Source organism: Falco punctatus, assembly GCF_963210335.1.
Source record: "Falco punctatus genome assembly, chromosome: 17".
NCBI classification, from domain to species: Eukaryota; Metazoa; Chordata; class Aves; order Falconiformes; family Falconidae; genus Falco; species Falco punctatus.
This window is the reverse complement of record NC_137597.1, coordinates 15,909-160,087: the sequence shown is the minus strand read 5'-3', so window position 1 is coordinate 160,087 and position 144,179 is coordinate 15,909. Positions and strand designations below refer to the sequence as shown.

The 144,179-nt window shown below is 36.9% G+C and overlaps 2 long non-coding RNA genes across 5 annotated transcripts; both read right to left on the bottom strand.

Annotated features, from left to right (window-relative positions):
* Positions 1 to 75,795: 75,795 nt before the first annotated feature.
* On the bottom strand, positions 75,796 to 78,165 carry LOC308054380. Its single transcript, XR_013924090.1, has 3 exons — positions 78,149 to 78,165; positions 76,376 to 76,435; positions 75,796 to 76,205 (listed from the first exon to the last, which is right to left on the bottom strand). It is a non-coding gene; the product is annotated as an uncharacterized lncRNA (long non-coding RNA).
* Positions 78,166 to 78,528: 363 nt separating this feature from the next.
* LOC308054378 lies at positions 78,529 to 142,971 on the bottom strand. Of its 4 annotated transcripts, XR_013924085.1 has the most exons (8): positions 142,563 to 142,971; positions 128,739 to 128,807; positions 128,225 to 128,448; positions 121,833 to 122,124; positions 113,349 to 113,640; positions 106,469 to 106,572; positions 79,973 to 80,024; positions 78,529 to 78,629 (listed from the first exon to the last, which is right to left on the bottom strand). It is a non-coding gene; the product is annotated as an uncharacterized lncRNA (long non-coding RNA). The 4 variants fall into 4 exon arrangements; XR_013924086.1 differs by lacking the exons at positions 78,529 to 78,629; positions 79,973 to 80,024 and adding an exon at positions 98,895 to 99,053 and having other exon boundaries at positions 106,504 to 106,572; XR_013924087.1 differs by lacking the exons at positions 78,529 to 78,629; positions 79,973 to 80,024 and adding an exon at positions 106,055 to 106,214 and having other exon boundaries at positions 106,504 to 106,572.
* Between the last annotated feature and the right edge of the window lie 1,208 nt (positions 142,972 to 144,179).

Below are 144,179 nucleotides of genomic sequence, written 5' to 3'. Positions count from 1 at the left end.
CAGACTTTTTTTACCTGTGTTGACATTTTACCCATGAGAATTTTTCCACCTCTGAGAGTTTTTTTACCCGTAAGACTTCTCTAACCATGAGACTTTTTTTACACGACAGATATTTTTAAACGTGAGATTTGTTTTACCCGTGTGACATTTTTTACCTGTGAGACTATTTTACCCGTTAGAGTTTTAACCCATGAGATTTCTTTACCCGTCAGACTTTTTTGACTCATCAGGCTTTTTTTCCCGTGAGACATTTTTCACCTATGGGACTTTTAACCTCTGAGACTTTGGTTTTTTACCCGTCAGATGTTTTTTTACCCGTGAGACTTTTTTTACCTGTGAGACTTTTTTTTCCCATGAGAATTTTTCCACCTCTGAGAGTTTTTTTACCCGAAAGACTTCTCTAACCATGAGACTTTTTTTACACGCGAGAATTTTTAAACCTGAAATTTGTTTTACCCGTGAGACATTTTTTACCTGTGAGACTATTTTACCCGTTAGAGTTTTTACCCATGAGATTTCTTTACCCGTCAGACTTTTTTGACTCATCAGGCTTTTTTTCCCGTGAGACATTTTTCACCTATGGGACTTTTAACCTCTGAGACTTTGGTTTTTTACCCGTCAGATGTTTTTTTACCCGTGAGACTTTTTTTACCTGTGAGACTTTTTTTTCCCATGAGAATTTTTCCACCTCTGAGAGTTTTTTTACCCGAAAGACTTCTCTAACCTTGAGACTTTTTTTACACGCGAGAATTTTTAAACCTGAAATTTGTTTTACCCGTGAGACATTTTTTACCTGTGAGACTATTTTACCCGTTAGAGTTTTTACCCATGAGATTTCTTTACCCGTCAGACTTTTTTGACTCATCAGGCTTTTTTTCCCGTGAGACATTTTTCACCTATGGGACTTTTAACCTCTGAGACTTTGGTTTTTTACCCGTCAGATGTTTTTTACCCGTGAGACTTTTTTTACCTGTGAGACTTTTTTTACCCATGAGACTTTTTACCCATGAGAATTTTTCCACCTCTGAGAGTTTTTTTACCCGTAAGACTTCTCTAACCATGAGACTTTTTTTACACGCGAGAATTCTTAAACGTGAGATTTATTTTACCCGTGAGACATTTTTTACCTGTGAGACTATTTTACCCGTTAGAGTTTTTACCCATGAGATTTCTTTACCCGTCAGACTTTTTTGACTCATCAGGCTTTTTTTCCCGTGAGACATTTTTCACCTATGGGACTTTTAACCTCTGAGACTTTGGTTTTTTACCCGTCAGATATTTTTTTTCCCGTGAGACTTTTCTTACCTGTCAGACTTTTTTTACCTGTGTTGACATTTTTCCCATGAGAATTTTTCCACCTCTGAGAGTTTTTTTACCCGTAAGACTTCTCTAACCATGAGACTTTTTTTACACGACAGATATTTTTAAACGTGAGATTTGTTTTACCCGTGTGACATTTTTTACCTGTGAGACTATTTTACCCGTTAGAGTTTTTACCCATGAGATTTCTTTACCCGTCAGACTTTTTTGACTCATCAGGCTTTTTTTCCCGTGAGACATTTTTCACCTATGGGACTTTTAACCTCTGAGACTTTGGTTTTTTACCCGTCAGATATTTTTTTTCCCGTGAGACTTTTCTTACCTGTCAGACTTTTTTTACCTGTGTTGACATTTTTTCCCATGAGAATTTTTCCACCTCTGAGAGTTTTTTTACCCGTAAGACTTCTCTAACCATGAGACTTTTTTTACACGACAGATATTTTTAAACGTGAGATTTGTTTTACCCGTGTGACATTTTTTACCTGTGAGACTATTTTACCCGTTAGAGTTTTTACCCATGAGATTTCTTTACCCGTCAGACTTTTTTGACTCATCAGGCTTTTTTTCCCGTGAGACATTTTTCACCTATGGGACTTTTAACCTCTGAGACTTTGGTTTTTTACCCGTCAGATGTTTTTTTACCCGTGAGAATTTTTACCTGTGAGACTTTTTTTTCCCATGAGAATTTTTCCACCTCTGAGAGTTTTTTTACCCGAAAGACTTCTCTAACCTTGAGACTTTTTTTACACGCGAGAATTCTTAAACGTGAGATTTATTTTACCCGTGAGACATTTTTTACCTGTGAGACTATTTTACCCGTTAGAGTTTTTACCCATGAGATTTCTTTACCCGTCAGACTTTTTTGACTCATCAGGCTTTTTTTCCCGTGAGACATTTTTCACCTATGGGACTTTTAACCTCTGAGACTTTGGTTTTTTACCCGTCAGATGTTTTTTTACCCGTGAGACTTTTTTTACCTGTGAGACTTTTTTTTCCCATGAGAATTTTTCCACCTCTGAGAGTTTTTTTACCCGAAAGACTTCTCTAACCATGAGACTTTTTTTACACGCGAGAATTCTTAAACGTGAGATTTGTTTTACCCGTGAGACATTTTTTACCTGTGAGACTATTTTACCCGTTAGAGTTTTTACCCATGAGATTTCTTTACCCGTCAGACTTTTTTGACTCATCAGGCTTTTTTTCCCGTGAGACATTTTTTACCTATGGGACTTTTAACCTCTGAGACTTTGGTTTTTTACCCGTCAGATGTTTTTTTACCCGTGAGACTTTTTTTACCTGTGAGACTTTTTTTTCCCATGAGAATTTTTCCACCTCTGAGAGTTTTTTTACCCGAAAGACTTCTCTAACCTTGAGACTTTTTTTACACGCGAGAATTTTTAAAAGTGAGATTTATTTTACCCGTGAGACATTTTTTACCTGTGAGACTATTTTACCCGTTAGAGTTTTTACCCATGAGATTTCTTTACCCGTCAGACTTTTTTGACTCATCAGGCTTTTTTTCCCGTGAGACATTTTTCACCTATGGGACTTTTAACCTCTGAGACTTTGGTTTTTTACCCGTCAGATGTTTTTTTACCCGTGAGACTTTTTTTACCTGTGAGACTTTTTTTTCCCATGAGAATTTTTCCACCTCTGAGAGTTTTTTTACCCGTAAGACTTCTCTAACCATGAGACTTTTTTTACATGCGAGAATTCTTAAACGTGAGATTTGTTTTACCCGTGAGACATTTTTTACCTGTGAGACTATTTTACCCGTTAGAGTTTTTACCCATGAGATTTCTTTACCCGTCAGACTTTTTTGACTCATCAGGCTTTTTTTCCCGTGAGACATTTTTCACCTATGGGACTTTTAACCTCTGAGACTTTGGTTTTTTACCCGTCAGATATTTTTTTACCCGTGAGACTTTTCTTACCTGTACAGACTTTTTTTACCCATGAGACTTTTTAGCCATGAGAATTTTTCCACCTCTGAGAGTTTTTTTACCCGTAAGACTTCTCTAACCATGAGACTTTTTTTACACGCGAGAATTCTTAAACGTGAGATTTATTTTACCCGTGAGACATTTTTTACCTGTGAGACTATTTTACCCGTTAGAGTTTTTACCCATGAGATTTCTTTACCCGTCAGACTTTTTTGACTCATCAGGCTTTTTTTCCCGTGAGACATTTTTCACCTATGGGACTTTTAACCTCTGAGACTTTGGTTTTTTACCCGTCAGATATTTTTTTTCCCGTGAGACTTTTCTTACCTGTCAGACTTTTTTTACCTGTGTTGACATTTTTCCCATGAGAATTTTTCCACCTCTGAGAGTTTTTTTACCCGTAAGACTTCTCTAACCATGAGACTTTTTTTACACGACAGATATTTTTAAACGTGAGATTTGTTTTACCCGTGTGACATTTTTTACCTGTGAGACTATTTTACCCGTTAGAGTTTTTACCCATGAGATTTCTTTACCCGTCAGACTTTTTTGACTCATCAGGCTTTTTTTCCCGTGAGACATTTTTCACCTATGGGACTTTTAACCTCTGAGACTTTGGTTTTTTACCCGTCAGATATTTTTTTTCCCGTGAGACTTTTCTTACCTGTCAGACTTTTTTTACCTGTGTTGACATTTTTTCCCATGAGAATTTTTCCACCTCTGAGAGTTTTTTTACCCGTAAGACTTCTCTAACCATGAGACTTTTTTTACACGACAGATATTTTTAAACGTGAGATTTGTTTTACCCGTGTGACATTTTTTACCTGTGAGACTATTTTACCCGTTAGAGTTTTTACCCATGAGATTTCTTTACCCGTCAGACTTTTTTGACTCATCAGGCTTTTTTTCCCGTGAGACATTTTTCACCTATGGGACTTTTAACCTCTGAGACTTTGGTTTTTTACCCGTCAGATGTTTTTTTACCCGTGAGAATTTTTACCTGTGAGACTTTTTTTTCCCATGAGAATTTTTCCACCTCTGAGAGTTTTTTTACCCGAAAGACTTCTCTAACCTTGAGACTTTTTTTACACGCGAGAATTCTTAAACGTGAGATTTATTTTACCCGTGAGACATTTTTTACCTGTGAGACTATTTTACCCGTTAGAGTTTTTACCCATGAGATTTCTTTACCCGTCAGACTTTTTTGACTCATCAGGCTTTTTTTCCCGTGAGACATTTTTCACCTATGGGACTTTTAACCTCTGAGACTTTGGTTTTTTACCCGTCAGATGTTTTTTTACCCGTGAGACTTTTTTTACCTGTGAGACTTTTTTTTCCCATGAGAATTTTTCCACCTCTGAGAGTTTTTTTACCCGAAAGACTTCTCTAACCATGAGACTTTTTTTACACGCGAGAATTCTTAAACGTGAGATTTGTTTTACCCGTGAGACATTTTTTACCTGTGAGACTATTTTACCCGTTAGAGTTTTAACCCATGAGATTTCTTTACCCGTCAGACTTTTTTGACTCATCAGGCTTTTTTTCCCGTGAGACATTTTTCACCTATGGGACTTTTAACCTCTGAGACTTTGGTTTTTTACCCGTCAGATGTTTTTTTACCTGTGAGACTTTTTTTACCTGTGAGACTTTTTTTTCCCATGAGAATTTTTCCACCTCTGAGAGTTTTTTTACCCGAAAGACTTCTCTAACCATGAGACTTTTTTTACACGCGAGAATTCTTAAACGTGAGATTTGTTTTACCCGTGAGACATTTTTTACCTGTGAGACTATTTTACCCGTTAGAGTTTTTACCCATGAGATTTCTTTACCCGTCAGACTTTTTTGACTCATCAGGCTTTTTTTCCCGTGAGACATTTTTCACCTATGGGACTTTTAACCTCTGAGACTTTGGTTTTTTACCCGTCAGATATTTTTTTACCCGTGAGACTTTTCTTACCTGTACAGACTTTTTTTACCCATGAGACTTTTTACCCATGAGAATTTTTCCACCTCTGAGAGTTTTTTTACCCGTAAGACTTCTCTAACCATGAGACTTTTTTTACACGCGAGAATTCTTAAACGTGAGATTTATTTTACCCGTGAGACATTTTTTACCTGTGAGACTATTTTACCCGTTAGAGTTTTTACCCATGAGATTTCTTTACCCGTCAGACTTTTTTGACTCATCAGGCTTTTTTTCCCGTGAGACATTTTTCACCTATGGGACTTTTTACCTCTGAGACTTTGGTTTTTTACCCGTCAGATATTTTTTTTCCCGTGAGACTTTTCTTACCTGTCAGACTTTTTTTACCTGTGTTGACATTTTTCCCATGAGAATTTTTCCACCTCTGAGAGTTTTTTTACCCGTAAGACTTCTCTAACCATGAGACTTTTTTTACACGACAGATATTTTTAAACGTGAGATTTGTTTTACCCGTGTGACATTTTTTACCTGTGAGACTATTTTACCCGTTAGAGTTTTTACCCATGAGATTTCTTTACCCGTCAGACTTTTTTGACTCATCAGGCTTTTTTTCCCGTGAGACATTTTTCACCTATGGGACTTTTAACCTCTGAGACTTTGGTTTTTTACCCGTCAGATGTTTTTTTTCCCGTGAGACTTTTTTTACCTGTGAGACTTTTTTTTCCCATGAGAATTTTTCCACCTCTGAGAGTTTTTTTACCCGAAAGACTTCTCTAACCTTGAGACTTTTTTTACACGCGAGAATTCTTAAACGTGAGATTTGTTTTACCCGTGAGACATTTTTTACCTGTGAGACTATTTTACCCGTTAGAGTTTTAACCCATGAGATTTCTTTACCCGTCAGACTTTTTTGACTCATCAGGCTTTTTTTCCCGTGAGACATTTTTCACCTATGGGACTTTTAACCTCTGAGACTTTGGTTTTTTACCCGTCAGATGTTTTTTTACCTGTGAGACTTTTTTTACCTGTGAGACTTTTTTTTCCCATGAGAATTTTTCCACCTCTGAGAGTTTTTTTACCCGAAAGACTTCTCTAACCATGAGACTTTTTTTACACGCGAGAATTCTTAAACGTGAGATTTGTTTTACCCGTGAGACATTTTTTACCTGTGAGACTATTTTACCCGTTAGAGTTTTTACCCATGAGATTTCTTTACCCGTCAGACTTTTTTGACTCATCAGGCTTTTTTTCCCGTGAGACATTTTTCACCTATGGGACTTTTAACCTCTGAGACTTTGGTTTTTTACCCGTCAGATATTTTTTTACCCGTGAGACTTTTCTTACCTGTACAGACTTTTTTTACCCATGAGACTTTTTAGCCATGAGAATTTTTCCACCTCTGAGAGTTTTTTTACCCGTAAGACTTCTCTAACCATGAGACTTTTTTTACACGCGAGAATTCTTAAACGTGAGATTTATTTTACCCGTGAGACATTTTTTACCTGTGAGACTATTTTACCCGTTAGAGTTTTTACCCATGAGATTTCTTTACCCGTCAGACTTTTTTGACTCATCAGGCTTTTTTTCCCGTGAGACATTTTTCACCTATGGGACTTTTTACCTCTGAGACTTTGGTTTTTTACCCGTCAGATATTTTTTTTCCCGTGAGACTTTTCTTACCTGTCAGACTTTTTTTACCTGTGTTGACATTTTTCCCATGAGAATTTTTCCACCTCTGAGAGTTTTTTTACCCGTAAGACTTCTCTAACCATGAGACTTTTTTTACACGACAGATATTTTTAAACGTGAGATTTGTTTTACCCGTGTGACATTTTTTACCTGTGAGACTATTTGACCCGTTAGAGTTTTTACCCATGAGATTTCTTTACCCGTCAGACTTCTTTGACTCATCAGGCTTTTTTTCCCGTGAGACATTTTTCACCTATGGGACTTTTAACCTCTGAGACTTTGGTTTTTTACCCGTCAGATGTTTTTTTACCCGTGAGACTTTTTTTACCTGTGAGACTTTTTTTTCCCATGAGAATTTTTCCACCTCTGAGAGTTTTTTTACCCGAAAGACTTCTCTAACCTTGAGACTTTTTTTACACGCGAGAATTTTTAAACCTGAAATTTGTTTTACCCGTGAGACATTTTTTACCTGTGAGACTATTTTACCCGTTAGAGTTTTTACCCATGAGATTTCTTTACCCGTCAGACTTTTTTGACTCATCAGGCTTTTTTTCCCGTGAGACATTTTTCACCTATGGGACTTTTAACCTCTGAGACTTTGGTTTTTTACCCGTCAGATGTTTTTTTACCCGTGAGACTTTTTTTACCCGTGAGACTTTTTTTTCCCATGAGAATTTTTCCACCTCTGAGAGTTTTTTTACCCGAAAGACTTCTCTAACCATGAGACTTTTTTTACACGCGAGAATTCTTAAACGTGAGATTTGTTTTACCCGTGAGACATTTTTTACCTGTGAGACTATTTTACCCGTTAGAGTTTTTACCCATGAGATTTCTTTACCCGTCAGACTTTTTTGACTCATCAGGCTTTTTTTCCCGTGAGACATTTTTCACCTATGGGACTTTTAACCTCTGAGACTTTGGTTTTTTACCCGTCAGATATTTTTTTACCCGTGAGACTTTTCTTACCTGTACAGACTTTTTTTACCCATGAGACTTTTTAGCCATGAGAATTTTTCCACCTCTGAGAGTTTTTTTACCCGTAAGACTTCTCTAACCATGAGACTTTTTTTACACGCGAGAATTCTTAAACGTGAGATTTATTTTACCCGTGAGACATTTTTTACCTGTGAGACTATTTTACCCGTTAGAGTTTTTACCCATGAGATTTCTTTACCCGTCAGACTTTTTTGACTCATCAGGCTTTTTTTCCCGTGAGACATTTTTCACCTATGGGACTTTTAACCTCTGAGACTTTGTTTTTTTACCCGTCAGATATTTTTTTTCCCGTGAGACTTTTCTTACCTGTCAGACTTTTTTTACCTGTGTTGACATTTTTCCCATGAGAATTTTTCCACCTCTGAGAGTTTTTTTACCCGAAAGACTTCTCTAACCTTGAGACTTTTTTTACACGCGAGAATTTTTAAAAGTGAGATTTATTTTACCCGTGAGACATTTTTTACCTGTGAGACTATTTTACCCGTTAGAGTTTTTACCCATGAGATTTCTTTACCCGTCAGACTTTTTTGACTCATCAGGCTTTTTTTCCCGTGAGACATTTTTCACCTATGGGACTTTTAACCTCTGAGACTTTGGTTTTTTACCCGTCAGATATTTTTTTTCCCGTGAGACTTTTCTTACCTGTCAGACTTTTTTTACCTGTGTTGACATTTTTCCCATGAGAATTTTTCCACCTCTGAGAGTTTTTTTACCCGTAAGACTTCTCTAACCATGAGACTTTTTTTACACGACAGATATTTTTAAACGTGAGATTTGTTTTACCTGTGAGACATTTTTTACCTGTGAGACTATTTTACCCGTTAGAGTTTTTACCCATGAGATTTCTTTACCCGTCAGACTTTTTTGACTCATCAGGCTTTTTTTCCCGTGAGACATTTTTCACCTATGGGACTTTTAACCTCTGAGACTTTGGTTTTTTACCCGTCAGATGTTTTTTTACCCGTGAGACTTTTTTTACCTGTGAGAATTTTTTTTCCCATGAGAATTTTTCCACCTCTGAGAGTTTTTTTACCCGAAAGACTTCTCTAACCTTGAGACTTTTTTTACACGCGAGAATTTTTAAACCTGAAATTTGTTTTACCCGTGAGACATTTTTTACCTGTGAGACTATTTTACCCGTTAGAGTTTTTACCCATGAGATTTCTTTACCCGTCAGACTTTTTTGACTCATCAGGCTTTTTTTCCCGTGAGACATTTTTCACCTATGGGACTTTTAACCTCTGAGACTTTGGTTTTTTACCCGTCAGATGTTTTTTTACCCGTGAGACTTTTTTTACCTGTGAGACTTTTTTTACCCATGAGACTTTTTACCCATGAGAATTTTTCCACCTCTGAGAGTTTTTTTACCCGTAAGACTTCTCTAACCATGAGACTTTTTTTACACGCGAGAATTCTTAAACGTGAGATTTGTTTTACCCGTGAGACATTTTTTACCTGTGAGACTATTTTACCCGTTAGAGTTTTAACCCATGAGATTTCTTTACCCGTCAGACTTTTTTGACTCATCAGGCTTTTTTTCCCGTGAGACATTTTTCACCTATGGGACTTTTAACCTCTGAGACTTTGGTTTTTTACCCGTCAGATGTTTTTTTACCCGTGAGACTTTTTTTACCTGTGAGACTTTTTTTTCCCTGAGAATTTTTCCACCTCTGAGAGTTTTTTTACCCGAAAGACTTCTCTAACCATGAGACTTTTTTTACACGCGAGAATTTTTAAACCTGAAATTTGTTTTACCCGTGAGACATTTTTTACCTGTGAGACTATTTTACCCGTTAGAGTTTTTACCCATGAGATTTCTTTACCCGTCAGACTTTTTTGACTCATCAGGCTTTTTTTCCCGTGAGACATTTTTCACCTATGGGACTTTTAACCTCTGAGACTTTGGTTTTTTACCCGTCAGATATTTTTTTACCCGTGAGACTTTTCTTACCTGTACAGACTTTTTTTACCCATGAGACTTTTTAGCCATGAGAATTTTTCCACCTCTGAGAGTTTTTTTACCCGAAAGACTTCTCTAACCATGAGACTTTTTTTACACGCGAGAATTCTTAAACGTGAGATTTGTTTTACCCGTGAGACATTTTTTACCTGTGAGACTATTTTACCCGTTAGAGTTTTAACCCATGAGATTTCTTTACCCGTCAGACTTTTTTGACTCATCAGGCTTTTTTTCCCGTGAGACATTTTTCACCTATGGGACTTTTAACCTCTGAGACTTTGGTTTTTTACCCGTCAGATGTTTTTTTACCCGTGAGACTTTTTTTACCTGTGAGACTTTTTTTTCCCATGAGAATTTTTCCACCTCTGAGAGTTTTTTTACCCGAAAGACTTCTCTAACCATGAGACTTTTTTTACACGCGAGAATTCTTAAACGTGAGATTTGTTTTACCCGTGAGACATTTTTTACCTGTGAGACTATTTTACCCGTTAGAGTTTTTACCCATGAGATTTCTTTACCCGTCAGACTTTTTTGACTCATCAGGCTTTTTTTCCCGTGAGACATTTTTCACCTATGGGACTTTTAACCTCTGAGACTTTGGTTTTTTACCCGTCAGATATTTTTTTACCCGTGAGACTTTTCTTACCTGTACAGACTTTTTTTACCCATGAGACTTTTTAGCCATGAGAATTTTTCCACCTCTGAGAGTTTTTTTACCCGTAAGACTTCTCTAACCATGAGACTTTTTTTACACGCGAGAATTCTTAAACGTGAGATTTATTTTACCCGTGAGACATTTTTTACCTGTGAGACTATTTTACCCATTAGAGTTTTAACCCATGAGATTTCTTTACCCGTCAGACTTTTTTGACTCATCAGGCTTTTTTTCCCGTGAGACATTTTTCACCTATGGGACTTTTAACCTCTGAGACTTTGGTTTTTTACCCGTCAGATGTTTTTTTACCCGTGAGACTTTTTTTACCTGTGAGACTTTTTTTTCCCATGAGAATTTTTCCACCTCTGAGAGTTTTTTTACCCGAAAGACTTCTCTAACCATGAGACTTTTTTTACACGCGAGAATTTTTAAACCTGAAATTTGTTTTACCCGTGAGACATTTTTTACCTGTGAGACTATTTTACCCGTTAGAGTTTTTACCCATGAGATTTCTTTACCCGTCAGACTTTTTTGACTCATCAGGCTTTTTTTCCCGTGAGACATTTTTCACCTATGGGACTTTTAACCTCTGAGACTTTGGTTTTTTACCCGTCAGATATTTTTTTACCCGTGAGACTTTTCTTACCTGTACAGACTTTTTTTACCCATGAGACTTTTTAGCCATGAGAATTTTTCCACCTCTGAGAGTTTTTTTACCCGAAAGACTTCTCTAACCATGAGACTTTTTTTACACGCGAGAATTCTTAAACGTGAGATTTGTTTTACCCGTGAGACATTTTTTACCTGTGAGACTATTTTACCCGTTAGAGTTTTAACCCATGAGATTTCTTTACCCGTCAGACTTTTTTGACTCATCAGGCTTTTTTTCCCGTGAGACATTTTTCACCTATGGGACTTTTAACCTCTGAGACTTTGGTTTTTTACCCGTCAGATGTTTTTTTACCTGTGAGACTTTTTTTTCCCATGAGAATTTTTCCACCTCTGAGAGTTTTTTTACCCGAAAGACTTCTCTAACCATGAGACTTTTTTTACACGCGAGAATTCTTAAACGTGAGATTTATTTTACCCGTGAGACATTTTTTACCTGTGAGACTATTTTACCCGTTAGAGTTTTTACCCATGAGATTTCTTTACCCGTCAGACTTTTTTGACTCATCAGGCTTTTTTTCCCGTGAGACATTTTTCACCTATGGGACTTTTAACCTCTGAGACTTTGGTTTTTTACCCGTCAGATATTTTTTTACCCGTGAGACTTTTCTTACCTGTCAGACTTTTTTTACCTGTGTTGACATTTTTCCCATGAGAATTTTTCCACCTCTGAGAGTTTTTTTACCCGTAAGACTTCTCTAACCATGAGACTTTTTTTACACGACAGATATTTTTAAACGTGAGATTTGTTTTACCCGTGTGACATTTTTTACCTGTGAGACTATTTTACCCGTTAGAGTTTTTACCCATGAGATTTCTTTACCCGTCAGACTTTTTTGACTCATCAGGCTTTTTTTCCCGTGAGACATTTTTCACCTATGGGACTTTTAACCTCTGAGACTTTGGTTTTTTACCCGTCAGATGTTTTTTTACCCGTGAGACTTTTTTTACCTGTGAGACTTTTTTTTCCCATGAGAATTTTTCCACCTCTGAGAGTTTTTTTACCCGTAAGACTTCTCTAACCATGAGACTTTTTTTACACGCGAGAATTCTTAAACGTGAGATTTATTTTACCCGTGAGACATTTTTTACCTGTGAGACTATTTTACCCATTAGAGTTTTAACCCATGAGATTTCTTTACCCGTCAGACTTTTTTGACTCATCAGGCTTTTTTTCCCGTGAGACATTTTTCACCTATGGGACTTTTAACCTCTGAGACTTTGGTTTTTTACCCGTCAGATGTTTTTTTACCCGTGAGACTTTTTTTACCTGTGAGACTTTTTTTTCCCATGAGAATTTTTCCACCTCTGAGAGTTTTTTTACCCGAAAGACTTCTCTAACCATGAGACTTTTTTTACACGCGAGAATTTTTAAACCTGAAATTTGTTTTACCCGTGAGACATTTTTTACCTGTGAGACTATTTTACCCGTTAGAGTTTTTACCCATGAGATTTCTTTACCCGTCAGACTTTTTTGACTCATCAGGCTTTTTTTCCCGTGAGACATTTTTCACCTATGGGACTTTTAACCTCTGAGACTTTGGTTTTTTACCCGTCAGATATTTTTTTACCCGTGAGACTTTTCTTACCTGTACAGACTTTTTTTACCCATGAGACTTTTTAGCCATGAGAATTTTTCCACCTCTGAGAGTTTTTTTACCCGAAAGACTTCTCTAACCATGAGACTTTTTTTACACGCGAGAATTCTTAAACGTGAGATTTGTTTTACCCGTGAGACATTTTTTACCTGTGAGACTATTTTACCCGTTAGAGTTTTAACCCATGAGATTTCTTTACCCGTCAGACTTTTTTGACTCATCAGGCTTTTTTTCCCGTGAGACATTTTTCACCTATGGGACTTTTAACCTCTGAGACTTTGGTTTTTTACCCGTCAGATGTTTTTTTACCTGTGAGACTTTTTTTTCCCATGAGAATTTTTCCACCTCTGAGAGTTTTTTTACCCGAAAGACTTCTCTAACCATGAGACTTTTTTTACACGCGAGAATTCTTAAACGTGAGATTTATTTTACCCGTGAGACATTTTTTACCTGTGAGACTATTTTACCCGTTAGAGTTTTTACCCATGAGATTTCTTTACCCGTCAGACTTTTTTGACTCATCAGGCTTTTTTTCCCGTGAGACATTTTTCACCTATGGGACTTTTAACCTCTGAGACTTTGGTTTTTTACCCGTCAGATATTTTTTTACCCGTGAGACTTTTCTTACCTGTCAGACTTTTTTTACCTGTGTTGACATTTTTCCCATGAGAATTTTTCCACCTCTGAGAGTTTTTTTACCCGTAAGACTTCTCTAACCATGAGACTTTTTTTACACGACAGATATTTTTAAACGTGAGATTTGTTTTACCCGTGTGACATTTTTTACCTGTGAGACTATTTTACCCGTTAGAGTTTTTACCCATGAGATTTCTTTACCCGTCAGACTTTTTTGACTCATCAGGCTTTTTTTCCCGTGAGACATTTTTCACCTATGGGACTTTTAACCTCTGAGACTTTGGTTTTTTACCCGTCAGATGTTTTTTTACCCGTGAGACTTTTTTTACCTGTGAGACTTTTTTTTCCCATGAGAATTTTTCCACCTCTGAGAGTTTTTTTACCCGAAAGACTTCTCTAACCTTGAGACTTTTTTTACACGCGAGAATTTTTAAACCTGAAATTTGTTTTACCCGTGAGACATTTTTTACCTGTGAGACTATTTTACCCGTTAGAGTTTTTACCCATGAGATTTCTTTACCCGTCAGACTTTTTTGACTCATCAGGCTTTTTTTCCCGTGAGACATTTTTCACCTATGGGACTTTTAACCTCTGAGACTTTGTTTTTTTACCCGTCAGATATTTTTTTACCCGTGAGACTTTTCTTACCTGTACAGACTTTTTTTACCCATGAGACTTTTTTTTTCCCATGAGAATTTTTCCACCTCTGAGAGTTTTTTTACCCGAAAGACTTCTCTAACCATGAGACTTTTTTTACACGCGAGAATTCTTAAACGTGAGATTTATTTTACCCGTGAGACATTTTTTACCTGTGAGACTATTTTACCCGTTAGAGTTTTTACCCATGAGATTTCTTTACCCGTCAGACTTTTTTGACTCATCAGGCTTTTTTTCCCGTGAGACATTTTTCACCTATGGGACTTTTAACCTCTGAGACTTTGGTTTTTTACCCGTCAGATGTTTTTTTACCCGTGAGACTTTTTTTACCTGTGAGACTTTTTTTTCCCATGAGAATTTTTCCACCTCTGAGAGTTTTTTTACCCGAAAGACTTCTCTAACCTTGAGACTTTTTTTACACGCGAGAATTTTTAAACCTGAAATTTGTTTTACCCGTGAGACATTTTTTACCTGTGAGACTATTTTACCCGTTAGAGTTTTTACCCATGAGATTTCTTTACCCGTCAGACTTTTTTGACTCATCAGGCTTTTTTTCCCGTGAGACATTTTTCACCTATGGGACTTTTAACCTCTGAGACTTTGGTTTTTTACCCGTCAGATGTTTTTTTACCCGTGAGACTTTTTTTACCTGTGAGACTTTTTTTACCCATGAGACTTTTTACCCATGAGAATTTTTCCACCTCTGAGAGTTTTTTTACCCGTAAGACTTCTCTAACCATGAGACTTTTTTTACACGCGAGAATTCTTAAACGTGAGATTTGTTTTACCCGTGAGACATTTTTTACCTGTGAGACTATTTTACCCGTTAGAGTTTTAACCCATGAGATTTCTTTACCCGTCAGACTTTTTTGACTCATCAGGCTTTTTTTCCCGTGAGACATTTTTCACCTATGGGACTTTTAACCTCTGAGACTTTGGTTTTTTACCCGTCAGATGTTTTTTTACCCGTGAGACTTTTTTTACCTGTGAGACTTTTTTTTCCCATGAGAATTTTTCCACCTCTGAGAGTTTTTTTACCCGAAAGACTTCTCTAACCATGAGACTTTTTTTACACGCGAGAATTCTTAAACGTGAGATTTGTTTTACCCGTGAGACATTTTTTACCTGTGAGACTATTTTACCCGTTAGAGTTTTTACCCATGAGATTTCTTTACCCGTCAGACTTTTTTGACTCATCAGGCTTTTTTTCCCGTGAGACATTTTTCACCTATGGGACTTTTAACCTCTGAGACTTTGGTTTTTTACCCGTCAGATATTTTTTTACCCGTGAGACTTTTCTTACCTGTACAGACTTTTTTTACCCATGAGACTTTTTACCCATGAGAATTTTTCCACCTCTGAGAGTTTTTTTACCCGTAAGACTTCTCTAACCATGAGACTTTTTTTACACGCGAGAATTCTTAAACGTGAGATTTATTTTACCCGTGAGACATTTTTTACCTGTGAGACTATTTTACCCATTAGAGTTTTAACCCATGAGATTTCTTTACCCGTCAGACTTTTTTGACTCATCAGGCTTTTTTTCCCGTGAGACATTTTTCACCTATGGGACTTTTAACCTCTGAGACTTTGGTTTTTTACCCGTCAGATGTTTTTTTACCCGTGAGACTTTTTTTACCTGTGAGACTTTTTTTTCCCATGAGAATTTTTCCACCTCTGAGAGTTTTTTTACCCGAAAGACTTCTCTAACCATGAGACTTTTTTTACACGCGAGAATTTTTAAACCTGAAATTTGTTTTACCCGTGAGACATTTTTTACCTGTGAGACTATTTTACCCGTTAGAGTTTTTACCCATGAGATTTCTTTACCCGTCAGACTTTTTTGACTCATCAGGCTTTTTTTCCCGTGAGACATTTTTCACCTATGGGACTTTTAACCTCTGAGACTTTGGTTTTTTACCCGTCAGATATTTTTTTACCCGTGAGACTTTTCTTACCTGTACAGACTTTTTTTACCCATGAGACTTTTTAGCCATGAGAATTTTTCCACCTCTGAGAGTTTTTTTACCCGAAAGACTTCTCTAACCATGAGACTTTTTTTACACGCGAGAATTCTTAAACGTGAGATTTGTTTTACCCGTGAGACATTTTTTACCTGTGAGACTATTTTACCCGTTAGAGTTTTAACCCATGAGATTTCTTTACCCGTCAGACTTTTTTGACTCATCAGGCTTTTTTTCCCGTGAGACATTTTTCACCTATGGGACTTTTAACCTCTGAGACTTTGGTTTTTTACCCGTCAGATGTTTTTTTACCTGTGAGACTTTTTTTTCCCATGAGAATTTTTCCACCTCTGAGAGTTTTTTTACCCGAAAGACTTCTCTAACCATGAGACTTTTTTTACACGCGAGAATTCTTAAACGTGAGATTTATTTTACCCGTGAGACATTTTTTACCTGTGAGACTATTTTACCCGTTAGAGTTTTTACCCATGAGATTTCTTTACCCGTCAGACTTTTTTGACTCATCAGGCTTTTTTTCCCGTGAGACATTTTTCACCTATGGGACTTTTAACCTCTGAGACTTTGGTTTTTTACCCGTCAGATATTTTTTTACCCGTGAGACTTTTCTTACCTGTCAGACTTTTTTTACCTGTGTTGACATTTTTCCCATGAGAATTTTTCCACCTCTGAGAGTTTTTTTACCCGTAAGACTTCTCTAACCATGAGACTTTTTTTACACGACAGATATTTTTAAACGTGAGATTTGTTTTACCCGTGTGACATTTCTTACCTGTGAGACTATTTTACCCGTTAGAGTTTTTACCCATGAGATTTCTTTACCCGTCAGACTTTTTTGACTCATCAGGCTTTTTTTCCCGTGAGACATTTTTCACCTATGGGACTTTTAACCTCTGAGACTTTGGTTTTTTACCCGTCAGATGTTTTTTTACCCGTGAGACTTTTTTTACCTGTGAGACTTTTTTTTCCCATGAGAATTTTTCCACCTCTGAGAGTTTTTTTACCCGAAAGACTTCTCTAACCTTGAGACTTTTTTTACACGCGAGAATTTTTAAACCTGAAATTTGTTTTACCCGTGAGACATTTTTTACCTGTGAGACTATTTTACCCGTTAGAGTTTTTACCCATGAGATTTCTTTACCCGTCAGACTTTTTTGACTCATCAGGCTTTTTTTCCCGTGAGACATTTTTCACCTATGGGACTTTTAACCTCTGAGACTTTGGTTTTTTACCCGTCAGATATTTTTTTACCCGTGAGACTTTTCTTACCTGTACAGACTTTTTTTACCCATGAGACTTTTTACCCATGAGAATTTTTCCACCTCTGAGAGTTTTTTTACCCGAAAGACTTCTCTAACCATGAGACTTTTTTTACACGCGAGAATTCTTAAACGTGAGATTTATTTTACCCGTGAGACATTTTTTACCTGTGAGACTATTTTACCCGTTAGAGTTTTTACCCATGAGATTTCTTTACCCGTCAGACTTTTTTGACTCATCAGGCTTTTTTTCCCGTGAGACATTTTTCACCTATGGGACTTTTAACCTCTGAGACTTTGGTTTTTTACCCGTCAGATGTTTTTTTACCCGTGAGACTTTTTTTACCTGTGAGACTTTTTTTTCCCATGAGAATTTTTCCACCTCTGAGAGTTTTTTTACCCGAAAGACTTCTCTAACCTTGAGACTTTTTTTACACGCGAGAATTTTTAAACCTGAAATTTGTTTTACCCGTGAGACATTTTTTACCTGTGAGACTATTTTACCCGTTAGAGTTTTTACCCATGAGATTTCTTTACCCGTCAGACTTTTTTGACTCATCAGGCTTTTTTTCCCGTGAGACATTTTTCACCTATGGGACTTTTAACCTCTGAGACTTTGGTTTTTTACCCGTCAGATGTTTTTTTACCCGTGAGACTTTTTTTACCTGTGAGACTTTTTTTACCCATGAGACTTTTTACCCATGAGAATTTTTCCACCTCTGAGAGTTTTTTTACCCGTAAGACTTCTCTAACCATGAGACTTTTTTTACACGCGAGAATTCTTAAACGTGAGATTTGTTTTACCCGTGAGACATTTTTTACCTGTGAGACTATTTTACCCGTTAGAGTTTTAACCCATGAGATTTCTTTACCCGTCAGACTTTTTTGACTCATCAGGCTTTTTTTCCCGTGAGACATTTTTCACCTATGGGACTTTTAACCTCTGAGACTTTGGTTTTTTACCCGTCAGATGTTTTTTTACCCGTGAGACTTTTTTTACCTGTGAGACTTTTTTTTCCCTGAGAATTTTTCCACCTCTGAGAGTTTTTTTACCCGAAAGACTTCTCTAACCATGAGACTTTTTTTACACGCGAGAATTTTTAAACCTGAAATTTGTTTTACCCGTGAGACATTTTTTACCTGTGAGACTATTTTACCCGTTAGAGTTTTTACCCATGAGATTTCTTTACCCGTCAGACTTTTTTGACTCATCAGGCTTTTTTTCCCGTGAGACATTTTTCACCTATGGGACTTTTAACCTCTGAGACTTTGGTTTTTTACCCGTCAGATGTTTTTTTACCCGTGAGACTTTTTTTACCTGTGAGACTTTTTTTTCCCATGAGAATTTTTCCACCTCTGAGAGTTTTTTTACCCGAAAGACTTCTCTAACCTTGAGACTTTTTTTACACGCGAGAATTTTTAAAAGTGAGATTTATTTTACCCGTGAGACATTTTTTACCTGTGAGACTATTTTACCCGTTAGAGTTTTTACCCATGAGATTTCTTTACCCGTCAGACTTTTTTGACTCATCAGGCTTTTTTTCCCGTGAGACATTTTTCACCTATGGGACTTTTAACCTCTGAGACTTTGGTTTTTTACCCGTCAGATATTTTTTTACCCGTGAGACTTTTCTTACCTGTACAGACTTTTTTTACCCATGAGACTTTTTAGCCATGAGAATTTTTCCACCTCTGAGAGTTTTTTTACCCGAAAGACTTCTCTAACCATGAGACTTTTTTTACACGCGAGAATTCTTAAACGTGAGATTTGTTTTACCCGTGAGACATTTTTTACCTGTGAGACTATTTTACCCGTTAGAGTTTTAACCCATGAGATTTCTTTACCCGTCAGACTTTTTTGACTCATCAGGCTTTTTTTCCCGTGAGACATTTTTCACCTATGGGACTTTTAACCTCTGAGACTTTGGTTTTTTACCCGTCAGATGTTTTTTTACCTGTGAGACTTTTTTTTCCCATGAGAATTTTTCCACCTCTGAGAGTTTTTTTACCCGAAAGACTTCTCTAACCATGAGACTTTTTTTACACGCGAGAATTCTTAAACGTGAGATTTATTTTACCCGTGAGACATTTTTTACCTGTGAGACTATTTTACCCGTTAGAGTTTTTACCCATGAGATTTCTTTACCCGTCAGACTTTTTTGACTCATCAGGCTTTTTTTCCCGTGAGACATTTTTCACCTATGGGACTTTTAACCTCTGAGACTTTGGTTTTTTACCCGTCAGATATTTTTTTACCCGTGAGACTTTTCTTACCTGTCAGACTTTTTTTACCTGTGTTGACATTTTTCCCATGAGAATTTTTCCACCTCTGAGAGTTTTTTTACCCGTAAGACTTCTCTAACCATGAGACTTTTTTTACACGACAGATATTTTTAAACGTGAGATTTGTTTTACCCGTGTGACATTTTTTACCTGTGAGACTATTTTACCCGTTAGAGTTTTTACCCATGAGATTTCTTTACCCGTCAGACTTTTTTGACTCATCAGGCTTTTTTTCCCGTGAGACATTTTTCACCTATGGGACTTTTAACCTCTGAGACTTTGGTTTTTTACCCGTCAGATGTTTTTTTACCCGTGAGACTTTTTTTACCTGTGAGACTTTTTTTTCCCATGAGAATTTTTCCACCTCTGAGAGTTTTTTTACCCGAAAGACTTCTCTAACCTTGAGACTTTTTTTACACGCGAGAATTTTTAAACCTGAAATTTGTTTTACCCGTGAGACATTTTTTACCTGTGAGACTATTTTACCCGTTAGAGTTTTTACCCATGAGATTTCTTTACCCGTCAGACTTTTTTGACTCATCAGGCTTTTTTTCCCGTGAGACATTTTTCACCTATGGGACTTTTAACCTCTGAGACTTTGTTTTTTTACCCGTCAGATATTTTTTTACCCGTGAGACTTTTCTTACCTGTACAGACTTTTTTTACCCATGAGACTTTTTACCCATGAGAATTTTTCCACCTCTGAGAGTTTTTTTACCCGTAAGACTTCTCTAACCATGAGACTTTTTTTACACGCGAGAATTCTTAAACGTGAGATTTATTTTACCCGTGAGACATTTTTTACCTGTGAGACTATTTTACCCGTTAGAGTTTTTACCCATGAGATTTCTTTACCCGTCAGACTTTTTTGACTCATCAGGCTTTTTTTCCCGTGAGACATTTTTCACCTATGGGACTTTTAACCTCTGAGACTTTGGTTTTTTACCCGTCAGATGTTTTTTTACCCGTGAGACTTTTTTTACCTGTGAGACTTTTTTTTCCCATGAGAATTTTTCCACCTCTGAGAGTTTTTTTACCCGAAAGACTTCTCTAACCTTGAGACTTTTTTTACACGCGAGAATTTTTAAACCTGAAATTTGTTTTACCCGTGAGACATTTTTTACCTGTGAGACTATTTTACCCGTTAGAGTTTTTACCCATGAGATTTCTTTACCCGTCAGACTTTTTTGACTCATCAGGCTTTTTTTCCCGTGAGACATTTTTCACCTATGGGACTTTTAACCTCTGAGACTTTGGTTTTTTACCCGTCAGATGTTTTTTTACCCGTGAGACTTTTTTTACCTGTGAGACTTTTTTTACCCATGAGACTTTTTACCCATGAGAATTTTTCCACCTCTGAGAGTTTTTTTACCCGTAAGACTTCTCTAACCATGAGACTTTTTTTACACGCGAGAATTCTTAAACGTGAGATTTGTTTTACCCGTGAGACATTTTTTACCTGTGAGACTATTTTACCCGTTAGAGTTTTAACCCATGAGATTTCTTTACCCGTCAGACTTTTTTGACTCATCAGGCTTTTTTTCCCGTGAGACATTTTTCACCTATGGGACTTTTAACCTCTGAGACTTTGGTTTTTTACCCGTCAGATGTTTTTTTACCCGTGAGACTTTTTTTACCTGTGAGACTTTTTTTTCCCTGAGAATTTTTCCACCTCTGAGAGTTTTTTTACCCGAAAGACTTCTCTAACCATGAGACTTTTTTTACACGCGAGAATTTTTAAACCTGAAATTTGTTTTACCCGTGAGACATTTTTTACCTGTGAGACTATTTTACCCGTTAGAGTTTTTACCCATGAGATTTCTTTACCCGTCAGACTTTTTTGACTCATCAGGCTTTTTTTCCCGTGAGACATTTTTCACCTATGGGACTTTTAACCTCTGAGACTTTGGTTTTTTACCCGTCAGATGTTTTTTTACCCGTGAGACTTTTTTTACCTGTGAGACTTTTTTTTCCCATGAGAATTTTTCCACCTCTGAGAGTTTTTTTACCCGAAAGACTTCTCTAACCTTGAGACTTTTTTTACACGCGAGAATTTTTAAAAGTGAGATTTATTTTACCCGTGAGACATTTTTTACCTGTGAGACTATTTTACCCGTTAGAGTTTTTACCCATGAGATTTCTTTACCCGTCAGACTTTTTTGACTCATCAGGCTTTTTTTCCCGTGAGACATTTTTCACCTATGGGACTTTTAACCTCTGAGACTTTGGTTTTTTACCCGTCAGATGTTTTTTTACCCGTGAGACTTTTTTTACCTGTGAGACTTTTTTTACCCATGAGACTTTTTACCCATGAGAATTTTTCCACCTCTGAGAGTTTTTTTACCCGTAAGACTTCTCTAACCATGAGACTTTTTTTACACGCGAGAATTCTTAAACGTGAGATTTGTTTTACCCGTGAGACATTTTTTACCTGTGAGACTATTTTACCCGTTAGAGTTTTTACCCATGAGATTTCTTTACCCGTCAGACTTTTTTGACTCATCAGGCTTTTTTTCCCGTGAGACATTTTTCACCTATGGGACTTTTAACCTCTGAGACTTTGGTTTTTTACCCGTCAGATGTTTTTTTACCCGTGAGACTTTTTTTACCTGTGAGACTTTTTTTACCCATGAGAATTTTTCCACCTCTGAGAGTTTTTTCACCCGTAAGACTTCTCTAACCATGAGACTTTTTTTACACGCGAGAATTTTTAAACCTGAAATTTGTTTTACCCGTGAGACATTTTTTACCTGTGAGACTATTTTACCCGTTAGAGTTTTTACCCATGAGATTTCTTTACCCGTCAGACTTTTTTGACTCATCAGGCTTTTTTTCCCGTGAGACATTTTTCACCTATGGGACTTTTAACCTCTGAGACTTTGGTTTTTTACCCGTCAGATATTTTTTTACCCGTGAGACTTTTCTTACCTGTACAGACTTTTTTTACCCATGAGACTTTTTAGCCATGAGAATTTTTCCACCTCTGAGAGTTTTTTTACCCGTAAGACTTCTCTAACCATGAGACTTTTTTTACACGCGAGAATTCTTAAACGTGAGATTTGTTTTACCCGTGAGACATTTTTTACCTGTGAGACTATTTTACCCGTTAGTGTTTTTACCCATGAGATTTCTTTACCCGTCAGACTTTTTTGACTCATCAGGCTTTTTTTCCCATGAGACATTTTTCACCTATGGGACTTTTAACCTCTGAGACTTTGGTTTTTTACCCGTCAGATATTTTTTTTCCCGTGAGACTTTTCTTACCTGTACAGACTTTTTTTACCCATGAGACTTTTTAGCCATGAGAATTTTTCCACCTCTGAGAGTTTTTTTACCCGAAAGACTTCTCTAACCTTGAGACTTTTTTTACACGCGAGAATTTTTAAACGTGAGATTTATTTTACCCGTGAGACATTTTTTACCTGTGAGACTATTTTACCCGTTAGAGTTTTTACCCATGAGATTTCTTTACCCGTCAGACTTTTTTGACTCATCAGGCTTTTTTTCCCGTGAGACATTTTTCACCTATGGGACTTTTAACCTCTGAGACTTTGGTTTTTTACCCGTCAGATGTTTTTTTACCCGTGAGACTTTTCTTACCTGTCAGACTTTTTTTACCTGTGTTGACATTTTACCCATGAGAATTTTTCCACCTCTGAGAGTTTTTTACCCGTAAGACTTCTCTAACCATGAGACTTTTTTTACACGACAGATATTTTTAAACGTGAGATTTGTTTTACCCGTGTGACATTTTTTACCTGTGAGACTATTTTACCCGTTAGAGTTTTTACCCATGAGATTTCTTTACCCGTCAGACTTTTTTGACTCATCAGGCTTTTTTTCCCGTGAGACATTTTTCACCTATGGGACTTTTAACCTCTGAGACTTTGGTTTTTTACCCGTCAGATGTTTTTTTACCCGTGAGACTTTTTTTACCTGTGAGACTTTTTTTTCCCATGAGAATTTTTCCACCTCTGAGAGTTTTTTTACCCGAAAGACTTCTCTAACCTTGAGACTTTTTTTACACGCGAGAATTTTTAAAAGTGAGATTTATTTTACCCGTGAGACATTTTTTACCTGTGAGACTATTTTACCCGTTAGAGTTTTTACCCATGAGATTTCTTTACCCGTCAGACTTTTTTGACTCATCAGGCTTTTTTTCCCGTGAGACATTTTTCACCTATGGGACTTTTAACCTCTGAGACTTTGGTTTTTTACCCGTCAGATGTTTTTTTACCCGTGAGACCTTTTTTACCTGTGAGACTTTTTTTACCCATGAGACTTTTTACCCATGAGAATTTTTCCACCTCTGAGAGTTTTTTTACCCGTAAGACTTCTCTAACCATGAGACTTTTTTTACACGCGAGAATTCTTAAACGTGAGATTTGTTTTACCCGTGAGACATTTTTTACCTGTGAGACTATTTTACCCGTTAGAGTTTTAACCCATGAGATTTCTTTACCCGTCAGACTTTTTTGACTCATCAGGCTTTTTTTCCCGTGAGACATTTTTCACCTATGGGACTTTTAACCTCTGAGACTTTGGTTTTTTACCCGTCAGATGTTTTTTTACCTGTGAGACTTTTTTTACCTGTGAGACTTTTTTTTCCCATGAGAATTTTTCCACCTCTGAGAGTTTTTTTACCCGAAAGACTTCTCTAACCATGAGACTTTTTTTACACGCGAGAATTTTTAAACCTGAAATTTGTTTTACCCGTGAGACATTTTTTACCTGTGAGACTATTTTACCCGTTAGAGTTTTTACCCATGAGATTTCTTTACCCGTCAGACTTTTTTGACTCATCAGGCTTTTTTTCCCGTGAGACATTTTTCACCTATGGGACTTTTAACCTCTGAGACTTTGGTTTTTTACCCGTCAGATATTTTTTTACCCGTGAGACTTTTCTTACCTGTACAGACTTTTTTTACCCATGAGACTTTTTAGCCATGAGAATTTTTCCACCTCTGAGAGTTTTTTTACCCGTAAGACTTCTCTAACCATGAGACTTTTTTTACACGCGAGAATTCTTAAACGTGAGATTTGTTTTACCCGTGAGACATTTTTTACCTGTGAGACTATTTTACCCGTTAGTGTTTTTACCCATGAGATTTCTTTACCCGTCAGACTTTTTTGACTCATCAAGCTTTTTTTCCCGTGAGACATTTTTCACCTATGGGACTTTTAACCTCTGAGACTTTGGTTTTTTACCCGTCAGATATTTTTTTACCCGTGAGACTTTTCTTACCTGTCAGTCTTTTTTTACCCATGAGACTTTTTAGCCATGAGAATTTTTCCACCTCTGAGAGTTTTTTTACCTGTAAGACTTCTCTAACCATGAGACTTTTTTTACACGCGAGAATTCTTAAACGTGAGATTTGTTTTACCCGTGAGACATTTTTTACCTGTGAGACTATTTTACCCGTTAGAGTTTTTACCCATGAGATTTCTTTACCCGTCAGACTTTTTTGACTCATCAGGCTTTTTTTCCCGTGAGACATTTTTCACCTATGGGACTTTTAACCTCTGAGACTTTGGTTTTTTATTCGTCAGATATTTTTTTTCCCGTGAGACTTTTCTCTACCTGTCAGACTTTTTTTACCTGTGTTGTCATTTTTCCCATGAGAATTTTTCCACCTCTGAGAGTTTTTTTACCCGAAAGACTTCTCTAACCATGAGACTTTTTTTACACGACAGATATTTTTAAACGTGAGATTTGTTTTACCCGTGAGACATTTTTTACCTGTGAGACTATTTTACCCGTTAGAGTTTTTACCCATGAGATTTCTTTACCCGTCAGACTTTTTTGACTCATCAGGCTTTTTTTCCCGTGAGACATTTTTTACCTATGGGAATTTTAACCTCTGAGACTTTGGTTTTTTACCCGTCAGATGTTTTTTTACCCGTGAGACTTTTTTTACCTGTGAGACTTTTTTTTCCCATGAGAATTTTTCCACCTCTGAGAGTTTTTTTACCCGAAAGACTTCTCTAACCATGAGACTTTTTTTACACGCGAGAATTTTTAAACCTGAAATTTGTTTTACCCGTGAGACATTTTTTACCTGTGAGACTATTTTACCCGTTAGAGTTTTTACCCATGAGATTTCTTTACCCGTCAGACTTTTTTGACTCATCAGGCTTTTTTTCCCGTGAGACATTTTTCACCTATGGGACTTTTAACCTCTGAGACTTTGGTTTTTTACCCGTCAGATATTTTTTTACCCGTGAGACTTTTCTTACCTGTCAGACTATTTTTACCCATGAGACTTTTTACCCATGAGAATTTTTCCACCTCTGAGAGTTTTTTTACCCGTAAGACTTCTCTAACCATGAGACTTTTTTTACATGCGAGAATTTTTAAAAGTGAGATTTATTTTACCCGTGAGACATTTTTTACCTGTGAGACTATTTTACCCGTTAGAGTTTTTACCCATGAGATTTCTTTACCCGTCAGACTTTTTTGACTCATCAGGCTTTTTTTCCCGTGAGACATTTTTTACCTATGGGACTTTTAACCTCTGAGACTTTGTTTTTTTACCCGTCAGATGTTATTTTACCCGTGAGAATTTTTTTACCTGTGAGACTTTTTTTACCCATGAGACTTTTTACCCATGAGAATTTTTTCTACCTCTGAGAGTTTTTTTACCCGTAAGACTTCTCTAAAAATGAGATTTTTTTTACACGCGAGAATTTTTAAACGTGAAATTTGTTTTACCCGTGTGACATTTTTTACCTGTGAGACTATTTTACCCGTTAGAGTTTTTACCCATGAGATTTCTTTACCCGTCAGACTGTTTTGACTCATCAGGCTTTTTTTCCCGTGAGACATTTTTCACCTATGGGACTTTTAACCTCTGAGACTTTGGTTTTTTACCCGTCAGATGTTTTTTTACCCGTGAGACTTTTTTTACCTGTGAGACTTTTTTTTCCCTGAGAATTTTTCCACCTCTGAGAGTTTTTTTACCCGAAAGACTTCTCTAACCATGAGACTTTTTTTACACGCGAGAATTTTTAAACCTGAAATTTGTTTTACCCGTGAGACATTTTTTACCTGTGAGACTATTTTACCCGTTAGAGTTTTTACCCATGAGATTTCTTTACCCGTCAGACTTTTTTGACTCATCAGGCTTTTTTTCCCGTGAGACATTTTTCACCTATGGGACTTTTAACCTCTGAGACTTTGGTTTTTTACCCGTCAGATGTTTTTTTACCCGTGAGACTTTTTTTACCTGTGAGACTTTTTTTTCCCATGAGAATTTTTCCACCTCTGAGAGTTTTTTTACCCGAAAGACTTCTCTAACCTTGAGACTTTTTTTACACGCGAGAATTTTTAAAAGTGAGATTTATTTTACCCGTGAGACATTTTTTACCTGTGAGACTATTTTACCCGTTAGAGTTTTTACCCATGAGATTTCTTTACCCGTCAGACTTTTTTGACTCATCAGGCTTTTTTTCCCGTGAGACATTTTTCACCTATGGGACTTTTAACCTCTGAGACTTTGGTTTTTTACCCGTCAGATGTTTTTTTACCCGTGAGACTTTTTTTACCTGTGAGACTTTTTTTACCCATGAGACTTTTTACCCATGAGAATTTTTCCACCTCTGAGAGTTTTTTTACCCGTAAGACTTCTCTAACCATGAGACTTTTTTTACACGCGAGAATTCTTAAACGTGAGATTTGTTTTACCCGTGAGACATTTTTTACCTGTGAGACTATTTTACCCGTTAGAGTTTTTACCCATGAGATTTCTTTACCCGTCAGACTTTTTTGACTCATCAGGCTTTTTTTCCCGTGAGACATTTTTCACCTATGGGACTTTTAACCTCTGAGACTTTGGTTTTTTACCCGTCAGATGTTTTTTTACCCGTGAGACTTTTTTTACCTGTGAGACTTTTTTTACCCATGAGAATTTTTCCACCTCTGAGAGTTTTTTCACCCGTAAGACTTCTCTAACCATGAGACTTTTTTTACACGCGAGAATTTTTAAACCTGAAATTTGTTTTACCCGTGAGACATTTTTTACCTGTGAGACTATTTTACCCGTTAGAGTTTTTACCCATGAGATTTCTTTACCCGTCAGACTTTTTTGACTCATCAGGCTTTTTTTCCCGTGAGACATTTTTCACCTATGGGACTTTTAACCTCTGAGACTTTGGTTTTTTACCCGTCAGATATTTTTTTACCCGTGAGACTTTTCTTACCTGTACAGACTTTTTTTACCCATGAGACTTTTTAGCCATGAGAATTTTTCCACCTCTGAGAGTTTTTTTACCCGTAAGACTTCTCTAACCATGAGACTTTTTTTACACGCGAGAATTCTTAAACGTGAGATTTGTTTTACCCGTGAGACATTTTTTACCTGTGAGACTATTTTACCCGTTAGTGTTTTTACCCATGAGATTTCTTTACCCGTCAGACTTTTTTGACTCATCAGGCTTTTTTTCCCATGAGACATTTTTCACCTATGGGACTTTTAACCTCTGAGACTTTGGTTTTTTACCCGTCAGATATTTTTTTTCCCGTGAGACTTTTCTTACCTGTACAGACTTTTTTTACCCATGAGACTTTTTAGCCATGAGAATTTTTCCACCTCTGAGAGTTTTTTTACCCGAAAGACTTCTCTAACCTTGAGACTTTTTTTACACGCGAGAATTTTTAAACGTGAGATTTATTTTACCCGTGAGACATTTTTTACCTGTGAGACTATTTTACCCGTTAGAGTTTTTACCCATGAGATTTCTTTACCCGTCAGACTTTTTTGACTCATCAGGCTTTTTTTCCCGTGAGACATTTTTCACCTATGGGACTTTTAACCTCTGAGACTTTGGTTTTTTACCCGTCAGATGTTTTTTTACCCGTGAGACTTTTCTTACCTGTCAGACTTTTTTTACCTGTGTTGACATTTTACCCATGAGAATTTTTCCACCTCTGAGAGTTTTTTACCCGTAAGACTTCTCTAACCATGAGACTTTTTTTACACGACAGATATTTTTAAACGTGAGATTTGTTTTACCCGTGTGACATTTTTTACCTGTGAGACTATTTTACCCGTTAGAGTTTTTACCCATGAGATTTCTTTACCCGTCAGACTTTTTTGACTCATCAGGCTTTTTTTCCCGTGAGACATTTTTCACCTATGGGACTTTTAACCTCTGAGACTTTGGTTTTTTACCCGTCAGATGTTTTTTTACCCGTGAGACTTTTTTTACCTGTGAGACTTTTTTTTCCCATGAGAATTTTTCCACCTCTGAGAGTTTTTTTACCCGAAAGACTTCTCTAACCTTGAGACTTTTTTTACACGCGAGAATTTTTAAAAGTGAGATTTATTTTACCCGTGAGACATTTTTTACCTGTGAGACTATTTTACCCGTTAGAGTTTTTACCCATGAGATTTCTTTACCCGTCAGACTTTTTTGACTCATCAGGCTTTTTTTCCCGTGAGACATTTTTCACCTATGGGACTTTTAACCTCTGAGACTTTGGTTTTTTACCCGTCAGATGTTTTTTTACCCGTGAGACCTTTTTTACCTGTGAGACTTTTTTTACCCATGAGACTTTTTACCCATGAGAATTTTTCCACCTCTGAGAGTTTTTTTACCCGTAAGACTTCTCTAACCATGAGACTTTTTTTACACGCGAGAATTCTTAAACGTGAGATTTGTTTTACCCGTGAGACATTTTTTACCTGTGAGACTATTTTACCCGTTAGAGTTTTAACCCATGAGATTTCTTTACCCGTCAGACTTTTTTGACTCATCAGGCTTTTTTTCCCGTGAGACATTTTTCACCTATGGGACTTTTAACCTCTGAGACTTTGGTTTTTTACCCGTCAGATGTTTTTTTACCTGTGAGACTTTTTTTACCTGTGAGACTTTTTTTTCCCATGAGAATTTTTCCACCTCTGAGAGTTTTTTTACCCGAAAGACTTCTCTAACCATGAGACTTTTTTTACACGCGAGAATTTTTAAACCTGAAATTTGTTTTACCCGTGAGACATTTTTTACCTGTGAGACTATTTTACCCGTTAGAGTTTTTACCCATGAGATTTCTTTACCCGTCAGACTTTTTTGACTCATCAGGCTTTTTTTCCCGTGAGACATTTTTCACCTATGGGACTTTTAACCTCTGAGACTTTGGTTTTTTACCCGTCAGATATTTTTTTACCCGTGAGACTTTTCTTACCTGTACAGACTTTTTTTACCCATGAGACTTTTTAGCCATGAGAATTTTTCCACCTCTGAGAGTTTTTTTACCCGTAAGACTTCTCTAACCATGAGACTTTTTTTACACGCGAGAATTCTTAAACGTGAGATTTGTTTTACCCGTGAGACATTTTTTACCTGTGAGACTATTTTACCCGTTAGTGTTTTTACCCATGAGATTTCTTTACCCGTCAGACTTTTTTGACTCATCAAGCTTTTTTTCCCGTGAGACATTTTTCACCTATGGGACTTTTAACCTCTGAGACTTTGGTTTTTTACCCGTCAGATATTTTTTTACCCGTGAGACTTTTCTTACCTGTCAGTCTTTTTTTACCCATGAGACTTTTTAGCCATGAGAATTTTTCCACCTCTGAGAGTTTTTTTACCTGTAAGACTTCTCTAACCATGAGACTTTTTTTACACGCGAGAATTCTTAAACGTGAGATTTGTTTTACCCGTGAGACATTTTTTACCTGTGAGACTATTTTACCCGTTAGAGTTTTTACCCATGAGATTTCTTTACCCGTCAGACTTTTTTGACTCATCAGGCTTTTTTTCCCGTGAGACATTTTTCACCTATGGGACTTTTAACCTCTGAGACTTTGGTTTTTTATTCGTCAGATATTTTTTTTCCCGTGAGACTTTTCTCTACCTGTCAGACTTTTTTTACCTGTGTTGTCATTTTTCCCATGAGAATTTTTCCACCTCTGAGAGTTTTTTTACCCGAAAGACTTCTCTAACCATGAGACTTTTTTTACACGACAGATATTTTTAAACGTGAGATTTGTTTTACCCGTGAGACATTTTTTACCTGTGAGACTATTTTACCCGTTAGAGTTTTTACCCATGAGATTTCTTTACCCGTCAGACTTTTTTGACTCATCAGGCTTTTTTTCCCGTGAGACATTTTTTACCTATGGGAATTTTAACCTCTGAGACTTTGGTTTTTTACCCGTCAGATGTTTTTTTACCCGTGAGACTTTTTTTACCTGTGAGACTTTTTTTTCCCATGAGAATTTTTCCACCTCTGAGAGTTTTTTTACCCGAAAGACTTCTCTAACCATGAGACTTTTTTTACACGCGAGAATTTTTAAACCTGAAATTTGTTTTACCCGTGAGACATTTTTTACCTGTGAGACTATTTTACCCGTTAGAGTTTTTACCCATGAGATTTCTTTACCCGTCAGACTTTTTTGACTCATCAGGCTTTTTTTCCCGTGAGACATTTTTCACCTATGGGACTTTTAACCTCTGAGACTTTGGTTTTTTACCCGTCAGATATTTTTTTACCCGTGAGACTTTTCTTACCTGTCAGACTATTTTTACCCATGAGACTTTTTACCCATGAGAATTTTTCCACCTCTGAGAGTTTTTTTACCCGTAAGACTTCTCTAACCATGAGACTTTTTTTACATGCGAGAATTTTTAAAAGTGAGATTTATTTTACCCGTGAGACATTTTTTACCTGTGAGACTATTTTACCCGTTAGAGTTTTTACCCATGAGATTTCTTTACCCGTCAGACTTTTTTGACTCATCAGGCTTTTTTTCCCGTGAGACATTTTTTACCTATGGGACTTTTAACCTCTGAGACTTTGTTTTTTTACCCGTCAGATGTTATTTTACCCGTGAGAATTTTTTTACCTGTGAGACTTTTTTTACCCATGAGACTTTTTACCCATGAGAATTTTTTCTACCTCTGAGAGTTTTTTTACCCGTAAGACTTCTCTAAAAATGAGATTTTTTTTACACGCGAGAATTTTTAAACGTGAAATTTGTTTTACCCGTGTGACATTTTTTACCTGTGAGACTATTTTACCCGTTAGAGTTTTTACCCATGAGATTTCTTTACCCGTCAGACTGTTTTGACTCATCAGGCTTTTTTTCCCGTGAGACATTTTTCACCTATGGGACTTTTAACCTCTGAGACTTTGGTTTTTTACCCGTCAGATATTTTTTTACCCGTGAGACTTTTCTTACCTGTACAGACTTTTTTTACCCATGAGACTTTTTAGCCATGAGAATTTTTCCACCTCTGAGAGTTTTTTTACCCGTAAGACTTCTCTAACCATGAGACTTTTTTTACACGCGAGAATTCTTAAACGTGAGATTTGTTTTACCCGTGAGACATTTTTTACCTGTGAGACTATTTTACCCGTTAGTGTTTTTACCCATGAGATTTCTTTACCCGTCAGACTTTTTTGACTCATCAGGCTTTTTTTCCCGTGAGACATTTTTCACCTATGGGACTTTTAACCTCTGAGACTTTGGTTTTTTACCCGTCAGATATTTTTTTACCCGTGAGACTTTTCTTACCTGTCAGTCTTTTTTTACCCATGAGACTTTTTAGCCATGAGAATTTTTCCACCTCTGAGAGTTTTTTTACCTGTAAGACTTCTCTAACCATGAGACTTTTTTTACACGCGAGAATTCTTAAACGTGAGATTTATTTTACCCGTGAGACATTTTTTACCTGTGAGACTATTTTACCCGTTAGAGTTTTTACCCATGAGATTTCTTTACCCGTCAGACTTTTTTGACTCATCAGGCTTTTTTTCCCGTGAGACATTTTTCACCTATGGGACTTTTAACCTCTGAGACTTTGGTTTTTTATTCGTCAGATATTTTTTTTCCCGTGAGACTTTTCTCTACCTGTCAGACTTTTTTTACCTGTGTTGTCATTTTTCCCATGAGAATTTTTCCACCTCTGAGAGTTTTTTTACCCGTAAGACTTCTCTAACCATGAGACTTTTTTTACACGACAGATATCTTTAAATGTGAGATTTGTTTTACCCGTGAGACATTTTTTACCTGTGAGACTATTTTACCCGTTAGAGTTTTTACCCATGAGATTTCTTTACCCGTCAGACTTTTTTGACTCATCAGGCTTTTTTTCCCGTGAGACATTTTTTACCTATGGGAATTTTAACCTCTGAGACTTTGGTTTTTTACCCGTCAGATGTTTTTTTACCCGTGAGACTTTTTTTACCTGTGAGACTTTTTTTTCCCATGAGAATTTTTCCACCTCTGAGAGTTTTTTTACCCGAAAGACTTCTCTAACCATGAGACTTTTTTTACACGCGAGAATTTTTAAACCTGAAATTTGTTTTACCCGTGAGACATTTTTTACCTGTGAGACTATTTTACCCGTTAGAGTTTTTACCCATGAGATTTCTTTACCCGTCAGACTTTTTTGACTCATCAGGCTTTTTTTCCCGTGAGACATTTTTCACCTATGGGACTTTTAACCTCTGAGACTTTGGTTTTTTACCCGTCAGATATTTTTTTACCCGTGAGACTTTTCTTACCTGTACAGACTTTTTTTACCCATGAGACTTTTTAGCCATGAGAATTTTTCCACCTCTGAGAGTTTTTTTACCCGTAAGACTTCTCTAACCATGAGACTTTTTTTACATGCGAGAATTCTTAAACGTGAGATTTGTTTTACCCGTGAGACATTTTTTACCTGTGAGACTATTTTACCCGTTAGTGTTTTTACCCATGAGATTTCTTTACCCGTCAGACTTTTTTGACTCATCAGGCTTTTTTTCCCGTGAGACATTTTTCACCTATGGGACTTTTAACCTCTGAGACTTTGGTTTTTTACCCGTCAGATATTTTTTTTCCCGTGAGACTTTTCTTACCTGTCAGACTTTTTTTACCTGTGTTGACATTTTTCCCATGAGAATTTTTCCACCTCTGAGAGTTTTTTTACCTGTAAGACTTCTCTAACCATGAGACTTTTTTTACACGCGAGAATTCTTAAACGTGAGATTTGTTTTACCCGTGAGACATTTTTTACCTGTGAGACTATTTTACCCGTTAGAGTTTTTACCCATGAGATTTCTTTACCCGTCAGACTTTTTTGACTCATCAGGCTTTTTTTCCCGTGAGACATTTTTCACCTATGGGACTTTTAACCTCTGAGACTTTGGTTTTTTACCCGTCAGATATTTTTTTTCCCGTGAGACTTTTCTCTACCTGTCAGACTTTTTTTACCTGTGTTGTCATTTTTCCCATGAGAATTTTTCCACCTCTGAGAGTTTTTTTACCCGTAAGACTTCTCTAACCTTGAGACTTTTTTTACACGACAGATATTTTTAAACGTGAGATTTGTTTTACCCGTGAGACATTTTTTACCTGTGAGACTATTTTACCCGTTAGAGTTTTTACCCATGAGATTTCTTTACCCGTCAGACTTTTTTGACTCATCAGGCTTTTTTTCCCGTGAGACATTTTTTACCTATGGGAATTTTAACCTCTGAGACTTTGGTTTTTTACCCGTCAGATGTTTTTTTACCTGTCAGACTATTTTTACCTGTGAGACTTTTTTTTCCCATGAGAATTTTTCCACCTCTGAGAGTTTTTTTACCCGAAAGACTTCTCTAACCATGAGACTTTTTTTACACGCGAGAATTTTTAAACCTGAAATTTGTTTTACCCGTGAGACATTTTTTACCTGTGAGACTATTTTACCCGTTAGAGTTTTTACCCATGAGATTTCTTTACCCGTCAGACTTTTTTGACTCATCAGGCTTTTTTTCCCGTGAGACATTTTTCACCTATGGGACTTTTAACCTCTGAGACTTTGGTTTTTTACCCGTCAGATATTTTTTTACCCGTGAGACTTTTCTTACCTGTCAGACTATTTTTACCCATGAGACTTTTTACCCATGAGAATTTTTCCACCTCTGAGAGTTTTTTTACCCGTAAGACTTCTCTAACCATGAGACTTTTTTTACATGCGAGAATTTTTAAAAGTGAGATTTATTTTACCCGTGAGACATTTTTTACCTGTGAGACTATTTTACCCGTTAGAGTTTTTACCCATGAGATTTCTTTACCCGTCAGACTGTTTTGACTCATCAGGCTTTTTTTCCTGTAAGACATTTTTTACCTAAGGGACTTTTAATTTCTGAGACTTTGTTTTTTTACCCGGCAGATGTTATTTTACCCGTGAGATTTTTTACCCATGACTTCTTTTACCCGTGAGACTTTTTTTTTCCCGTGACACTTTTTTTACCTGTGAGACTTTTTTTACCCATGAGACTTTTTACCCATGAGAATTTTTCCACCTCTGAGAGTTTTTTTACCCATAAGACTTCTCTAACCATGAGACTTTTTTTACACGCGAGAATTCTTAAACGTGAGATTTGTTTTACCCGTGTGACATTTTTTACCTGTGAGACTATTTTACCCGTTAGAGTTTTTACCCATGAGATTTCTTTACCCGTCAGACTTTTTTGACTCATCAGGCTTTTTTTCCCGTGAGACATTTTTCACCTATGGGACTTTTAACCTCTGAGACTTTGGTTTTTTACCCGTCAGATATTTTTTTACCCGTGAGACTTTTCTTACCTGTACAGACTTTTTTTACCCATGAGACTTTTTAGCCATGAGAATTTTTCCACCTCTGAGAGTTTTTTTACCCGTAAGACTTCTCTAACCATGAGACTTTTTTTACACGCGAGAATTCTTAAACGTGAGATTTGTTTTACCCGTGAGACATTTTTTACCTGTGAGACTATTTTACCCGTTAGTGTTTTTACCCATGAGATTTCTTTACCCGTCAGACTTTTTTGACTCATCAGGCTTTTTTTCCCATGAGACATTTTTCACCTATGGGACTTTTAACCTCTGAGACTTTGGTTTTTTACCCGTCAGATATTTTTTTTCCCGTGAGACTTTTCTTACCTGTCAGACTTTTTTTACCTGTGTTGACATTTTTCCCATGAGAATTTTTCCACCTCTGAGAGTTTTTTTACCCGAAAGACTTCTCTAACCATGAGACTTTTTTTACACGCGAGAATTTTTAAACCTGAAATTTGTTTTACCCGTGAGACATTTTTTACCTGTGAGACTATTTTACCCGTTAGAGTTTTTACCCATGAGATTTCTTTACCCGTCAGACTTTTTTGACTCATCAGGCTTTTTTTCCCGTGAGACATTTTTCACCTATGGGACTTTTAACCTCTGAGACTTTGGTTTTTTACCCGTCAGATGTTTTTTTACCCGTGAGACTTTTTTTACCTGTGAGACTTTTTTTTCCCATGAGAATTTTTCCACCTCTGAGAGTTTTTTTACCCAAAAGACTTCTCTAACCTTGAGACTTTTTTTACACGCGAGAATTTTTAAACCTGAAATTTGTTTTACCCGTGAGACATTTTTTACCTGTGAGACTATTTTACCCGTTAGAGTTTTTACCCATGAGATTTCTTTACCCGTCAGACTTTTTTGACTCATCAGGCTTTTTTTCCCGTGAGACATTTTTCACCTATGGGACTTTTAACCTCTGAGACTTTGGTTTTTTACCCGTCAGATGTTTTTTTACCCGTGAGACTTTTTTTACCTGTGAGACTTTTTTTACCCATGAGACTTTTTACCCATGAGAATTTTTCCACCTCTGAGAGTTTTTTTACCCGTAAGACTTCTCTAACCATGAGACTTTTTTTACACGCGAGAATTCTTAAACGTGAGATTTGTTTTACCCGTGAGACATTTTTTACCTGTGAGACTATTTTACCCGTTAGAGTTTTAACCCATGAGATTTCTTTACCCGTCAGACTTTTTTGACTCATCAGGCTTTTTTTCCCGTGAGACATTTTTCACCTATGGGACTTTTAACCTCTGAGACTTTGGTTTTTTACCCGTCAGATGTTTTTTTACCTGTGAGACTTTTTTTACCTGTGAGACTTTTTTTTCCCATGAGAATTTTTCCACCTCTGAGAGTTTTTTTACCCGAAAGACTTCTCTAACCATGAGTCTTTTTTTACACGCGAGAATTTTTAAACCTGAAATTTGTTTTACCCGTGAGACATTTTTTACCTGTGAGACTATTTTACCCGTTAGAGTTTTTACCCATGAGATTTCTTTACCCGTCAGACTTTTTTGACTCATCAGGCTTTTTTTCCCGTGAGACATTTTTCACCTATGGGACTTTTAACCTCTGAGACTTTGGTTTTTTACCCGTCAGATATTTTTTTACCCGTGAGACTTTTCTTACCTGTACAGACTTTTTTTACCCATGAGACTTTTTAGCCATGAGAATTTTTCCACCTCTGAGAGTTTTTTTACCCGTAAGACTTCTCTAACCATGAGACTTTTTTTACACGCGAGAATTCTTAAACGTGAGATTTGTTTTACCCGTGAGACATTTTTTACCTGTGAGACTATTTTACCCGTTAGTGTTTTTACCCATGAGATTTCTTTACCCGTCAGACTTTTTTGACTCATCAGGCTTTTTTTCCCGTGAGACATTTTTCACCTATGGGACTTTTAACCTCTGAGACTTTGGTTTTTTACCCGTCAGATATTTTTTTACCCGTGAGACTTTTCTTACCTGTCAGTCTTTTTTTACCCATGAGACTTTTTAGCCATGAGAATTTTTCCACCTCTGAGAGTTTTTTTACCTGTAAGACTTCTCTAACCATGAGACTTTTTTTACACGCGAGAATTCTTAAACGTGAGATTTATTTTACCCGTGAGACATTTTTTACCTGTGAGACTATTTTACCCGTTAGAGTTTTTACCCATGAGATTTCTTTACCCGTCAGACTTTTTTGACTCATCAGGCTTTTTTTCCCGTGAGACATTTTTCACCTATGGGACTTTTAACCTCTGAGACTTTGGTTTTTTATTCGTCAGATATTTTTTTTCCCGTGAGACTTTTCTCTACCTGTCAGACTTTTTTTACCTGTGTTGTCATTTTTCCCATGAGAATTTTTCCACCTCTGAGAGTTTTTTTACCCGTAAGACTTCTCTAACCATGAGACTTTTTTTACACGACAGATATCTTTAAATGTGAGATTTGTTTTACCCGTGAGACATTTTTTACCTGTGAGACTATTTTACCCGTTAGAGTTTTTACCCATGAGATTTCTTTACCCGTCAGACTTTTTTGACTCATCAGGCTTTTTTTCCCGTGAGACATTTTTTACCTATGGGAATTTTAACCTCTGAGACTTTGGTTTTTTACCCGTCAGATGTTTTTTTACCCGTGAGACTTTTTTTACCTGTGAGACTTTTTTTTCCCATGAGAATTTTTCCACCTCTGAGAGTTTTTTTACCCGAAAGACTTCTCTAACCATGAGACTTTTTTTACACGCGAGAATTTTTAAACCTGAAATTTGTTTTACCCGTGAGACATTTTTTACCTGTGAGACTATTTTACCCGTTAGAGTTTTTACCCATGAGATTTCTTTACCCGTCAGACTTTTTTGACTCATCAGGCTTTTTTTCCCGTGAGACATTTTTCACCTATGGGACTTTTAACCTCTGAGACTTTGGTTTTTTACCCGTCAGATATTTTTTTACCCGTGAGACTTTTCTTACCTGTACAGACTTTTTTTACCCATGAGACTTTTTAGCCATGAGAATTTTTCCACCTCTGAGAGTTTTTTTACCCGTAAGACTTCTCTAACCATGAGACTTTTTTTACATGCGAGAATTTTTAAAAGTGAGATTTATTTTACCCGTGAGACATTTTTTACCTGTGAGACTATTTTACCCGTTAGAGTTTTTACCCATGAGATTTCTTTACCCGTCAGACTTTTTTGACTCATCAGGCTTTTTTTCCCGTGAGACATTTTTCACCTATGGGACTTTTAACCTCTGAGACTTTGGTTTTTTACCCGTCAGATATTTTTTTACCCGTGAGACTTTTCTTACCTGTACAGACTTTTTTTACCCATGAGACTTTTTAGCCATGAGAATTTTTCCACCTCTGAGAGTTTTTTTACCCGTAAGACTTCTCTAACCATGAGACTTTTTTTACATGCGAGAATTTTTAAAAGTGAGATTTATTTTACCCGTGAGACATTTTTTACCTGTGAGACTATTTTACCCGTTAGAGTTTTAACCCATGAGATTTCTTTACCCGTCAGACTTTTTTGACTCATCAGGCTTTTTTTCCCGTGAGACATTTTTTACCTATGGGACTTTTAACCTCTGAGACTTTGTTTTTTTACCCGTCAGATGTTATTTTACCCGTGAGAATTTTTTTACCTGTGAGACTTTTTTTACCCATGAGACTTTTTACCCATGAGAATTTTTTCTACCTCTGAGAGTTTTTTTACCCGTAAGACTTCTCTAAAAATGAGATTTTTTTTACACGCGAGAATTTTTAAACGTGAAATTTGTTTTACCCGTGAGACATTTTTTACCTGTGAGACTATTTTACCCGTTAGAGTTTTTACCCATGAGATTTCTTTACCCGTCAGACTGTTTTGACTCATCAGGCTTTTTTTCCTGTAAGACATTTTTTACCTAAGGGACTTTTAATTTCTGAGACTTTGTTTTTTTACCCGGCAGATGTTATTTTACCCGTGAGATTTTTTACCCATGACTTCTTTTACCCGTGAGACTTTTTTTTTCCCGTGACACTTTTTTTACCTGTGAGACTTTTTTTACCCATGAGACTTTTTACCCATGAGAATTTTTCCACCTCTGAGAGTTTTTTTACCCATAAGACTTCTCTAACCATGAGACTTTTTTTACACGCGAGAATTCTTAAACGTGAGATTTGTTTTACCCGTGTGACATTTTTTACCTGTGAGACTATTTTACCCGTTAGAGTTTTTACCCATGAGATTTCTTTACCCGTCAGACTTTTTTGACTCATCAGGCTTTTTTCCCGTGAGACATTTTTCACCTATGGGACTTTTAACCTCTGAGACTTTGGTTTTTTACCCGTCAGATGTTTTTTTACCCGTGAGACTTTTCTTACCTGTCAGACTTTTTTTACCCATGAGACTTTTTAGCCATGAGAATTTTTCCACCTCTGAGAGTTTTTTTACCCGTAAGACTTCTCTAACCATGAGACTGTTTTTACACGTCAGATATTTTTAAACGTGAGATTTGTTTTACCCGTGAGACATTTTTTACCTGTGAGACTATTTTACCCGTTAGAGTTTTTACCCATGAGATTTCTTTACCCGTCAGACTTTTTTGACTCATCAGGCTTCTTTTCCCGTGAGACATTTTTCACCTAAGGGACTTCTAATTTCTGAGACTTTGTTTTTTTACCCGGCAGATGTTATTTTACCCGTTAGAATTTTTACCCATGACTTCTTTTACCCGTGAGACTTTTTTTTCCCGTGAGACTTTTCTTACCTGTCAGACTTTTATTACCTGTGAGACTTTTTACGCATGAGAATTTTTCCACCTCAGAGAGTTTTTTTACCCGTAAGACTTCTCTAACCATGAGACTTTTTTTACACGCGAGAATTCTTAAACGTGAGATTTGTTTTACCCGTGAGACATTTTTTACCTGTGAGACTATTTTACCCGTTAGTGTTTTTACCCATGAGATTTCTTTACCCGTCAGACTTTTTTGACTCATCAGGCTTTTTTTCCCATGAGACATTTTTCAACTATGGGACTTTTAACCTCTGAGACTTTGGTTTTTTACCCGTCAGATATTTTTTTTCCCGTGAGACTTTTCTTACCTGTCAGACTTTTTTTACCTGTGTTGACATTTTTCCCATGAGAATTTTTCCACCTCTGAGAGTTTTTTTACCCGTAAGACTTCTCTAACCATGAGACTTTTTTTACACGACAGATATTTTTAAACGTGAGATTTGTTTTACCCGTGTGACATTTTTTACCTGTGAGACTATTTTACCCGTTAGAGTTTTTACCCATGAGATTTCTTTACCCGTCAGACTTTTTTGACTCATCAGGCTTTTTTTCCCGTGAGACATTTTTCACCTATGGGACTTTTAACCTCTGAGACTTTGGTTTTTTACCCGTCAGATGTTTTTTTACCCGTGAGACTTTTTTTACCTGTGAGACTTTTTTTTCCCATGAGAATTTTTCCACCTCTGAGAGTTTTTTTACCCGAAAGACTTCTCTAACCTTGAGACTTTTTTTACACGCGAGAATTTTTAAAAGTGAGATTTATTTTACCCGTGAGACATTTTTTACCTGTGAGACTATTTTACCCGTTAGAGTTTTTACCCATGAGATTTCTTTACCCGTCAGACTTCTTTGACTCATCAGGCTTTTTTTCCCGTGAGACATTTTTCACCTATGGGACTTTTAACCTCTGAGACTTTGGTTTTTTATCCGTCAGATATTTTTTTACCCGTGAGACTTTTCTTACCTGTCAGACTTTTTTTACCCATGAGAATTTTTCCACCTCTGAGAGTTTTTTTACCCGAAAGACTTCTCTAACCTTGAGACTTTTTTTACACGCGAGAATTTTTAAAGGTGAGATTTATTTTACCCGTGAGACATTTTTTACCTGTGAGACTATTTTACCCGTTAGAGTTTTTACCCATGAGATTTCTTTACCCGTCAGACTTTTTTGACTCATCAGGCTTTTTTTCCCGTGAGACATTTTTCACCTATGGGACTTTTAACCTCTGAGACTTTGGTTTTTTACCCGTCAGATGTTTTTTTACCCGTGAGACTTTTTTTACCTGTGAGACTTTTTTTTCCCATGAGAATTTTTCCACCTCTGAGAGTTTTTTTACCCGAAAGACTTCTCTAACCATGAGACTTTTTTTACACGCGAGAATTCTTAAACGTGAGATTTATTTTACCCGTGAGACATTTTTTACCTGTGAGACTATTTTACCCGTTAGAGTTTTTACCCATGAGATTTCTTTACCCGTCAGACTTTTTTGACTCATCAGGCTTTTTTTCCCGTGAGACATTTTTCACCTATGGGACTTTTAACCTCTGAGACTTTGGTTTTTTACCCGTCAGATATTTTTTTACCCGTGAGACTTTTCTTACCTGTCAGTCTTTTTTTACCCATGAGACTTTTTAGCCATGAGATTTTTTCCACCTCTGAGAGTTTTTTTACCTGTAAGACTTCTCTAACCATGAGACTTTTTTTACACGCGAGAATTCTTAAACGTGAGATTTATTTTACCCGTGAGACATTTTTTACCTGTGAGACTATTTTACCCGTTAGAGTTTTTACCCATGAGATTTCTTTACCCGTCAGACTTTTTTGACTCATCAGGCTTTTTTTCCCGTGAGACATTTTTCACCTATGGGACTTTTAACCTCTGAGACTTTGGTTTTTTATTCGTCAGATATTTTTTTTCCCGTGAGACTTTTCTCTACCTGTCAGACTTTTTTTACCTGTGTTGTCATTTTTCCCATGAGAATTTTTCCACCTCTGAGAGTTTTTTTACCCGTAAGACTTCTCTAACCATGAGACTTTTTTTACACGACAGATATTTTTAAACGTGAGATTTGTTTTACCCGTGAGACATTTTTTACCTGTGAGACTATTTTACCCGTTAGAGTTTTTACCCATGAGATTTCTTTACCCGTCAGACTTTTTTGACTCATCAGGCTTTTTTTCCCGTGAGACATTTTTTACCTATGGGACTTTTAACCTCTGAGACTTTGTTTTTTTACCCGTCAGATGTTTTTTTACCCGTGAGACTTTTTTTACCTGTGAGACTTTTTTTTCCCATGAGAATTTTTCCACCTCTGAGAGTTTTTTTACCCGAAAGACTTCTCTAACCATGAGACTTTTTTTACACGCGAGAATTTTTAAAGGTGAGATTTATTTTACCCGTGAGACATTTTTTACCTGTGAGACTATTTTACCCGTTAGAGTTTTAACCCATGAGATTTCTTTACCCGTCAGACTTTTTTGACTCATCAGGCTTTTTTTCCCGTGAGACATTTTTCACCTATGGGACTTTTAACCTCTGAGACTTTGGTTTTTTACCCGTCAGATATTTTTTTTCCCGTGAGACTTTTCTTACCTGTCAGACTTTTTTTACCCATGAGACTTTTTAGCCATGAGAATTTTTCCACCTCTGAGAGTTTTTTTACCCGTAAGACTTCTCTAACCATGAGACTTTTTTTACACGCGAGAATTCTTAAACGTGAGATTTATTTTACCCGTGAGACATTTTTTACCTGTGAGACTATTTTACCCGTTAGAGTTTTTACCCATGAGATTTCTTTACCCGTCAGACTTTTTTGACTCATCAGGCTTTTTTTCCCGTGAGACATTTTTCACCTATGGGACTTTTAACCTCTGAGACTTTGGTTTTTTACACGTCAGATGTTTTTTTACCCGTGAGACTTTTTTTACCTGTGAGACTTTTTTTTCCCATGAGAATTTTTCCACCTCTGAGAGTTTTTTTACCCGAAAGACTTCTCTAACCTTGAGACTTTTTTTACACGCGAGAATTTTTAAAAGTGAGATTTATTTTACCCGTGAGACATTTTTTACCTGTGAGACTATTTTACCCGTTAGAGTTTTTACCCATGAGATTTCTTTACCCGTCAGACTTTTTTGACTCATCAGGCTTTTTTTCCCGTGAGACATTTTTCACCTATGGGACTTTTAACCTCTGAGACTTTGGTTTTTTACCCGTCAGATGTTTTTTTACCCGTGAGACTTTTTTTACCTGTGAGACTTTTCTTACCTGTCAGACTTTTATTACCTGTGAGACTTTTTACGCATGAGAATTTTTCCACCACAGAGAGTTTTTTTACCCGAAAGACTTCTCTAACCATGAGACTTTTTTTACACGCGAGAATTTTTAAACGTGAGATTTATTTTACCCGTGAGACATTTTTTACCTGTGAGACTATTTTACCCGTTAGAGTTTTTACCCATGAGATTTCTTTACCCGTCAGACTTTTTTGACTCATCAGGCTTTTTTTCCCGTGAGACATTTTTTACCTATGGGACTTTTAACCTCTGAGACTTTGTTTTTTTACCCGTCAGATGTTTTTTTACCCGTGAGACTTTTTTTACCTGTGAGACATTTTACCCATGAGAATTTATCCACCTCTGAGTGTTTTTTTACCCGAAAGACTTCTCTAACATGAGACTTTTTTTACACGCGAGAATTTTTAAAAGTGAGATTTATTTTACCCGTGAGACATTTTTTACCCGTGAGACTATTTTACCCGTTAGAGTTTTTACCCATGAGATTTCTTTACCCGTCAGACTTTTTTGACTCATCAGGCTTTTTTTCCCGTGAGACATTTTTCACCTAAGGGACTTTTAATTTCTGAGACTTTGTTTTTTTACCCGTCAGATGTTTTTTTACCCGTGAGACTTTTCTTACCTGTCAGACTTTTTTTACCTGTGTTGACATTTTTCCCATGAGAATTTTTCCACCTCTGAGAGTTTTTTTACCCGTAAGACTTCTCTAACCATGAGACTTTTTTTACACGCGAGAATTTTTAAAAGTGAGATTTATTTTACCCGTGAGACATTTTTTACCTGTGAGACTATTTTACCCGTTAGAGTTTTTACCCATGAGATTTCTTTACCCGTCAGACTTTTTTGACTCATCAGGCTTTTTTTACCCATGAGACTTTTTACCCACGAGAATTTTTCCACCTCTGAGAGTTTTTTTACCCGTAAGACTTCTCTAACCATGAGACTTTTTTTACACGCGAGAATTCTTAAACGTGAGATTTCTTTTACCCGTGAGACATTTTTTACCTGTGAGACTATTTTACCCGTTAGAGTTTTTACCCATGAGATTTCTTTAGCCGTCAGACTTTTTTGACTCATCAGGCTTTTTTTCCCGTGAGACATTTTTCACCTATGGGACTTTTAACCTCTGAGACTTTGGTTTTTTACCCGTCAGATGTTTTTTTACCCGTGAGCCTTTTTACCCATGACTTTTTTACCCGTGAGACTTTTTTTCCCGTGAGACTTTTTTTACCTGTGAGACTTTTTTTTACCTGTCACACTTCTTTTTACACATCAGACTTCTTTTTACACGTCAGATATTTTTACCTGTGAGACTATTTAACCGTCAGACTTTTTCCCCGGGAGACTTTTTTTACCCATGAGAATTTTTACCCTTGAGGCTTTTTACCCATGTGAATTTTTACCCGTGAGTCTATTTTTACCTGTGAGACTTTTCATCCATGAGAATTTTAACCATGAGACTTTTTTTACCTGTGTGACTTTTTACCCATGAGAATTTTTCAACCTCTGAGAGTTTTTTTACCCGTAAGACTTCTCTAACCTTAAAATTTTTCTTACACGCGAGACTTTTTAAACGTGAGATTTATTTTACCCGTGAGACATTTTTTACCTGTGAGACTATTTTACCCGTTAGAGTTTTTACCCATGAGATTTCTTTACCTGTCAGACTTTTTTGACTCATCAGGCTTTTTTTGCCGTGAGACATTTTTCACCTATGGGACTTTTAACCTCTGAGACTTTGGTTTTTTACCCGTCAGATGTTTTTTTACCCGTGAGATTTTTTTTACCTGTGAGACTTTTTTTACCCATGAGACTTTTTACCCATGAGAATTTTTCCACCTCTGAGAGTTTTTTTACCCGCAAGACTTCTCTAACCATGAGACTTTTTTTACACGCGAGAATTCTTAAACGTGAGATTTGTTTTACCCGTGAGACATTTTTTACCTGTGAGACTATTTTACCCGTTAGAGTTTTTACCCATGAGATTTCTTTACCCGTCAGACTTTTTTGACTCATCAGGCTTCTTTTCCCGTGAGACATTTTTCACCTATGGGACTTTTAACCTCTGAGACTTTGTTTTTTTACCCGTCAGATGTTTTTTTACCCGTGAGACTTTTTTTTCCCTGAGAATTTTTCCACCTCTGAGAGTTTTTTTACCCGCAAGACTTCTCTAACCATGAGACTTTTTTTACACGCGAGAATTCTTAAACGTGAGATTTGTTTTACCCGTGAGACATTTTTTACCTGTGAGACTATTTTACCCGTTAGAGTTTTAACCCATGAGATTTCTTTACCCGTCAGACTTTTTTGACTCATCAGGCTTCTTTTCCCGTGAGACATTTTTCACCTATGGGACTTTTAACCTCTGAGACTTTGTTTTTTTACCCGTCAGATGTTTTTTTACCCGTGAGACTTTTTACCCATGACTTTTTTACCCGTGAGACTTTTTTTCCCGTGAGACTTTTTTTACCTGTGAGACTTTTTTTTACCTGTCAGACTTCTTTTTACACATCAGACTTCTTTTTACACGTCAGATATTTTTACCTGTGAGACTATTTACCCGTCAGACTTTTTCCCCGGGAGACTTTTTTTACCCATGAGAATTTTTACCCTTGAGGCTTTTTACCCATGTGAATTTTTACCCGTGAGTCTATTTTTACCTGTGAGACTTTTCACCCATGAGAATTTTAACCATGAGCCTTTTTTTACCTGTGTTGACATTTTTACCCAAGAGAATTTTTCCACCTCTGAGAGTTTTTTTACCCGTAAGACTTCTCTAACCTTAATTTTTTTTTTTACACGCGAGAATTCTTAAACGTGAGATTTATTTTACCCGTGAGACATTTTTTACCCGTGAGACTATTTTACCCGTTAGAGTTTTTACCCATGAGATTTCTTTAGCCGTCAGACTTTTTTGACTCATCAGGCTTTTTTTCCCGTGAGACATTTTTCTCCTATGGGACTTTTAACCTCTGAGACTTTGTTTTTTTACCTGTCAGATGTTTTTTTACCCGTGAGACCTTTTTTACCTGTGAGACTTTTCTTACCTGTCAGACTTTTATTACCTGTGAGACTTTTTACGCATGAGAATTTTTCCACATCAGAGACTTTTTTTACCCGAAAGACTTCTCTAACCATGAGACTTTTTTTACACGCGAGAATTCTTAAACCTGAAATTTGTTTTACCCGTGAGACATTTTTTACCTGTGAGACTATTTTACCCGTTAGAGTTTTTACCCATGAGATTTCTTTACCCGTCAGACTTTTTTGACTCATCAGGCTTTTTTTGCCGTGAGACATTTTTTACCTATGGAACTTTTAACCTCTGAGACTTTGTTTTTTTACCCGTCAGATGTTTTTTTACCCGTGAGACTTTTTTTACCTGTGAGACATTTTATCCATGAGAATTTATCCACCTCTGAGTGTTTTTTTACCCGAAAGACTTCTCTAACATGAGACTTTTTATACACGCGAGAATTTTTAAAAGTGAGATTTATTTTACCCGTGAGACATTTTTTACCTGTGAGACTATTTTACCCGTTAGAGTTTTTACCCATGAGATTTCTTTACCCGTCAGACTTTTTTGACTCATCAGGCTTTTTTTCCCGTGAGACTTTTTACCCACGATAATTTTTCCACCTCAGAGAGTTTTTTTACCCGTAAGACTTCTCTAACCATGAGACTTTTTTTACACGCGAGAATTCTTAAACGTGAGATTTCTTTTACCCGTGAGACATTTTTTACCTGTGAGACTATTTTACCCGTTAGAGTTTTTACCCATGAGATTTCTTTACCCGTCAGACTTTTTTGACTCATCAGGCTTCTTTTCCCGTGAGACATTTTTCACCTATGGGACTTTTAACCTCTGAGACTTTGGTTTTTTACCCGTCCGATGTTTTTTTACCCGTGAGCCTTTTTACCCATGACTTTTTTACCCGTGAGACTTTTTTTCCCGGGAGACTTTTTTTACCTGTGAGACTTTTTTTTACCTGTCAGACTTCTTTTTACACATCAGACTTCTTTTTACACGTCAGATATTTTTACCTGTGAGACTATTTACCCGTCAGACTTTTTCCCCGGGAGACTTTTTTTACCCATGAGAATTTTTACCCTTGAGGCTTTTTACCCATGTGAATTTTTACCCGTGAGTCTATTTTTACCTGTGAGACTTTTCACCCATGAGACTTTTAACCATGAGACTTTTTTTACCTGTGTGACTTTTTACCCATGAGAATTTTTCCACCTCTGAGAGTTTTTTTACCCGTAAGACTTCTCTAACCTTAAAATTTTTCTTACACGCGAGAATTCTTAAACGTGAGATTTGTTTTACCCGTGAGACATCTTTTACCTGTGAGACTATTTTACCCGTTAGAGTTTTTACCCATGAGATTTCTTTACCCGTCAGACTTTTTTGACTCATCAGGCTTTTTTTGCCGTGAGACATTTTTTACCTATGGGACTTTTAACCTCTGAGACTTTGGTTTTTTACCCGTCAGATGTTTTTTTACCCGTGAGCCTTTTTACCCATGAGACTTTTTTACCCGTGAGACTTTTTTTCCCGTGAGACTTTTTTTACCTGTGAGACTTTTTTTTACGTGTCACACTTCTTTTTACACATCAGACTTCTTTTTACACGTCAGATATTTTTACCTTTGAGACTGTTTAACCGTCAGACTTTTTCCCCGGGAGACTTTTTTTACCCATGAGAATTTTTACCCTTGAGGCTTTTTACCCATGTGAATTTTTACCCGTGAGTCTATTTTTACCTGTGAGACTTTTCATCCATGAGAATTTTAACCATGAGACTTTTTTTACCTGTGTGACTTTTTACCCATGAGAATTTTTCAACCTCTGAGAGTTTTTTTACCCGTAAGACTTCTCTAACCTTAAAATTTTTCTTACACGCGAGACTTTTTAAACGTGAGATTTATTTTACCCGTGAGACATTTTTTACCTGTGAGACTATTTTACCCGTTAGAGTTTTTACCCATGAGATTTCTTTACCCGTCAGACGTTTTGACTCATCAGGCTTTTTTTGCCGTGAGACATTTTTTACCTATGGGACTTTTAACCTCTGAGACTTTGTTTTTTTACCCGTCAGATGTTTTTTTACCCGTGAGACTTTTTTTACCTGTGAGACATTTTATCCATGAGAATTTATCCACCTCTGAGTGTTTTTTTACCCGCAAGACTTCTCTAACCTTAAAATTTTTCTTACACGCGAGAATTCTTAAACGTGAGATTTGTTTTACCCGTGAGACATCTTTTACCTGTGAGACTATTTTACCCGTTAGAGTTTTTACCCATGAGATTTCTTTACCCGTCAGACTTTTTTGACTCATCAGGCTTTTTTTGCCGTGAGACATTTTTTACCTATGGGACTTTTAACCTCTGAGACTTTGGTTTTTTACCCGTCAGATGTTTTTTTACCCGTGAGCCTTTTCACCCATGACTTTTTTACCCGTGAGACTTTTTTTCCCGTGAGACTTTTTTTACCTGTGAGACTTTTTTTTACCTGTCAGACTTCTTTTTACACATCAGACTTCTTTTTACACGTCAGATATTTTTACCTGTGAGACTATTTAACCGTCAGACTTTTTCCCCGGGAGACTTTTTTTACCCATGAGAATTTTTACCCTTGAGGCTTTTTACCCATGTGAATTTTTACCCGTGAGTCTATTTTTACCTGTGAGACTTTTCATCCATGAGAATTTTAACCATGAGACTTTTTTTACCTGTGTGACTTTTTACCCATGAGAATTTTTCAACCTCTGAGAGTTTTTTTACCCGTAAGACTTCTCTAACCTTAAAATTTTTCTTACACGCGAGACTTTTTAAACGTGAGATTTATTTTACCCGTGAGACATTTTTTACCTGTGAGACTATTTTACCCGTTAGAGTTTTTACCCATGAGATTTCTTTACCCGTCAGACTTTTTTGACTCATCAGGCTTTTTTTCCCGTGAGACATTTTTCACCTATGGGACTTTTAACCTCTGAGACTTTGGTTTTTTACCCGTCAGATGTTTTTTACCCGTGAGACTTTTTTTACCTGTGAGACTTTTTTTACCCATGAGACTTTTTACCCATGAGAATTTTTCCACCTCTGAGAGTTTTTTTACCCGCAAGACTTCTCTAACCATGAGACTTTTTTTACACGCGAGAATTCTTAAACGTGAGATTTGTTTTACCCGTGAGACATTTTTTACCTGTGAGACTATTTTACCCGTTAGAGTTTTTACCCATGAGATTTCTTTACCCGTCAGACTTTTTTGACTCATCAGGCTTCTTTTCCCGTGAGACATTTTTCACCTATGGGACTTTTAACCTCTGAGACTTTGTTTTTTTACCCGTCAGATGTTTTTTTACCCGTGAGACTTTTTACCCATGACTTTTTTACCCGTGAGACTTTTTTTACCGTGAGACTTTTTTTACCTGTGAGACTTTTTTTTACCTGTCAGACTTCTTTTTACACATCAGACTTCTTTTTACACGTCAGATATTTTTACCTGTGAGACTATTTACCCGTCAGACTTTTTCCCCGGGAGACTTTTTTTACCCATGAGAATTTTTACCCTTGAGGCTTTTTACCCATGTGAATTTTTACCCGTGAGTCTATTTTTACCTGTGAGACTTTTCACCCATGAGAATTTTAACCATGAGCCTTTTTTTACCTGTGTTGACATTTTTACCCAAGAGAATTTTTCCACCTCTGAGAGTTTTTTTACCCGTAAGACTTCTCTAACCTTAAATTTTTTTTTTACACGCGAGAATTCTTAAACGTGAGATTTATTTTACCCGTGAGACATTTTTTACCCGTGAGACTATTTTACCCGTTAGAGTTTTTACCCATGAGATTTCTTTAGCCGTCAGACTTTTTTGACTCATCAGGCTTTTTTTCCCGTGAGACATTTTTCTCCTATGGGACTTTTAACCTCTGAGACTTTGTTTTTTTACCTGTCAGATGTTTTTTTACCCGTGAGACCTTTTTTACCTGTGAGACTTTTCTTACCTGTCAGACTTTTATTACCTGTGAGACTTTTTACGCATGAGAATTTTTCCACATCAGAGAGTTTTTTTACCCGAAAGACTTCTCTAACCATGAGACTTTTTTTACACGCGAGAATTTTTAAACGTGAGATTTATTTTACCCGTGAGACATTTTTTACCTGTGAGACTATTTTACCCGTTAGAGTTTTTACCCATGAGATTTCTTTACCCGTCAGACGTTTTGACTCATCAGGCTTTTTTTGCCGTGAGACATTTTTTACCTATGGGACTTTTAACCTCTGAGACTTTGTTTTTTTACCCGTCAGATGTTTTTTTACCCGTGAGACTTTTTTTACCTGTGAGACATTTTATCCATGAGAATTTATCCACCTCTGAGTGTTTTTTTACCCGAAAGACTTCTCTAACATGAGACTTTTTATACACGCGAGAATTTTTAAAAGTGAGATTTATTTTACCCGTGAGACATTTTTTACCTGTGAGACTATTTTACCCGTTAGAGTTTTTACCCATGAGATTTCTTTACCCGTCAGACTTTTTTGACTCATCAGGCTTTTTTTCCTGTGAGACTTTTTACCCACGATAATTTTTCCACCTCAGAGAGTTTTTTTACCCGTAAGACTTCTCTAACCATGAGACTTTTTTTACATGCGAGAATTCTTAAACGTGAGATTTCTTTTACCCGTGAGACATTTTTTACCTGTGAGACTATTTTACCCGTTAGAGTTTTTACCCATGAGATTTCTTTACCCGTCAGACTTTTTTGACTCATCAGGCTTCTTTTCCCGTGAGACATTTTTCACCTATGGGACTTTTAACCTCTGAGACTTTGTTTTTTTACCCGTCCGATGTTTTTTTACCCGTGAGCCTTTTTACCCATGACTTTTTTACCCGTGAGACTTTTTTTCCCGGGAGACTTTTTTTACCTGTGAGACTTTTTTTTACCTGTCAGACTTCTTTTTACACATCAGACTTCTTTTTACACGTCAGATATTTTTACCTGTGAGACTATTTACCCGTCAGACTTTTTCCCCGGGAGACTTTTTTTACCCATGAGAATTTTTACCCTTGAGGCTTTTTACCCATGTGAATTTTTACCCGTGAGTCTATTTTTACCTGTGAGACTTTTCACCCATGAGACTTTTAACCATGAGACTTTTTTTACCTGTGTGACTTTTTACCCATGAGACTTTTAACCATGAGACTTTTTTTACCTGTGTGACTTTTTACCCATGAGAATTTTTCCACCTCTGAGAGTTTTTTTACCCGTAAGACTTCTCTAACCTTAAAATTTTTCTTACACGCGAGAATTCTTAAACGTGAGATTTGTTTTACCCGTGAGACATCTTTTACCTGTGAGACTATTTTACCCGTTAGAGTTTTTACCCATGAGATTTCTTTACCTGTCAGACTTTTTTGACTCATCAGGCTTTTTTTGCCGTGAGACATTTTTTACCTATGGGACTTTTAACCTCTGAGACTTTGGTTTTTTACCCGTCAGATGTTTTTTTACCCGTGAGCCTTTTTACCCATGAGACTTTTTTACCCGTGAGACTTTTTTTCCCGTGAGACTTTTTTTACCTGTGAGACTTTTTTTTACCTGTCACACTTCTTTTTACACATCAGACTTCTTTTTACACGTCAGATATTTTTACCTGTGAGACTATTTAACCGTCAGACTTTTTCCCCGGGAGACTTTTTTTACCCATGAGAATTTTTACCCTTGAGGCTTTTTACCCATGTGAATTTTTACCCGTGAGTCTATTTTTACCTGTGAGACTTTTCATCCATGAGAATTTTAACCATGAGACTTTTTTTACCTGTGTGACTTTTTACCCATGAGAATTTTTCCACCTATGAGAGTTTTTTTACCCGTAAGACTTCTCTAACCTTAAAATTTTTCTTACACGCGAGAATTTTTAAACGTGAGATTTATTTTACCCGTGAGACATTTTTTACCTGTGAGACTATTTTACCCGTTAGAGTTTTTACCCATGAGATTTCTTTACCTGTCAGACTTTTTTGACTCATCAGGCTTTTTTTGCCGTGAGACATTTTTCACCTATGGGACTTTTAACCTCTGAGACTTTGGTTTTTTACCCGTCAGATATTTTTTTACCCGTGAGACTTTTCTTACCTGTACAGACTTTTTTTACCCATGAGACTTTTTAGCCATGAGAATTTTTCCACCTCTGAGAGTTTTTTTACCCGTAAGACTTCTCTAACCTTGAGACTTTTTTTACACGCGAGAATTTTTAAACGTGAGATTTATTTTACCCGTGAGACATTTTTTACCTGTGAGACTATTTTACCCGTTAGAGTTTTTACCCATGAGATTTCTTTAGCCGTCAGACTGTTTTGACTCATCAGGCTTTTTTTCCCGTGAGACATTTTTCTCCTATGGGACTTTTAACCTCTGAGACTTTGTTTTTTTACCTGTCAGATGTTTTTTTACCCGTGAGACTTTTTTTCCCGTGAGACTTTTCTTACCTGTCAGACTTTTATTACCTGTGAGACTTTTTACGCATGAGAATTTTTCCACCTCAGAGAGTTTTTTTACCCGAAAGACTTCTCTAACCATGAGACTTTTTTTACACGCGAGAATTTTTAAACGTGAGATTTATTTTACCCGTGAGACATTTTTTACCTGTGAGACTATTTTACCCGTTAGAGTTTTTACCCATGAGATTTCTTTACCCGTCAGACGTTTTGACTCATCAGGCTTTTTTTGCCGTGAGACATTTTTTACCTATGGGACTTTTAACCTCTGAGACTTTGTTTTTTTAACCCGTCAGATGTTTTTTTACCCGTGAGACTTTTTTTACCTGTGAGACATTTTATCCATGAGAATTTATCCACCTCTGAGTGTTTTTTTACCCGAAAGACTTCTCTAACATGAGACTTTTTTTACACGCGAGAATTTTTAAAAGTGAGATTTATTTTACCCGTGAGACATTTTTTACCTGTGAGACTATTTTACCCGTTAGAGTTTTTACCCATGAGATTTCTTTACCCGTCAGACTTTTTTGACTCATCAGGCTTTTTTTGCCGTGAGACATTTTTTACCTATGGGACTTTTAACCTCTGAGACTTTGGTTTTTTACCCGTCAGATGTTTTTTTACCCGTGAGACTTTTTTTACCTGTGAGACTTTTTTTACCCATGAGACTTTTTACCCATGAGAATTTTTCCACATCAGAGAGTTTTTTTACCCGTAAGACTTCTCTAACCATGAGAATTTTTTTACACGCGAGAATTTTTAAACGTGAGATTTGTTTTACCCGTGAGACATTTTTTACCTGTGAGACTATTTTACCCGTTAGAGTTTTTACCCATGAGATTTCTTTACCCGTCAGACTTTTTTGACTCATCAGGCTTTTTTTCCTGTGAGACATTTTTCACCTATGGGACTTTTAACCTCTGAGACTTTGGTTTTTTACCCGTCAGATATTTTTTTTCCCGTGAGACTTTTTTTACCTGTCAGACTTTTTTTACCCATGAGACTTTTTACCCACGAGAATTTTTCCACCTCTGAGAGTTTTTTTACCCGTAAGACTTCTCTAACCATGAGACTTTTTTTACACGCGAGAATTCTTAAACGTGAGATTTGTTTTACCCGTGAGACATCTTTTACCTGTGAGACTATTTTACCCGTTAGAGTTTTTACCCATGAGATTTCTTTACCCGTCAGACTTTTTTGACTCATCAGGCTTTTTTTCCCGTGAGACATTTTTCACCTATGGGACTTTTAACCTCTGAGACTTTTTTACCCGTCAGATGTTTTTTTACCCGTGAGCCTTTTTACCCATGACTTTTTTACCCGTGAGACTTTTTTTCCCGTGAGACTTTTTTTACCTGTGAGACTTTTTTTACCTGTCAGACTTCTTTTTACACATCAGACTTCTTTTTACACGTCAGTTATTTTTACCTGTGAGACTATTTACCCGTCAGACTTTTTCCCCGGGAGACTTTTTTTACCCATGAGAATTTTTACCCTTGAGGATTTTTACCCATGTGAATTTTTACCCGTGAGTCTATTTTTACCTGTGAGACTTTTCACCCATGAGACTTTTAACCATGAGACTTTTTTTACCTGTGTGACTTTTTACCCATGAGAATTTTTCCACCTCTGAGAGTTTTTTTACCCGTAAGACTTCTCTAACCTTAAAATTTTTCTTACACGCGAGAATTCTTAAACGTGAGATTTGTTTTACCCGTGAGACATTTTTTACCCGTGAGACTATTTTACCCGTTAGAGTTTTTACCCATGAGATTTCTTTACCCGTCAGACTTTTTTGACTCATCAGGCTTTTTTTCCCGTGAGACATTTTTCACCTATGGGACTTTTAACCTCTGAGACTTTGGTTTTTTACCCATCAGATGTTTTTTTACCCGTGAGACTTTTTTTACCTGTGAGACTTTTTTTACCCATGAGACTTTTTACCCATGAGAATTTTTCCACCTCTGAGAGTTTTTTTACCCGTAAGACTTCTCTAAAAATGAGATTTTTTTTACACGCGATTATTTTTAAACGTGAAATTTGTTTTACCCGTGTGACATTTTTTACCTGTGAGACTATTTTACCCGTTAGAGTTTTTACCCATGAGATTTCTTTACCCGTCAGACTGTTTTGACTCATCAGGCTTTTTTTCCTGTAAGACATTTTTTACCTAAGGAACTTTTAATTTCTGAGACTTTGGTTTTTTACCCGGTAGATGTTATTTTACCCGTGAGAATTTTTACCCATGACTTCTTTTACCCGTGAGACTTTTTTTTTCCCGTGACACTTTTTTTACCTGTGAGACTTTTTTTACCTGTGAGACTTTTTACCCATGAGAATTTTTCCACCTCTGAGAGTTTTTTTACCCGTAAGACTTCTCTAACCATGAGACTTTTTTTACACGACAGATATTTTTAAACGTGAGATTTGTTTTACCCGTGAGACATTTTTTACCTGTGAGACTATTTTACCCGTTAGAGTTTTTACCCATGAGATTTCTTTACCCGTCAGACTTTTTTGACTCATCAGGCTTTTTTTCCCGTGAGACATTTTTCACCTATGGGACTTTTAACCTCTGAGACTTTGTTTTTTTACCCGTCAGATGTTTTTTTACCCGTGAGACTTTTTTTACCTGTGAGACTTTTTTTACCCATGAGACTTATTTTACCCCTGAGACTTATTTTACCCCTGAGACTTTTTACCTGAGGGAATTTTTTACCCATGAGACTTTTTCTACCTGTGAGACTTTTCTACCTGCTAGACTTTTTACCCGAATCTTTTTTTACCTCTGAGACTTCAATTACCCGTAAGACTTTTTTCACCCGTGAGACTTCTTTTATCTGTGAGACTTTTTTTACACCTAAGACTTATTTTACCCCTCAGAATTATTTTACCCCTGAGATTTTTACCTGCGGGAATTTTTTACCCATGAGACTTTTTCTACCTGCGAGACTTTTCTACCTGCTAGACTTTTTACCCGAATCTTTTTTTACCTCTGAGACTTTTTTTACCTGTGAGACTTTTTTTACCCATGACTTTTTTTACCCGTCAGACTTTTTTCACGTGAGACATTTTTTACCTATGGGACTTTTTACCTCTGAGACTTTTTACCCGTCAGATGTTTTTTAACCCGTGAGACTTTTTTTACCCCTGATACTTATTTTACCCCTGAGACTTATTTTACCCCTGAGACTTATTTTACCCCTGAGACTTTTTACCTGCTTGAATTTTTTACCCATGAGACTTTTTCTACCTGTGCGACTCCTATACCTGCTAGACATTTTACCCGAATCTTATTTTACCTCTGAGACTTCTATTACCCGTGAGACTTTTTTCACCCGTGAGACTTCTTTTACCTGTGAGACTTTTTTCACCCTTAAGACTTATTTTACCCCTGAGATTTTTACCTGCGGGAATTTTTTACCCATGAGACTTTTTCTACCTGTGCGACTTTTCTACCTGCTAGACTTTTTACCTGAATCTTTTTTTACCTCTGAGACTGTTTTTACCTGTGAGACTTTTTTTACCCATGACTTTTTTTACCCGTCAGACTTTTTTCCCGTGAGACATTTTCTACCTATGGGACTTTTTACCTCTGAGACTTTTTACCCGTCAGATGTTTTTTAACCCGTGAGACTTCTTTTACTCCTAAGACTTATTTAACCCCTGAGACTTATTTTACCCCTGAGACTTTTTACCAGCGGGAATTTTTTACCCATGAGACTTTTTCTACCTGTGAGACTTTTCTACCTGCTAGACTTTTTACCCGAATCTTTTTTTACCTGTGAGACTTTTTTTCCCCATGACGTTTTTTACCCGTCAGACTTTTTTCCCGTGAAACATTTTTTACCTATGGGACTTTTTACCTCTGAGACTTTTTACCCGTCAGATGTTTTTTAACCCGTGAGACTTTTTTTACCCCTGAGACTTATTTTACCTGTGAGACTTATTTTACCCCTGAGACTTTTTACCTGCGGGAATTTTTTACCCATGAGACTTTTTCTACCTGTGAGACTTTTCTACCTCTGAGACTTTTTACCCGAATCTTTTTTTACCTCTGAGACTTCTTTTACTTGTGAGGCTTTTTACCCATGACTTTTTTTACCCGTCAGACTTTTTTCCCGTGAGACATTTTTTACCTATGGGACTTTTTACCTCTGAGACTTTTTACCCGTCAGATGTTTTTTAACCCGTGAGACTTTTTTTAACTGTGAGACCTTTTTACCCATGACTTCTTTTAACCGTGAGACTTTTTTCACCCCTGAGACTTTTTTTACCTGTGAGTCTTTTTTTACCCCTGAGACTTATTTTGCCCCTGAGACTTTTTACCTGCGGGAATTCTTTACCCATGAGACTTTTTATACCTGTGAGACTTTTCTACCTGCTAGACTTTTTACCCGAATCTTTTTTTACCTCTGAGACTTTTTGTACCTGTGAGACTTATTTTACCTGTGAGACTTATATTACCCCTGAGACATTTTACCTGCGGGAATTTTTCACCCATGAGACTTTTTCTACCTGTGAGACTTTTCTACCTGCTAGACTTTTTACCCGAATCTTTTTTTACCTCTGAGACTTCTATTACCCGTGAGACTTTTTTCACCCGTGAGACTTCTTTTACCTGTGAGACTTTTTTTACCCCTAAGACTTATTTTACCCATGAGACTTATTTTACCTGTGAAACTTTTTTTACCCTTGAGACTTTTTACCTGCGGGAATTTTTTACCCATGATACTTTTTCTACCTGTGAGACTTTTCTATCTGCTAGACTTTTTACCCGAATCTTTTTTTACCTCTGAGACTTCTTTTACTTGTGAGGCTTTTTACCCATGCCTTTTTCTACCCGTCAGACTTTTTTCCCGTGAGACTTTTTTTACCTATAGGACTTTTTACCTCTGAGACTTTTTACCCGTCAGATGTTTTTTAATCCATGAGACTTTTTTTACCCCTGAGACTTTTTACCTGTGATATTTTTTTTACCCCTGAGACTTATTTTACCCCTGAGACTTTTTAACTGCGGGAATTTTTTACCCATGAGACTTTTTCTACCTGTGAGACTTTTCTACCTGCTAGACTTTTTACCCGAATCTTTTTTTACCTCTGAGACTTCTATTACCCGTGAGACTTTTTTTACCTGTGAGACTTTTTTTAACTCTGAGACTTATTTTACCTGTGAGACTTATTTTACCCCTGAGACTTATTTTACCACTGAGATTTTTACCTGCGGGAATTTTTTACCCATGATACTTTTTCTACCTGTGAGACTTTTCTACCTGCTAGACTTTTTACCCGAATCTTTTTTTACCTCTGAGACTTCTTTTACTTGTGAGGCTTTTTACCCATGACTTTTTTTACTCGTCAGACTTTTTTCCCGTGAGACATTTTTTACCTATGGGACTTTTTACCTCGAGACTTTTTACCCGTCAGATGTTTTTTAACCCGTGAGACTTTTTTTACCCCTAAGACTTATTTTACCTGTGAGATTTTTTTTACCCCTGAGACTTATTTTACCCCTGAGACTTTTTACCTGTGGGAATTTTTTACCCATGAGACTTTTTCTACCTGTGAGACTTTTCTACCTGCTAGACTTTTTACCCGAATCTTTTTTTACCTCTGAGACCTTTTTTACCTGTGAGACTTTTTTTACCCATGACTTTTTTTACCCGTCAGACTTTTTTCCCGTGAGACATTTTTTACCTATGGGACTTTTTACCTCTGAGACTTTTTACCCGTCAGATGTTTTTTTACCCATGAGACTTTTTCTACCTGTGAGACTTTTCTACCTGCTAGACTTTTTACCCGAATCTTTTTTTACCTCTGAGACTGTTTTTACCTGTGAGACTTTTTTTACCCATGACTTTTTTTACCCGTCAGACTTTTTTCCCGTGAGACATTTTTTACCTATGGGACTTTTTACCTCTGAAACTTTTTACCCGTCAGATTTTTTTTAACCCATGAGACTTTTTTTACCCCTGAGACTTATTTTACCTGTGAGACTTTTTTTACCCCTGAGACTTATTTTACCCCTGAGACTTTTTACCTGCGGGAATTTTTTACCCATGAGACTTTTTCTATCTGTGAGACTTTTCTACCTATGAGACTTTTTACCCAAATCTTTTTTTACCTCTGAGACTTTTTTTACCTGTGAGACTTTTTTTACCCATGACTTTTTTTACCCGTCAGACTTTTTTCCCGTGAGACATTTTTTACCTATGGGACTTTTTACCTCTGAGACTTTTTACCCGTCAGATGTTTTTTAATCCATGAGACTTTTTTTACCCCTGAGTCTTATTTTACCTGTGAGACTTATTTTACCCCTGAGACTTTTTACCTGCAGGAATTTTTTACCCATGAGACTTTTTCTACCTGTGAGACTTTTCTACCTGCTAGACTTTTTACCGGAATCTTTTTTTACCTCTGAGACTTTTTTTACCTGTGAGACTTTTTTTACCCCTAAGACTTATTTTACCCATGAGACTTATTTTACCCCTGAGACTTATTTTACCCCTGAGATTTTTACCTGCGGGATTTTTTTACCCATGAGACTTTTTCTACCTGTGAGACTTTTCTACCTGCTAGACTTTTTACCCGAATCTTTTTTTACCTCTGAGACTTCTTTTACTTGTGAGGCTTTTTACCCATGCCTTTTTCTACCCGTCAGACTTTTTTCCCGTGAGACATTTTTTACCTATGGGACTTTTTACCTCTGAGACTTTTTACCCGTCAGATGTTTTTTAACCCATGAGACTTTTTTTTACTGTGATATCTTTTTACCCATGACTTCTTTTACCCGTGAGACTTTTTTCACCCCTGAGACTTTTTTTACCTGTATGACTTTTTTTACCCCTTAGACTTTTTTTACCCCTGAGACTTTTTACCTGCGGGAATTTTTTACCCATGAGACTTTTTCTACCTGTGAGACTTTTCTACCTGCTAGACTTTTTGCCCGAATTTTTTTTTACCTCTGAGACTTTTTTTACCTGTGAGACTTTTTTTACCCATGACTTTTTTTACCCGTCAGACTTTTTTCCCGTGAGACATTGTTTACCTATGGGACTTTTTACCTCTGAGACTTTTTTTACCTCTGAGACTTATTTTACCTGTGAGACTTATTTTACCCCTGAGACTTATTTTACCACTGAGATTTTTACCTGCGGGAATTTTTTACCCATGATACTTTTTCTACCTGTGAGACTTTTCTACCTGCTAGACTTTTTACCCGAATCTTTTTTTACCTCTGAGACTTCTTTTACTTGTGAGGCTTTTTACCCATGACTTTTTTTACTCGTCAGACTTTTTTCCCGTGAGACATTTTTTACCTATGGGACTTTTTACCTCGAAACTTTTTACCCGTCAGATGTTTTTTAACCCGTGAGATTTTTTTTACCCCTGAGACTTTTTTTACCTGTGAGATTTTTTTTACCCCTGAGACTTATTTTACCCCTGAGACTTTTTACCTGCGGGAATTTTTTACCCATGAGACTTTTTCTACCTGTGAGACTTTTCTACCTGCTAGACTTTTTACCCGAATCTTTTTTTACCTCTGAGACTGTATTTACCTGTGAGACTATTTTTACCCATGACTTTTTTTACCCGTCAGACTTTTTTCCCGTGAGACATTTTTTACCTATGGGACTTTTTACCTCTGAGACTTTTTACCCGTCAGATGTTTTTTAATCCATGAGACTTTTTTTACCCCTGAGACTTATTTTACCTGTGAGACTTATTTTACCCCTGAGACTTTTTACCTGCGGGAATTTTTTACCCATGAGACTTTTTCTACCTGTGAGACTTTTCTACCTGCTAGACTTTTTACCCGAATCTTTTTTTACCTCTGAGACTTCTATTACCCCTGAGACTTTTTTCACCCGTGAGACTTCTTTTACCTGTGAAACTTTTTTTACCTGTGAGACTTTTTTTACCTCTGAGACTTATTTTACCTGTGAGACTTATTTTACCCCTGAGACTTATTTTACCCCTGAGACTTTTTACCTGCGGGAATTTTTTACCCATGATACTTTTTCTACCTGTGAGACTTTTCTACCTCTGAGACTTTTTACCCGAATCTTTTTTTACCTCTGAGACTTCTTTTACTTGTGAGGCTTTTTACCCATGACTTTTTTTACTCGTCAGACTTTTTTCCCGTGAGACATTTTTTACCTATGGGACTTTTTACCTCGAGACTTTTTACCCGTCAGATGTTTTTTAACCCGTGAGATTTTTTTTACCCCTGAGACTTTTTTTACCTGTGAGATTTTTTTTACCCTTGAGACTTTTTACCTGCGGGAATTTTTTACCCATGAGACTTTTTCTACCTGTGAGACTTTTCTACCTGCTAGACTTTTTACCCGAATCTTTTTTTACCTCTGAGACTGTATTTACCTGTGAGACTTTTTTTACCCATGACTTTTTTTACCCGTCAGACTTTTTTCCCGTGAGACATTTTTTACCTATGGGACTTTTTACCTCTGAGACTTTTTACCCGTCAGATGTTTTTTAATCCATGAGACTTTTTTTACCCCTGAGACTTATTTTACCTGTGAGACTTATTTTACCCCTGAGACTTTTTACCTGCGGGAATTTTTTACCCATGAGACTTTTTCTACCTGTGAGACTTTTCTACCTGCTAGACTTTTTACCCGAATCTTTTTTTACCTCTGAGACTTCTATAACCCGTGAGACTTTTTTCACCCGTGAGACTTCTTTTACCTGTGAGACTTTTTTTACCTGTGAGACTTTTTTTACCTGTGAGACTTATTTTACCTGTGAGACTTATTTTACCCCTGAGACTTATTTTACCCCTGAGATTTTTACCTGCGGGAATTTTTTACCCATGATACTTTTTCTACCTGTGAGACTTTTCTACCTCTGAGACTTTTTACCCAAATCTTTTTTTACCTCTGAGACTTCTTTTACTTGTGAGGCTTTTTACCCATGACTTTTTTTACCCGTCAGACTTTTTTCCCGTGAGACATTTTTTACCTATGGGACTTTTTACCTCGAGACTTTTTACCCGTCAGATGTTTTTTAATCCGTGAGACTTTTTTTACCCCTGAGACTTTTTTTACCTGTGAGATTTTTTTTACCCCTGAGACTTATTTTACCCCTGAGACTTTTTACCTGCGGGAATTTTTTACCCATGAGACTTTTTCTACCTGTGAGACTTTTCTACCTGCTAGACTTTTTACCCGAATCTTTTTTTTCCTCTGAGACTTTTTTTACCTGTGAGACTTTTTTTACCCATGACTTTTTTTACCCGTCAGACTTTTTTCCCGTGAGACATTTTTTACCTATGGGACTTTTTACCTCTGAGACTTTTTACCCGTCAGATGTTTTTTAATCCATGAGACTTTTTTTACCCCTGAGACTTATTTTACCTGTGAGACTTATTTTACCCCTGAGACTTTTTACCTGCGGGAATTTTTTACCCATGAGACTTTTTCTACCTGTGAGACTTTTCTACCTGCTAGACTTTTTACCCGAATCTTTTTTTACCTCTGAGACTTCTATTACCCGTGAGACTTTTTTCACCCGTGAGACTTCTTTTACCTGTGAGACTTTTTTTACCTGTGAGACTTTTTTTACCTCTGAGACTTATTTTACCTGTGAGACTTATTTTACCCCTGAGACTTATTTTACCCCTGAGATTTTTACCTGCGGGAATTTTTTACCCATGATACTTTTTCTACCTGTGAGACTTTTCTACCTCTGAGACTTTTTACCCGAATCTTTTTTTACCTCTGAGACTTCTTTTACTTGTGAGGCTTTTTACCCATGACTTTTTTTACCCGTCAGACTTTTTTCCCGTGAGACATTTTTTACCTATGGGACTTTTTACCTCGAGACTTTTTACCCGTCAGATGTTTTTTAATCCGTGAGACTTTTTTTACCCCTGAGACTTTTTTTACCTGTGAGATTTTTTTTACCCCTGAGACTTATTTTACCCCTGAGACTTTTTACCTGCGGGAATTTTTTACCCATGAGACTTTTTCTACCTGTGAGACTTTTCTACCTGCTAGACTTTTTACCCGAATCTTTTTTTTCCTCTGAGACTTTTTTTACCTCTGAGACTTTTTTTACCCATGACTTTTTTTACCCGTCAGACTTTTTTCCCGTGAGACATTTTTTACCTATGGGACTTTTTACCTCTGAGACTTTTTACCCGTCAGATGTTTTTTAATCCATGAGACTTTTTTTACCCCTGAGACTTATTTTACCTGTGAGACTTATTTTACCCCTGAGACTTTTTACCTGCGGGAATTTTTTACCCATGAGACTTTTTCTACCTGTGAGACTTTTCTACCTGCTAGACTTTTTACCCGAATCTTTTTTTACCTCTGAGACTTCTATTACCCGTGAGACTTTTTTCACCCGTGAGACTTCTTTTACCTGTGAGACTTTTTTTACCTGTGAGACTTTTTTTACCTCTGAGACTTATTTTACCTGTGAGACTTATTTTACCCCTGAGACTTATTTTACCCCTGAGATTTTTACCTGCGGGAATTTTTTACCCATGAGACTTATTCTACCTGTGAGACTTTTCTACCTGCTAGACTTTTTACCCGAATCTTTTTTTACCTCTGAGACTGTATTTACCTGTGAGACTTTTTTTACCCATGACTTTTTTTACCCGTCAGACTTTTTTCCCGTGAGACATTTTTTACCTATGGGACTTTTTACCTCTGAGACTTTATACCCGTCAGATGTTTTTTAACCCGTGAGACTTTTTTTAACTGTGAGACCTTTTTACCCATGACTTCTTTTACCCGTGAGACTTTTTTTACCCATGACTTTTTTTACCCGTCAGACTTTTTTCCCGTGAGACATTTTTTACCTATGGGACTTTTTACCTCTGAGACTTTTTACCCGTCAGATGTTTTTTAACCCGTGAGACTTTTTTTTACTGTGAGACCTTTTTACCCATGACTTCTTTTACCCCTGAGACTTCTTTTACCCCTGAGACTTTTTACCAGCTGGAATTTTTTACCCATGAGACTTTTTCTACCTGTGCGACTTTTCTACCTGCGAGACTTTTTACCCAAATCTTATTTTACCTCTGAGACTTTTTTTACCTCTGAGACTTTTTTTACCCATGACGTTTTTTACCCGTCAGACTTTTTTCCCGTGAAACATTTTTTACCTATGGGACTTTTTACCTCTGAGACTTTTTACCCGTCAGATGTTTTTTAACCCGTGAGACTTTTTTTACCCCTGAGACTTATTTTACCTGTGAGACTTATTTTACCCCTGAGACTTTTTACCTGCGGGAATTTTTTACCCATGAGACTTTTTCTACCTGTGAGACTTTTCTACCTGCTAGACTTTTTACCCGAATCTTTTTTTACCTCTGAGACTTCTTTTACTTGTGAGGCTTTTTACCCATGACTTTTTTTACCCGTCAGACTTTTTTCCCGTGAGACATTTTTTACCTATGGGACTTTTTACCTCTGAGACTTTTTACCCGTCAGATGTTTTTTAACCCATGAGACTTTTTTTTACTGTGAGATCTTTTTACCCATGACTTCTTTTACCCGTGAGACTTTTTTCACCCCTGAGACTTTTTTTACCTGTATGACTTTTTTTACCCCTTAGACTTTTTTTACCCCTGAGACTTTTTACCTGCGGGAATTCTTTACCCATGAGACTTTTTATACCTGTGAGACTTTTCTACCTGCTAGACTTTTTGCCCGAATTTTTTTTTACCTCTGAGACTTTTTTTACCTGTGAGACTTTTTTTACCCATGACTTTTTTTACCCGTCAGACTTTTTTCCCGTGAGACATTGTTTACCTATCGGACTTTTTACCTCTGAGACTTTTTACCCGTCAGATGTTTTTTAATCCATGAGACTTTTTTTACCCCTGAGACTTTTTTTACCTGTGATATTTTTTTTACCCCTGAGACTTATTTTACCCCTGAGACTTTTTACCTGCGGGAATTTTTTACCCATGAGACTTTTTCTACCTGTGAGACTTTTCTACCTGCTAGACTTTTTACCCGAATCTTTTTTTACCTCTGAGACCTTTTTTACCTGTGAGACTTTTTTTACCCATGACGTTTTTTACCCGTCAGACTTTTTTCCTGTGAGACATTTTTTACCTATGGGACTTTTTACCTCTGAGACTTTTTACCCGTCAGATGTTTTTTAACCCGTGAGACTTTTTTTAACTGTGAGACCTTTTTACCCATGACTTCTTTTAACCGTGAGACTTTTTTCGCCCGTGAGACTTTTTTTACCCCTGAGACTTTTTTTGCCCCTGAGACTTATTTTACCCCTGAGACTTTTTACCTGCGGGAATTTTTTACCCATGAGACTTTTTCTACCTGTGAGACTTTTCTACCTGCTAGACTTTTTACCCAAATCTTTTTTTACCTCTGAGACCTTTTTTACCTGTGAGACTTTTTTTACCCATGACTTTTTTTACCCGTCAGACTTTTTTCCCGTGAGACATTTTTTACCTATGGGACTTTTTACCTCTGAGACTTTTTACCCGTCAGATGTTTTTTAATCCATGAGACTTTTTTTACCCCTGAGACTTTTTTTACCTGTGAGACTTTTTTTACCCTTGAGACTTTTTACCTGCGGGAATTTTTTACCCATGAGACTTTTTCTACCTGTGAGACTTTTCTACCTGCTAGACTTTTTACCCGAATCTTTTTTTACCTCTGAGACTTTTTGTACCTGTGAGACTTATTTTACCTGTGAGACTTATATTACCCCTGAGTCATTTTACCTGCGGGAATTTTTCACCCATGAGACTTTTTCTACCTGTGAGACTTTTCTACCTGTGAGACTTTTTACCCGAATCTTTTTTTACCTCTGAGACTGTATTTACCTGTGAGACTATTTTTATCCATGACTTTTTTTACCCGTCAGACTTTTTTCCCGTGAGACATTTTTTACCTATGGGACTTTTTACCTCTGAGACTTTTTACCCGTCAGATGTTTTTTAACCCGTGAGACTTTTTTTAACTGTGAGACCTTTTTACCCATGACTTCTTTTACCCGTGAGACTTTTTTTACCCATGACTTTTTTTACCCGTCAGACTTTTTTCCCGTGAGACATTTTTTAGCTATGGGACTTTTTACCTCTGTGACTTTTTACCCGTCAGATGTTTTTTAACCCGTGAGACTTTTTTTTACTGTGAGACCTTTTTACCCATGACTTCTTTTACCCCTGAGACTTCTTTTACCCCTGAGACTTTTTACCAGCTGGAATTTTTTACCCATGAGACTTTTTCTACCTGTGCGACTTTTCTACCTGCTAGACTTTTTACCCGAATCTTATTTTACCTCTGAGACTTTTTTTACCTCTGAGACTTTTTTTACCCATGACGTTTTTTACCCGTCAGACTTTTTTCCCGTGAAACATTTTTTACCTATGGGACTTTTTACCTCTGAGACTTTTTACCCGTCAGATGTTTTTTAACCCGTGAGACTTTTTTTACCCCTGAGACTTATTTTACCTGTGAGACTTATTTTACCCCTGAGACTTTTTACCTGCGGGAATTTTTTACCCATGGTACTTTTTCTACCTGTGAGACTTTTCTACCTGCTAGACTTTTTACACGAATCTTTTTTTACCACTGAGACTTCTTTTACCTGTGAGGCTTTTTACCCATGACTTTTTTTACCCGTCAGACTTTTTTCCCGTGAGACATTTTTTACCTATGGGACTTTTTACCTCGAGACTTTTTACCCGTCAGATGTTTTTTAATCCGTGAGACTTTTTTTACCCCTGAGACTTTTTTTACCTGTCAGATTTCTTTTACCCCTGAGACTTATTTTACCCCTGAGACTTTTTACCTGCGGGAATTTTTTACCCATGAGACTTTTTCTACCTGTGAGACTTTTCTACCTGCTAGACTTTTTACCCGAATCTTATTTTACCTCTGAGACTTTTTTTACCTCTGAGACTTTTTTTACCCATGACGTTTTTTACCCGTCAGACTTTTTTCCCGTGAGACATTTTTTACCTATGGGACTTTTTACCTCTGAGACTTTTTACCCGTCAGATGTTTTTTAATCCATGATACTTTTTTTACCCCTGAGACTTATTTTACCTGTGAGGCTTATTTTACCCCTGAGACTTTTTACCTGCGGGAATTTTTTACCCATGAGACTTTTTCTACCTGTGAGACTTTTCTACCTGCTAGACTTTTTACCCGAATCTTTTTTTACCTCTGAGACTTCTATTACCCGTGAGACTTTTTTCACCCGTGAGACTTCTTTTACCTGTGAGACTTTTTTTACCTGTGAGACTTTTTTTACCTCTGAGACTTATTTTACCTGTGAGACTTATTTTACCCCTGAGACATATTTTACCCCTGATATTTTTACCTGCGGGAATTTTTTACCCATGATACTTTTTCTACCTGTGAGACTTTTCTACCTCTGAGACTTTTTACCCGAATCTTTTTTTACCTCTGAGACTTCTTTTACTTGTGAGGCTTTTTACCCATGACTTTTTTTACCCGTCAGACTTTTTTCCCGTGAGACATTTTTTACCTATGGGACTTTTTACCTCGAGACTTTTTACCCGTCAGATGTTTTTTAATCCGTGAGACTTTTTTTACCCCTGAGACTTTTTTTACCTGTGAGATTTTTTTTACCCCTGAGACTTATTTTACCCCTGAGACTTTTTACCTGCGGGAATTTTTTACCCATGAGACTTTTTCTACCTGTGAGACTTTTCTACCTGCTAGACTTTTTACCCGAATCTTTTTTTTCCTCTGAGACTTTTTTTACCTGTGAGACTTTTTTTACCCATGACTTTTTTTACCCGTCAGACTTTTTTCCCGTGAGACATTTTTTACCTATGGGACTTTTTACCTCTGAGACTGTTTTTACCCATGAGATGTTTTTTAATCCATGAGACTTTTTTTACCCCTGAGACTTATTTTACCTGTGAGACTTATTTTACCCATGAGACTTTTTACCTGCGGGAATTTTTTACCCATGAGACTTTTTCTACCTGTGAGACTTTTCTACCTGCTAGACTTTTTACCCGAATCTTTTTTTACCTCTGAGACTTCTATTACCCGTGAGACTTTTTTCACCCGTGAGACTTCTTTTACCTGTGAGACTTTTTTTACCCCTAAGACTTATTTTACCAATGAGACTTATTTTACCCCTGAGATTTTTACCTGCGGGAATTTTTTACCCATGAGACTTTTTCTACCTGTGAGACTTTTCTACCTGCTAGACTTTTTACCCGAATCTTTTTTTACCTCTGAGACTGTATTTACCTGTGAGACTATTTTTACCCATGACTTTTTTTACCCGTCAGACTTTTTTCCCGTGAGACATTTTTTACCTATGGGACTTTTTACCTCTGAGACTTTTTACCCGTCAGATGTTTTTTAACCCGTGAGACTTTTTTTAACTGTGAGACCTTTTTACCCATGACTTCTTTTACCCGTGAGACTTTTTTTACCCATGACTTTTTTTACCCGTCAGACTTTTTTCCCGTGAGACATTTTTTAGCTATGGGACTTTTTACCTCTGAGACTTTTTACCCGTCAGATGTTTTTTAACCCATGAGACTTTTTTTTACTGTGAGACCTTTTTACCCATGACTTCTTTTACCCCTGAGACTTCTTTTACCCCTGAGACTTTTTACCAGCTGGAATTTTTTACCCATGAGACTTTTTCTACCTGTGCGACTTTTCTACCTGCTAGACTTTTTACCCGAATCTTATTTTACCTCTGAGACTTTTTTTACCTCTGAGACGTTTTTTACCCATGACGTTTTTTACCCGTCAGACTTTTTTCCCGTGAAACATTTTTTACCTATGGGACTTTTTACCTCTGAGACTTTTTACCCGTCAGATGTTTTTTAATCCATGAGACTTTTTTTACCCCTGAGACTTTTTTTACCTGTGAGACTTTTTTTACCCTTGAGACTTTTTACCTGCGGGAATTTTTTACCCATGAGACTTTTTCTACCTGTGAGACTTTTCTACCTGCTAGACTTTTTACCCGAATCTTTTTTTACCTCTGAGACTGTATTTACCTGTGAGACTTTTTTTACCCATGACGTTTTTTATCCGTCAGACTTTTTTCCCGTGAGACATTTTTTACCTATGGGACTTTTTACCTCTGAGACTTTTTACCCGTCAGATGTTTTTTAATCCATGAGACTTTTTTTACCCCTGAGACTTATTTTACCTGTGAGACTTATTTTACCCCTGAGACTTTTTACCTGCGGGAATTTTTTACCCATGAGACTTTTTCTACCTGTGAGACTTTTCTACCTGCTAGACTTTTTACCCGAATCTTTTTTTACCTCTGAGACTTCTATTACCCCTGAGACTTTTTTCACCCGTGAGACTTCTTTTACCTGTGAGACTTTTTTTACCTGTGAGACTTTTTTTACCTCTGAGACTTATTTTACCTGTGAGACTTATTTTACCCATGAGACTTTTTACCTGCGGGAATTTTTCACCCATGAGACTTTTTCTACCTGTGAGACTTTTCTACCTGCTAGACTTTTTACCCGAATCTTTTTTTACCTCTGAGACTTCTATTACCCGTGAGACTTTTTTCACCCGTGAGACTTCTTTTACCTGTGAGACTTTTTTTACCCCTAAGACTTATTTTACCAATGAGACTTATTTTACCCCTGAGATTTTTACCTGCGGGAATTTTTTACCCATGAGACTTTTTCTACCTGTGAGACTTTTCTACCTGCTAGACTTTTTACCCGAATCTTTTTTTACCTCTGAGACTGTATTTACCTGTGAGACTTTTTTTACCCATGACGTTTTTTACCCGTCAGACTTTTTTCCCGTGAGACATTTTTTACCTATGGGACTTTTTACCTCTGAGACTTTTTACCCGTCAGATGTTTTTTAATCCATGAGACTTTTTTTACCCCTGAGACTTATTTTACCTGTGAGACTTATTTTACCCCTGAGACTTTTTACCTGCGGGAATTTTTTACCCATGAGACTTTTTCTACCTGTGAGACTTTTCTACCTGCTAGACTTTTTACCCGAATCTTTTTTTACCTCTGAGACTTCTATTACCCCTGAGACTTTTTTCACCCGTGAGACTTCTTTTACCTGTGAAACTTTTTTTACCTGTGAGACTTTTTTTACCTCTGAGACTTATTTTACCTGTGAGACTTATTTTACCCATGAGACTTTTTACCTGCAGGAATTTTTTACCCATGAGACTTTTTCTACCTGTGAGACTTTTCTACCTGCTAGACTTTTTACCCGAATCTTTTTTTACCTCTGAGACTGTATTTACCTGTGAGACTATTTTTATCCATGACTTTTTTTACCCGTCAGACTTTTTTCCCGTGAGACATTTTTTACCTATGGGACTTTTTACCTCTGAGACTTTTTACCCGTCAGATGTTTTTTAACCCATGAGACTTTTTTTTACTGTGAGATCTTTTTACCCATGACTTCTTTTACCCGTGAGACTTTTTTCACCCCTGAGACTTTTTTTACCTGTATGACTTTTTTACCCCTTAGACTTTTTTTACCCCTGAGACTTTTTACCTGCGGGAATTTTTTACCCATGAGACTTTTTCTACCTGTGAGACTTTTCTACCTGCTAGACTTTTTACCCGAATCTTTTTTTTCCTCTGAGACTTTTTTTACCTGTGAGACTTTTTTTACCCATGACTTTTTTTACCCGTCAGACTTTTTTCCCGTGAGACATTTTTTACCTATGGGACTTTTTACCTCTGAGACTGTTTTTACCCATGAGATGTTTTTTAATCCATGAGACTTTTTTTACCCCTGAGACTTATTTTACCTGTGAGACTTATTTTACCCATGAGACTTTTTACCTGCGGGAATTTTTTACCCATGAGACTTTTTCTACCTGTGAGACTTTTCTACCTGCTAGACTTTTTACCCGAATCTTTTTTTACCTCTGAGACTTCTATTACCCGTGAGACTTTTTTCACCCGTGAGACTTCTTTTACCTGTGAGACTTTTTTTACCCCTAAGACTTATTTTACCAATGAGACTTATTTTACCCCTGAGATTTTTACCTGCGGGAATTTTTTACCCATGAGACTTTTTCTACCTGTGAGACTTTTCTACCTGCTAGACTTTTTACCCGAATCTTTTTTTACCTCTGAGACTGTATTTACCTGTGAGACTATTTTTACCCATGACTTTTTTTACCCGTCAGACTTTTTTCCCGTGAGACATTTTTTACCTATGGGACTTTTTACCTCTGAGACTTTTTACCCGTCAGATGTTTTTTAACCCGTGAGACTTTTTTTAACTGTGAGACCTTTTTACCCATGACTTCTTTTACCCGTGAGACTTTTTTTACCCATGACTTTTTTTACCCGTCAGACTTTTTTCCCGTAAGACATTTTTTAGCTATGGGACTTTTTACCTCTGAGACTTTTTACCCGTCAGATGTTTTTTAACCCGTGAGACTTTTTTTTACTGTGAGACCTTTTTACCCATGACTTCTTTTACCCCTGAGACTTCTTTTACCCCTGAGACTTTTTACCAGCTGGAATTTTTTACCCATGAGACTTTTTCTACCTGTGCGACTTTTCTACCTGCTAGACTTTTTACCCGAATCTTATTTTACCTCTGAGACTTTTTTTACCTCTGAGACTTTTTTTACCCATGACGTTTTTTACCCGTCAGACTTTTTTCCCGTGAAACATTTTTTACCTATGGGACTTTTTACCTCTGAGACTTTTTACCCGTCAGATGTTTTTTAATCCATGAGACTTTTTTTACCCCTGAGACTTTTTTTACCTGTGAGACTTTTTTTACCCTTGAGACTTTTTACCTGCGGGAATTTTTTACCCATGAGACTTTTTCTACCTGTGAGACTTTTCTACCTGCTAGACTTTTTACCCGAATCTTTTTTTACCTCTGAGACTGTATTTACCTGTGAGACTTTTTTTACCCATGACGTTTTTTACCCGTCAGACTTTTTTCCCGTGAGACATTTTTTACCTATGGGACTTTTTACCTCTGAGACTTTTTACCCGTCAGATGTTTTTTAATCCATGAGACTTTTTTTACCCCTGAGACTTATTTTACCTGTGAGACTTATTTTACCCCTGAGACTTTTTACCTGCGGGAATTTTTTACCCATGAGACTTTTTCTACCTGTGAGACTTTTCTACCTGCTAGACTTTTTACCCGAATCTTTTTTTACCTCTGAGACTTCTATTACCCGTGAGACTTTTTTCACCCGTGAGACTTCTTTTACCTGTGAGACTTTTTTTACCTGTGAGACTTTTTTTACCTCTGAGACTTATTTTACCTGTGAGACTTATTTTACCCATGAGACTTTTTACCTGCAGGAATTTTTTACCCATGAGACTTTTTCTACCTGTGAGACTTTTCTACCTGCTAGACTTTTTACCCGAATCTTTTTTTACCTCTGAGACTTCTATTACCCGTGAGACTTTTTTCACCCGTGAGACTTCTTTTACCTGTGAGACTTTTTTTACCCCTAAGACTTATTTTACCAATGAGACTTATTTTACCCCTGAGATTTTTACCTGCGGGAATTTTTTACCCATGAGACTTTTTCTACCTGTGAGACTTTTCTACCTGCTAGACTTTTTACCCGAATCTTTTTTTACCTCTGAGACTGTATTTACCTGTGAGACTATTTTTACCCATGACTTTTTTTACCCGTCAGACTTTTTTCCCGTGAGACATTTTTTACCTATGGGACTTTTTACCTCTGAGACTTTTTACCCGTCAGATGTTTTTTAACCCGTGAGACTTTTTTTAACTGTGAGACCTTTTTACCCATGACTTCTTTTACCCGTGAGACTTTTTTTACCCATGACTTTTTTTACCCGTCAGACTTTTTTCCCGTGAGACATTTTTTACCTATGGGACTTTTTACCTCTGAGACTTTATACCCGTCAGATGTTTTTTAACCCGTGAGACTTTTTTTACCTGTGAGACCTTTTTACCCATGACTTCTTTTAACCGTGAGACTTTTTTCACCCCTGAGACTTTTTTTACCTGTGAGTCTTTTTTTACCCCTCAGACTTATTTTGCCCCTGAGACTTTTTACCTGCGGGAATTCTTTACCCATGAGACTTTTTCTACCTGTGAGACTTTTCTACCTGCTAGACTTTTTACCCGAATCTTTTTTTACCTCTGAGACTTTTTGTACCTGTGAGACTTATTTTACCTGTGAGACTTATATTACCCCTGAGACATTTTACCTGCGGGAATTTTTCACCCATGAGACTTTTTCTACCTGTGAGACTTTTCTACCTGTGAGACTTTTTACCCGAATCTTTTTTTACCTCTGAGACTTCTATTACCCATGAGACTGTTTTCACCCGTGAGACTTCTTTTACCTGTGAGACTTTTTTTACCCCTAAGACTTATTTTACCCCTGAGACTTATTTTGCCCCTGAGACTTTTTACCTGGAAGAATTCTTTACCCATGATACTTTTTCTACCTGTGAGACTTTTCTACCTGTGAGACTTTTTACCCGAATCTTTTTTTACCTCTGAGACTTCTATTACCCATGAGACTGTTTTCACCCGTGAGACTTCTTTTACCTGTGAGACTTTTTTTACCCCTAAGACTTATTTTACCCCTGAGACTTATTTTACCCCTGAGACTTATTTTGCCCCTGAGACTTTTTACCTGGGGGAATTCTTTACCCATGAGACTTTTTCTACCTGTGAGACTTTTCTACCTGCTAGACTTTTTACCCGAATCTTTTTTTACCTCTGAGACTTTTTGTACCTGTGAGACTTATTTTACCTGTGAGACTTATATTACCCCTGAGACATTTTACCTGCGGGAATTTTTCACCCATGAGACTTTTTCTACCTGTGAGACTTTTCTACCTGTGAGACTTTTTACCCGAATCTTTTTTTACCTCTGAGACTTCTATTACCCGTGAGACTTCTTTTACCTGTGAGACTTTTTTTTACCCCTAAGACTTATTTTACCCATGAGACTTATTTTACCCCTGAGACTTATTTTACCCCTGAGATTTTTACCTTTGGGAATTTTTTACCCATGATACTTTTTCTACCTGTGAGACTTTTCTATCTGCTAGACTTTTTACCCGAATCTTTTTTTACCTCTGAGACTTCTTTTACTTGTGAGGCTTTTTACCCATGCCTTTTTCTACCCGTCAGACTTTTTTCCCGTGAGACATTTTTTACCTATGGGACTTTTTACCTCTGAGACTTTTTACCCGTCAGATGTTTTTTAACCCATGAGACTTTTTTTTACTGTGAGATCTTTTTACCCATGACTTCTTTTACCCGTGAGACTTTTTTCACCCCTGAGACTTTTTTTACCTGTATGACTTTTTTTACCCCTTAGACTTTTTTTACCCCTGAGACTTTTTACCTGCGGGAATTTTTTACCCATGAGACTTTTTCTACCTGTGAGACTTTTCTACCTGCTAGACTTTTTACCCGAATCTTTTTTTTCCTCTGAGACTTTTTTTACCTGTGAGACTTTTTTTACCCATGACTTTTTTTACCCGTCAGACTTTTTTCCCGTGAGACATTTTTTACCTATGGGACTTTTTACCTCTGAGACTGTTTTTACCCATGAGATGTTTTTTAATCCATGAGACTTTTTTTACCCCTGAGACTTATTTTACCTGTGAGACTTATTTTACCCATGAGACTTTTTACCTGCGGGAATTTTTTACCCATGAGACTTTTTCTACCTGTGAGACTTTTCTACCTGCTAGACTTTTTACCCGAATCTTTTTTTACCTCTGAGACTTCTATTACCCGTGAGACTTTTTTCACCCGTGAGACTTCTTTTACCTGTGAGACTTTTTTTACCCCTAAGACTTATTTTACCAATGAGACTTATTTTACCCCTGAGATTTTTACCTGCGGGAATTTTTTACCCATGAGACTTTTTCTACCTGTGAGACTTTTCTACCTGCTAGACTTTTTACCCGAATCTTTTTTTACCTCTGAGACTGTATTTACCTGTGAGACTATTTTTACCCATGACTTTTTTTACCCGTCAGACTTTTTTCCCGTGAGACATTTTTTACCTATGGGACTTTTTACCTCTGAGACTTTTTACCCGTCAGATGTTTTTTAACCCGTGAGACTTTTTTTAACTGTGAGACCTTTTTACCCATGACTTCTTTTACCCGTGAGACTTTTTTTACCCATGACTTTTTTTACCCGTCAGACTTTTTTCCCGTGAGACATTTTTTAGCTATGGGACTTTTTACCTCTGAGACTTTTTACCCGTCAGATGTTTTTTAACCCGTGAGACTTTTTTTTACTGTGAGACCTTTTTACCCATGACTTCTTTTACCCCTGAGACTTCTTTTACCCCTGAGACTTTTTACCAGCTGGAATTTTTTACCCATGAGACTTTTTCTACCTGTGCGACTTTTCTACCTGCTAGACTTTTTACCCGAATCTTATTTTACCTCTGAGACTTTTTTTACCTCTGAGACTTTTTACCCGTCAGATGTTTTTTAATCCATGAGACTTTTTTTACCCCTGAGACTTTTTTTACCTGTGAGACTTTTTTTACCCTTGAGACTTTTTACCTGCGGGAATTTTTTACCCATGAGACTTTTTCTACCTGTGAGACTTTTCTACCTGCTAGACTTTTTACCCGAATCTTTTTTTACCTCTGAGACTGTATTTACCTGTGAGACTTTTTTTACCCATGACGTTTTTTACCCGTCAGACTTTTTTCCCGTGAGACATTTTTTACCTATGGGACTTTTTACCTCTGAGACTTTTTACCCGTCAGATGTTTTTTAATCCATGAGACTTTTTTTACCCCTGAGACTTATTTTACCTGTGAGACTTATTTTACCCCTGAGACTTTTTACCTGCGGGAATTTTTTACCCATGAGACTTTTTCTACCTGTGAGACTTTTCTACCTGCTAGACTTTTTACCCGAATCTTTTTTTACCTCTGAGACTTCTATTACCCCTGAGACTTTTTTCACCCGTGAGACTTCTTTTACCTGTGAAACTTTTTTTACCTGTGAGACTTTTTTTACCTCTGAGACTTATTTTACCTGTGAGACTTATTTTACCCATGAGACTTTTTACCTGCAGGAATTTTTTACCCATGAGACTTTTTCTACCTGTGAGACTTTTCTACCTGCTAGACTTTTTACCCGAATCTTTTTTTACCTCTGAGACTTCTATTACCCGTGAGACTTTTTTCACCCGTGAGACTTCTTTTACCTGTGAGACTTTTTTTACCCCTAAGACTTATTTTACCAATGAGACTTATTTTACCCCTGAGATTTTTACCTGCGGGAATTTTTTACCCATGAGACTTTTTCTACCTGTGAGACTTTTCTACCTGCTAGACTTTTTACCCGAATCTTTTTTTACCTCTGAGACTGTATTTACCTGTGAGACTATTTTTATCCATGAATTTTTTTACCCGTCAGACTTTTTTCCCGTGAGACATTTTTTACCTATGGGACTTTTTACCTCTGAGACTTTTTACCCGTCAGATGTTTTTTAACCCGTGAGACTTTTTTTAACTGTGAGACCTTTTTACCCATGACTTCTTTTACCCGTGAGACTTTTTTTACCCATGACTTTTTTTACCCGTCAGACTTTTTTCCCGTGAGACATTTTTTAGCTATGGGACTTTTTACCTCTGAGACTTTATACCCGTCAGATGTTTTTTAACCCGTGAGACTTTTTTTACCTGTGAGACCTTTTTACCCATGACTTCTTTTAACCGTGAGACTTTTTTCACCCCTGAGACTTTTTTTACCTGTGAGTCTTTTTTTACCCCTCAGACTTATTTTGCCCCTGAGACTTTTTACCTGCGGGAATTCTTTACCCATGAGACTTTTTCTACCTGTGAGACTTTTCTACCTGCTAGACTTTTTACCCGAATCTTTTTTTACCTCTGAGACTTTTTGTACCTGTGAGACTTATTTTACCTGTGAGACTTATATTACCCCTGAGACATTTTACCTGCGGGAATTTTTCACCCATGAGACTTTTTCTACCTGTGAGACTTTTCTACCTGTGAGACTTTTTACCCGAATCTTTTTTTACCTCTGAGACTTCTTTTACTTGTGAGGCTTTTTACCCATGCCTTTTTCTACCCGTCAGACTTTTTTCCCGTGAGACATTTTTTACCTATGGGACTTTTTACCTCTGAGACTTTTTACCCGTCAGATGTTTTTTAACCCATGAGACTTTTTTTTACTGTGAGATCTTTTTACCCATGACTTCTTTTACCCGTGAGACTTTTTTCACCCCTGAGACTTTTTTTACCTGTATGACTTTTTTTACCCCTTAGACTTTTTTTACCCCTGAGACTTTTTACCTGCGGGAATTTTTTACCCATGAGACTTTTTCTACCTGTGAGACTTTTCTACCTGCTAGACTTTTTACCCGAATCTTTTTTTTCCTCTGAGACTTTTTTTACCTGTGAGACTTTTTTTACCCATGACTTTTTTTACCCGTCAGACTTTTTTCCCGTGAGACATTTTTTACCTATGGGACTTTTTACCTCTGAGACTGTTTTTACCCATGAGATGTTTTTTAATCCATGAGACTTTTTTTACCCCTGAGACTTATTTTACCTGTGAGACTTATTTTACCCATGAGACTTTTTACCTGCGGGAATTTTTTACCCATGAGACTTTTTCTACCTGTGAGACTTTTCTACCTGCTAGACTTTTTACCCGAATCTTTTTTTACCTCTGAGACTTCTATTACCCGTGAGACTTTTTTCACCCGTGAGACTTCTTTTACCTGTGAGACTTTTTTTACCCCTAAGACTTATTTTACCAATGAGACTTATTTTACCCCTGAGATTTTTACCTGCGGGAATTTTTTACCCATGAGACTTTTTCTACCTGTGAGACTTTTCTACCTGCTAGACTTTTTACCCGAATCTTTTTTTACCTCTGAGACTGTATTTACCTGTGAGACTATTTTTACCCATGACTTTTTTTACCCGTCAGACTTTTTTCCCGTGAGACATTTTTTACCTATGGGACTTTTTACCTCTGAGACTTTTTACCCGTCAGATGTTTTTTAACCCGTGAGACTTTTTTTAACTGTGAGACCTTTTTACCCATGACTTCTTTTACCCGTGAGACTTTTTTTACCCATGACTTTTTTTACCCGTCAGACTTTTTTCCCGTGAGACATTTTTTAGCTATGGGACTTTTTACCTCTGAGACTTTTTACCCGTCAGATGTTTTTTAACCCGTGAGACTTTTTTTTACTGTGAGACCTTTTTACCCATGACTTCTTTTACCCCTGAGACTTCTTTTACCCCTGAGACTTTTTACCAGCTGGAATTTTTTACCCATGAGACTTTTTCTACCTGTGCGACTTTTCTACCTGCTAGACTTTTTACCCGAATCTTATTTTACCTCTGAGACTTTTTTTACCTCTGAGACTTTTTACCCGTCAGATGTTTTTTAATCCATGAGACTTTTTTTACCCCTGAGACTTTTTTTACCTGTGAGACTTTTTTTACCCTTGAGACTTTTTACCTGCGGGAATTTTTTACCCATGAGACTTTTTCTACCTGTGAGACTTTTCTACCTGCTAGACTTTTTACCCGAATCTTTTTTTACCTCTGAGACTGTATTTACCTGTGAGACTTTTTTTACCCATGACGTTTTTTACCCGTCAGACTTTTTTCCCGTGAGACATTTTTTACCTATGGGACTTTTTACCTCTGAGACTTTTTACCCGTCAGATGTTTTTTAATCCATGAGACTTTTTTTACCCCTGAGACTTATTTTACCTGTGAGACTTATTTTACCCCTGAGACTTTTTACCTGCGGGAATTTTTTACCCATGAGACTTTTTCTACCTGTGAGACTTTTCTACCTGCTAGACTTTTTACCCGAATCTTTTTTTACCTCTGAGACTTCTATTACCCCTGAGACTTTTTTCACCCGTGAGACTTCTTTTACCTGTGAAACTTTTTTTACCTGTGAGACTTTTTTTACCTCTGAGACTTATTTTACCTGTGAGACTTATTTTACCCATGAGACTTTTTACCTGCAGGAATTTTTTACCCATGAGACTTTTTCTACCTGTGAGACTTTTCTACCTGCTAGACTTTTTACCCGAATCTTTTTTTACCTCTGAGACTTCTATTACCCGTGAGACTTTTTTCACCCGTGAGACTTCTTTTACCTGTGAGACTTTTTTTACCCCTAAGACTTATTTTACCAATGAGACTTATTTTACCCCTGAGATTTTTACCTGCGGGAATTTTTTACCCATGAGACTTTTTCTACCTGTGAGACTTTTCTACCTGCTAGACTTTTTACCCGAATCTTTTTTTACCTCTGAGACTGTATTTACCTGTGAGACTATTTTTATCCATGACTTTTTTTACCCGTCAGACTTTTTTCCCGTGAGACATTTTTTACCTATGGGACTTTTTACCTCTGAGACTTTTTACCCGTCAGATGTTTTTTAACCCGTGAGACTTTTTTTAACTGTGAGACCTTTTTACCCATGACTTCTTTTACCCGTGAGACTTTTTTTACCCATGACTTTTTTTACCCGTCAGACTTTTTTCCCGTGAGACATTTTTTAGCTATGGGACTTTTTACCTCTGAGACTTTATACCCGTCAGATGTTTTTTAACCCGTGAGACTTTTTTTACCTGTGAGACCTTTTTACCCATGACTTCTTTTAACCGTGAGACTTTTTTCACCCCTGAGACTTTTTTTACCTGTGAGTCTTTTTTTACCCCTCAGACTTATTTTGCCCCTGAGACTTTTTACCTGCGGGAATTCTTTACCCATGAGACTTTTTCTACCTGTGAGACTTTTCTACCTGCTAGACTTTTTACCCGAATCTTTTTTTACCTCTGAGACTTTTTGTACCTGTGAGACTTATTTTACCTGTGAGACTTATATTACCCCTGAGACATTTTACCTGCGGGAATTTTTCACCCATGAGACTTTTTCTACCTGTGAGACTTTTCTACCTGTGAGACTTTTTACCCGAATCTTTTTTTACCTCTGAGACTTCTATTACCCATGAGACTGTTTTCACCCGTGAGACTTCTTTTACCTGTGAGACTTTTTTTACCCCTAAGACTTATTTTACCCCTGAGACTTATTTTGCCCCTGAGACTTTTTACCTGGAAGAATTCTTTACCCATGATACTTTTTCTACCTGTGAGACTTTTCTACCTGTGAGACTTTTTACCCGAATCTTTTTTTACCTCTGAGACTTCTATTACCCATGAGACTGTTTTCACCCGTGAGACTTCTTTTACCTGTGAGACTTTTTTTACCCCTAAGACTTATTTTACCCCTGAGACTTATTTTACCCCTGAGACTTATTTTGCCCCTGAGACTTTTTACCTGGGGGAATTCTTTACCCATGAGACTTTTTCTACCTGTGAGACTTTTCTACCTGCTAGACTTTTTACCCAAATCTTATTTTACCTCTGAGACTTTTTGTACCTGTGAGACTTATTTTACCTGTGAGACTTATATTACCCCTGAGACATTTTACCTGCGGGAATTTTTCACCCATGAGACTTTTTCTACCTGTGAGACTTTTCTACCTGTGAGACTTTTTACCCGAATCTTTTTTTACCTCTGAGACTTCTATTACCCGTGAGACTTCTTTTACCTGTGAGACTTTTTTTTACCCCTAAGACTTATTTTACCCATGAGACTTATTTTACCCCTGAGACTTATTTTACCCCTGAGATTTTTACCTTTGGGAATTTTTTACCCATGATACTTTTTCTACCTGTGAGACTTTTCTATCTGCTAGACTTTTTACCCGAATCTTTTTTTACCTCTGAGACTTCTTTTACTTGTGAGGCTTTTTACCCATGCCTTTTTCTACCCGTCAGACTTTTTTCCCGTGAGACATTTTTTACCTATGGGACTTTTTACCTCTGAGACTTTTTACCAGTCAGATGTTTTTTAACCCATGAGACTTTTTTTTACTGTGAGATCTTTTTACCCATGACTTCTTTTACCCGTGAGACTTTTTTCACCCCTGAGACTTTTTTTACCTGTATGACTTTTTTTACCCCTTAGACTTTTTTTACCCCTGAGACTTTTTACCTGCGGGAATTTTTTACCCATGAGACTTTTTCTACCTGTGAGACTTTTCTACCTGCTAGACTTTTTACCCAAATCTTTTTTTACCTCTGAGACTTCTATTACCCGTGAGACTTTTTTCACCCGTGAGACTTCTTTTACCTGTGAGACTTTTTTTTACCCCTAAGACTTATTTTACCCATGAGACTTATTTTACCCCTGAGACTTATTTTACCCCTGAGATTTTTACCTGCGGGAATTTTTTACCCATGATACTTTTTCTACCTGTGAGACTTTTCTATCTGCTAGACTTTTTACCCGAATCTTTTTTTACCTCTGAGACTTCTTTTACTTGTGAGGCTTTTTACCCATGCCTTTTTCTACCCGTCAGACTTTTTTCCCGTGAGACATTTTTTACCTATGGGACTTTTTACCTCTGAGACTTTTTACCCGTCAGATGTTTTTTAACCCATGAGACTTTTTTTTACTGTGAGATCTTTTTACCCATGACTTCTTTTACCCGTGAGACATTTTTCACCCCTGAGACTTTTTTTACCTGTATGACTTTTTTTACCCCTTAGACTTTTTTTACCCCTGAGACTTTTTACCTGCGGGAATTTTTTATCCATGAGACTTTTTCTACCTGTGAGACTTTTCTACCTGCTAGACTTTTTGCCCGAATTTTTTTTTACCTCTGAGACTTTTTTTACCTGTGAGACTTTTTTTACCCATGACTTTTTTTACCCGTCAGACTTTTTTCCCGTGAGACATTGTTTACCTATGGGACTTTTTACCTCTGAGACTTTTTACCCGTCAGATGTTTTTTAATCCATGAGACTTTTTTTACCCCTGAGACTTTTTTTACCTGTGATATTTTTTTTACCCCTGAGACTTATTTTACCCCTGAGACTTTTTACCTGCGGGAATTTTTTACCCATGAGACTTTTTCTACCTGTGAGACTTTTCTACCTGCTAGACTTTTTACCCAAATCTTTTTTTACCTCTGAGACTTCTATTACCCGTGAGACTTTTTTTACCCGTGAGACTTTTTTTACCTCTGAGACTTATTTTACCTGTGAGACTTATTTTACCCCTGAGACTTATTTTACCACTGAGATTTTTACCTGCGGGAATTTTTTACCCATGAGACTTTTTCTACCTGTGAGACTTTTCTACCTGCTAGACTTTTTGCCCGAATTTTTTTTTACCTCTGAGACTTTTTTTACCTGTGAGACTTTTTTTACCCATGACTTTTTTTACCCATCAGACTTTTTTCCCGTGAGACATTGTTTACCTATGGGACTTTTTACCTCTGAGACTTTTTACCCGTCAGATGTTTTTTAATCCATGAGACTTTTTTTACCCCTGAGACTTTTTTTACCTGTGATATTTTTTTTACCCCTGAGACTTATTTTACCCCTGAGACTTTTTACCTGCGGGAATTTTTTACCCATGAGACTTTTTCTACCTGTGAGACTTTTCTACCTGCTAGACTTTTTACCCAAATCTTTTTTTACCTCTGAGACTTCTATTACCCGTGAGACTTTTTTTACCCGTGAGACTTTTTTTACCTCTGAGACTTTTTTTACCTCTGAGACTTATTTTACCTGTGAGACTTATTTTACCCCTGAGACTTATTTTACCACTGAGATTTTTACCTGCGGGAATTTTTTACCCATGATACTTTTTCTACCTGTGAGACTTTTCTACCTGCTAGACTTTTTACCCGAATCTTTTTTTACCTCTGAGACTTCTTTTACTTGTGAGGCTTTTTACCCATGACTTTTTTTACTCGTCAGACTTTTTTCCCGTGAGACATTTTTTACATATGGGACTTTTTACCTCGAAACTTTTTACCCGTCAGATGTTTTTTAACCCGTGAGATTTTTTTTACCCCTGAGACTTTTTTTACCTGTGAGATTTTTTTTACCCCTGAGACTTATTTTACCACTGAGATTTTTACCTGCGGGAATTTTTTACCCATGAGACTTTTTCTACCTGTGAGACTTTTCTACCTGCTAGACTTTTTGCCCGAATTTTTTTTTACCTCTGAGACTTTTTTTACCTGTGAGACTTTTTTTACCCATGACTTTTTTTACCCATCAGACTTTTTTCCCGTGAGACATTGTTTACCTATGGGACTTTTTACCTCTGAGACTTTTTACCCGTCAGATGTTTTTTAATCCATGAGACTTTTTTTACCCCTGAGACTTTTTTTACCCATGAGACTTATTTTACCTGTGAGATTTTTTTTACCCTTGAGACTTTTTACCTGCGAGAATTTTTTACCCATGAGACTTTTTCTACCTGTGAGACTTTTCTACCTGCTAGACTTTTTACCCGAATCTTTTTTTACCTCTGAGACTTCTTTTACTTGTGAGGCTTTTTACCCGTCAGACTTTTTTCCCGTGAGACATTTTTTACCTATGGGACTTTTTACCTCTGAGACTTTTTACCCGTCAGATGTTTTTTAATCCATGAGACTTTTTTTACCCCTGAGACTTATTTTACCTGTGAGACTTATTTTACCCCTGAGACTTTTTACCTGCGGGAATTTTTTACCCATGAGACTTTTTCTACCTGTGAGACTTTTCTACCTGCTAGACTTTTTACCCGAATCTTTTTTTACCTCTGAGACTTCTATTACCCCTGAGACTTTTTTCACCCGTGAGACTTCTTTTACCTGTGAAACTTTTTTTACCTGTGAGACTTTTTTTACCTCTGAGACTTATTTTACCTGTGAGACTTATTTTACCCCTGAGACTTATTTTACCCCTGAGATTTTTACCTGCGGGAATTTTTTACCCATGATACTTTTTCTACCTGTGAGACTTTTCTACCTCTGAGACTTTTTACCCGAATCTTTTTTTACCTCTGAGACTTCTTTTACTTGTGAGGCTTTTTACCCATGACTTTTTTTACTCGTCAGACTTTTTTCCCGTGAGACATTTTTTACCTATGGGACTTTTTACCTCGAGACTTTTTACCCGTCAGATGTTTTTTAACCCGTGAGATTTTTTTTACCCCTGAGACTTTTTTTACCTGTGAGATTTTTTTTACCCCTGAGACTTATTTTACCCCTGAGACTTTTTACCTGCGGGAATTTTTTACCCATGAGACTTTTTCTACCTGTGAGACTTTTCTACCTGCTAGACTTTTTACCCGAATCTTATTTTACCTCTGAGACTTTTTTTACCCATGACGTTTTTTACCCGTCAGACTTTTTTCCCGTGAAACATTTTTTACCTATGGGACTTTTTACCTCTGAGACTTTTTACCCGTCAGATGTTTTTTAATCCATGAGACTTTTTTTACCCCTGAGACTTTTTTTACCTGTGAGACTTTTTTTACCCTTGAGACTTTTTACCTGCGGGAATTTTTTACCCATGAGACTTTTTCTACCTGTGAGACTTTTCTACCTGCTAGACTTTTTGCCCGAATCTTTTTTTACCTCTGAGACTTCTTTTACTTGTGAGGCTTTTTACCCATGACTTTTTTTACCCGTCAGACTTTTTTCCCGTGAGACATTTTTTACCTATGGGACTTTTTACCTCTGAGACTGTTTTTACCCATGAGATGTTTTTTAATCCATGATACTTTTTTTACCCCTGAGACTTATTTTACCTGTGAGACTTATTTTACCCCTGAGACTTTTTACCTGCGGGAATTTTTTACCCATGAGACTTTTTCTACCTGTGAGACTTTTCTACCTGCTAGACTTTTTACCCGAATCTTTTTTTACCTCTGAGACTTCTATAACCCGTGAGACTTTTTTCACCCGTGAGACTTCTTTTACCTGTGAGACTTTTTTTACCTGTGAGACTTTTTTTACCTCTGAGACTTATTTTACCTGTGAGACTTATTTTACCCCTGAGACTTATTTTACCCCTGAGATTTTTACCTGCGGGAATTTTTTACCCATGAGACTTTTTCTACCTGTGAGACTTTTCTACCTCTGAGACTTTTTACCCGAATCTTTTTTTACCTCTGAGACTTCTTTTACTTGTGAGGCTTTTTACCCATGACTTTTTTTACCCGTCAGACTTTTTTCCCGTGAGACATTTTTTACCTATGGGACTTTTTACCTCGAGACTTTTTACCCGTCAGATGTTTTTTAATCCGTGAGACTTTTTTTACCCCTGAGACTTTTTTTACCTGTGAGATTTTTTTTACCCCTGAGACTTATTTTACCCCTGAGACTTTTTACCTGCGGGAATTTTTTACCCATGAGACTTTTTCTACCTGTGAGACTTTTCTACCTGCTAGACTTTTTACCCGAATCTTTTTTTACCTCTGAGACTTTTTTTACCTGTGAGACTTTTTTTACCCATGACTTTTTTTACCCGTCAGACTTTTTTCCCGTGAGACATTTTTTACCTATGGGACTTTTTACCTCTGAGACTTTTTACCCGTCAGATGTTTTTTAATCCATGAGACTTTTTTTACCCCTGAGACTTATTTTACCTGTGAGACTTATTTTACCCCTGAGACTTTTTACCTGCGGGAATTTTTTACCCATGAGACTTTTTCTACCTGTGAGACTTTTCTACCTGCTAGACTTTTTACCCGAATCTTTTTTTACCTCTGAGACTTCTATTACCCCTGAGACTTTTTTCACCCGTGAGACTTCTTTTACCTGTGAAACTTTTTTTACCTGTGAGACTTTTTTTACCTCTGAGACTTATTTTACCTGTGAGACTTATTTTACCCCTGAGACTTATTTTACCCCTGAGATTTTTACCTGCGGGAATTTTTTACCCATGATACTTTTTCTACCTGTGAGACTTTTCTACCTCTGAGACTTTTTACCCGAATCTTTTTTTACCTCTGAGACTTTTTTTACTTGTGAGGCTTTTTACCCATGACTTTTTTTACTCGTCAGACTTTTTTCCCGTGAGACATTTTTTACCTATGGGACTTTTTACCTCGAGACTTTTTACCCGTCAGATGTTTTTTAACCCGTGAGATTTTTTTTACCCCTGAGACTTTTTTTACCTGTGAGATTTTTTTTACCCCTGAGACTTATTTTACCCCTGAGACTTTTTACCTGCGGGAATTTTTTACCCATGAGACTTTTTCTACCTGTGAGACTTTTCTACCTGCTAGACTTTTTACCCGAATCTTATTTTACCTCTGAGACTTTTTTTACCCATGACGTTTTTTACCCGTCAGACTTTTTTCCCGTGAAACATTTTTTACCTATGGGACTTTTTACCTCTGAGACTTTTTACCCGTCAGATGTTTTTTAATCCATGAGACTTTTTTTACCCCTGAGACTTTTTTTACCTGTGAGACTTTTTTTAACCTTGAGACTTTTTACCTGCGGGAATTTTTTACCCATGAGACTTTTTCTACCTGTGAGACTTTTCTACCTGCTAGACTTTTTGCCCGAATCTTTTTTTACCTCTGAGACTTCTTTTACTTGTGAGGCTTTTTACCCATGACTTTTTTTACCCGTCAGACTTTTTTCCCATGAGACATTTTTTACCTATGGGACTTTTTACCTCTGAGACTGTTTTTACCCATGAGATGTTTTTTAATCCATGATACTTTTTTTACCCCTGAGACTTATTTTACCTGTGAGACTTATTTTACCCCTGAGACTTTTTACCTGCGGGAATTTTTTACCCATGAGACTTTTTCTACCTGTGAGACTTTTCTACCTGCTAGACTTTTTACCCGAATCTTTTTTTACCTCTGAGACTTCTATAACCCGTGAGACTTTTTTCACCCGTGAGACTTCTTTTACCTGTGAGACTTTTTTTACCTGTGAGACTTTTTTTACCTCTGAGACTTATTTTACCTGTGAGACTTATTTTACCCCTGAGACTTATTTTACCCCTGAGATTTTTACCTGCGGGAATTTTTTACCCATGAGACTTTTTCTACCTGTGAGACTTTTCTACCTCTGAGACTTTTTACCCGAATCTTTTTTTACCTCTGAGACTTCTTTTACTTGTGAGGCTTTTTACCCATGACTTTTTTTACCCGTCAGACTTTTTTCCCGTGAGACATTTTTTACCTATGGGACTTTTTACCTCGAGACTTTTTACCCGTCAGATGTTTTTTAATCCGTGAGACTTTTTTTACCCCTGAGACTTTTTTTACCTGTGAGATTTTTTTTACCCCTGAGACTTATTTTACCCCTGAGACTTTTTACCTGCGGGAATTTTTTACCCATGAGACTTTTTCTACCTGTGAGACTTTTCTACCTGCTAGACTTTTTACCCGAATCTTTTTTTACCTCTGAGACTTTTTTTACCTGTGAGACTTTTTTTACCCATGACTTTTTTTACCCGTCAGACTTTTTTCCCGTGAGACATTTTTTACCTATGGGACTTTTTACCTCTGAGACTTTTTACCCGTCAGATGTTTTTTAATCCATGAGACTTTTTTTACCCCTGAGACTTATTTTACCTGTGAGACTTATTTTACCCCTGAGACTTTTTACCTGCGGGAATTTTTTACCCATGAGACTTTTTCTACCTGTGCGAATTTTCTACCTCTGAGACTTTTTACCCGAATCTTTTTTTACCTCTGAGACTTCTATTACCCGTGAGACTTTTTTCACCCGTGAGACTTCTTTTACCTGTGAGACTTTTTTTACCTGTGAGACTTTTTTTACCTCTGAGACTTATTTTACCTGTGAGACTTATTTTACCCCTGAGACTTATTTTACCCCTGAGATTTTTACCTGCGGGAATTTTTTACCCATGAGACTTTTTCTACCTGTGAGACTTTTCTACCTGCTAGACTTTTTACCCAAATCTTTTTTTACCTCTGAGACCTTTTTTACCTGTGAGACTTTTTTTACCCATGACTTTTTTTACCCGTCAGACTTTTTTCCCGTGAGACATTTTTTACCTATGGGACTTTTTACCTCTGAGACTTTTTACCCGTCAGATGTTTTTTAACCCATGAGACTTTTTTTACCCCTGAGACTTATTTTACCCATGAGACTTATTTTACCTGTGAGACTTATTTTACCCTTGAGACTTTTTACCTGCGGGAATTTTTTACCCATGAGACTTTTTCTACCTGTGAGACTTTTCTACCTGCTAGACTTTTTACCCGAATCTTTTTTTACCTCTGAGACTTCTTTTACTTGTGAGGCTTTTTACCCATGACTTTTTTTACCCGTCAGACTTTTTTCCCGTGAGACATTTTTTACCTATGGGACTTTTTACCTCTGAGACTTTTTACCCGTCAGATGTTTTTTAACCCGTGAGACTTTTTTTAACTGTGAGACCTTTTTACCCATGACTTCTTTTACCCGTGAGACTTTTTTCACCCGTGAGACTTTTTTTACCTTTTAGACTTTTTTTACCCCTGAGACTTTTTACCTGCGGGAATTTTTTACCCATGAGACTTTTTCTACCTGTGAGACTTTTCTACCTGCTAGACTTTTTGCCCGAATTTTTTTTTACCTCTGAGACTTTTTTTACCTGTGAGACTTTTTTTACCCATGACTTTTTTTACCCGTCAGACTTTTTTCCCGTGAGACATTGTTTACCTATGGGACTTTTTACCTCTGAGACTTTTTACCCGTCAGATGTTTTTTAATCCATGAGACTTTTTTTACCCCTGAGACTTTTTTTACCTGTGAGACTTATTTTACCCCTGAGACTTTTTACCTGCGGGAATTTTTTACCCATGAGACTTTTTCTACCTGTGAGACTTTTCTACCTGCTAGACTTTTTACCCGAATCTTTTTTTACCTCTGAGACTTCTATCACCCGTGAGACTTTTTTTACCCGTGAGACTTTTTTTACCTGTGAGACTTTTTTTACCTCTGAGACTTATTTTACCCGTGAGACTTATTTTACCCCTGAGACTTATTTTACCACTGAGATTTTTACCTGCGGGAATTTTTTACCCATGATACTTTTTCTACCTGTGAGACTTTTCTACCTCTGAGACTTTTTACCCGAATCTTTTTTTACCTCTGAGACTTCTTTTACTTGTGAGGCTTTTTACCCATGACTTTTATTACTCGTCAGACTTTTTTCCCGTGAGACATTTTTTACCTATGGGACTTTTTACCTCGAGACTTTTTACCCGTCAGATGTTTTTTAACCCGTGAGACTTTTTTTACCCCTGAGACTTTTTTTACCTGTGAGATTTTTTTTACCCCTGAGACTTATTTTACCCCTGAGACTTTTTACCTGCGGGAATTTTTTACCCATGAGACTTTTTCTACCTGTGAGACTTTTCTACCTGCTAGACTTTTTACCCAAATCTTTTTTTACCTCTGAGACCTTTTTTACCTGTGAGACTTTTTTTCACCCATGACTTTTTTTACCCGTCAGACTTTTTTCCCGTGAGACATTGTTTACCTATGGGACTTTTTACCTCTGAGACTTTTTACCCGTCAGATGTTTTTTAATCCATGAGACTTTTTTTACCCCTGAGACTTTTTTTACCTGTGATATTTTTTTTACCCCTGAGACTTATTTTACCCCTGAGACTTTTTACCTGCGGGAATTTTTTACCCATGAGACTTTTTCTACCTGTGAGACTTTTCTACCTGCTAGACTTTTTACCCAAATCTTTTTTTACCTCTGAGACTTCTATTACCCGTGAGACTTTTTTTACCCGTGAGACTTTTTTTACCTGTGAGACTTTTTTTACCTCTGAGACTTATTTTACCCGTGAGACTTATTTTACCCCTGAGACTTATTTTACCACTGAGATTTTTACCTGCGGGAATTTTTTACCCATGATACTTTTTTTACCTGTGAGACTTTTCTACCTGCTAGACTTTTTACCCGAATCTTTTTTTACCTCTGAGACTTCTTTTACTTGTGAGGCTTTTTACCCATGACTTTTATTAGTCGTCAGACTTTTTTCCCGTGAGACATTTTTTACCTATGGGACTTTTTACCTCGAGACTTTTTACCCGTCAGATGTTTTTTAACCCGTGAGACTTTTTTTACCCCTGAGACTTTTTTTACCTGTGAGTTTTTTTTTACCCCTGAGACTTATTTTACCTCTGAGACTTTTTACCCGTCAGATGTTTTTTAATCCATGAGACTTTTTTTACCCCTGAGACTTATTTTACCCATGAGACTTATTTTACCTGTGAGACTTATTTTACCCTTGAGACTTTTTACCTGCGGGAATTTTTTACCCATGAGACTTTTTCTACCTGTGAGACTTTTCTACCTGCTAGACTTTTTACCCGAATCTTTTTTTACCTCTGAGACTTCTTTTACTTGTGAGGCTTTTTACCCATGACTTTTTTTACCCGTCAGACTTTTTTCCCGTGAGACATTTTTTACCTATGGGACTTTTTACCTCTGAGACTTTTTACCCGTCAGATGTTTTTTAACCCGTGAGACTTTTTTTAACTGTGAGACCTTTTTACCCATGACTTCTTTTACCCGTGAGACTTTTTTCACCCGTGAGACTTTTTTTACCTTTTAGACTTTTTTTACCCCTGAGACTTTTTACCTGCGGGAATTTTTTACCCATGAGACTTTTTCTACCTGTGAGACTTTTCTACCTGCTAGACTTTTTGCCCGAATTTTTTTTTACCTCTGAGACTTTTTTTACCTGTGAGACTTTTTTTACCCATGACTTTTTTTACCCGTCAGACTTTTTTCCCGTGAGACATTGTTTACCTATGGGACTTTTTACCTCTGAGACTTTTTACCTGTCAGATGTTTTTTAACCCGTGAGACTTTTTTTACCCCTGAGACTTTTTTTACCTGTGAGATTTTTTTTACCCCTGAGACTTATTTTACCCCTGAGACTTTTTACCTGCGGGAATTTTTTACCCATGAGACTTTTTCTACCTGTGAGACTTTTCTACCTGCTAGACTTTTTACCCAAATCTTTTTTTACCTCTGAGACCTTTTTTACCTGTGAGACTTTTTTTCACCCATGACTTTTTTTACCCGTCAGACTTTTTTCCCGTGAGACATTGTTTACCTATGGGATTTTTTACCTCTGAGACTTTTTACCCGTCAGATGTTTTTTAATCCATGAGACTTTTTTTACCCCTGAGTCTTATTTTACCTTTGAGACTTATTTTACCCCTGAGACTTTTTACCTGCTGGAATTTTTTACCCATGAGACTTTTTCTACCTGTGAGACTTTTCTACCTGCTAGACTTTTTACCGGAATCTTTTTTTACGTCTGAGACTTCTATTACCCGTGAGACTTTTTTCACCCGTGAGACTTTTTTTACCCCTAAGACTTATTTTACCCATGAGACTTATTTTACCCCTGAGACTTATTTTACCCCTGAGATTTTTACCTGCGGGAATTTTTTACCCATGAGACTTTTTCTACCTGTGAGACTTTTCTACCTGCTAGACTTTTTACCCGAATCTTTTTTTACGTCTGAGACTTCTTTTACCTGTGAGACTTCTTTTACCCATGACTTTTTTTACCCGTCAAACTTTTTTCCCGTGAGACATTTTTTACCTATGGGACTTTTTACCTCTGAGACTTTTTACCCGTCAGATGTTTTTTAACCTGTGAGACTTTTTTTAACTGTGAGACCTTTTTACCCATGACTTCTTTTACCCGTGAGACTTCTTTTACCTGTGAGACTTTTTTTACCTCTGAGACTCATTTTACCCATGAGACTTATTTTACCCCTGAGACTTTTTATCTGCAGGAATTTTTTACCCATGAGACTTTTTCTACCTGTGAGACTTTTCTACCTGCTAGACTTTTTACCCGAATCTTTTTTTACCTCTGAGACTTCTTTTACTTGTGAGGCTTTTTACCCATGACTTTTTTTACCCGTCAGACTTTTTTCCCGTGAGACATTTTTTACCTATGGGACTTTTTACCCGTCAGATGTTTTTTAACCCGTGAGACTTTTTTTTACTGTGAGATCTTTTTACCCATGACTTCTTTTACCCGTGAGACTTTTTTCACCTGTGAGACTTTTTTTACCTGTATGACTTTTTTTACCCCTGAGACTTATTTTACCCCTGAGACTTTTTACCTGCGGGAATTTTTTACCCATGAGACTTTTTCTACCTGTGAGACTTTTCTACCTGCTAGACTTTTTACCCGAATCTTTTTTTACCTCTGAGACTGTTTTTACCTGTGAGACTTTTTTTACCCATGACTTTTTTTACCCATCAGACTTTTTTCCCGTGAGACATTTTTTACCTATAGGACTTTTTACCTCTGAGACTTTTTACCCGTCAGATGTTTTTTAACCCATGAGACTTTTTTTACCCCTGAGACTTTTTTTACCTGTGAGACTTTTTTTACCCCTGAGACTTATTTTACCCCTGAGACTTTTTACCTGTGGGAAATTTTACCCATGAGACTTTTTTTACCTGTGAGACTTTTCTACCTCTGAGACTTTTTTCCCGAATCTTCTTTTTACCTCTGAGACTTTTTTTACCTGTGAGACTTTTTTTACCCATGACTTTTTTTACCCGTCAGACTTTTTTCCCGTGAGACATTTTTTACCTATGGGACTTTTTACCTCTGAGACTTTTTACCCGTCAGATGTTTTTTAATCCATGAGACTTTTTTTACCCCTGAGACTTATTTTACCTGTGAGACTTATTTTACCCCTGAGACTTTTTACCTGCGGGAATTTTTTACCCATGAGACTTTTTCTACCTGTGAGACTTTTCTACCTGCTAGACTTTTTACCCGAATCTTTTTTTACCTCTGAGACTTCTTTTACCTGTGAGGCTTTTTTTACCCATGACTTTTTTTACCCGTCAGACTTTTTTCCCGTGAGACATTTTTTACCTATGGGACTTTTTACCTCTGAGACTTTTTACCCGTCAGATGTTTTTTAACCCATGAGACTTTTTTTACCTGCTAGACTTTTTTTACCTGTGAGACTTATTTTACCCCTGAGACTTATTTTACCCCTGAGACTTTTTAACTGCGGGAATTTTTTACCCATGAGACTTTTTCTACCTGTGCAACATTTCTACCTGCTAGACATTTTACCCGAATCTTTTTTTACCTCTGAAACTTTTTTTACCTGTGAGACTTTTTTTACCCATGACTTTTTTTACCCGTCAGACTTATTGTACCCATGAGACTTATTTTACCCCTGAGATTTTTACATGCGGGAATATTCTACCCATGAGACTTTTTCTACCTGTGCAACATTTCTACCTGCTAGACTTTTTACCCGAATCTTTTTTTACCTCTGAGACTTTTTTTACCTGTGAGACTTTTTTTAACCATGACTTTTTTTACCCGTCAGACTTTTTTCACGTAAGACATTTTTTTACCTATGGGACTTTTTACCTCTGAGACTTTTCACCCGTCAGATGATTTTTAACCCATGAGACTTTTTTTATCCCTGAGACTTATTTTACCTGTGAGACTTATTTTACCTGTGAGACTTATTTTGCCTCTGAGACTTTTTACCTGCGGGAATTTTTTACCCATGAGACTTTTTCTACCTGTGAGACTTTTCTACCTGCTAGACATTTTACCCGAATCTTTTTTTACCTGTGAGACTTTTTTAACCCATGAGACTTTTTTTACCCGTCAGACTTATTGTACCCATGAGACTTATTTTACCCCTGAGACTTATTTTACCCCTGAGATTTTTACATGCGGGAATATTCTACCCATGAGGCTTTTTCTACCTGTGAGACTTTTCTACCTGCTAGACTTTTTACGCAAATCTTTTTTTACCCATGAGACTTATTTTACCCCTGAGATTTTTTTTACCCATGAGACTTATTTTACCCCTGAGACTTTTTACCTGCGGGAATTTTTTACCCATGAGACTTTTTCTACCCATAAGACTTTTCTACCTGCTAGACATTTTACCCGAATCTTTTTTTACCTCTGAGACTTTTTTTACCTGTGAGACTTTTTTTACACATGACTTTTTTTACCCGTCAGACTTTTTTCACGTGAGACATTTTTTACCTATGGGACTTTTTACCTCTGAGACTTTTTACCCGTCAGATGTTTTTTAACCCATGAGACTTTTTTTACCTGTGAGACTTTTTTTACCCCTGAGAGTTATCTTACCCCTGAGACTTATTTTACCCCTGAGACTTTTTAACTGCGGGAATTTTTTACCCATGAGACTTTTTCTACCTGTGCGACTTTTCTACCTGCTAGACATTTTACCCGAATCTTTTTTTACCTCTGAAACTTTTTTTACCTGTGAGCCTTTTTTTACCCATGACTTTTTTTACCCGTCAGACTAATTGTACCCATGAGACTTATTTTACCCCTGAGATTTTTACATGCGGGAATATTCTACCCATGAGACTTTTTCTACCTGTGAGACTTTTCTACCTGCTAGACTTTTTACCCGAATCTTTTTCTACCTCTGAGACTTTTTTTACCTGTGAGATTTTTTTAACCATGACTTTTTTTACCCGTCAGACTTTTTTCACGTGAGACATTTTTTACCTATGGGACTTTTTACCTCTGAGACTTTTCACCCGTCAGATGTTTTTTAACCCGTGAGACTTTTTTAACCCGTGAGACTTTTTTTACCTGTGAGACTTATTTTACCCCTGAGACTTATTTTACCCCTGAGATTTTTACATGCGGAAATATTCTACCCATGAGACTTTTTCTACCTGCTAGACTTTTCTACCTGCTAGACATTTTACCCAAATCTTTTTTTTCCTCTGAGACTTTTTTTAGCTGTGAGACTTTTTTTACCCATGACTTTTTTTACCCGTCAGACTTATTTTACCCATGAGACTTATTTTACCCCTGAGACTTATTTTACCCCTGAGATTTTTACCTGTGGGAATTTTTTACCCATGAGACTTTTTCTACCTGTGAGACTTTTCTACCTGCTAGACTTTTTACCCGAATCTTTTTTTACCTCTGAGACTTTTTTTACCTGTGAGACTTTTTTTTCCCCATGACTTTTTTTACCCGTCAGACTTTTTTCACGTGAGACATTTTTTACCTATGGGACTTTTTACCTCTGATACTTTTTACCCGTCAGATGTTTTTTAACCCGTGAGACTTTTTTTAACTGTGAGACCTTTTTACCCATGACTTCTTTTACCCGTGAGACTTTTTTCACGTGAGACATATTTACCTATGGGACTTTTTACCTCTGAGACTTTTTTTACCTGTGAGACTTTTTTCACCCGTGAGACTTTTTTTACCTGTGAGACTTTTTTTACCCCTGAGACTTATTTTACCCCTGAGACTTATTTTACCCCTGAGATTTTTACATGCGGGAATTTTTTACCCATGAAACTTTTTCTACCTGTGCGACTTTTCTACCTGCTAGACTTTTTACCCGAATCTTTTTTTACCTCTGAGACTTCTTTTACCTGTGAGGCTTTTTTTACCCATGACTTTTTTTACCCGTCAGACTTTTTTCCCGTGAGACATTTTTTACCTATGGGACTTTTTACCTCTGAGACTTTTTACCCGTCAGATGTTTTTTAACCCGTGAGACTTTTCTTTTAACTGTGAGACCTTTTTACCCATGACTTCTTTTACCGGTGAGACTTTTTTCACCCTTGAGACTTTTTTTACCTGTGAGACTTATTTTACCCCTGAGACTTATTTTACCCCTGAGACTTTTTACCTGCGGGAATTTTTTACCCATGAGACTTTTTCTACCTGTGCGAATTTTCTACCTCTGAGACTTTTTACCCGAATCTTTTTTTACCTCAGGGACTTTTTTTACCTGTGAGACTTTTTTTACCCATGACTTTTTTTACCCGTCAGACTTTTTTCCCGTGAGACATTTTTTACCTATGGGACTTTTTACCTCTGAGATTTTTTACCCGTCAGATGTTTTTTAACCCGTGAGACTTTTTTTACCCGTGAGACTTTTTTTACCTCTGAGACTTTTTTTACCCATGAGATTTTTACCTGCGGGAATTTTTTACCCATGAGACTTTTTCTACCTGTGAGACTTTTCTACCTGCTAGACTTTTTACCCGAATCTTTTTTTACCTCTGAGACTTCTTTTACCTGTGAGGCTTTTTACCCATGACTTTTTTTACCCGTCAGACTTTTTTCCCGTGAGACATTTTTTACCTATGGGACTTTTTACCTCGGAGACTTTTTACCCGTCAGATGTTTTTTAACCCGTGAGACTTTTTTTAACTGTGAGACCTTTTTACCCATGACTTTTTTTACCCGTGAGACTTTTTTCACCCGTGATACTTTTTTTACCTGTGAGACTTTTTTTACCCCTAAGACTTATTTTACCCATGAGACTTCTTTTACACCTGAGACTTATTTTACCCCTGAGATTTTTACCTGCCGGAATTTTTTACCCATGATACTTTTTCTACCTGTGAGACTTTTCTACCTGCTAGACTTTTTACCCGAATCTTTTTTTACCTCTGAGACTTCTATTACCCGTGAGACTTTTTTTACCCGTGAGACTTCTTTTACCTGTGAGACTTTTTTTACCTCTGAGACTTCTTTTACCTGTGAGACTTATTTTACCCCTGAGACTTATTTTACCCCTGAGATTTTTACCTGCGGGAATTTTTTACCCATGATACCTTTTCTACCTGTGAGACTTTTCTACCTGCTAGACTTTTTACCCGAATCTTTTTTTACCTCTGAGACTGTTTTTACCTGTGAGACTTTTTTTACCCATGACTTTTTTTACCCGTCAGACTTTTTTCCCGTGAGACATTTTTTACCTATGGGACTTTTTACCTCTGATTCTTTTTACCCGTCAGATGTTTTTTAACTCGTGAGACTTTTTTATACCTCTGAGACTTTTTTTACCTGTGAGACTTTTTTTACCCATGACTTTTTTTACCCGTCAGACTTTTTTCCCGTGAGACATTTTTTACCTATGGGACTTTTTACCTCTGAGACTTTTTACCCGTCAGATGTTTTTTAATCCATGAGACTTTTTTTACCCCTGAGACTTATTTTACCTGTGAGACTTATTTTACCCCTGAGACTTTTTACCTGCAGGAATTTTTTACCCATGAGACTTTTTCTACCTGTGAGACTTTTCTACCTGCTAGACTTTTTACCCGAATCTTTTTTTACCTCTGAGACTTCTTTTACCTGTGAGGCTTTTTTTACCCATGACTTTTTTTACCCGTCAGACTTTTTTCCCGTGAGACATTTTTTACCTATGGGACTTTTTACCTCTGAGACTTTTTACCCGTCAGATGTTTTTTAACCCATGAGACTTTTTTTACCCCTGAGACTTTTTTTACCTGTGAGACTTATTTTACCCCTGAGACTTATTTTACCCCTGAGACTTTTTAACTGCGGGAATTTTTTACCCATGAGACTTTTTCTACCTGTGCAACATTTCTACCTGCTAGACATTTTACCCGAATCTTTTTTTACCTCTGAAACTTTTTTTACCTGTGAGACTTTTTTTACCCATGACTTTTTTTACCCGTCAGACTTATTGTACCCATGAGACTTATTTTACCCCTGAGACTTATTTTACCCCTGAGATTTTTACATGCGGGAATATTCTACCCATGAGACTTTTTCTACCTGTGCAACATTTCTACCTGCTAGACTTTTTACCCGAATCTTTTTTTACCTCTGAGACTTTTTTTACCTGTGAGACTTTTTTTAACCATGACTTTTTTTACCCGTCAGACTTTTTTCACGTAAGACATTTTTTTACCTATGGGACTTTTTACCTCTGAGACTTTTCACCCGTCAGATGATTTTTAACCCATGAGACTTTTTTTATCCCTGAGACTTATTTTACCTGTGAGACTTATTTTACCTGTGAGACTTATTTTGCCTCTGAGACTTTTTACCTGCGGGAATTTTTTACCCATGAGACTTTTTCTACCTGTGAGACTTTTCTACCTGCTAGACATTTTACCCGAATCTTTTTTTACCTGTGAGACTTTTTTAACCCATGAGACTTTTTTTACCCGTCAGACTTATTGTACCCATGAGACTTATTTTACCCCTGAGACTTATTTTACCCCTGAGATTTTTACATGCGGGAATATTCTACCCATGAGGCTTTTTCTACCTGTGAGACTTTTCTACCTGCTAGACTTTTTACGCAAATCTTTTTTTACCCATGAGACTTATTTTACCCCTGAGATTTTTTTTACCCATGAGACTTATTTTACCCCTGAGACTTTTTACCTGCGGGAATTTTTTACCCATGAGACTTTTTCTACCCATAAGACTTTTCTACCTGCTAGACATTTTACCCGAATCTTTTTTTACCTCTGAGACTTTTTTTAACTGTGAGACTTTTTTTACACATGACTTTTTTTACCCGTCAGACTTTTTTCACGTGAGACATTTTTTACCTATGGGACATTTTACCTCTGAGACTTTTTACCCGTCAGATGTTTTTTAACCCGTGAGACTTTTTTTAACTGTGAGACCTTTTTACCCATGACTTCTTTTACCCGTGAGACTTTTTTCACGTGAGACATTTTTTACCTATGGGACTTTTTACCTCTGATACTTTTTTTACCTGTGAGACTTTTTTCACCTCTGAGACTTTTTTTACCTGTGAGACTTTTTTTACCCCTGAGACTTATTTTACCCCTGAGACTTATTTTACCCCTGAGATTTTTACATGCGGGAATTTTTTACCCATGAGACTTTTTCTACCTGTGCGACTTTTCTACCTGCTAGACTTTTTACCCGAATCTTTTTTTACCTGTGAGCCTTTTTTTACCCATGACTTTTTTTACCCGTCAGACTTTTTTCACGTAAGATATTTTTTTCATATGGGACTTTTTACCTCTGAGACTTTTTACCCGTCAGATGTTTTTTAAACCGTGAGACTTTTTTTACCCCTGAGACTTATTTTACCTGTGAGACTTATTTTACCCCTGAGATTTTTACCTGCGGGAATCTTTAACCCATGAGACTTTTTCTACCTGTGAGACTTTTCTACCTGCTAGACTTTTTACCCGAATCTTTTTTTACCTCTGAGACTTTTTTTACCTCTGAGACTTTTTTTTACCCCTAAGACTTATTTTCCCCCTGAGTCTTATTTTACCCATGAGATTTTTACCTGTGGGAATTTTTTATCCATGAGACTTTTTCTACCTGTGAGACTTTTCTACCTGCTAGATTTTTACCCGAATCTTTTTTTACCTCTGAGACTTCTTTTACCTGTGAGGCTTTTTCACCCATGACTTTTTTTACCTGTCAGACTTTTTTCCCGTGAGACATTTTTTACCTATGGGACTTTTTACCTCTGAGACTTTTTACCCGTCAGATGTTTTTTAACCCGTGAGACTTTTCTTTTAACTGTGAGACCTTTTTACCCATGACTTCTTTTACCGGTGAGACTTTTTTCACCCTTGAGACTTTTTTTACCTGTGAGACTTATTTTACCCCTCAGACTTATTTTGCCCCTGAGACTTTTTACCTGCGGGAATTTTTTACCCATGAGACTTTTTCTACCTGTGCGAATTTTCTACCTCTGAGACTTTTTACCCGAATCTTTTTTTACCTCAGGGACTTTTTTTACCTGTGAGACTTTTTTTACCCATGACTTTTTTTACCCGTCAGACTTTTTTCCCGTGAGACATTTTTTACCTATGGGACTTTTTACCTCTGAGATTTTTTACCCGTCAGATGTTTTTTAACCCGTGAGACTTTTTTTACCCGTGAGACTTTTTTTACCTCTGAGACTTTTTTTACCCATGAGATTTTTACCTGCGGGAATTTTTTACCCATGAGACTTTTTCTACCTGTGAGACTTTTCTACCTGCTAGACATTTTACCCGAATCTTTTTTTACCTGTGAGACTTTTCTACCTGCTAGACTTTTTACCCGAATCTTTTTTTACCTCTGAGACTTCTATTACCCGTGAGACTTTTTTTACCCCTGAGACTTATTTTACCCCTGAGACTTATTTTACCCCTGAGACTTTTTACCTGCGGGAATTTTTTACCCATGAGACTTTTTCTACCTGTGAGACTTTTCTACCTGCTAGACATTTTACCCGAATCTTTTTTTACCTCTGAGACTTCTTTTACCTGTGAGACTTTTTTTACCCCTTAGACTTATTTTACCCGAGACTTATTTTACCCCTGAGACTTTTTACCTGCGGGAATTTTTTACCCATGAGACTTTTTCTACCTGTGAGACTTTTCTACCTGCTAGACATTTTACCCGAATCTTTCTTTACCTCTGAGACTTTTTTTACCTGTGAGACTTTATTTACCCATGAGTTTTTTTACCCGTCAGACTTTTTTCCCGTGAGACATTTTTTACCTATGGGACTTTTTACCTCTGATACTTTTTACCCGTCAGATGTTTTTTAACCCGTGAGACTTTTTTTAACTGTGTGACCTTTTTACCCATGACTTCTTTTACCCGTGAGACTTTTTTCACCTCAGACATTTTTTACCTATGGGACTTTTTACCTCTGAGACTTTTTTTACCTGTGAGACTTTTTTCACCTGTGAGACTTTTTTTACCTGTGAGACTTTTTTTACCCCTGAGACTTATTTTACCCCTGAGACTTATTTTACCCCTGAGACTTTTTAACTGCGGGAATTTTTTACCCATGAGACTTTTTCTACCTGTGCAACATTTCTACCTGCTAGACATTTTACCCGAATCTTTTTTTACCTCTGAAACTTTTTTTACCTGTGAGACTTTTTTTACCCATTACTTTTTTTACCCGTCAGACTTATTGTACCCATGAGACTTATTTTACCCCTGAGACTTATTTTACCCCTGAGATTTTTACATGCGGGAATATTCTACCCATGAGGCTTTTTCTACCTGTGAGACTTTTCTACCTGCTAGACTTTTTACGCAAATCTTTTTTTACCCATGAGACTTATTTTACCCCTGAGATTTTTTTTACCCATGAGACTTATTTTACCCCTGAGACTTTTTACCTGCGGGAATTTTTTACCCATGAGACTTTTTCTACCTGTGCGACTTTTCTACCTGCTAGACATTTTACCCGAATCTTTTTTTACCTCTGAGACTTCTTTTACCTGTGAGACTTTTTTTACCCCTTAGACTTATTTTACCCCTGAGACTTATTTTACCTGCGGGAATTTTTTACCCATGAGACTTTTTCTACCTGTGCGACTTTTCTACCTGCTAGACATTTTACCCGAATCTTTCTTTACCTCTGAGACTTTTTTTACCTGTGAGACTTTATTTACCCATGAGTTTTTTTACCCGTCAGACTTTTTTCCCGTGAGACATTTTTTACCTATGGGACTTTTTACCTCTGATACTTTTTACCCGTCAGATGTTTTTTAACCCGTGAGACTTTTTTTAACTGTGTGACCTTTTTACCCATGACTTCTTTTACCCGTGAGACTTTTTTCACGTGAGACATTTTTTACCTATGGGACTTTTTACCTCTGAGACTTTTTTTACCTGTGAGACTTTTTTCACCTGTGAGACTTTTTTTACCTGTGAGACTTTTTTTACCCCTGAGACTTATTTTACCCCTGAGACTTATTTTACCCCTGAGACTTTTTAACTGCGGGAATTTTTTACCCATGAGACTTTTTCTACCTGTGCAACATTTCTACCTGCTAGACTTTTTACCCGAATCTTTTTTTACCTCTGAGACTTTTTTTACCTGTGAGACTTTTTTTAACCATGACTTTTTTTACCCGTCAGACTTTTTTCACGTAAGACATTTTTTACCTATGGGACTTTTTACCTCTGAGACTTTTCACCAGTCAGATGATTTTTAACCCATGAGACTTTTTTTATCCCTGAGACTTATTTTACCTGTGAGACTTATTTTACCTGCGAGACTTATTTTGCCTCTGAGACTTTTTACCTGCGGGAATTTTTTACCCATGAGACTTTTTCTACCTGTGAGACTTTTCTACCTGCTAGACATTTTACCCGAATCTTTTTTTACCTGTGAGACTTTTTTAACCCATGAGACTTTTTTTACCCGTCAGACTTATTGTACCCATGAGACTTATTTTACCCCTGAGACTTATTTTACCCCTGAGATTTTTACATGCGGGAATATTCTACCCATGAGGCTTTTTCTACCTGTGAGACTTTTCTACCTGCTAGACTTTTTACGCAAATCTTTTTTTACCCATGAGACTTATTTTACCCCTGAGATTTTTTTTACCCATGAGACTTATTTTACCCCTGAGACTTTTTACCTGCGGGAATTTTTTACCCATGAGACTTTTTCTACCTGTGCGACTTTTCTACCTGCTAGACATTTTACCCGAATCTTTTTTTACCTCTGAGACTTTTTTTACCTGTGAGACTTTTTTTACACATGACTTTTTTTACCCGTCAGACTTTTTTCACGTGAGACATTTTTTACCTATGGGACTTTTTACCTCTGATTCTTTTTACCCGTCAGATGTTTTTTAACCCGTGAGACTTTTTTTAACTGTGAGACCTTTTTACCCATGACTTCTTTTACCCGTGAGACTTTTTTCACGTGAGACATTTTTTACCTATGGGACTTTTTACCTCTGATACTTTTTTTACCTGTGAGACTTTTTTCACCTGTGAGACTTTTTTTACCTGTGAGACTTTTTTTACCCCTGAGACTTATTTTACCCCTGAGACTTATTTTACCCCTGAGATTTTTACATGCGGGAATTTTTTACCCATGAGACTTTTTCTACCTGTGCGACTTTTCTACCTGCTAGACTTTTTACCCGAATCTTTTTTTACCTGTGAGCCTTTTTTTACCCATGACTTTTTTTACTCGTCAGACTTTTTTCACGTGAGATATTTTTTTCATATGGGACTTTTTACCTCTGAGACTTTTTACCCGTCAGATGTTTTTTAACCCATGAGACTTTTTTTACCTGTGAGACTTTTTTTACCCCTGAGAGTTATCTTACTCCTGAGACTTATTTTACCCCTGAGACTTTTTAACTGCGGGAATTTTTTACCCATGAGACTTTTTCTACCTGTGCGACTTTTCTACCTGCTAGACATTTTACCCGAATCTTTTTTTACCTCTGAGACTTTTTTTACCTGTGAGACTTTTTTTTCCCCATGACTTTTTTTACCCGTCAGACTTTTTTCACGTGAGACATTTTTTACCTATGGGACTTTTTACCTCTGATACTTTTTACCCGTCAGATGTTTTTTAACCCGTGAGACTTTTTTTAACTGTGAGACCTTTTTACCCATGACTTCTTTTACCCGTGAGACTTTTTTCACGTGAGACATTTTTTACCTATGGGACTTTTTACCTCTGAGACTTTTTTTACCTGTGAGACTTTTTTCACCTGTGAGACTTTTTTTACCTGTGAGACTTATTTTACCCCTGAGACTTATTTTACCCCTGAGACTTTTTACCTGCGGGAATTTTTTACCCATGAGACTTTTTCTACCTGTGCGACTTTTCTACCTGCTAGACATTTTACCCGAATCTTTTTTTACCTCTGAGACTTCTTTTACCTGTGAGACTTTTTTTACCCCTTAGACTTATTTTACCCCTGAGACTTATTTTACCTGCGGGAATTTTTTACCCATGAGACTTTTTCTACCTGTGCGACTTTTCTACCTGCTAGACATTTTACCCGAATCTTTCTTTACCTCTGAGACTTTTTTTACCTGTGAGACTTTATTTACCCATGAGTTTTTTTACCCGTCAGACTTTTTTCCCGTGAGACATTTTTTACCTATGGGACTTTTTACCTCTGATACTTTTTACCCGTCAGATGTTTTTTAACCCGTGAGACTTTTTTTAACTGTGTGACCTTTTTACCCATGACTTCTTTTACCCGTGAGACTTTTTTCACCTCAGACATTTTTTACCTATGGGACTTTTTACCTCTGAGACTTTTTTTACCTGTGAGACTTTTTTCACCTGTGAGACTTTTTTTACCTGTGAGACTTTTTTTACCCCTGAGACTTATTTTACCCCTGAGACTTATTTTACCCCTGAGACTTTTTAACTGCGGGAATTTTTTACCCATGAGACTTTTTCTACCTGTGCAACATTTCTACCTGCTAGACTTTTTACCCAAATCTTTTTTTACCTCTGAGACTTTTTTTACCTGTGAGACTTTTTTTAACCATGACTTTTTTTACCCGTCAGACTTTTTTCACGTAAGACATTTTTTACCTATGGGACTTTTTACCTCTGAGACTTTTCACCAGTCAGATGATTTTTAACCCATGAGACTTTTTTTATCCCTGAGACTTATTTTACCTGTGAGACTTATTTTACCTGTGAGACTTATTTTGCCTCTGAGACTTTTTACCTGCGGGAATTTTTTACCCATGAGACTTTTTCTACCTGTGAGACTTTTCTACCTGCTAGACATTTTACCCGAATCTTTTTTTACCTGTGAGACTTTTTTAACCCATGAGACTTTTTTTACCCGTCAGACTTATTGTACCCATGAGACTTATTTTACCCCTGAGACTTATTTTACCCCTGAGATTTTTACATGCGGGAATATTCTACCCATGAGGCTTTTTCTACCTGTGAGACTTTTCTACCTGCTAGACTTTTTACGCAAATCTTTTTTTACCCATGAGACTTATTTTACCCCTGAGATTTTTTTTACCCATGAGACTTATTTTACCCCTGAGACTTTTTACCTGCGGGAATTTTTTACCCATGAGACTTTTTCTACCCATAAGACTTTTCTACCTGCTAGACATTTTACCCGAATCTTTTTTTACCTCTGAGACTTTTTTTAACTGTGAGACTTTTTTTACACATGACTTTTTTTACCCGTCAGACTTTTTTCACGTGAGACATTTTTTACCTATGGGACTTTTTACCTCTGATTCTTTTTACCCGTCAGATGTTTTTTAACCCGTGAGACTTTTTTTAACTGTGAGACCTTTTTACCCATGACTTCTTTTACCCGTGAGACTTTTTTCACGTGAGACATTTTTTACCTATGGGACTTTTTACCTCTGATACTTTTTTTACCTGTGAGACTTTTTTCACCTGTGAGACTTTTTTTACCTGTGAGACTTTTTTTACCCCTGAGACTTATTTTACCCCTGAGACTTATTTTACCCCTGAGATTTTTACATGCGGGAATTTTTTACCCATGAGACTTTTTCTACCTGTGCGACTTTTCTACCTGCTAGACTTTTTACCCGAATCTTTTTTTACCTGTGAGCCTTTTTTTACCCATGACTTTTTTTACTCGTCAGACTTTTTTCACGTGAGATATTTTTTTCATATGGGACTTTTTACCTCTGAGACTTTTTACCCGTCAGATGTTTTTTAACCCATGAGACTTTTTTTACCTGTGAGACTTTTTTTACCCCTGAGAGTTATCTTACTCCTGAGACTTATTTTACCCCTCAGACTTTTTAACTGCGGGAATTTTTTACCCATGAGACTTTTTCTACCTGTGCGACTTTTCTACCTGCTAGACATTTTACCCGAATCTTTTTTTACCTCTGAGACTTTTTTTACCTGTGAGACTTTTTTTTCCCCATGACTTTTTTTACCCGTCAGACTTTTTTCACGTGAGACATTTTTTACCTATGGGACTTTTTACCTCTGATACTTTTTACCCGTCAGATGTTTTTTAACCCGTGAGACTTTTTTTAACTGTGAGACCTTTTTACCCATGACTTCTTTTACCCGTGAGACTTTTTTCACGTGAGACATATTTACCTATGGGACTTTTTACCTCTGAGACTTTTTTTACCTGTGAGACTTTTTTCGCCCGTGAGACTTTTTTTACCTGTGAGACTTTTTTTACCCCTGAGACTTATTTTACCCCTGAGACTTATTTTACCCCTGAGATTTTTACATGCGGGAATTTTTTACCCATGAAACTTTTTCTACCTGTGCGACTTTTCTACCTGCTAGACTTTTTACCAGAATCTTTTTTTACCTGTGAGCCTTTTTTTACCCATGACTTATTTTACCCGTCAGACTTTTTTCACGTGAGATACTTTTTTCATATGGGACTTTTTACCTCTGAGACTTTTTACCCGTCAGATGTTTTTTAAACCGTGAGACTTTTTTTACCCCTGAGACTTATTTTACCTGTGAGACTTATTTTACCCCTGAGATTTTTACCTGCGGGAATCTTTAACCCATGAGACTTTTTCTACCTGTGAGACTTTTCTACCTGCTAGACTTTTTACCCGAATCTTTTTTTACCTCTGAGACTTTTTTTACCTCTGAGACTTTTTTTACCCCTAAGACTTATTTTACCCCTAAGACTTATTTTCCCCCTGAGTCTTATTTTACCCATGAGATTTTTACCTGTGGGAATTTTTTACCCATGAGACTTTTTCTACCTGTGAGACTTTTCTACCTGCTAGATTTTTACCCGAATCTTTTTTTACCTCTGAGACTTCTTTTACCTGTGAGGCTTTTTCACCCATGACTTTTTTTACCCGTCAGACTTTTTTCCCGTGAGACATTTTTTACCTATGGGACTTTTTACCTCTGACACTTTTTACCCGTCAGATGTTTTTTAACCCGTGAGACTTTTTTTTTAACTGTGAGACCTTTTTACCCATGACTTCTTTTACCGGTGAGACTTTTTTCACCCGTGAGACTTTTTTTACCTGTGAGACTTATTTTACCCCTGAGACTTATTTTACCCCTGAGACTTTTTACCTGCGGGAATTTTTTACCCATGAGACTTTTTCTACCTGTGCGAATTTTCTACCTCTGAGACTTTTTACCCGAATCTTTTTTTACCTCAGGGACTTTTTTTACCTGTGAGATTTTTTTAACCATGACTTTTTTTACCCGTCAGACTTTTTTCCCGTGAGACATTTTTTACCTATGGGACTTTTTACCTCTGAGATTTTTTACCCGTCAGATGTTTTTTAACCCGTGAGACTTTTTTTACCTGTGAGACTTATTTTACCCCTGAGACTTATTTTACCCATGAGATTTTTACCTGCGGGAATTTTTTACCCATGAGACTTTTTCTACCTGTGAGACTTTTCTACCTGCTAGACTTTTTACCCCTGAATCTTTTTTTACCTCTGAGACTTTTTTTACCTGTGAGACTTTTTTCACCCGTGAGACTTTTTTTACCTGTGAGACTTTTTTTACCCATGAGACTTATTTCACCCCTGAGACTTATTTTACCTCTGAGATTTTTTCCTGCGGGAATTTTTTACCCATGATACTTTTTCTACCTATGAGACTTTTCTACCTGCTAGACTTTTTACCCGAATCTTTTTTTACCTCTGAGACTTCTATTACCCGTGAGACTTTTTTTACCTGTGACACATTTTTTACCCATGAGACTTTTTCTACCTGTGCGACTTTTCTACCTCTGAGACTTTTTACCCGAATCTTTTTTTACCTCAGGGACTTTTTTTACCTGTGAGACTTTTTTTACCCATGACTTTTTTTACCCGTCAGACTTTTTTCACGTGAGACATTTTTTACCTATGGGACTTTTTACCTCTGAGACTTTTTACCCGTCAGATGTTTTTTAACCCATGAGACTTTTTTTTACTGTGAGACTTTTTTTACCTGTGAGACTTTTTTCACCTGTGAGACTTTTTTTACCTGTGAGACTTTTTTTACCCCTGAGACTTATTTTACCCCTGAGACTTATTTTACCTATGGGACTTTTTAACTGCGGGAATTTTTTACCCATGAGACTTTTTCTACCTGTGCAACATTTCTACCTGCTAGACTTTTTACCCGAATCTTTTTTTACCTCTGAGACTTTTTTTACCTGTGAGACTTTTTTTAACCATGACTTTTTTTACCCGTCAGACTTTTTTCACGTAAGACATTTTTTACCTATGGGACTTTTTACCTCTGAGACTTTTCACCCGTCAGATGATTTTTAACCCATGAGACTTTTTTTATCCCTGAGACTTATTTTACCTGTGAGACTTATTTTACCTGTGAGACTTATTTTGCCTCTGAGACTTTTTACCTGCGGGAATTTTTTACCCATGAGACTTTTTCTACCTGTGAGACTTTTCTACCTGCTAGATATTTTACCCGAATCTTTTTTTACCTGTGAGACTTTTTTAACCCATGAGACTTTTTTTACCCGTCAGACTTATTGTACCCATGAGACTTATTTTACCCCTGAGACTTATTTTACCCCTGAGATTTTTACATGCGGGAATATTCTACCCATGAGGCTTTTTCTACCTGTGAGACTTTTCTACCTGCTAGACTTTTTACGCAAATCTTTTTTTACCCATGAGACTTATTTTACCCCTGAGATTTTTTTTACCCATGAGACTTATTTTACCCCTGAGACTTTTTACCTGCGGGAATTTTTTACCCATGAGACTTTTTCTACCCATAAGACTTTTCTACCTGCTAGACATTTTACCCGAATCTTTTTTTACCTCTGAGACTTTTTTTAACTGTGAGACTTTTTTTACACATGACTTTTTTTACCCGTCAGACTTTTTTCACGTGAGACATTTTTTACCTATGGGACTTTTTACCTCTGATACTTTTTACCCGTCAGATGTTTTTTAACCCGTGAGACTTTTTTTAACTGTGAGACCTTTTTACCCATGACTTCTTTTACCCGTGAGACTTTTTTCACGTGAGACATTTTTTACCTATGGGACTTTTTACCTCTGATACTTTTTTTACCTGTGAGACTTTTTTCACCTGTGAGACTTTTTTTACCTGTGAGACTTTTTTTACCCCTGAGACTTATTTTACCCCTGAGACTTATTTTACCCCTGAGATTTTTACCTGTGGGAATTTTTTACCCATGAGACTTTTTCTACCTGTGAGACTTTTCTACCTGCTAGACATTTTACCCGAATCTTTTTTTACCTCTGAGACTTTTTTAACCCATGAGACTTTTTTTACCCGTCAGACTTATTGTACCCATGAGACTTATTTTACCCCTGAGACTTATTTTACCCCTGAGATTTTTACATGCGGGAATATTCTACCCATGAGGCTTTTTCTACCTGTGAGACTTTTCTACCTGCTAGACTTTTTACGCAAATCTTTTTTTACCCATGAGACTTATTTTACCCCTGAGATTTTTTTTACCCATGAGACTTATTTTACCCCTGAGACTTTTTACCTGCGGGAATTTTTTACCCATGAGACTTTTTCTACCTGTGCGACTTTTCTACCTGCTAGACATTTTACCCGAATCTTTTTTTACCTCTGAGACTTTTTTTACCTGTGAGACTTTTTTTACACATGACTTTTTTTACCCGTCAGACTTTTTTCACGTGAGACATTTTTTACCTATGGGACTTTTTACCTCTGATTCTTTTTACCCGTCAGATGTTTTTTAACCCGTGAGACTTTTTTTAACTGTGAGACCTTTTTACCCATGACTTCTTTTACCCGTGAGACTTTTTTCACGTGAGACATTTTTTACCTATGGGACTTTTTACCTCTGATACTTTTTTTACCTGTGAGACTTTTTTCACCTGTGAGACTTTTTTTACCTGTGAGACTTTTTTTACCCCTGAGACTTATTTTACCCCTGAGATTTTTACATGCGGGAATTTTTTACCCATGAGACTTTTTCTACCTGTGCGACTTTTCTACCTGCTAGACTTTTTACCCGAATCTTTTTTTACCTGTGAGCCTTTTTTTACCCATGACTTTTTTTACTCGTCAGACTTTTTTCACGTGAGATATTTTTTTCATATGGGACTTTTTACCTCTGAGACTTTTTACCCGTCAGATGTTTTTTAACCCATGAGACTTTTTTTACCTGTGAGACTTTTTTTACCCCTGAGAGTTATCTTACTCCTGAGACTTATTTTACCCCTCAGACTTTTTAACTGCGGGAATTTTTTACCCATGAGACTTTTTCTACCTGTGCGACTTTTCTACCTGCTAGACATTTTACCCGAATCTTTTTTTACCTCTGAGACTTTTTTTACCTGTGAGACTTTTTTTTCCCCATGACTTTTTTTACCCGTCAGACTTTTTTCCCGTGAGACATTTTTTACCTATGGGACTTTTTACCTCTGATACTTTTTACCCGTCAGATGTTTTTTAACCCGTGAGACTTTTTTTAACTGTGAGACCTTTTTACCCATGACTTCTTTTACCCGTGAGACTTTTTTCACGTGAGACATTTTTTACCTATGGGACTTTTTACCTCTGATACTTTTTTTACCTGTGAGACTTTTTTCACCTGTGAGACTTTTTTTACCTGTGAGACTTTTTTTACCCCTGAGACTTATTTTACCCCTGAGACTTATTTTACCCCTGAGATTTTTACATGCGGGAATTTTTTACCCATGAGACTTTTTCTACCTGCTAGACTTTTCTACCTGCTAGACATTTTACCCGAATCTTTTTTTACCTCTGAGACTTTTTTTAGCTGTGAGACTTTTTTTACCCATGACTTTTTTTACCCGTCAGACTTATTTTACCCATGAGACTTATTTTACCCCTGAGACTTATTTTACCCCTGAGACTTTTTACCTGCGGGAATTTTTTACCCATGAGACTTTTTCTACCTGTGCGACTTTTCTACCTGCTAGACATTTTACCCGAATCTTTTTTTACCTCTGAGACTTCTTTTACCTGTGAGACTGTTTTTACCCCTTAGACTTATTTTACCCCTGAGACTTATTTTACCTGCGGGAATTTTTTACCCATGAGACTTTTTCTACCTGTGCGACTTTTCTACCTGCTAGACATTTTACCCGAATCTTTCTTTACCTCTGAGACTTTTTTTACCTGTGAGACTTTATTTACCCATGAGTTTTTTTACCCGTCAGACTTTTTTCCCGTGAGACATTTTTTACCTATGGGACTTTTTACCTCTGATACTTTTTACCCGTCAGATGTTTTTTAACCCGTGAGACTTTTTTTAACTGTGTGACCTTTTTACCCATGACTTCTTTTACCCGTGAGACTTTTTTCACCTCAGACATTTTTTACCTATGGGACTTTTTACCTCTGAGACTTTTTTTACCTGTGAGACTTTTTTCACCTGTGAGACTTTTTTTACCTGTGAGACTTTTTTTACCCCTGAGACTTATTTTACCCCTGAGACTTATTTTACCCCTGAGACTTTTTAACTGCGGGAATTTTTTACCCATGAGACTTTTTCTACCTGTGCAACATTTCTACCTGCTAGACTTTTTACCCAAATCTTTTTTTACCTCTGAGACTTTTTTTACCTGTGAGACTTTTTTTAACCATGACTTTTTTTACCCGTCAGACTTTTTTCACGTAAGACATTTTTTACCTATGGGACTTTTTACCTCTGAGACTTTTCACCAGTCAGATGATTTTTAACCCATGAGACTTTTTTTATCCCTGAGACTTATTTTACCTGTGAGACTTATTTTACCTGTGAGACTTATTTTGCCTCTGAGACTTTTTACCTGCGGGAATTTTTTACCCATGAGACTTTTTCTACCTGTGAGACTTTTCTACCTGCTAGACATTTTACCCGAATCTTTTTTTACCTGTGAGACTTTTTTAACCCATGAGACTTTTTTTACCCGTCAGACTTATTGTACCCATGAGACTTATTTTACCCCTGAGACTTATTTTACCCCTGAGATTTTTACATGCGGGAATATTCTACCCATGAGGCTTTTTCTACCTGTGAGACTTTTCTACCTGCTAGACTTTTTACGCAAATCTTTTTTTACCCATGAGACTTATTTTACCCCTGAGATTTTTTTTACCCATGAGACTTATTTTACCCCTGAGACTTTTTACCTGCGGGAATTTTTTACCCATGAGACTTTTTCTACCCATAAGACTTTTCTACCTGCTAGACATTTTACCCGAATCTTTTTTTACCTCTGAGACTTTTTTTAACTGTGAGACTTTTTTTACACATGACTTTTTTTACCCGTCAGACTTTTTTCACGTGAGACATTTTTTACCTATGGGACTTTTTACCTCTGATTCTTTTTACCCGTCAGATGTTTTTTTAACCCGTGAGACTTTTTTTAACTGTGAGACCTTTTTACCCATGACTTCTTTTACCCGTGAGACTTTTTTCACGTGAGACATTTTTTACCTATGGGACTTTTTACCTCTGATACTTTTTTTACCTGTGAGACTTTTTTCACCTGTGAGACTTTTTTTACCTGTGAGACTTTTTTTACCCCTGAGACTTATTTTACCCCTGAGACTTATTTTACCCCTGAGATTTTTACATGCGGGAATTTTTTACCCATGAGACTTTTTCTACCTGTGCGACTTTTCTACCTGCTAGACTTTTTACCCGAATCTTTTTTTACCTGTGAGCCTTTTTTTACCCATGACTTTTTTTACTCGTCAGACTTTTTTCACGTGAGATATTTTTTTCATATGGGACTTTTTACCTCTGAGACTTTTTACCCGTCAGATGTTTTTTAACCCATGAGACTTTTTTTACCTGTGAGACTTTTTTTACCCCTGAGAGTTATCTTACTCCTGAGACTTATTTTACCCCTCAGACTTTTTAACTGCGGGAATTTTTTACCCATGAGACTTTTTCTACCTGTGCGACTTTTCTACCTGCTAGACATTTTACCCGAATCTTTTTTTACCTCTGAGACTTTTTTTACCTGTGAGACTTTTTTTTCCCCATGACTTTTTTTACCCGTCAGACTTTTTTCACGTGAGACATTTTTTACCTATGGGACTTTTTACCTCTGATACTTTTTACCCGTCAGATGTTTTTTAACCCGTGAGACTTTTTTTAACTGTGAGACCTTTTTACCCATGACTTCTTTTACCCGTGAGACTTTTTTCACGTGAGACATATTTACCTATGGGACTTTTTACCTCTGAGACTTTTTTTACCTGTGAGACTTTTTTCGCCCGTGAGACTTTTTTTACCTGTGAGACTTTTTTTACCTGTGAGACTTTTTTTACCCCTGAGACTTATTTTACCCCTGAGACTTATTTTACCCCTGAGATTTTTACATGCGGGAATTTTTTACCCATGAAACTTTTTCTACCTGTGCGACTTTTCTACCTGCTAGACTTTTTACCAGAATCTTTTTTTACCTGTGAGCCTTTTTTTACCCATGACTTATTTTACCCGTCAGACTTTTTTCACGTGAGATACTTTTTTCATATGGGACTTTTTACCTCTGAGACTTTTTACCCGTCAGATGTTTTTTAAACCGTGAGACTTTTTTTACCCCTGAGACTTATTTTACCTGTGAGACTTATTTTACCCCTGAGATTTTTACCTGCGGGAATCTTTAACCCATGAGACTTTTTCTACCTGTGAGACTTTTCTACCTGCTAGACTTTTTACCCGAATCTTTTTTTACCTCTGAGACTTTTTTTACCTCTGAGACTTTTTTTACCCCTAAGACTTATTTTACCCCTAAGACTTATTTTCCCCCTGAGTCTTATTTTACCCATGAGATTTTTACCTGTGGGAATTTTTTACCCATGAGACTTTTTCTACCTGTGAGACTTTTCTACCTGCTAGATTTTTACCCGAATCTTTTTTTACCTCTGAGACTTCTTTTACCTGTGAGGCTTTTTCACCCATGACTTTTTTTACCCGTCAGACTTTTTTCCCGTGAGACATTTTTTACCTATGGGACTTTTTACCTCTGACACTTTTTACCCGTCAGATGTTTTTTAACCCGTGAGACTTTTTTTTTAACTGTGAGACCTTTTTACCCATGACTTCTTTTACCGGTGAGACTTTTTTCACCCGTGAGACTTTTTTTACCTGTGAGACTTATTTTACCCCTGAGACTTATTTTACCCCTGAGACTTTTTACCTGCGGGAATTTTTTACCCATGAGACTTTTTCTACCTGTGCGAATTTTCTACCTCTGAGACTTTTTACCCGAATCTTTTTTTACCTCAGGGACTTTTTTTACCTGTGAGACTTTTTTTACCCATGACTTTTTTTACCCGTCAGACTTTTTTCCCGTGAGACATTTTTTACCTATGGGACTTTTTACCTCTGAGATTTTTTACCCGTCAGATGTTTTTTAACCCGTGAGACTTTTTTTACCTGTGAGACTTATTTTACCCCTGAGACTTATTTTACCCATGAGATTTTTACCTGCGGGAATTTTTTACCCATGAGACTTTTTCTACCTGTGAGACTTTTCTACCTGCTAGACTTTTTACCCCTGAATCTTTTTTTACCTCTGAGACTTTTTTTACCTGTGAGACTTTTTTCACCCGTGAGACTTTTTTTACCTGTGAGACTTTTTTTACCCATGAGACTTATTTCACCCCTGAGACTTATTTTACCTCTGAGATTTTTTCCTGCGGGAATTTTTTACCCATGATACTTTTTCTACCTATGAGACTTTTCTACCTGCTAGACTTTTTACCCGAATCTTTTTTTACCTCTGAGACTTCTATTACCCGTGAGACTTTTTTTACCTGTGACACATTTTTTACCCATGAGACTTTTTCTACCTGTGCGACTGTTCTACCTCTGAGACTTTTTACCCGAATCTTTTTTTACCTCAGGGACTTTTTTTACCTGTGAGACTTTTTTTACCCATGACTTTTTTTACCCGTCAGACTTTTTTCACGTGAGACATTTTTTACCTATGGGACTTTTTACCTCTGAGACTTTTTACCCGTCAGATGTTTTTTAACCCATGAGACTTTTTCTACCTGTGCGACTTTTCTACCTGCTAGACTTTTTACCCGAATCTTTTTTTACCTGTGAGACTGTTTTTACCCATGACTTTTTTTACCCGTCAGACTTTTTTCCCGTGAGATATTTTTTTCATATGGGACTTTTTACCTCTGAGACTTTTTACCCGTCAGATGTTTTTTAACCCATGAGACTTTTTTTACCTGTGAGACTTTTTTTACCCCTGAGAGTTATCTTACCCCTGAGACTTATTTTACCCCTGAGACTTTTTACCTGCGGGAATTTTTTACCCATGAGACTTTTTCTACCTGTGCGACTTTTCTACCTGCTAGACATTTTACCCGAATCTTTTTTTACCTCTGAAACTTTTTTTACCTGTGAGACTTTTTTAACCCATGAGACTTTTTTTACCCGTCAGACTTATTGTACCCATGAGACTTATTTTACCCCTGAGACTTATTTTACCCCTGAGATTTTTACATGCGGGAATATTCTACCCATGAGACTTTTTCTACCTGTGAGACTTTTCTACCTGCTAGACTTTTTACGCAAATCTTTTTTTACCCATGAGACTTATTTTACCCCTGAGACTTTTTTTACCCATAAGACTTATTTTACCCCTGAGACTTTTTACCTGCGGGAATTTTTTACCCATGAGACTTTTTCTACCCATAAGACTTTTCTACCTGCTAGACTTTTTACCCGAATCTTTTTTTACCTCTGAGACTTTTTTTACCTGTGAGACTTTTTTTACCCATGACTTTTTTTACCCGTCAGACTTTTTTCACGTGAGACATTTTTTACCTATGGGACTTTTTACCTCTGAGACTTTTTTTACCTGTGAGACTTTTTTCACCTGTGAGACTTTTTTTACCTGTGAGACTTTTTTTACCCCTGAGACTTATTTTACCCCTGAGACTTATTTTACCCCTGAGATTTTTACATGCGGGAATTTTTTACCCATGAGACTTTTTCTACCTGTGCGACTTTTCTACCTGCTAGACTTTTTACCCGAATCTTTTTTTACCTGTGAGCCTTTTTTTACCCATGACTTTTTTTACTCGTCAGACTTTTTTCACGTGAGATATTTTTTTCATATGGGACTTTTTACCTCTGAGACTTTTTACCCGTCAGATGTTTTTTAACCCATGAGACTTTTTTTACCTGTGAGACTTTTTTTACCCCTGAGAGTTATCTTACTCCTGAGACTTATTTTACCCCTGAGACTTTTTACCTGCGGGAATTTTTTACCCATGAGACTTTTTCTACCTGTGCGACTTTTCTACCTGCTAGACATTTTACCCGAATCTTTTTTTACCTCTGAAACTTTTTTTACCTGTGAGCCTTTTTTTACCCGTCAGACTAATTGTACCCATGAGACTTATTTTACCCCTGAGACTTTTTACCTGCGGGAATTTTTTACCCATGAGACTTTTTCAACCTGTGAGACTTTTCTACCTGCTAGACTTTTTACCCGAATCTTTTTCTACCTCTGAGACTTTTTTTACCTGTGAGATTTTTTTAACCATGACTTTTTTTACCCGTCAGACTTTTTTCACGTGAGACATTTTTTACCTATGGGACTTTTTACCTCTGAGACTTTTCACCCATCAGATGTTTTTTAACCCGTGAGACTTTTTTTACCCGTCAGACTAATTGTACCCATGAGACTTATTTTACCCCTGAGATTTTTACATGCGGGAATATTCTACCCATGAGACTTTTTCTACCTGTGAGACTTTTCTACCTGCTAGACTTTTTACCCGAATCTTTTTTTACCTCTGAGACTTTTTTTACCTGTGAGACTTTTTTTAACCGTGACTTTTTTTACCCGTCAGACTTTTTTCACGTGAGACATTTTTTACCTATGGGACTTTTTACCTCTGAGACTTTTCACCCGTCAGATGTTTTTTAACCCGTGAGACTTTTTTAACCCGTGAGACTTTTTTTACCTGTGAGACTTATTTTACCCCTGAGACTTATTTTACCCCTGAGATTTTTACATGCGGAAATATTCTACCCATGAGACTTTTTCTACCTGCTAGACTTTTCTACCTGCTAGACATTTTACCCGAATCTTTTTTTACCTCTGAGACTTTTTTTACCTGTGAGACTTTTTTTACCCATGACTTTTTTTACCCGTCAGACTTATTTTACCCATGAGACTTATTTTACCCCTGAGACTTATTTTACCCCTGAGATTTTTACCTGTGGGAATTTTTTACCCATGAGACTTTTTCTACCTGTGAGACTTTTCTACCTGCTAGACATTTTACCCGAATCTTTTTTTACCTCTGAGACTTTTTTAACCCATGAGACTTTTTTTACCCGTCAGACTTATTGTACCCATGAGACTTATTTTACCCCTGAGACTTATTTTACCCCTGAGATTTTTACATGCGGGAATATTCTACCCATGAGGCTTTTTCTACCTGTGAGACTTTTCTACCTGCTAGACTTTTTAGGCAAATCTTTTTTTACCCATGAGACTTATTTTACCCCTGAGACTTTTTTTACCCATGAGACTTATTTTACCCCTGAGACTTTTTACCTGCGGGAATTTTTTACCCATGAGACTTTTTCTACCCATAAGACTTTTCTACCTGCTAGACTTTTTACCCGAATCTTTTTTTACCTCTGAGACTTTTTTTACCTGTGAGACTTTTTTTTACCCATGACTTTTTTTACCCGTCAGACTTTTTTCCCATGAGACATTTTTTACCTATGGGACTTTTTGCCTCTGAGACGTTTTTTTGCCTGTGAGACTTTTTTCACCCGTGAGACTTTTTTTACCTGTGAGACTTTTTTTACCCATGAGACTTATTTTACCCCTGAGACTTATTTTACCCCTGAGATTTTTACATGCGGGAATATTCTACCCATGAGGCTTTTTCTACCTGTGAGACTTTTCTACCTGCTAGACTTTTTACGCAAATCTTTTTTTACCCATGAGACTTATTTTACCCCTGAGATTTTTTTTACCCATGAGACTTATTTTACCCCTGAGACTTTTTACCTGCGGGAATTTTTTACCCATGAGACTTTTTCTACCCATAAGACTTTTCTACCTGCTAGACATTTTACCCGAATCTTTTTTTACCTCTGAGACTTTTTTTAACTGTGAGACTTTTTTTACACATGACTTTTTTTACCCGTCAGACTTTTTTCACGTGAGACATTTTTTACCTATGGGACTTTTTACCTCTGATTCTTTTTACCCGTCAGATGTTTTTTAACCCGTGAGACTTTTTTTAACTGTGAGACCTTTTTACCCATGACTTCTTTTACCCGTGAGACTTTTTTCACGTGAGACATTTTTTACCTATGGGACTTTTTACCTCTGATACTTTTTTTACCTGTGAGACTTTTTTCACCTGTGAGACTTTTTTTACCTGTGAGACTTTTTTTACCCCTGAGACTTATTTTACCCCTGAGACTTATTTTACCCCTGAGATTTTTACATGCGGGAATTTTTTACCCATGAGACTTTTTCTACCTGTGCGACTTTTCTACCTGCTAGACTTTTTACCCGAATCTTTTTTTACCTGTGAGCCTTTTTTTACCCATGACTTTTTTTACTCGTCAGACTTTTTTCACGTGAGATATTTTTTTCATATGGGACTTTTTACCTCTGAGACTTTTTACCCGTCAGATGTTTTTTAACCCATGAGACTTTTTTTACCTGTGAGACTTTTTTTACCCCTGAGAGTTATCTTACTCCTGAGACTTATTTTACCCCTCAGACTTTTTAACTGCGGGAATTTTTTACCCATGAGACTTTTTCTACCTGTGCGACTTTTCTACCTGCTAGACATTTTACCCGAATCTTTTTTTACCTCTGAGACTTTTTTTACCTGTGAGACTTTTTTTTCCCCATGACTTTTTTTACCCGTCAGACTTTTTTCACGTGAGACATTTTTTACCTATGGGACTTTTTACCTCTGATACTTTTTACCCGTCAGATGTTTTTTAACCCGTGAGACTTTTTTTAACTGTGAGACCTTTTTACCCATGACTTCTTTTACCCGTGAGACTTTTTTCACGTGAGACATTTTTTACCTATGGGACTTTTTACCTCTGAGACTTTTTTTACCTGTGAGACTTTTTTCACCTGTGAGACTTTTTTTACCTGTGAGACTTTTTTTACCCCTGAGACTTATTTTACCCCTGAGACTTATTTTACCCCTGAGATTTTTACATGCGGGAATTTTTTACCCATGAGACTTTTTCTACCTGCTAGACTTTTCTACCTGCTAGACATTTTACCCGAATCTTTTTTTACCTCTGAGACTTTTTTTAGCTGTGAGACTTTTTTTACCCATGACTTTTTTTACCCGTCAGACTTATTTTACCCATGAGACTTATTTTACCCCTGAGACTTATTTTAGCCCTGAGACTTTTTACCTGCGGGAATTTTTTACCCATGAGACTTTTTCTACCTGTGCGACTTTTCTACCTGCTAGACATTTTACCCGAATCTTTTTTTACCTCTGAGACTTCTTTTACCTGTGAGACTTTTTTTACCCCTTAGACTTATTTTACCCCTGAGACTTATTTTACCTGCGGGAATTTTTTACCCATGAGACTTTTTCTACCTGTGCGACTTTTCTACCTGCTAGACATTTTACCCGAATCTTTCTTTACCTCTGAGACTTTTTTTACCTGTGAGACTTTATTTACCCATGAGTTTTTTTACCCGTCAGACTTTTTTCCCGTGAGACATTTTTTACCTATGGGACTTTTTACCTCTGATACTTTTTACCCGTCAGATGTTTTTTAACCCGTGAGACTTTTTTTAACTGTGTGACCTTTTTACCCATGACTTCTTTTACCCGTGAGACTTTTTTCACCTCAGACATTTTTTACCTATGGGACTTTTTACCTCTGAGACTTTTTTTACCTGTGAGACTTTTTTCACCTGTGAGACTTTTTTTACCTGTGAGACTTTTTTTACCCCTGAGACTTATTTTACCCCTGAGACTTATTTTACCCCTGAGACTTTTTAACTGCGGGAATTTTTTACCCATGAGACTTTTTCTACCTGTGCAACATTTCTACCTGCTAGACTTTTTACCCGAATCTTTTTTTACCTCTGAGACTTTTTTTAACCATGACTTTTTTTACCCGTCAGACTTTTTTCACGTAAGACATTTTTTACCTATGGGACTTTTTACCTCTGAGACTTTTCACCAGTCAGATGATTTTTAACCCATGAGACTTTTTTTATCCCTGAGACTTATTTTACCTGTGAGACTTATTTTACCTGTGAGACTTATTTTGCCTCTGAGACTTTTTACCTGCGGGAATTTTTTACCCATGAGACTTTTTCTACCTGTGAGACTTTTCTACCTGCTAGACATTTTACCCGAATCTTTTTTTACCTGTGAGACTTTTTTAACCCATGAGACTTTTTTTACCCGTCAGACTTATTGTACCCATGAGACTTATTTTACCCCTGAGACTTATTTTACCCCTGAGATTTTTACATGCGGGAATATTCTACCCATGAGGCTTTTTCTACCTGTGAGACTTTTCTACCTGCTAGACTTTTTACGCAAATCTTTTTTTACCCATGAGACGTATTTTACCCCTGAGATTTTTTTTACCCATGAGACTTATTTTACCCCTGAGACTTTTTACCTGCGGGAATTTTTTACCCATGAGACTTTTTCTACCCATAAGACTTTTCTACCTGCTAGACATTTTACCCGAATCTTTTTTTACCTCTGAGACTTTTTTTAACTGTGAGACTTTTTTTACACATGACTTTTTTTACCCGTCAGACTTTTTTCACGTGAGACATTTTTTACCTATGGGACTTTTTACCTCTGATTCTTTTTACCCGTCAGATGTTTTTTAACCCGTGAGACTTTTTTTAACTGTGAGACCTTTTTACCCATGACTTCTTTTACCCGTGAGACTTTTTTCACGTGAGACATTTTTTACCTATGGGACTTTTTACCTCTGATACTTTTTTTACCTGTGAGACTTTTTTCACCTGTGAGACTTTTTTTACCTGTGAGACTTTTTTTAACCCTGAGACTTATTTTACCCCTGAGACTTATTTTACCCCTGAGATTTTTACATGCGGGAATTTTTTACCCATGAGACTTTTTCTACCTGTGCGACTTTTCTACCTGCTAGACTTTTTACCCGAATCTTTTTTTACCTGTGAGCCTTTTTTTACCCATGACTTTTTTTACTCGTCAGACTTTTTTCACGTGAGATATTTTTTTCATATGGGACTTTTTACCTCTGAGACTTTTTACCCGTCAGATGTTTTTTAACCCATGAGACTTTTTTTACCTGTGAGACTTTTTTTACCCCTGAGAGTTATCTTACTCCTGAGACTTATTTTACCCCTCAGACTTTTTAACTGCGGGAATTTTTTACCCATGAGACTTTTTCTACCTGTGCGACTTTTCTACCTGCTAGACATTTTACCCGAATCTTTTTTTACCTCTGAGACTTTTTTTACCTGTGAGACTTTTTTTTCCCCATGACTTTTTTTACCCGTCAGACTTTTTTCACGTGAGACATTTTTTACCTATGGGACTTTTTACCTCTGATACTTTTTACCCGTCAGATGTTTTTTAACCCGTGAGACTTTTTTTAACTGTGAGACCTTTTTACCCATGACTTCTTTTACCCGTGAGACTTTTTTCACGTGAGACATATTTACCTATGGGACTTTTTACCTCTGAGACTTTTTTTACCTGTGAGACTTTTTTCGCCCGTGAGACTTTTTTTACCTGTGAGACTTTTTTTACCCCTGAGACTTATTTTACCCCTGAGACTTATTTTACCCCTGAGATTTTTACATGCGGGAATTTTTTACCCATGAAACTTTTTCTACCTGTGCGACTTTTCTACCTGCTAGACTTTTTACCAGAATCTTTTTTTACCTGTGAGCCTTTTTTTACCCATGACTTATTTTACCCGTCAGACTTTTTTCACGTGAGATACTTTTTTCATATGGGACTTTTTACCTCTGAGACTTTTTACCCGTCAGATGTTTTTTAAACCGTGAGACTTTTTTTACCCCTGAGACTTATTTTACCTGTGAGACTTATTTTACCCCTGAGATTTTTACCTGCGGGAATCTTTAACCCATGAGACTTTTTCTACCTGTGAGACTTTTCTACCTGCTAGACTTTTTACCCGAATCTTTTTTTACCTCTGAGACTTTTTTTACCTCTGAGACTTTTTTTACCCCTAAGACTTATTTTACCCCTAAGACTTATTTTCCCCCTGAGTCTTATTTTACCCATGAGATTTTTACCTGTGGGAATTTTTTACCCATGAGACTTTTTCTACCTGTGAGACTTTTCTACCTGCTAGATTTTTACCCGAATCTTTTTTTACCTCTGAGACTTCTTTTACCTGTGAGGCTTTTTCACCCATGACTTTTTTTACCCGTCAGACTTTTTTCCCGTGAGACATTTTTTACCTATGGGACTTTTTACCTCTGACACTTTTTACCCGTCAGATGTTTTTTAACCCGTGAGACTTTTTTTTTAACTGTGAGACCTTTTTACCCATGACTTCTTTTACCGGTGAGACTTTTTTCACCCGTGAGACTTTTTTTACCTGTGAGACTTATTTTACCCCTGAGACTTATTTTACCCCTGAGACTTTTTACCTGCGGGAATTTTTTACCCATGAGACTTTTTCTACCTGTGCGAATTTTCTACCTCTGAGACTTTTTACCCGAATCTTTTTTTACCTCAGGGACTTTTTTTACCTGTGAGACTTTTTTTACCCATGACTTTTTTTACCCGTCAGACTTTTTTCCCGTGAGACATTTTTTACCTATGGGACTTTTTACCTCTGAGATTTTTTACCCGTCAGATGTTTTTTAACCCGTGAGACTTTTTTTACCTGTGAGACTTATTTTACCCCTGAGACTTATTTTACCCATGAGATTTTTACCTGCGGGAATTTTTTACCCATGAGACTTTTTCTACCTGTGAGACTTTTCTACCTGCTAGACTTTTTACCCCTGAATCTTTTTTTACCTCTGAGACTTTTTTTACCTGTGAGACTTTTTTCACCCGTGAGACTTTTTTTACCTGTGAGACTTTTTTTACCCATGAGACTTATTTCACCCCTGAGACTTATTTTACCTCTGAGATTTTTTCCTGCGGGAATTTTTTACCCATGATACTTTTTCTACCTATGAGACTTTTCTACCTGCTAGACTTTTTACCCGAATCTTTTTTTACCTCTGAGACTTCTATTACCCGTGAGACTTTTTTTACCTGTGACACATTTTTTACCCATGAGACTTTTTCTACCTGTGCGACTGTTCTACCTCTGAGACTTTTTACCCGAATCTTTTTTTACCTCAGGGACTTTTTTTACCCATGACTTTTTTTACCCGTCAGACTTTTTTCCCGTGAGATATTTTTTTCATATGGGACTTTTTACCTCTGAGACTTTTTACCCGTCAGATGTTTTTTAACCCATGAGACTTTTTTTACCTGTGAGACTTTTTTTACCCCTGAGAGTTATCTTACCCCTGAGACTTATTTTACCCCTGAGACTTTTTACCTGCGGGAATTTTTTACCCATGAGACTTTTTCTACCTGTGCGACTTTTCTACCTGCTAGACATTTTACCCGAATCTTTTTTTACCTCTGAAACTTTTTTTACCTGTGAGACTTTTTTAACCCATGAGACTTTTTTTACCCGTCAGACTTATTGTACCCATGAGACTTATTTTACCCCTGAGACTTATTTTACCCCTGAGATTTTTACATGCGGGAATATTCTACCCATGAGACTTTTTCTACCTGTGAGACTTTTCTACCTGCTAGACTTTTTACGCAAATCTTTTTTTACCCATGAGACTTATTTTACCCCTGAGACTTTTTTTACCCATGAGACTTATTTTACCCCTGAGACTTTTTACCTGCGGGAATTTTTTACCCATGAGACTTTTTCTACCCATAAGACTTTTCTACCTGCTAGACTTTTTACCCGAATCTTTTTTTACCTCTGAGACTTTTTTTACCTGTGAGACTTTTTTTACCCATGACTTTTTTTACCCGTCAGACTTTTTTCACGTGAGACATTTTTTACCTATGGGACTTTTTACCTCTGAGACTTTTTTTACCTGTGAGACTTTTTTCACCTGTGAGACTTTTTTTACCTGTGAGACTTTTTTTACCCCTGAGACTTATTTTAGCCCTGAGACTTATTTTACCCCTGATATTTTTACATGCGGGAATTTTTTACCCATGAGACTTTTTCTACCTGTGCGACTTTTCTACCTGCTAGACTTTTTACCCGAATCTTTTTTTACCTGTGAGCCTTTTTTTACCCATGACTTTTTTTACTCGTCAGACTTTTTTCACGTGAGATATTTTTTTCATATGGGACTTTTTACCTCTGAGACTTTTTACCCGTCAGATGTTTTTTAACCCATGAGACTTTTTTTACCTGTGAGACTTTTTTTACCCCTGAGAGTTATCTTACCCCTGAGACTTATTTTACCCCTGAGACTTTTTACCTGCGGGAATTTTTTACCCATGAGACTTTTTCTACCTGTGCGACTTTTCTACCTGCTAGACATTTTACCCGAATCTTTTTTTACCTCTGAAACTTTTTTTACCTGTGAGCCTTTTTTTACCCGTCAGACTAATTGTACCCATGAGACTTATTTTACCCCTGAGACTTTTTACCTGCGGGAATTTTTTACCCATGAGACTTTTTCTACCTGTGAGACTTTTCTACCTGCTAGACTTTTTACCCGAATCTTTTTCTACCTCTGAGACTTTTTTTACCTGTGAGATTTTTTTAACCATGACTTTTTTTACCCGTCAGACTTTTTTCACGTGAGACATTTTTTACCTATGGGACTTTTTACCTCTGAGACTTTTCACCCATCAGATGTTTTTTAACCCGTGAGACTTTTTTTACCCGTCAGACTAATTGTACCCATGAGACTTATTTTACCCCTGAGATTTTTACATGCGGGAATATTCTACCCATGAGACTTTTTCTACCTGTGAGACTTTTCTACCTGCTAGACTTTTTACCCGAATCTTTTTTTACCTCTGAGACTTTTTTTACCTGTGAGACTTTTTTTAACCGTGACTTTTTTTACCCGTCAGACTTTTTTCACGTGAGACATTTTTTACCTATGGGACTTTTTACCTCTGAGACTTTTCACCCGTCAGATGTTTTTTAACCCGTGAGACTTTTTTAACCCGTGAGACTTTTTTTACCTGTGAGACTTATTTTACCCCTGAGACTTATTTTACCCCTGAGATTTTTACATGCGGAAATATTCTACCCATGAGACTTTTTCTACCTGCTAGACTTTTCTACCTGCTAGACATTTTACCCAAATCTTTTTTTACCTCTGAGACTTTTTTTACCTGTGAGACTTTTTTTACCCATGACTTTTTTTACCCGTCAGACTTATTTTACCCATGAGACTTATTTTACCCCTGAGACTTATTTTACCCCTGAGATTTTTACCTGTGGGAATTTTTTACCCATGAGACTTTTTCTACCTGTGAGACTTTTCTACCTGCTAGACATTTTACCCGAATCTTTTTTTACCTCTGAGACTTTTTTAACCCATGAGACTTTTTTTACCCGTCAGACTTATTGTACCCATGAGACTTATTTTACCCCTGAGACTTATTTTACCCCTGAGATTTTTACATGCGGGAATATTCTACCCATGAGACTTTTTCTACCTGTGAGACTTTTCTACCTGCTAGACTTTTTAGGCAAATCTTTTTTTACCCATGAGACTTATTTTACCCCTGAGACTTTTTTTACCCATGAGACTTATTTTACCCCTGAGACTTTTTACCTGCGGGAATTTTTTACCCATGAGACTTTTTCTACCTGTGCGACTTTTCTACCTGCTAGACTTTTTACCCGAATCTTTTTTTACCTCTGAGACTTTTTTTACCTGTGAGACTTTTTTTTACCCATGACTTTTTTTACCCGTCAGACTTTTTTCCCGTGAGACATTTTTTACCTATGGGACTTTTTGCCTCTGAGACGTTTTTTTGCCTGTGAGACTTTTTTCACCCGTGAGACTTTTTTTACCTGTGAGACTTTTTTTACCCATGAGACTTATTTTACCCCTGAGACTTATTTTACCCCTGAGATTTTTACATGCGGGAATATTCTACCCATGAGGCTTTTTCTACCTGTGAGACTTTTCTACCTGCTAGACTTTTTACGCAAATCTTTTTTTACCCATGAGACTTATTTTACCCCTGAGATTTTTTTTACCCATGAGACTTATTTTACCCCTGAGACTTTTTACCTGCGGGAATTTTTTACCCATGAGACTTTTTCTACCCATAAGACTTTTCTACCTGCTAGACATTTTACCCGAATCTTTTTTTACCTCTGAGACTTTTTTTAACTGTGAGACTTTTTTTACACATGACTTTTTTTACCCGTCAGACTTTTTTCACGTGAGACATTTTTTACCTATGGGACTTTTTACCTCTGAGACTTTTTACCCGTCAGATGTTTTTTAACCCGTGAGACTTTTTTTAACTGTGAGACCTTTTTACCCATGACTTCTTTTACCCGTGAGACTTTTTTCACGTGAGACATTTTTTACCTATGGGACTTTTTACCTCTGAGACTTTTTTTACCTGTGAGACTTTTTTCACCTGTGAGACTTTTTTTACCTGTGAGACTTTTTTTACCCCTGAGACTTATTTTACCCCTGAGACTTATTTTACCCCTGAGATTTTTACATGCGGGAATTTTTTACCCATGAGACTTTTTCTACCTGTGCGACTTTTCTACCTGCTAGACTTTTTACCCGAATCTTTTTTTACCTGTGAGCCTTTTTTTACCCATGACTTTTTTTACTCGTCAGACTTTTTTCACGTGAGATATTTTTTTCATATGGGACTTTTTACCTCTGAGACTTTTTACCCGTCAGATGTTTTTTAACCCATGAGACTTTTTTTACCTGTGAGACTTTTTTTACCCCTGAGAGTTATCTTACCCCTGAGACTTATTTTACCCCTGAGACTTTTTAACTGCGGGAATTTTTTACCCATGAGACTTTTTCTACCTGTGCGACTTTTCTACCTGCTAGACATTTTACCCGAATCTTTTTTTACCTCTGAGACTTTTTTTACCTGTGAGACTTTTTTTTCCCCATGACTTTTTTTACCCGTCAGACTTTTTTCACGTGAGACATTTTTTACCTATGGGACTTTTTACCTCTGATACTTTTTACCCGTCAGATGTTTTTTAACCCGTGAGACTTTTTTTAACTGTGAGACCTTTTTACCCATGACTTCTTTTACCCGTGAGACTTTTTTCACGTGAGACATATTTACCTATGGGACTTTTTACCTCTGAGACTTTTTTTACCTGTGAGACTTTTTTCGCCCGTGAGACTTTTTTTACCTGTGAGACTTTTTTTACCCCTGAGACTTATTTTACCCCTGAGACTTATTTTACCCCTGAGATTTTTACATGCGGGAATTTTTTACCCATGAAACTTTTTCTACCTGTGCGACTTTTCTACCTGCTAGACTTTTTACCCGAATCTTTTTTTACCTGTGAGCCTTTTTTTACCCATGACTTTTTTTACTCGTCAGACTTTTTTCACGTGAGATATTTTTTTCATATGGGACTTTTTACCTCTGAGACTTTTTACCCGTCAGATGTTTTTTAACCCATGAGACTTTTTTTACCTGTGAGACTTTTTTTACCCCTGAGAGTTATCTTACCCCTGAGACTTATTTTACCCCTGAGACTTTTTAACTGCGGGAATTTTTTACCCATGAGACTTTTTCTACCTGTGCGACTTTTCTACCTGCTAGACATTTTACCCGAATCTTTTTTTACCTCTGAGACTTTTTTTACCTGTGAGACTTTTTTTTCCCCATGACTTTTTTTACCCGTCAGACTTTTTTCACGTGAGACATTTTTTACCTATGGGACTTTTTACCTCTGATACTTTTTACCCGTCAGATGTTTTTTAACCCGGGAGACTTTTTTTAACTGTGAGACCTTTTTACCCATGACTTCTTTTACCCGTGAGACTTTTTTCATGTGAGACATATTTACCTATGGGACTTTTTACCTCTGAGACTTTTTTTACCTGTGAGACTTTTTTCGCCCGTGAGACTTTTTTTACCTGTGAGACTTTTTTTACCCCTGAGACTTATTTTACCCCTGAGACTTATTTTACCCCTGAGATTTTTACATGCGGGAATTTTTTACCCATGAAACTTTTTCTACCTGTGCGACTTTTCTACCTGCTAGACTTTTTACCCGAATCTTTTTTTACCTGTGAGCCTTTTTTTACCCATGACTTATTTTACCCGTCAGACTTTTTTCACGTGAGATACTTTTTTCATATGGGACTTTTTACCTCTGAGACTTTTTACCCGTCAGATGTTTTTTAAACCGTGAGACTTTTTTTACCCCTGAGACTTATTTTACCTGTGAGACTTATTTTACCCCTGAGATTTTTACCTGCGGGAATCTTTAACCCATGAGACTTTTTCTACCTGTGAGACTTTTCTACCTGCTAGACTTTTTACCCGAATCTTTTTTTACCTCTGAGACTTTTTTTACCTCTGAGACTTTTTTTACCCCTAAGACTTATTTTACCCCTAAGACTTATTTTCCCCCTGAGTCTTATTTTACCCATGAGATTTTTACCTGTGGGAATTTTTTACCCATGAGACTTTTTCTACCTGTGAGACTTTTCTACCTGCTAGATTATTACCCGAATCTTTTTTTACCTCTGAGACTTCTTTTACCTGTGAGGCTTTTTCACCCATGACTTTTTTTACCCGTCAGACTTTTTTCCCGTGAGACATTTTTTACCTATGGGACTTTTTACCTCTGACACTTTTTACCCGTCAGATGTTTTTTAACCCGTGAGACTTTTTTTTTAACTGTGAGACCTTTTTACCCATGACTTCTTTTACCGGTGAGACTTTTTTCACCCGTGAGACTTTTTTTACCTGTGAGACTTATTTTACCCCTGAGACTTATTTTACCCCTGAGACTTTTTACCTGCGGGAATTTTTTACCCATGAGACTTTTTCTACCTGTGCGAATTTTCTACCTCTGAGACTTTTTACCCGAATCTTTTTTTACCTCAGGGACTTTTTTTACCTGTGAGACTTTTTTTACCCATGACTTTTTTTACCCGTCAGACTTTTTTCCCGTGAGACATTTTTTACCTATGGGACTTTTTACCTCTGAGACTTTTTACCCGTCAGATGTTTTTTAACCCGTGAGACTTTTTTTACCTGTGAGACTTATTTTACCCCTGAGACTTATTTTACCCCTGAGACTTTTTACCTGCGGGAATTTTTTACCCATGAGACTTTTTCTACCTGTGCGAATTTTCTACCTCTGAGACTTTTTACCCGAATCTTTTTTTACCTCAGGGACTTTTTTTACCTGTGAGACTTTTTTTACCCATGACTTTTTTTACCCGTCAGACTTTTTTCCCGTGAGACATTTTTTACCTATGGGACTTTTTACCTCTGAGATTTTTTACCCGTCAGATGTTTTTTAACCCGTGAGACTTTTTTTACCTGTGAGACTTATTTTACCCCTGAGACTTATTTTACCCATGAGATTTTTACCTGCGGGAATTTTTTACCCATGAGACTTTTTCTACCTGTGAGACTTTTCTACCTGCTAGACTTTTTACCCCTGAATCTTTTTTTACCTCTGAGACTTTTTTTACCTGTGAGACTTTTTTCACCCGTGAGACTTTTTTTACCTGTGAGACTTTTTTTACCCATGAGACTTATTTCACCCCTGAGACTTATTTTACCTCTGAGATTTTTTCCTGCGGGAATTTTTTACCCATGATACTTTTTCTACCTATGAGACTTTTCTACCTGCTAGACTTTTTACCCGAATCTTTTTTTACCTCTGAGACTTCTATTACCCGTGAGACTTTTTTTACCTGTGACACATTTTTTACCCATGAGACTTTTTCTACCTGTGCGACTGTTCTACCTCTGAGACTTTTTACCCGAATCTTTTTTTACCTCAGGGACTTTTTTTACCTGTGAGACTTTTTTTACCCATGACTTTTTTTACCCGTCAGACTTTTTTCACGTGAGATATTTTTTTCATATGGGACTTTTTACCTCTGAGACTTTTTACCCGTCAGATGTTTTTTAACCCATGAGACTTTTTCTACCTGTGCGACTTTTCTACCTGCTAGACTTTTTACCCGAATCTTTTTTTACCTGTGAGACTGTTTTTACCCATGACTTTTTTTACCCGTCAGACTTTTTTCACGTGAGACATTTTTTACCTATGGGACTTTTTACCTCTGAGACTTTTTACCCGTCAGATGTTTTTTAACCCATGAGACTTTTTCTACCTGTGCGACTTTTCTACCTGCTAGACTTTTTACCCGAATCTTTTTTTACCTGTGAGACTGTTTTTACCCATGACTTTTTTTACCCGTCAGACTTTTTTCCCGTGAGATATTTTTTTCATATGGGACTTTTTACCTCTGAGACTTTTTACCCGTCAGATGTTTTTTAACCCATGAGACTTTTTTTACCTGTGAGACTTTTTTTACCCCTGAGAGTTATCTTACCCCTGAGACTTATTTTACCCCTGAGACTTTTTACCTGCGGGAATTTTTTACCCATGAGACTTTTTCTACCTGTGCGACTTTTCTACCTGCTAGACATTTTACCCGAATCTTTTTTTACCTCTGAGACTTTTTTTACCTGTGAGACTTTTTTAACCCATGAGACTTTTTTTACCCGTCAGACTTATTGTACCCATGAGACTTATTTTACCCCTGAGACTTATTTTACCCCTGAGATTTTTACATGCGGGAATATTCTACCCATGAGACTTTTTCTACCTGTGAGACTTTTCTACCTGCTAGACTTTTTACGCAAATCTTTTTTTACCCATGAGACTTATTTTACCCCTGAGACTTTTTTTACCCATGAGACTTATTTTACCCCTGAGACTTTTTACCTGCGGGAATTTTTTACCCATGAGACTTTTTCTACCCATAAGACTTTTCTACCTGCTAGACTTTTTACCCGAATCTTTTTTTACCTCTGAGACTTTTTTTACCTGTGAGACTTTTTTTACCCATGACTTTTTTTACCCGTCAGACTTTTTTCACGTGAGACATTTTTTACCTATGGGACTTTTTACCTCTGAGACTTTTTTTACCTGTGAGACTTTTTTCACCTGTGAGACTTTTTTTACCTGTGAGACTTTTTTTACCCCTGAGACTTATTTTACCCCTGAGACTTATTTTACCCCTGAGATTTTTACATGCGGGAATTTTTTACCCATGAGACTTTTTCTACCTGTGCGACTTTTCTACCTGCTAGACTTTTTACCCGAATCTTTTTTTACCTGTGAGCCTTTTTTTACCCATTACTTTTTTTACTCGTCAGACTTTTTTCACGTGAGATATTTTTTTCATATGGGACTTTTTACCTCTGAGACTTTTTACCCGTCAGATGTTTTTTAACCCATGAGACTTTTTTTACCTGTGAGACTTTTTTTACCCCTGAGAGTTATCTTACCCCTGAGACTTATTTTACCCCTGAGACTTTTTAACTGCGGGAATTTTTTACCCATGAGACTTTTTCTACCTGTGCGACTTTTCTACCTGCTAGACATTTTACCCGAATCTTTTTTTACCTCTGAAACTTTTTTTACCTGTGAGACTTTTTTTACCCGTCAGACTAATTGTACCCATGAGACTTATTTTACCCCTGAGACTTTTTACCTGCGGGAATTTTTTACCCATGAGACTTTTTCTACCTGTGAGACTTTTCTACCTGCTAGACTTTTTACCCAAATCTTTTTCTACCTCTGAGACTTTTTTTACCTGTGAGATTTTTTTAACCATGACTTTTTTTACCCGTCAGACTTTTTTCACGTGAGACATTTTTTACCTATGGGACTTTTTACCTCTGAGACTTTTCACCCATCAGATGTTTTTTAACCCGTGAGACTTTTTTTACCCGTCAGACTAATTGTACCCATGAGACTTATTTTACCCCTGAGATTTTTACATGCGGGAATATTCTACCCATGAGACTTTTTCTACCTGTGAGACTTTTCTACCTGCTAGACTTTTTACCCGAATCTTTTTTTACCTCTGAGACTTTTTTTACCTGTGAGACTTTTTTTAACCGTGACTTTTTTTACCCGTCAGACTTTTTTCACGTGAGACATTTTTTACCTATGGGACTTTTTACCTCTGAGACTTTTCACCCGTCAGATGTTTTTTAACCCGTGAGACTTTTTTAACCCGTGAGACTTTTTTTACCTGTGAGACTTATTTTACCCCTGAGACTTATTTTACCCCTGAGATTTTTACATGCGGAAATATTCTACCCATGAGACTTTTTCTACCTGCTAGACATTTTACCCGAATCTTTTTTTACCTCTGAGACTTTTTTTACCTGTGAGACTTTTTTTACCCATGACTTTTTTTACCCGTCAGACTTATTTTACCCATGAGACTTATTTTACCCCTGAGACTTATTTTACCCCTGAGATTTTTACCTGTGGGAATTTTTTACCCATGAGACTTTTTCTACCTGTGAGACTTTTCTACCTGCTAGACATTTTACCCGAATCTTTTTTTACCTCTGAGACTTTTTTAACCCATGAGACTTTTTTTACCCGTCAGACTTATTGTACCCATGAGACTTATTTTACCCCTGAGACTTATTTTACCCCTGAGATTTTTACATGCGGGAATATTCTACCCATGAGACTTTTTCTACCTGTGAGACTTTTCTACCTGCTAGACTTTTTAGGCAAATCTTTTTTTACCCATGAGACTTATTTTACCCCTGAGACTTTTTTTACCCATGAGACTTATTTTACCCCTGAGACTTTTTACCTGCGGGAATTTTTTACCCATGAGACTTTTTCTACCCATAAGACTTTTCTACCTGCTAGACTTTTTACCCGAATCTTTTTTTACCTCTGAGACTTTTTTTACCTGTGAGACTTTTTTTTACCCATGACTTTTTTTACCCGTCAGACTTTTTTCCCATGAGACATTTTTTACCTATGGGACTTTTTGCCTCTGAGACGTTTTTTTGCCTGTGAGACTTTTTTCACCCGTGAGACTTTTTTTACCTGTGAGACTTTTTTTACCCATGAGACTTATTTTACCCCTGAGACTTATTTTACCCCTGAGATTTTTACATGCGGGAATTTTTTACCCATAAGACTTTTCTACCTGCTAGATTTTTTACCCGAATCTTTTTTTACCTCTGAGACTTTTTTTACCTGTGAGACTTTTTTTACCCCTGAGACTTATTTTAGCCCTGAGACTTATTTTACCCCTGATATTTTTACATGCGGGAATTTTTTACCCATGAGACTTTTTCTACCTGTGCGACTTTTCTACCTGCTAGACTTTTTACCCGAATCTTTTTTTACCTGTGAGCCTTTTTTTACCCATGACTTTTTTTACTCGTCAGACTTTTTTCACGTGAGATATTTTTTTCATATGGGACTTTTTACCTCTGAGACTTTTTACCCGTCAGATGTTTTTTAACCCATGAGACTTTTTTTACCTGTGAGACTTTTTTTACCCCTGAGAGTTATCTTACCCCTGAGACTTATTTTACCCCTGAGACTTTTTAACTGCGGGAATTTTTTACCCATGAGACTTTTTCTACCTGTGCGACTTTTCTACCTGCTAGACATTTTACCCGAATCTTTTTTTACCTCTGAAACTTTTTTTACCTGTGAGACTTTTTTAACCCATGAGTCTTTTTTTACCCGTCAGACTTATTGTACCCATGAGACTTATTTTACCCCTGAGACTTATTTTACCCCTGAGATTTTTACATGCGGGAATATTCTACCCATGAGACTTTTTCTACCTGTGAGACTTTTCTACCTGCTAGACTTTTTACGCAAATCTTTTTTTACCCATGAGACTTATTTTACCCCTGAGACTTTTTTTACCCATGAGACTTATTTTACCCCTGAGACTTTTTACCTGCGGGAATTTTTTACCCATGAGACTTTTTCTACCCATAAGACTTTTCTACCTGCTAGAATTTTTACCCGAATCTTTTTTTACCTCTGAGACTTTTTTTACCTGTGAGACTTTTTTTACCCATGACTTTTTTTACCCGTCAGACTTTTTTCACGTGAGACATTTTTTACCTATGGGACTTTTTACCTCTGAGACTTTTTTTACCTGTGAGACTTTTTTCACCTGTGAGACTTTTTTTACCCCTGAGACTTATTTTAGCCCTGAGACTTATTTTACCCCTGATATTTTTACATGCGGGAATTTTTTACCCATGAGACTTTTTCTACCTGTGCGACTTTTCTACCTGCTAGACTTTTTACCCGAATCTTTTTTTACCTGTGAGCCTTTTTTTACCCATGACTTTTTTTACTCGTCAGACTTTTTTCACGTGAGATATTTTTTTCATATGGGACTTTTTACCTCTGAGACTTTTTACCCGTCAGATGTTTTTTAACCCATGAGACTTTTTTTACCTGTGAGACTTTTTTTACCCCTGAGAGTTATCTTACCCCTGAGACTTATTTTACCCCTGAGACTTTTTACCTGCGGGAATTTTTTACCCATGAGACTTTTTCTACCTGTGCGACTTTTCTACCTGCTAGACATTTTACCCGAATCTTTTTTTACCTCTGAAACTTTTTTTACCTGTGAGCCTTTTTTTACCCGTCAGACTAATTGTACCCATGAGACTTATTTTACCCCTGAGACTTTTTACCTGCGGGAATTTTTTACCCATGAGACTTTTTCTACCTGTGAGACTTTTCTACCTGCTAGACTTTTTACCCGAATCTTTTTCTACCTCTGAGACTTTTTTTACCTGTGAGATTTTTTTAACCATGACTTTTTTTACCCGTCAGACTTTTTTCACGTGAGACATTTTTTACCTATGGGACTTTTTACCTCTGAGACTTTTCACCCATCAGATGTTTTTTAACCCGTGAGACTTTTTTTACCCGTCAGACTAATTGTACCCATGAGACTTATTTTACCCCTGAGATTTTTACATGCGGGAATATTCTACCCATGAGACTTTTTCTACCTGTGAGACTTTTCTACCTGCTAGACTTTTTACCCGAATCTTTTTCTACCTCTGAGACTTTTTTTACCTGTGAGATTTTTTTAACCATGACTTTTTTTACCCGTCAGACTTTTTTCACGTGAGACATTTTTTACCTATGGGACTTTTTACCTCTGAGACTTTTCACCCGTCAGATGTTTTTTAACCCGTGAGACTTTTTTAACCCGTGAGACTTTTTTTACCTGTGAGACTTATTTTACCCCTGAGACTTATTTTACCCCTGAGATTTTTACATGCGGAAATATTCTACCCATGAGACTTTTTCTACCTGCTAGACTTTTCTACCTGCTAGACATTTTACCCGAATCTTTTTTTACCTCTGAGACTTTTTTTACCTGTGAGACTTTTTTTACCCATGACTTTTTTTACCCGTCAGACTTATTTTACCCATGAGACTTATTTTACCCCTGAGACTTATTTTACCCCTGAGATTTTTACCTGTGGGAATTTTTTACCCATGAGACTTTTTCTACCTGTGAGACTTTTCTACCTGCTAGACATTTTACCCGAATCTTTTTTTACCTCTGAGACTTTTTTAACCCATGAGACTTTTTTTACCCGTCAGACTTATTGTACCCATGAGACTTATTTTACCCCTGAGACTTATTTTACCCCTGAGATTTTTACATGCGGGAATATTCTACCCATGAGACTTTTTCTACCTGTGAGACTTTTCTACCTGCTAGACTTTTTACGCAAATCTTTTTTTACCCATGAGACTTATTTTACCCCTGAGACTTTTTTTACCCATGAGACTTATTTTACCCCTGAGACTTTTTACCTGCGGGAATTTTTTACCCATGAGACTTTTTCTACCCATAAGACTTTTCTACCTGCTAGACTTTTTACCCGAATCTTTTTTTACCTCTGAGACTTTTTTTACCTGTGAGACTTTTTTTTACCCATGACTTTTTTTACCCGTCAGACTTTTTTCCCGTGAGACATTTTTTACCTATGGGACTTTTTACCTCTGAGACGTTTTTTTGCCTGTGAGACTTTTTTCACCCGTGAGACTTTTTTTACCTGTGAGACTTTTTTTACCCATGAGACTTATTTTACCCCTGAGACTTATTTTACCCCTGAGATTTTTACATGCGGGAATTTTTTACCCATAAGACTTTTCTACCTGCTAGATTTTTTACCCGAATCTTTTTTTACCTCTGAGACTTTTTTTACCTGTGAGACTTTTTTTACCCCTGAGACTTATTTTAGCCCTGAGACTTATTTTACCCCTGATATTTTTACATGCGGGAATTTTTTACCCATGAGACTTTTTCTACCTGTGCGACTTTTCTACCTGCTAGACTTTTTACCCGAATCTTTTTTTACCTGTGAGCCTTTTTTTACCCATGACTTTTTTTACTCGTCAGACTTTTTTCACGTGAGATATTTTTTTCATATGGGACTTTTTACCTCTGAGACTTTTTACCCGTCAGATGTTTTTTAACCCATGAGACTTTTTTTACCTGTGAGACTTTTTTTACCCCTGAGAGTTATCTTACCCCTGAGACTTATTTTACCCCTGAGACTTTTTAACTGCGGGAATTTTTTACCCATGAGACTTTTTCTACCTGTGCGACTTTTCTACCTGCTAGACATTTTACCCGAATCTTTTTTTACCTCTGAAACTTTTTTTACCTGTGAGCCTTTTTTTACCCGTCAGACTAATTGTACCCATGAGACTTATTTTACCCCTGAGACTTTTTACCTGCGGGAATTTTTTACCCATGAGACTTTTTCTACCTGTGAGACTTTTCTACCTGCTAGACTTTTTACCCGAATCTTTTTCTACCTCTGAGACTTTTTTTACCTGTGAGATTTTTTTAACCATGACTTTTTTTACCCGTCAGACTTTTTTCACGTGAGACATTTTTTACCTATGGGACTTTTTACCTCTGAGACTTTTCACCCGTCAGATGTTTTTTAACCCGTGAGACTTTTTTAACCCGTGAGACTTTTTTTACCTGTGAGACTTATTTTACCCCTGAGACTTATTTTACCCCTGAGATTTTTACATGCGGAAATATTCTACCCATGAGACTTTTTCTACCTGCTAGACTTTTCTACCTGCTAGACATTTTACCCGAATCTTTTTTTACCTCTGAGACTTTTTTTACCTGTGAGACTTTTTTTACCCATGACTTTTTTTACCCGTCAGACTTATTTTACCCATGAGACTTATTTTACCCCTGAGACTTATTTTACCCCTGAGATTTTTACCTGTGGGAATTTTTTACCCATGAGACTTTTTCTACCTGTGAGACTTTTCTACCTGCTAGACATTTTACCCGAATCTTTTTTTACCTCTGAGACTTTTTTAACCCATGAGACTTTTTTTACCCGTCAGACTTATTGTACCCATGAGACTTATTTTACCCCTGAGACTTATTTTACCCCTGAGATTTTTACATGCGGGAATATTCTACCCATGAGACTTTTTCTACCTGTGAGACTTTTCTACCTGCTAGACTTTTTACGCAAATCTTTTTTTACCCATGAGACTTATTTTACCCCTGAGACTTTTTTTACCCATGAGACTTATTTTACCCCTGAGACTTTTTACCTGCGGGAATTTTTTACCCATGAGACTTTTTCTACCCATAAGACTTTTCTACCTGCTAGACTTTTTACCCGAATCTTTTTTTACCTCTGAGACTTTTTTTACCTGTGAGACTTTTTTTTACCCATGACTTTTTTTACCCGTCAGACTTTTTTCCCGTGAGACATTTTTTACCTATGGGACTTTTTGCCTCTGAGACGTTTTTTTGCCTGTGAGACTTTTTTCACCCGTGAGACTTTTTTTACCTGTGAGACTTTTTTTACCCATGAGACTTATTTTACCCCTGAGACTTATTTTACCCCTGAGATTTTTACATGCGGGAATTTTTTACCCATAAGACTTTTCTACCTGCTAGATTTTTTACCCGAATCTTTTTTTACCTCTGAGACTTTTTTTACCTGTGAGACTTTTTTTACCCCTGAGACTTATTTTAGCCCTGAGACTTATTTTACCCCTGATATTTTTACATGCGGGAATTTTTTACCCATGAGACTTTTTCTACCTGTGCGACTTTTCTACCTGCTAGACTTTTTACCCGAATCTTTTTTTACCTGTGAGCCTTTTTTTACCCATGACTTTTTTTACTCGTCAGACTTTTTTCACGTGAGATATTTTTTTCATATGGGACTTTTTACCTCTGAGACTTTTCACCCGTCAGATGATTTTTAACCCATGAGACTTTTTTTATCCCTGAGACTTATTTTACCTGTGAGACTTATTTTACCTGTGAGACTTATTTTGCCTCTGAGACTTTTTACCTGCGGGAATTTTTTACCCATGAGACTTTTTCTACCTGTGCGACTTTTCTACCTGCTAGACATTTTACCCGAATCTTTCTTTACCTCTGAGACTTTTTTTACCTGTGAGACTTTATTTACCCATGAGTTTTTTTACCCGTCAGACTTTTTTCCCGTGAGACATTTTTTACCTATGGGACTTTTTACCTCTGATACTTTTTACCCGTCAGATGTTTTTTAACCCGTGAGACTTTTTTTAACTGTGTGACCTTTTTACCCATGACTTCTTTTACCCGTGAGACTTTTTTCACCTCAGACATTTTTTACCTATGGGACTTTTTACCTCTGAGACTTTTTTTACCTGTGAGACTTTTTTCACCTGTGAGACTTTTTTTACCTGTGAGACTTTTTTTACCCCTGAGACTTATTTTACCCCTGAGACTTATTTTACCCCTGAGACTTTTTAACTGCGGGAATTTTTTACCCATGAGACTTTTTCTACCTGTGCAACATTTCTACCTGCTAGACTTTTTACCCGAATCTTTTTTTACCTCTGAGACTTTTTTTACCTGTGAGACTTTTTTTAACCATGACTTTTTTTACCCGTCAGACTTTTTTCACGTAAGACATTTTTTACCTATGGGACTTTTTACCTCTGAGACTTTTCACCAGTCAGATGATTTTTAACCCATGAGACTTTTTTTATCCCTGAGACTTATTTTACCTGTGAGACTTATTTTACCTGTGAGACTTATTTTGCCTCTGAGACTTTTTACCTGCGGGAATTTTTTACCCATGAGACTTTTTCTACCTGTGAGACTTTTCTACCTGCTAGACATTTTACCCGAATCTTTTTTTACCTGTGAGACTTTTTTAACCCATGAGACTTTTTTTACCCGTCAGACTTATTGTACCCATGAGACTTATTTTACCCCTGAGACTTATTTTACCCCTGAGATTTTTACATGCGGGAATATTCTACCCATGAGGCTTTTTCTACCTGTGAGACTTTTCTACCTGTTAGACTTTTTACGCAAATCTTTTTTTACCCATGAGACTTATTTTACCCCTGAGATTTTTTTTACCCATGAGACTTATTTTACCCCTGAGACTTTTTACCTGCGGGAATTTTTTACCCATGAGACTTTTTCTACCCATAAGACTTTTCTACCTGCTAGACATTTTACCCGAATCTTTCTTTACCTCTGAGACTTTTTTTACCTGTGAGACTTTATTTACCCATGAGTTTTTTTACCCGTCAGACTTTTTTCCCGTGAGACATTTTTTACCTATGGGACTTTTTACCTCTGATACTTTTTACCCGTCAGATGTTTTTTAACCCGTGAGACTTTTTTTAACTGTGAGACCTTTTTACCCATGACTTCTTTTACCCGTGAGACTTTTTTCACGTGAGACATTTTTTACCTATGGGACTTTTTACCTCTGATACTTTTTTTACCTGTGAGACTTTTTTCACCTGTGAGACTTTTTTTACCTGTGAGACTTTTTTTACCCCTGAGACTTATTTTACCCCTGAGACTTATTTTACCCCTGAGATTTTTACATGCGGGAATTTTTTACCCATGAGACTTTTTCTACCTGTGCGACTTTTCTACCTGCTAGACTTTTTACCCGAATCTTTTTTTACCTGTGAGCCTTTTTTTACCCATGACTTTTTTTACTCGTCAGACTTTTTTCACGTGAGATATTTTTTTCATATGGGACTTTTTACCTCTGAGACTTTTTACCCGTCAGATGTTTTTTAACCCATGAGACTTTTTTTACCTGTGAGACTTTTTTTACCCCTGAGAGTTATCTTACCCCTGAGACTTATTTTACCCCTGAGACTTTTTAACTGCGGGAATTTTTTACCCATGAGACTTTTTCTACCTGTGCGACTTTTCTACCTGCTAGACATTTTACCCGAATCTTTCTTTACCTCTGAGACTTTTTTTACCTGTGAGACTTTATTTACCCATGAGTTTTTTTACCCGTCAGACTTTTTTCCCGTGAGACATTTTTTACCTATGGGACTTTTTACCTCTGATACTTTTTACCCGTCAGATGTTTTTTAACCCGTGAGACTTTTTTTAACTGTGTGACCTTTTTACCCATGACTTCTTTTACCCGTGAGACTTTTTTCACCTCAGACATTTTTTACCTATGGGACTTTTTACCTCTGAGACTTTTTTTACCTGTGAGACTTTTTTCACCTGTGAGACTTTTTTTACCTGTGAGACTTTTTTTACCCCTGAGACTTATTTTACCCCTGAGACTTATTTTACCCCTGAGACTTTTTAACTGCGGGAATTTTTTACCCATGAGACTTTTTCTACCTGTGCAACATTTCTACCTGCTAGACTTTTTACCCGAATCTTTTTTTACCTCTGAGACTTTTTTTACCTGTGAGACTTTTTTTAACCATGACTTTTTTTACCCGTCAGACTTTTTTCACGTAAGACATTTTTTACCTATGGGACTTTTTACCTCTGAGACTTTTCACCAGTCAGATGATTTTTAACCCATGAGACTTTTTTTATCCCTGAGACTTATTTTACCTGTGAGACTTATTTTACCCCTGAGACTTATTTTGCCTCTGAGACTTTTTACCTGCGGGAATTTTTTACCCATGAGACTTTTTCTACCTGTGAGACTTTTCTACCTGCTAGACATTTTACCCGAATCTTTTTTTACCTGTGAGACTTTTTTAACCCATGAGACTTTTTTTACCCGTCAGACTTATTGTACCCATGAGACTTATTTTACCCCTGAGACTTATTTTACCCCTGAGATTTTTACATGCGGGAATATTCTACCCATGAGGCTTTTTCTACCTGTGAGACTTTTCTACCTGCTAGACTTTTTACGCAAATCTTTTTTTACCCATGAGACTTATTTTACCCCTGAGATTTTTTTTACCCATGAGACTTATTTTACCCCTGAGACTTTTTACCTGCGGGAATTTTTTACCCATGAGACTTTTTCTACCCATAAGACTTTTCTACCTGCTAGACATTTTACCCGAATCTTTTTTTACCTCTGAGACTTTTTTTAACTGTGAGACTTTTTTTACACATGACTTTTTTTACCCGTCAGACTTTTTTCACGTGAGACATTTTTTACCTATGGGACTTTTTACCTCTGATTCTTTTTACCCGTCAGATGTTTTTTAACCCGTGAGACTTTTTTTAACTGTGAGACCTTTTTACCCATGACTTCTTTTACCCGTGAGACTTTTTTCACGTGAGACATTTTTTACCTATGGGACTTTTTACCTCTGATACTTTTTTTACCTGTGAGACTTTTTTCACCTGTGAGACTTTTTTTACCTGTGAGACTTTTTTTACCCCTGAGACTTATTTTACCCCTGAGACTTATTTTACCCCTGAGATTTTTACATGCAGGAATTTTTTACCCATGAAACTTTTTCTACCTGTGCGACTTTTCTACCTGCTAGACTTTTTACTAGAATCTTTTTTTACCTGTGAGCCTTTTTTTACCCATGACTTTTTTTACCCGTCAGACTTTTTTCACGTGAGACATTTTTTACCTATGGGACTTTTTACCTCTGAGACTTTTTACCCGTCAGATGTTTTTTAACCCATGAGACTTTTTTTACCTGTGAGACTTTTTTTACCCCTGAGAGTTATCTTACCCCTGAGACTTATTTTACCCCTGAGACTTTTTAACTGCGGGAATTTTTTACCCATGAGACTTTTTCTACCTGTGCGACTTTTCTACCTGCTAGACATTTTACCCGAATCTTTTTTTACCTCTGAGACTTTTTTTACCTGTGAGACTTTTTTTTCCCCATGACTTTTTTTACCCGTCAGACTTTTTTCACGTGAGACATTTTTTACCTATGGGACTTTTTACCTCTGATACTTTTTACCCGTCAGATGTTTTTTAACCCGGGAGACTTTTTTTAACTGTGAGACCTTTTTACCCATGACTTCTTTTACCCGTGAGACTTTTTTCATGTGAGACATATTTACCTATGGGACTTTTTACCTCTGAGACTTTTTTTACCTGTGAGACTTTTTTCGCCCGTGAGACTTTTTTTACCTGTGAGACTTTTTTTACCCCTGAGACTTATTTTACCCCTGAGACTTATTTTACCCCTGAGATTTTTACATGCGGGAATTTTTTACCCATGAAACTTTTTCTACCTGTGCGACTTTTCTACCTGCTAGACTTTTTACCCGAATCTTTTTTTACCTGTGAGCCTTTTTTTACCCATGACTTATTTTACCCGTCAGACTTTTTTCACGTGAGATACTTTTTTCATATGGGACTTTTTACCTCTGAGACTTTTTACCCGTCAGATGTTTTTTAAACCGTGAGACTTTTTTTACCCCTGAGACTTATTTTACCTGTGAGACTTATTTTACCCCTGAGATTTTTACCTGCGGGAATCTTTAACCCATGAGACTTTTTCTACCTGTGAGACTTTTCTACCTGCTAACCTTTTTACCCGAATCTTTTTTTACCTCTGAGACTTTTTTTACCTCTGAGACTTTTTTTACCCCTAAGACTTATTTTACCCCTAAGACTTATTTTCCCCCTGAGTCTTATTTTACCCATGAGATTTTTACCTGTGGGAATTTTTTACCCATGAGACTTTTTCTACCCATAAGACTTTTCTACCTGCTAGATTTTTACCCGAATCTTTTTTTACCTCTGAGACTTCTTTTACCTGTGAGGCTTTTTCACCCATGACTTTTTTTACCCGTCAGACTTTTTTCCCGTGAGACATTTTTTACCTATGGGACTTTTTACCTCTGACACTTTTTACCCGTCAGATGTTTTTTAACCCGTGAGACTTTTTTTTTAACTGTGAGACCTTTTTACCCATGACTTCTTTTACCGGTGAGACTTTTTTCACCCGTGAGACTTTTTTTACCTGTGAGACTTATTTTACCCCTGAGACTTATTTTACCCCTGAGACTTTTTACCTGCGGGAATTTTTTACCCATGAGACTTTTTCTACCTGTGCGAATTTTCTACCTCTGAGACTTTTTACCCGAATCTTTTTTTACCTCAGGGACTTTTTTTACCTGTGAGACTTTTTTTACCCATGACTTTTTTTACCCGTCAGACTTTTTTCCCGTGAGACATTTTTTACCTATGGGACTTTTTACCTATGAGATTTTTTACCCGTCAGATGTTTTTTAACCCGTGAGACTTTTTTTACCTGTGAGACTTATTTTACCCCTGAGACTTATTTTACCCATGAGATTTTTACCTGCGGGAATTTTTTACCCATGAGACTTTTTCTACCTGTGAGACTTTTCTACCTGCTAGACTTTTTACCCCTGAATCTTTTTTTACCTCTGAGACTTTTTTTACCTGTGAGACTTTTTTCACCCGTGAGACTTTTTTTACCTGTGAGACTTTTTTTACCCATGAGACTTATTTCACCCCTGAGACTTATTTTACCTCTGAGATTTTTTCCTGCGGGAATTTTTTACCCATGATACTTTTTCTACCTATGAGACTTTTCTACCTGCTAGACTTTTTACCCGAATCTTTTTTTACCTCTGAGACTTCTATTACCCGTGAGACTTTTTTTACCTGTGACACATTTTTTACCCATGAGACTTTTTCTACCTGTGCGACTGTTCTACCTCTGAGACTTTTTACCCGAATCTTTTTTTACCTCAGGGACTTTTTTTACCTGTGAGACTTTTTTTACCCATGACTTTTTTTACCCGTCAGACTTTTTTCACGTGAGACATTTTTTACCTATGGGACTTTTTACCTCTGAGACTTTTTACCCGTCAGATGTTTTTTAACCCGTGAGACTTTTTTTACCTGTGAGACTTTTTTTACCTGTGAGACTTTTTTCACCTGTGAGACTTTTTTTACCTGTGAGACTTTTTTTACCCCTGAGACTTATTTTACCCCTGAGACTTATTTTACCCCTGAGACTTTTTAACTGCGGGAATTTTTTACCCATGAGACTTTTTCTACCTGTGCAACATTTCTACCTGCTAGACTTTTTACCCGAATCTTTTTTTACCTCTGAGACTTTTTTTACCTGTGAGACTTTTTTTAACCATGACTTTTTTTACCCGTCAGACTTTTTTCACGTAAGACATTTTTTACCTATGGGACTTTTTACCTCTGAGACTTTTCACCCGTCAGATGATTTTTAACCCATGAGACTTTTTTTATCCCTGAGACTTATTTTACCTGTGAGACTTATTTTACCTGTGAGACTTATTTTGCCTCTGAGACTTTTTACCTGCGGGAATTTTTTACCCATGAGACTTTTTCTACCTGTGCGACTTTTCTACCTGCTAGACATTTTACCCGAATCTTTCTTTACCTCTGAGACTTTTTTTACCTGTGAGACTTTATTTACCCATGAGTTTTTTTACCCGTCAGACTTTTTTCCCGTGAGACATTTTTTACCTATGGGACTTTTTACCTCTGATACTTTTTACCCGTCAGATGTTTTTTAACCCGTGAGACTTTTTTTAACTGTGAGACCTTTTTACCCATGACTTCTTTTACCCGTGAGACTTTTTTCATGTGAGACATTTTTTACCTATGGGACTTTTTACCTCTGAGACTTTTTTTACCTGTGAGACTTTTTTCACCTGTGAGACTTTTTTTACCCCTGAGACTTATTTTACCCCTGAGACTTATTTTACCCCTGAGACTTTTTA